Source organism: Cherax quadricarinatus, chromosome 28 (genome assembly GCF_038502225.1).
Source record: "Cherax quadricarinatus isolate ZL_2023a chromosome 28, ASM3850222v1, whole genome shotgun sequence".
NCBI classification, from domain to species: domain Eukaryota; kingdom Metazoa; phylum Arthropoda; class Malacostraca; order Decapoda; family Parastacidae; genus Cherax; species Cherax quadricarinatus.
In genome coordinates this window covers 37,014,320-37,158,498 of record NC_091319.1, presented here as the reverse complement: position 1 = coordinate 37,158,498, position 144,179 = coordinate 37,014,320, and positions in this window count along the sequence as shown.

Here is a 144,179-nt window from a genome sequence, read left to right as displayed (position 1 = left end):
TAAAACAAGAGAGACAAGGGTGGGTAGATTGCATTTTCTTGGACTGTAAGAAGGCGTGTGACACAGTTCCACATAACACTGTTAGACTGTAGACGAATGGTTCAAAGAACCGACATGTTAAATTAGACACATGTACAACTCTTGGGTATCTTTATTGAGGAAACGTTTCCTCACACAATGGCTTCATCAGTCCATACATAGGAGAAACTTGAAGAACAGGAGGAGAATGAGGTAATCAGTCCCTCAACCTTGAGTCGATGTGTTCAGTCCATCAATCTTGAATAGAATACGGCATATGAGCGGAGAAGCAGCTTATAAACCGTATGGCAGGTGAGGTGCAGAAGTCATAGGTGGTGTCACATTTGTCCAATGTGGAAGTAGGTCGTGCCCAAGGGTTAGGCTGCTGCACCTCTCCTGCCATACGGTTTATAAGCTGCTTCTCCGCTCATATGCCGTATTCTATTCAAGATTGATGGACTGACCACATCGACTCAAGGTTGAGGTACTGATTACCTCATTCTCCTCCTGTTCAAGTTTCTCCTATGTATGGACTGATGAAGCCACTGTGTGGCGAAACGTTTCCTCAATAAAGATACCCAAGAGTTGCACATGTGTCTATTTTAACAACAGTGTTAGACTGTCTTCACATAACACTGTGTTAGACTGTGTGACGGCTTGCTCAGCCCTGTAACAACTTCACACAGTATTACCCAGGCTGGCTCCTCCTCAGGAAAATTAATGAATAGAAAAAGAAATAATAACAGGCAATGATAAACACTTTATTATTTATTAATGCAAAGATAAAACATTGAAATACGAAGGTGTATCCTACTTGAAAGAAAAATGAAAAATGAAATGAAAAAATGACGTTTGAATTCAACGCTAATATATACAGTTATACTGGGGTGTCTGGTGGAGGTTGACACCGTCTTGTAGAAATTGTAGCCGTTGTTGATGATTTGGGGGGGGGTCACAGGTGTTGGTGACAACCCAACGGCCAGTTCTTCACAGAGTCTATAGCCTTGAATAGTCAGTCCAAATAATAGGAAAGCAGGTTCTTTACCACTACAAAGATGAGGGGTTGTTGTCTGCTGTCACCTACAGTTAATCAGGTAAGTAGATCCAACATGTGACGTCTCCAGACTTTTGCAAAAGTCCTTCTCCTTCAACACTTCTCATTGGTTGGCAGGTGACCCGATCTGTCATCCAAGCTGGAAAGAGAGACAGGTTACCCACTGCTTAAGAAATCACTCTCCATGATAAGTACAATACCTAAAAGACTTGGTGATTATCAAAACATCTAACATGGAGATCAAGGCTGAAAGGACTAAGTTTATTATTGGTCAAAAGTGAAGCTTTCAACCAATAAGTCCACTAGAATAGGAGCAGAGGCTTGTACTTACAGTTGTGCTGGGAGCTGTGAGTCGAGTGATTACTGTTTGGCCGGAGCCCCACACGTCACCTTTCGGTGTGGGGGAAAAAGGGGAGGGGGGAATAGCGGGAGCTAGACTTACCCTACCTTAACAAGCAGCCGGCAATCAAACTATCGTTACCATATACTCGCTCGCTACTCCTATCTGTTGAACTTTTCCCTCACAACTGTCATCACATAACACTGTGTTAGACTGTCATCACATAACACTGTTAGACTGACTTCACGTAACACTGTGTTAGACTGTCTTCACATAACACTGTGTTAGACTGTCATCACATAACACTGTTAGACTGTCATCACATAACACTATGTTAGACTGTCTTCACAAAACACTGTGTTAGACTGTCATCACATAACACTGTGTTAGACTGTCATCACATAACACTGTGTTAGACTGTCATCACATAACACTGTGTTAGACTGTCATCACATAACACTGTGTTAGACTGTCATCACATAACACTGTGTTAGACTGTCATCACATAACACTGTGTTAGACTGTCATCACATAACACTGTGTTAGACTGTCATCACATAACACTGTGTTAGACTGTCATCACATAACACTGTGTTAGACTGTCATCACATAACACTGTGTTAGACTGTCATCACATAACACTGTTAGACTGACTTCACATAACACTGTGTTAGACTGTCTTCACATAACACTGTGTTAGACTGTCTTCAAATAACACTGTTAGACTGTGTTGTGTACGAATGGTATACAATACCGACAAGATGAGATTAAGACACATGTGCAACATCTGGGTATCTTTATTGTAGACGTTTCGCCATCCAGTGGCTTTATCAATACAAATTCTAGGACATAACTTGAAGACAGTAGAACTATGTACAGAAGATGAGGTAATCAGTCCCTCAACCTAGGAGTAGGTGCGAAGAGCACCATAGTCGTGGAGATTCTGAAGCAGAAGAAAGGATCCTGGCGCTTATATAGTAACGTCAGGTGTAGCAGAGGAGGGCATATTCACTGGTAGGCGGGATTCCCCAGTGGAAGTAGGTCCTTCCCAAAGAGATGGGTTAGTTGTAGTAGTAGTTGTCGTAGTCGAGAAGGTTATGTACATGTCCTCAGAATTAAGATTCCATGATGTTGCAGTGTCTGACAAGTTGTGTACGAATGGTATACAATTGATAAAGCCACTGGATGGCGAAACGTCTACAATAAAGATACCCAGATGTTGCACATGTGTCTTAATCTCATCACTGTTAGACTGTCATCACATAACACTATGTTGGGCTGTCTTCACATAGCACTGAAGAAATATTCCGTCAACCAGTTATTTCTGTCTCGTCATCAACAATCATTTACCAGAAAATCAACAATCACAAGACAGTTAATCAAAACGCCCGAGGGAAATCAAGGGAAACTCCTTTAATTTGTTACGAGGTTAAGTGTCTCCCAGAGGAGCGGAAAAGCAGATTAGCGAGTACGGTTACTTGATTGTCTTTAATAACGGAAATGTAAAAAAAAAAAAAATCGTAACTTGCCCGTTAAAATTTGGAAAAAGTGAGAAGCCGTAGTAAAGTAAGACTAAAAGAACATTACTTACTGTGCTTCATTACTAAAGGTCACAAGTTACCATTTCTTTCTCAAGAATTACCATATTACTAACTTTTAAGTCAGATATATATATATATATATATATATATATATATATATATATATATATATATATATATATATATATATATATATATATATATATATATATATATATATATATATATATATATATATATATATATATATATATATATATATATATATATATATATATATATATATATATATATATATATATATATATATATATATATAACAATTCCGGGTCCCAGTACGAACCCTGGAAACAGTCCCAGATCCCAATAAGAACCCTGGAAACAGTCCCAGATCCCAATAAGAACCCCGGAAACAGTCCCAGATCCCAATAAGAACCCTGGAAACAGTCCCAGATCCCAATAAGAACCCTGGAAACAGTCCCAGATCCCAATAAGAACCCTGGAAACAGTCCCAGATCCCAGTAAGAGCCCTGGATGTAGTGGATGGAACTACTGTAGTGTATTGAACTACATTAGTGAGCCCAACTACTGTGGTGGATGTAACTTATGTAGATAGTTTAACCACTCTGTGTTAATATTGATATGTTACAACTGAAGTTTAACTATCGTGAGAATCGCGATAGTAAAGTTAGTGACCTGACAAAGTTCACGGTGTAGTGAAACATTGTTAATAAAGTTCACGGTGTTGGTGAAACAGAGTTAATAAAGTTCACGGTGAAGGTGAGCTTTATTAACAATGTGTCTTCTCTGGGTGTGTTGAAGATGTTTGATGACCGTCGTCTGCAGTCTCTGATAAAGTGACGAGGATAGTGGAGTTTGCAAAATGCACTATAATTGAACAAGTATTTTCCAAACTCCACTATCCTCGTCACTTCATCAGAGACTGCAGACGACGGGCATTAAATATCTTCAACATACCCAGAGAAGACACTGCCGAGAAGAGATACATAGTCCTTCCCATCAACTCCATTGCCAAACACTTTCCCAACATCTTTTCCAATACCTCATTCCAGGTATCTACCTCCACAACCACGACCATCAAGGTCACTACCAGTAATAGACAGGACAAGCTTCCATCCTCTGCAGGGGTATACATAATCCCATGTAATGACTGCAGCAAATTATACGTGGGCGAAACATCAAGAGACCTCCAAACACGTATTTCAGAACACAAATACGCATGCAGGTCTGACGATTCAAGGAATGCCTGTGTACAACACCGTAATTCACACAACCATTTAATAAACTACAGAAACTCAAGACTTATCGCCAGAGAAGACAACACTCAATACCGAAGAATCCTGGAATCTTTACTTATATCTATATCCAGCAACTTCATCCAGTACAATGGCTTCTATAACATAGCTGAACCACTTGCCAAGAAACTTCTTCACCGTTATCCCACATCAGAACATAAGAATGGAGGAACACTGCAGAAGGTCTACTCAAGTGTTTATCCAGTCTCTCTATAAAGCTACCCAAGGTATAAGACTCAATGACCCTACTCATTAGATTGTCACACGTAGCATTCTTCACCTAACCCAGCATTCTCAACCTGACTTCAACCTATAAATACTACGTACCTTTCACCAAGGTAGATCTGTTTGTGAAATGAAAAAGCCCACTGTGTGGGCGAAACGTTCTCAATAATCACATTACACTGTATATGTGTTTATATCTCCATGCTAGACTCTACCAGCCACTCCAGCATGCTAGACTCTACCAGCCACTCCACCATGCTAGACTCTACCAGCCACTCCAGCATGCTAGACTCTACAAGCCACTCCAGCATGCTAGACTCTATCAGCCACTCCAGCATGCTAGACTCTACCAGCCACTCCAGCATGCTAGATTCAGCCAGCCACCCCAGCATGCTAGACTCTACCAATCACTCCAGCATGCTAGACTCTACCAGCCACTCCAGCATGCTAGACTCTACCATCCACTAAAGCATGCTAGACTCTGCCAACAGCTGCAGCATGCTAGACTCTACCAACCTCCCCAGCATGCTAAACTCTACGAGCCACTCCAGCATGCTAAACTCTACCAACCACTCCTGCATGCTAGACTCTACCAACCACTCCAGCATGCTAGACTCTAGCAGCCACTCCAGCATGCTAGACTCTACGAGCCACTCCAGCATGCTAGACTCTACCAGCCATTCCAGCATGCTAGACTCTACCAAACGATCCAGCATGCTAAACTCTACCAGTCTCTACAGCATGCTAAACTCTACCAGCCAATCAAGCATGCTAGACTCTACCAGCCACACCAGCATGCTAGACTCTAACAACCACTAAAGCATGCTAGACTCTACCAGCCACTAAAACATGCAAGATTCTACCAGCCACTCCAGCATGCTAGACTCTAATAACTACTCCAGCATGCTAGACTCTACCAGTCAATCCAGCATGCTAAACTCTACCAGTCACTCCACCATGCTAGACTCTACCAGCCACTCAAGCATCCTAGACTCTACCAACTACTACAGCATGCTTGACTCTACCAACCACTCCTGCATGCTAGACTCTACCAGCCACTAAAGCATGCTAGACTCTATCAGCCACTCCAGCATGCTAGACTCTAACAACTACTCCAGCATGCTAGACTCTACCAGTCACTCCAGCATGCTAAACTCTACCAGTCACTCCACCATGCTAGACTCTACCAGCCACTCAAGCATCCTAGACTCTACCAACCACTACAGCATGCCTGACTCTACCACCCACTCCAGCATGCTAGACTCTACCAGCCACTAAAGCATGCTAGACTCTACCAACCACTCCAGCATGCTAGAATCTACCAATCACTCCGGCATGCTAGATTCTACTAGTCACTCAAGCATGCTAGACTCTACCAACCACTCCAGCATGCTTGACTCTACCAGGCACTCCAGCATGCTAGATTCTACCAGCGACTCCAGCATCCAAGACTCTACCAGCCACTCCAGCATGCCAGACTCTACCAACCAATCCAGCATGCTAGGCTCTACCAACCACTCCAGCATGCCAGACTCTATCAGTCACTCTAGCATTCTAGACTCTACCAGTCACTCCAACATTTTAGACTCTACCAGCCACTCCAGCATGCTAGACTCTACCAACTACTCCAGCATGCCAAACTCTATCAGTCGCTCTAGCATTCTAGACTCTACAAGTCACTCCACCATGCTAGACTCTACCAGCCACTCAAGCATCCTAGACTCTACCAACTACTACAGCATGCCTGACTCTACCACCCACTCCAGCATGCTAGACTCTATCAGTCACTCCAGCATGCTAGATTCTACCAGCCACTCCAGCATGCTAGACTCTACCAGCCACTCCAGCATGCTAGACTCTACCAACCACTTCAGCATGCCAGACTCTACCAGCCACTCCAGCATGCTAGACTTTACAAGTCACTCCAGTATGCTAGACTCCACCAGCCACTCCAGCAGGATAGACTCTTCCAGCCACTATAGCATGCTAAACTCTACCAACCACTCCAGCATGCTAGACTCTACCAGTCACTCCAGCATGCTAGACTCTACCAGCCACTCCACCATGCTAGACTACCAGCCACTCCAGCATGCTAGACTCTACCAGCCACTCCAGCATGCTAGACTCTACCAGTCACTCCAGCATGCTAGACTCTACCAGCCACTACAACATGCTAGACTCTACCAACCAATCCAGCATGCTAGACTCTACCAGCCACTCCAGCATGCTAGACTCTACCAGCCACTCCAGCATGCTAGACTCTACCAACCGCTCCAGCATGCTAGACTCCACCAACCAGTACAGCATGCTAGACTCTACCAACCATTCCAGCATGCTAGACTCTACCAACCACTCCAGCATGTTAGACTCTACCAACCATTCCAGCATGCTAGACTCTACCAACCACTCCAGCATGCTAGACACTACAAGCCACTCATGCATGCTAGATTCTGCCAGCCACTCCAGCATGCAAGACTCTACCAATCATTCCAGCATGCTAGACTCTACCAGCCACTCCAGCATGCTAGACTCTACCATCTACTCCAGCATGCTAGACTCTGCTAACAGCTGCAGCATGCTAGACTCTACCAACCTCTCCAGCATGCTAAACTCTTCGAGCCACTCCAGCATGCTAGACTCTACCAACCATTCCTGCATGCTAGACTCTACCAACCTCTCCAGCATGCTAGACTCTACCAACCACTCCTGCATGCTAGACTCTACCAACCACTCCAGCATGCTAGACTCTAGCAGCCACTCCAGCATGCCAGACTCTACCAACCATTCCAGCATGCTAGACTCTACCAGCCACTCCAGCATGGTAGACTCTACCAGCCATTCCAGCATGCTAGACTCTACCAACCACTCCAGCATGCTAGACTCTACCAGCCACTCCAGCATGGTAGACTCTACCAACCACTCCAGCATGCTAGACTTTAGCAGCCACTCCAGCATGCTAGACTCTACCAGGCACTCCAGCATGCTAGACTCTACCAGCCACTCCAGCATGCTAGACTCTACCAGCCATTCCAGCATACTAGACTCTACCATCCACTCCAGCATGCTAGACTCTACCAACCATTCCAGCATGCTAGACTCTACCAACCACTCCAGCATGCTAGCCTCTACAAGCCACTCTAACATGCTAGATTCTGCCAGCCACTCCAGCATGCTAGACTCTACCAATCACTCCAGTATGCTAGACTCCACCAGCCACTCCAGCAGGATAGACTCTTCCAGCCACTATAGCATGCTAAACTCTACCAACCACTCCAGCATGCTAGACTCTACCAGTCACTGTAGCATGCTAGACTCTACCAGCCACTCCACCATGCTAGACTACCAGCCACTCCAGCATGCTAGACTCTACCAGCCACTCCAGCATGCTAGACTCTACCAGTCACTCCAGCATGCTAGACTCTACCAGCCACTACAACATGCTAGACTCTACCAACCAATCCAGCATGCTAGACTCTACCAGCCACTCCAGCATGCTAGACTCTACCAGCAACTCCAGCATGCTAGACTCTACCAGCCACCCCAGCATGCTAGACTCTACCAGCCACTCCAGCATGCTAGACTCTACCAACCACTCCAGCATGCTAGACTCCACCAACCAGTACAGCATGCTAGACTCTACCAACCATTCAAGCATGCTAGACTCTACCAACCACTCCAGCATGTTAGACTCTACCAACCATTCCAGCATGCTAGACTCTACCAACCACTCCAGCATGCTAGACACTACAAGCCACTCATGCATGCTAGATTCTGCCAGCCACTCCAGCATGCAAGACTCTACCAATCATTCCAGCATGCTAGACTCTACCAGCCACTCCAGCATGCTAGACTCTACCATCTACTCCAGCATGCTAGACTCTGCTAACAGCTGCAGCATGCTAGACTCTACCAACCTCTCCAGCATGCTAAACTCTTCGAGCCACTCCAGCATGCTAGACTCTACCAACCATTCCTGCATGCTAGACTCTACCAACCTCTCCAGCATGCTAGACTCTACCAACCACTCCTGCATGCTAGACTCTACCAACCACTCCAGCATGCTAGACTTTAGCAGCCACTCCAGCATGCTAGACTCTACCAACCACTCCAGCATGCTAGACTCTACCAGCCACTCCAGCATGGTAGACTCTACCAGCCATTCCAGCATGCTAGACTCTACCAACCACTCCAGCATGCTAGACTCTACCAACCACTCCAGCATGCTAGACTTTAGCAGCCACTCCAGCATGCTAGACTCTACCAGGCACTCCAGCATGCTAGACTCTACCAGCCACTCCAGCATGCTAGACTCTACCAGCCATTCCAGCATACTAGACTCTACCAACCACTCCAGCAGGCTAGACTCTACCAACCATTCCAGCATGCTAGACTCTACCAACCACTCCAGCATGCTAGCCTCTACAAGCCACTCTAACATGCTAGATTCTGCCAGCCACTCCAGCATGCTAGACTCTACCAATCACTCCAGCATTCTAGACTCTACCAGTCACTCCAGCATTCTAGACTCTACCAGCCACTCCAGCATGCTAGATTCTACCAGCCACTCCAGCATGCTAGACTCTACCACCCACTTCAGCATTCCAGACTCTACCAGCAACTCCAGCATGCTCGATTCTACCAGCCACTCCAGTATGCTAGACTCTACCAGCCACTCCAGCATGCCAGACTCTTCCAGCCTCTCCAGCATGCTAGACTCTACCAGCCACTCTAGCATGCCAGACTCTACCAGTCACTCCAGCATGCTAGACTCTACCAGCCACTCAAGCATGCTAAACTCTACCAACCACTACAGCATGGTAGAGTCTACTAGCCACTCCAGCATGCTAGACTCTACCAGCCACTCGAGCATGCTAGACTCTACCAGTTATTCCAGCATGCTAGACTCTACCAGTCACTCCAGCATGCTAGACTCTACCAACCATTCCAGCATGCTAGACTCTACCAGTCACTCCAGCATGCTAGACTCTACCAGTCACTCCAGCATGCTAAACTGTGCCAGTCACTCCAGCATGCTAGACTCTACCATCCACTCCAGCATGCTAGGCTCTACAAGTCACTCCAGCATGGTAGACTCTACTAGCCACTCCAGCATGTTGGACTCTACCAGTCACTCCAGCATGCTAGACTCTACCAGTCACTCCAGCATGCTAGACTCTACCAGTCACTCCAGCATGCTAGACTCTACCAGTCACTCCAGCATGCTAGACTCTACTAGCCACTCCAGGATGTTGGATTGTACCAATCACTCCAGCATGCTAGACTCTACCAGTCACTCCAGCATGGTAGATTCTTCAAGCCACTTCAGCATTCCAGACTCTACAAGCAACTCCAGCATGCTAGGTTCTACCAGCCACTCCAGTATGCAAGACTCTACCAGCCACTCTAGCATGCCAGACTCTACCAGTCACTCCAGCATGCTAGACTCTACCAACCACTCCAGCATGCTAGACTCTACCAACCACTCCAGCATGGTAAAGTCTACTAGCCACTCGAGCATCATAGACTCTACCAGTCACTCCAGCATGCTAGATTCTACAAACCATTCCAGCATGCTAGACTCTACCAGTCACTCCAGCATGCTAGACTCTACCAGTCACTCCAGCATGCTAGACTCTACCAGTCACTCCAGCATGGTAGACTCTACCAGTCACTCCAGCATGCTAGACTCTACCATCCACTCCAGCATGCTAGACTCTACCAGTCACTCCAGCATGCTAGACTCTACCAGTCACTCCAGCATGCTAGACTCTACCAGCCACTCCAGCATGCTAGACTCTACCAGTCACTCCAGCATTCTAGACTCTACCAGTCACTCCTGCATGCTAGACTCTACCAGTCACTCCAGCATGCTAGACTCTACCAGCCACTCCAGCATGCAAGACTCTACCAGTCATTCCAACATTGCAGACTCTATCAGTCACTCCAGCATGGTAGACTCTACCAGCCACTCCTGCATGCTAGACTCTACCAGTCACTCCAGCATGCTAGACTCTACCAGCGACTCCAGCATGCTAGACTCTACCATCCACTCCAGCATGCTAGACTCTAACAGTCACTCCAGCATGGTAGACTCTACCAGCCACTGCAGCATGCTAGACTCTACCAGTCACTCCAGCATGCTAGACTCTACCAGTCACTCCAGCATGCTAGACTCTACCAGCCACTGCAGCATGCTAGACTCTACCAGCCACTGCAGCATGCTAGACTCTACCAGTCACTCCAGCATGCTAGACTCTACCAGTCACTCCAGCATGCTAGACTCTACCAGCCACTCCAGCATGCTAGACTCTACCAGCCACTGCAGCATGCTAGACTCTACCAGTCACTCCAGCATGCTAGACTCTACCAGTCACTCCAGCATGCTAGACTCTACCAGTCACTCCAGCATGCTAGACTCTACCAGCCACTCCAGCATGCTAGACTCTACCAGTCACTCCAGCATGCTAGACTCTACCAGTCACTCCAGCATGCTAGACTCTACCAGCCACTCCAGCATGCTAGACTCTACCAGTCACTCCAGCATGCTAGACTCTACCAGTCACTCCAGCATGCTAGACTCTACCAGTCACTCCAGCATGCTAGACTCTACCAGTCACTCCAGCATGCTAGACTCTACCAGCCACTCCAGCATGCTAGACTCTACCAGTCACTCCAGCATGCTAGACTCTACCAGTCACTCCAGCATGCTAGACTCTACCAGCCACTCCAGCATGCTAGACTCTACCAGTCACTCCAGCATGCTAGACTCTACCAGTCACTCCAGCATGCTAGACTCTACCAGCCACTCCAGCATGCTAGACTCTAGCAGCGTCATCACGGTTTTGTATTGCAAGTAGAAGTCGTCAGGAATTTAATTATAACTTTTGGATGAAAATTGAATATAGCGACGCATGTGTCCGGGTCTTGTTATGAACAGCTAATGTGTTGGCCGAATGTCATAATGTGTCCTGTGTATCATGAAATATATACTTTCCTGTGTCCAGAAGAATACTGTGTCCAAAAGAATAAATGTAAATTTTGTTTTCGGAATTCGGAGTAATGTATATTTTTATGTCAGCGAATATTTTTTTCGATTATTCAATAAAGAAATGTTATATCTCCTTGCATATAAAGGGATATTATGACAGTATCTGTAGGAGTAATATGTATCCAAGTGTCAAGAGTGACATTGTATGTCCTTTGTAATGCGGGAATATTTTACGAGAGGAATATTGTGCTTCGTCACCACGATCATTCTTATTTTCAGTTTTGTCACACATTTATTTATGAAAGACTTTGTAATATATAGATCAGTCATAAATGTCTTTATAATATAGATTATGTGAGTTCCACAAGACTGGTAGACAGCAACCACGCCCACTGCTGCCATGGTAGCTCGCTTGTGTGAGTTCCACAAGACTGGTAGACAACAACCACGCCCACTGCTGCCATGGTAGCTCGCTTGTGTGGGTTCCACAAGACTGGTAGACAACAACCACGCCCACTGCTGCCATGGTAGCTCACTTGTGTGGGTTCCACAAGACTGGTAGACAGCAACCACTCCCACTGCTGCCATGGTAGCTCACTTGTGTGGGTTCCACAAGACTGGTAGACAGCAACCACGCCCACTGCTGCCATGGTAGCTCGCTTGTGTGGGTTCCACAAGACAGGTAGACAACAACCACGCCCACTGCTGCCATGGTAGCTCGCTTGTGTGGGTTCCACAAGACTGGTAGACAGCAACCACGCCCACTGCTGCCATGGTAGCTCGCTTGTGTGAGTTCCACAAGACTGGTAGACAGCAACCACTCCCACTGCTGCCATGGTAGCTCGCTTGTGTGAGTTCCACAAGACTGGTAGACAGCAACCACGCCCACTGCTGCCATGGTAGCTCACTTGTGTGAGTTCCACAAGACTGGTAGACAGCAACCACGCCCACTGCTGCCATGGTAGCTCGGTTGTGTGGGTTCCACAAGACTGGTAGACAGCAACCACGCCCACTGCTCCCATGGTAGCTCGCTTGTGTGGGTTCCACAAGACTGGTAGACAGCAACCACGCCCACTGCTGCCATGGTAGCTCGCTTGTGTGAGTTCCACAAGACTGGTAGACAGCAACCACGCCCACTGCTGCCATGGTAGCTCGCTTGTGTGGGTTCCACAAGACTGGTAGACAGCAACCACGCCCACTGCTGCCATGGTAGCTCGCTTGTGTGGGTTCCACAAGACTGGTAGACAACAACCACGCCCACTGCTCCCATGGTAGCTCACTTGTGTGGGTTCCACAAGACTGGTAGACAGCAACCACGCCCACTGCTCCCATGGTAGCTCGCTTGTGTGGGTTCCACAAGACTGGTAGACAGCAACCACGCCCACTGCTCCCATGGTAGCTCACTTGTGTGGGTTCCACAAGACTGGTAGACAGCAACCACGCCCACTGCTCCCATGGTAGCTCACTTGTGTGAGTTCCACAAGACTGGTAGACAGCAACCACGCCCACTGCTGCCATGGTAGCTCGCTTGTGTGGGTTCCACAAGACTGGTAGACAGCAACCACGCCCACTGCTGCCATGGTAGCTCGCTTGTGTGGGTTCCACAAGACTGGTAGACAACAACCACGCCCACTGCTCCCATGGTAGCTCACTTGTGTGGGTTCCACAAGACTGGTAGACAGCAACCACGCCCACTGCTCCCATGGTAGCTCGCTTGTGTGGGTTCCACAAGACTGGTAGACAGCAACCACGCCCACTGCTCCCATGGTAGCTCACTTGTGTGGGTTCCACAAGACTGGTAGACAGCAACCACGCCCACTGCTCCCATGGTAGCTCACTTGTGTGAGTTCCACAAGACTGGTAGACAGCAACCACGCCCACTGCTGCCATGGTAGCTCGCTTGTGTGGGTTCCACAAGACTGGTAGAGAACAACCACGCCCACTGCTGCCATGGTAGCTCGCTTGTGTGGGTTCCACAAGACTGGTAGACAACAACCACGCCCACTGCTGCCATGGTAGCTCGCTTGTGTGGGTTCCACAAGACTGGTAGAGAACAACCACGCCCACTGCTGCCATGGTAGCTCGCTTGTGTGGGTTCCACAAGACTGGTAGACAACAACCACGCCCACTGCTGCCATGGTAGCTCGCTTGTGTGGGTTCCACAAGAATGGTAGACAACAACCACTCCCACTGCTCCCATAATAGCTCACTTGTGTGGGTTCCACAAGACTGGTAGACAGCAACCACGCCCACTGCTCCCATGGTAGCTCGCTTGTGTGGGTTCCACAAGAATGGTAGACAACAACCACTCCCACTGCTCCCATGGTAGCTCACTTGTGTGAGTTCCACAAGACTGGTAGACAGCAACCACGCCCACTGCTCCCATGGTAGCTCGCTTGTGTGGGTTCCACAAGAATGGTAGACAACAACCACTCCCACTGCTCCCATGGTAGCTCACTTGTGTGAGTTCCACAAGACTGGTAGACAGCAACCACGCCCACTGCTCCCATGGTAACTCACTTGTGCGAGTTCCACAAGCTGGTAGACAGCAACCACGCACACTGCTCCCATGGTCTCTCTCTTGTGGGAGTTCCACATGATTGATAGACAGCAACCACGCACACTGCTCCCATGGTCGATCACATGTGAGAGTTCCACAACTGGTAGACAGCATCCACGCACACTTCTCTCATGGTAGCTCACTTGTGTGAGTTCCACAAGACTGGCAGACAGCAACCACCCACACTGCTCCATCGGCATCTCATTTGTGTGAGTTCCACAAGACTGGCAGACAGCAACCACCCACACTGCTCCCATGGTCTCTCACTTGTGTGAGTTCCACAAGACTGGTAGATAGCAACCACGCACACTGCTTCCAAGGTATCTCATTTGTGTGAGTTCCACAAGACTGGTAGACAGCAACCACCCATACTGCTCCCATTGTCTCTCACTTGTGTGATTTCCACAGGACTGGTAGACAGCAACCACCCATACTGCTCCCATGGTCTCTCACTTGTGTTAGTTCCACAAAACTGGCAGCAACCACGCACACTGCTCCCAAGGTCTATCACATGTCTGAGTTCCACAAGACTGGCAGATAACAACCACCCACACAGCTCTCATGGTCTCTCACTTGTGTGAGTTCCACGAGACTGGTAGACAGCAACCACCTTCACTGCTCAATCGATCTCTCAAGTGTGTGGGTTCCAAAAGACGGGTAGACAGCCACCACCCACACTGCTACATCGGTCTATCACTTGTGTGAGTTCCACAAGACAGGTAGACAGCAACCACCCAAACAGGTCCATCGGTCTCTCAATTGTGTGAGTTCCACAAGACTGGTAGACAGCAACCATCCACAGAGCTCTCAAGGTCTCTAACTTGTGTGAGTTCCAAAAATCTGGTAGACAGCAACCACCCTCACTTCCCCCATGGTTCCTCAATTCTCTGATTTCCACAAGACTGGTAAACAGCAACCACCCACACTGCTCCCATGGTCTCTCATTTGTATAAGTTCCACAAGACTGTTAGACAGCATCCACCCACGCTGCTCCCATGATCTCTCACTTTTGGGAGTTTCACAAGACTGGTAGACAGGAATCACCCTCACTACTCCAATGGTCTCTCATTTGTATGAGTTCCACAAGACTGAAAGAGAGCAACCACATACACTTCTCCCATGGTCTCTCACTTGTGTGAATTCAACAAGACTGGAAGACAGCAACCAACCACAATGATCCCATGGTCTCTCAGTTGTGTGAGTTCCACGGAACTGGAAGACAGCAAGCCCCCACACTATTCTCATGGTCTCTCAGTTGTGTGTTCCACAAGGCTGGTAGACAGCAACCACCCACACTGCTCCCATGGTCTCTAACTTGTGCGCTGAAGCTTGAAGGCTACCAGAGTGTTCCTGAAGCTTGAATGCTACTAGAGTGCTGCTGAAGCTTGAAGGCTACTAGAGTCTTGGTGAAGCTTGAATGCTACTAGAGTGCTTCTGAAGCTTGAAGGCTACTAGAGTGTTGCTGAAGCTTGAAAGCTACTAGAGTGTTGCTGAAGCTTGAAGGCTACTAGAGTGATGGTGAAGCTTGAAGGCTACTAGAGTGCTTCTGAAGCTTGAAGGCTACTAGAGTGTTGCTGAAGCTTGAAGGCTACTAGAGTGTTGGTGAAGCTTGAAGGCTACTAGAGTGATGGTGAAGCTTGAAGGCTACTAGAGTGTTGCTGAAGCTTGAAGGCTACTAGAATGTTGGTGAAGCTTGAAGGCTACTAGAGTGTTTCTGATGCTTGAAGGCTACTAGAATGTTGGTGAAGCTTGAAGGCTACTAGAATGTTGGTGAAGCTTGAAGGCTACTAGAATGTTGGTGAAGCTTGAAGGCTACTAGAATGTTGGTGAAGCTTGAAGGCTACTAGAATGTTGGTGAAGCTTGAAGGCTACTAGAGTGATGGTGAAGCTTGAAGGCTACTAGAGTGTTGCTGAAGCTTGAAGGATACTTGAGTGTTGGTGAAGCTTGAAGGCTACTAGAGTGTTGGTGAAGCTTGAAAGCTACTAGAGTGTTGCTGAAGCTTGAAGGCTACTAGAGTGTTGCTGAAGCTTGAAGGCTACTAGAGTGTTGCTGAAGCTTGAAGGCTACTAGAGTGTTGCTGAAGCTTGAAGGCTACTAGAGTGTTGCTGAAGCTTGAAGGCTACTAGAGTGTTGCTGAAGCTTGAAGGTTACTAGAGTGTTGGTGAAGCTTGAAGGCTACTAGAGTGTTGCTGAAGCTTGAAGGCTAGAGTGTTGCTGAAGCTTGCACGCTAATAGAGTGTTGGTGAAGCTTGAAGGCTACTAGAGTGTTGGTGAAGCTTGAAGGCTACTAGAGTTTTGGTGAAGCTTGAAAGCTACTAGATTGTTGCTGAAGCTTGAAGGCTACTAGAGTGTTGCTGAAGCTTGAAGGCTACTAGAGTGTTGGTGAAGCTTGAAGGCTACTAGAGTGTTGCTGAAGCTTGAAGGCTACTAGAGTGTTGCTGAAGCTTGAAGGGTACTAGAGTGTTGCTGAAGCTTGAAGGCTACTAGAGTGTTGCTGAAGCTTGAAGGCTACTAGACTGTTGCTGAAGCTTGAAGGCTACTAGAGTGTTGTTGAAGCTTGAAGGGTACTAGAGTGTTGCTGAAGCTTGAAGGCTACTAGAGTGTTGCTGAAGCTTGAAGGCTACTAGAGTGTTGCTGAAGCTTGAAGGCTACTAGAGAGTTGCTGAAGCTTGAAGGCTACTAGAGTGTTGCTGAAGCTTGAAGGCTACTAGAGTGTTGGTGAAGCTTGAAGGCTACTAGAGTGTTGCTGAAGCTTGATGGCTACTAGAGAGTTGCTGAAGCTTGAAGGCTACTAGAGTGTTGCTGAAGCTTGAAGGCTACTAGAGAGTTGCTGAAGCTTGAAGGCTACTAGAGTGTTGCTGAAGCTTGAAGGCTACTAGAGTGTTGCTGAAGCTTGATGGCTACTAGAGTGTTGCTGAAGTTTGATGGCTACTAGAGTGTTGGTGAAGCTTGATGGCTACTAGAGTGTTGGTGAAGCTTGAAGGCTACTAGAGTGTTGCTGAAGCTTGATGGCTACTAGAGAGTTGCTGAAGCTTGAAGGCTACTAGAGTGTTGCTGAAGCTTGAAGGCTACTAGAGAGTTGCTGAAGCTTGAAGGCTACTAGAGTGTTGCTGAAGCTTGAAGGCTACTAGAGTGTTGCTGAAGCTTGATGGCTACTAGAGTGTTGCTGAAGTTTGATGGCTACTAGAGTGTTGGTGAAGCTTGATGGCTACTAGAGTGTTGGTGAAGCTTGAAGGCTACTAGAGTGTTGCTGAAGCTTGAAGGATACTTGAGTGTTGGTGAAGCTTGAAGGATACTAGAGTGTTGCTGAAGCTTGAAGGCTACTAGAGTGCTGCTGAAGCTTGAAGGCTACTAGAGAGTTGCTGAAGCTTGAAGGCTACTAGAGTGTTGCTGAAGCTTGAAGGCTACTAGAGTGTTGCTGAAGCTTGATGGCTACTAGAGTGTTGCTGAAGTTTGATGGCTACTAGAGTGTTGGTGAAGCTTGATGGCTACTAGAGTGTTGGTGAAGCTTGAAGGCTACTAGAGTGTTGCTGAAGCTTGAAGGATACTTGAGTGTTGGTGAAGCTTGAAGGATACTAGAGTGTTGCTGAAGCTTGAAGGCTACTAGAGTGTTGCTGAAGCTTGAAGGCTACTAGAGTGTTGCTGAAGCTTGAAGGCTACTAGAGTGTTGGTGAAGCTTGAAGGCTACTAGAGTGTTGGTGAAGCTTGAAGGCTACTAGAGTGTTGCTGAAGCTTGAAGGCTACTAGAGTGTTGCTGAAGCTTGAAGGCTACTAGAGTGTTGGTGAAGCTTGAAGGCTACTAGAGTGTTGCTGAAGCTTGAAGGCTACTAGAGTGTTAGTGAAGCTTGAAGGCTACTAGAGTGTTGCTGAAGCTTGAAGGCTACTAAAGTGTTGGTGAAGCTTGAAGGCTACTAGAGTGCTGCTGAAGCTTGAAGGCTGCTAGAGTGTTGCTGAAGCTTGAAGGCTACTAGAGTGTTTCTGAAGCTTGCACGCTACTAGAGTGTTGCTGAAGCTTGAAGGCTACTAGAGTGTTGCTGAAGCTTGAAGGCTACTGGAGTGTTGCTGAAGCTTGAAGGCTACTAGAGTGTTGCTGAAGCTTGAATGCTACTAGAGTGTTGGTGAAGCTTGAAGGATACTAGAGTGTTGCTGAAGCTTGAAGGCTACTAGAGTGTTGGTGAAGCTTGAAGGCTACTAGAGTGTTGGTGAAGCTTGAAGGCTACTAGAGTGTTGGTGAAGCTTGAATGCTACTAGAGTGTTGGTGAAGCTTGAATGCTACGAGAGTGTTGCTAAAGCTTGAAGGCTACTATAGTGTTGCTGAAGCTTGAAGGCTACTAGAGTGTTGCTGAAGCTTGAAGGCTACTAGAGTGTTGCTGAAGCTTGAAGGCTACTAGAGTGTTGGTGAAGCTTGAATGCTGCTAGAGTGTTGCTGAAGCTTGAAGGCTACTAGAGTGTTGGTGAAGCTTGAAGGCTGCTAGAGTGTTGCTGAAGCTTGAAGGCTGCTAGAGTGTTGCTGAAGCTTGAAGGCTGCTAGAGTGTTGCTGAAGCTTGAAGGCTACTAGAATGTTGCTGAAGCTTAAAGGCTACTGGAGTCTTGCTGAAGCTTGCACGCTACTAAAGTGTTGGTGAAGCTTGAATGCTTATAGAGTGTTGCTGAAGCTTGAAGCCTATTAAAGTGTTGGTGAAGCTTGAAGGCTATTAAAGTGTCGATGAAGCTTGAAGGCTACTAGAGTGTTGCTGAAGCTTGAAGGCTATTAAAGTGTTGGTGAAGCTTGAAGGCTATTAAAGTGTCGATGAAGCTTGAAGGCTACTAGAGTGTTGCTGAAGCTTGAAGGCTATTAAAGTGTTGGTGAAGCTTGAAGGCTATTAAAGTGTCGATGAAGCTTGAAGGCTACTAGAGTGTTGCTGAAGCTTGAAGGCTACTAGAGTGTTACTGAAGCTTGAAGGCTACTATAGTGTTGCTGAAGCTTGAAGGCTACTAGAGTATTGCTGAAGCTTGAAGGCTACTAGAGTGCTGCTGAAGCTTGAAGGCTACTAGAGTGTTGCTGAAGCTTGAAGGCTACTAGAGTGTTGCTGAAGCTTGAAGGCTACTAGAGTGGTGCTGAGCTTCAAGGCTACTAGAGTGTTGCTGAAGCTTGAAGGCTACTAGAGTGTTGCTGAAGCTTGAAGGCTACTAGTGTGTTGTTGAAGCTTGAAATCTACTAGAGTGTTTCTGAAGCTTGAAGGCTACTAGAATGTTGCTGAAGCTTGAAGGCTACTAGAGTGTTGGTGAAGCTTGCACGCTACTAGAGTGTTGCTGAAGCTTTAAGGCTACTAGAGTGTTGCTGAAGCTTGAAGGCTACTAGAGTGTTGCTGAAGCTTTAAGGCTACTAGAGTGTTGCTGAAGCTTGAAGGCTACTAGTTTGTTGCTGAAGCTTGAAGGCTACTAGAATGTTAGTGAAGCTTGAAGGCTACTAGAGTGTTGCTGAAGCTTGAAGGCTACTAGTGTGTTGGTGAAGCTTGCACGCTACTAGAGTGTTGCTGAAGCTTGAAGGCTACTAGAGTGTTGCTGAAACTTGAAGGCTACTAGAGTGTTGGTGAAGCTTGAAGGCTACTAGAGTGTTGCTGAAGCTTGAAGGCTACTAGAGTGTTGCTGAAGCTTGAAGGCTACTAGAGTGTTGCTGAAACTTGAAGGCTACTAGAGTGTTGCTGAAGCTTGAAGGCTACTAGAGTGCTGCTGAAGCTTGAAGGCTACTAGAGTGCTGCTTAAGCTTGAAGGCTACTAGATTGTTGCTGAAGCTTGAAGGCTACTAGAGTGTTGCTGAAGCTTGAAGGCTACTAGAGTGTTGCTGAAACTTGAAGGCTACTAGAGTGTTTCTGAAGCTTTAAGGCTACTAGAGTGCTGCTGAAGCTTGAAGGCTACTAGAGTGCTGCTTAAGCTTGAAGGCTACTAGATTGTTGCTGAAGCTAGAAGGCTACTAGAGTGTTGCTGAAGCTTGAAGGCTACTAGTGTGCTGCTGAAGCTTGAAGGCTACTAGAGTGTTGCTGAAGCTTGAAGGCTACTAGAGTGTTGCTGAAGCTTGAAGGCTACTAGAGTGTTGCTGAAGCTTGAAGGCTACTAGAGTGTTGCTGAAGCTTGCACGGTACTAGAGTGTTGGTGAAGCTTGCACGCTACTAGAGTGTTGCTGAAGCTTGAAGGCTGCTATAGTGTTGCTGAAGCTTGAAGGCTACTAGAGTGTTGGTGAAGCTTGAAGGCTACTAGAGTGTTGCTGAAGCTTGAAGGCTACTAGAGTGTTGCTGAAGCTTGAAGGCTACTAGAGTGTTGCTGAAGCTTGAAGGCTACTAATGTGTTGCTGAATCTTGAAGGCTACTAGAGTGTTGCTGAAGCTTGAAGGCTACTAGAGTGTTGCTGAATCTTGAAGGCTACTAGAGTGTTGCTGAAGCTTGAAGGCTACTAGAGTGTTGCTGAAGCTTGAAGGCTACTAGAGTGTTGCTGAAGCTTGAAGGCTACTGGAGTGTTGCTGATGCTTGAAGGCTACTAGAGTGTTGGTGAAGCTTGAAGGCTACTAGAGTGTTGCTGAAGCTTGAAGGCTACTAGAGTGTTGCTGAAGCTTGAAGGCTACTAGAGTGTTGCTGAAGCTTGAAGGCTACTAGAGTGTTGCTGAAGCTTGAAGGCTACTAGAGTGTTTCTGAAGCTTGAAGGCTACTAGAGTGTTGCTGAAGCTTGAAGGCTACTAGAGTGTTGCTGAAGCTTGAAGGCTACTGGAGTGTTGCTGAAGCTTGAAGGCTACTAGAGTGTTGGTGAAGCTTGAAGGCTACTGGAGTGTTGCTGATGCTTGAAGGCTACTAGAGTGTTGCTGAAGCTTGTAGGCTACTCGAGTGGCTGAAGCTTGAAGGCTACTAGAGTGTTGCTGAAGCTTGAAGGCTACTAGAGTGTTGCTGAAGCTTGAAGACTACTAGAGTGTTGCTGAAGCTTGAAGGCTACTAGAGTGTTGCTGAAGCTTGAAGGCTACTAGAGTGTTGCTGAAGCTTGAAGGCTACTAGAGTGTTGCTGAAGCTTGAAGGCTACTAGAGTGTTGCTGAAGCTTGAAGGCTACTAGAGTGTTGCTGAAGCTTGAAGGCTACTAGAGTGTTGCTGAAGTTTGAAGGCTACTAGAGTGTTGCTGAAGCTTGAAGGCTACTAGAGTGTTGGTGAAGCTTGAAGGCTACTAGAGTGTTGCTGAAGCTTGAAGGCTACTAGAGTGTTGGTGAAGCCTGAGAAATACTAGAGTGTTGGTGAAGCTTGAAGCTTGAAGGCTGCTATAGTGTTGCTGATGCTTGAAGGCTTCTAGAGTGCTGCTGAAGCTTGAAGGCTGCTATAGTGTTGGTGAAGCTTGAAGGCTACTAGAGTGTTGCTGAAGCTTGAAGGCTACTAGAGTGTGCTGAAGCTTGAAGGCTACTAGAGTGTTGCTGAAGCTTGAAGGCTACTAGAGTGTTGCTGAAGCTTGAAGGCTACTAGAGTGTTGCTGAAGCTTGAAGGCTACTAGAGTGTTGCTGAAGCTTGAAGGCTACTAGAGTGTTGCTGAAGCTTGAAGGCTACTAGAGTGTTTCTGAAGCTTGAAGGCTACTAGAGTGTTGCTGAAGCTTGAAGGCTACTAGAGTGTTGCTGAAGCTTGAAGGCTACTAGAGTGTTGCTGAAGCTTGAAGGCTACTAGAGTGTTGCTGAAGCTTGAAGGCTACTAGAGTGTTGCTGAAGCTTGAAGGCTACTAGAGTGTTGCTGAAGCTTGAAGGCTACTAGAGTGTTGCTGAAGCTTGAAGGCTACTAGAGTGTTGCTGAAGCTTGAAGGCTACTAGAGTGTTGCTGAAGCTTGAAGGCTACTAGAGTGTTGCTGAAGCTTGAAGGCTACTAGAGTGTTGGTGAAGCTTGAAGGCTACTAGAGTGTTGCTAAAGCTTGAAGGCTAGAGTGCTGCTGAAGCTTGCACTCTACTAGAGTGTTGGTGAAGCTTGAAGGCTACTAGAGTGTTGGTGAAGCTTGAAGGCTACTAGAGTGTTGGTGAAGCTTGAAGGCTACTAGAGTGTTGCTGAAGCTTGAAGGCTACTAGAGTGTTGGTGAAGCTTGAAGGCTACTAGAGTGTTGCTGAAGCTTGAAGGCTAGAGTGTTGGTGAAGCTTGAAGGCTACTAGAGTGTTGCTGAAGCTTGAAGGCTAGAGTGTTGCTGAAGCTTGCACGCTAATAGAGTGTTGGTGAAGCTTGAAGGCTACTAGAGTGTTGGTGAAGCTTGAAGGCTACTAGAGTGTTGGTGAAGCTTGAAGGCTACTAGAGTTTTGGTGAAGCTTGAAAGCTACTAGATTGTTGCTGAAGCTTGAAGCCTACTAGAGAGTTGCTGAAGCTTGAAGGCTACTAGAGTGTTGCTGAAGCTTGAAGGCTACTAGAGTGTTGGTGAAGCTTGAAGGCTACTAGAGTGTTGTTGAAGCTTGAAGGTTACTAGAGTGTTGCTGAAGCTTGAAGGCTACTAGAGTGATGCTGAAGCTTGAAGGGTACTAGAGTGTTGCTGAAGCTTGAAGGCTACTAGAGTGTTGGTGAAGCTTGAAGGCTACTAGAGTGTTGTTGAAGCTTGAAGGTTACTAGAGTGTTGCTGAAGCTTGAAGGCTACTAGAGTGATGCTGAAGCTTGAAGGGTACTAGAGTGTTGGTGAAGCTTGAAGGCTACTAGAGTGTTGCTGAAGCTTGAAGGCTACTAGACTGTTGCTGAAGCTTGAAGGCTACTAGAGTGTTGTTGAAGCTTGAAGGGTACTAGAGTGTTGCTGAAGCTTGAAGGCTACTAGAGTGTTGCTGAAGCTTGAAGGCTACTAGAGTGTTGCTGAAGCTTGAATGCTACTAGAGTGCTGCTGAAGCTTGAAGGCTACTAGAGAGTTGCTGAAGCTTGAAGGCTACTAGAGTGTTGCTGAAGCTTGAAGGCTACTAGAGTGTTGCTGAAGCTTGAAGGCTACTGAAGTGTTGCTGAATCTTGAAGGCTACTAGAGTGTTGCTGAAGCTTGATGGCTACTAGAGTGTTGCTGAAGCTTGATGGCTACTAGAGTGTTGGTGAAGCTTGAAGGCTACTAGAGTGTTGCTGAAGCTTGAAGGATACTTGAGTGTTGGTGAAGCTTGAAGGATACTAGAGTGTTGCTGAAGCTTGAAGGCTACTAGAGTGTTGCTGAAGCTTGAATGCTACTAGAGTGCTGCTGAAGCTTGAAGGCTACTAGAGAGTTGCTGAAGCTTGAAGGCTACTAGAGTGTTGCTGAAGCTTGAAGGCTACTAGAGTGTTGCTGAAGCTTGAAGGCTACTGAAGTGTTGCTGAATCTTGAAGGCTACTAGACTGTTGCTAAAGCTTGAAGGCTACTAGAGTGTTGCTGAAGCTTGATGGCTACTAGAGTGTTGGTGAAGCTTGAAGGCTACTAGAGTGTTGCTGAAGCTTGAAGGATACTTGAGTGTTGGTGAAGCTTGAAGGATACTAGAGTGTTGCTGAAGCTTGAAGGCTACTAGAGTGTTGCTGAAGCTTGAAGGCTACTAGAGTGTTGCTGAAGCTTGAAGGCTACTAGAGTGTTGGTGAAGCTTGAAGGCTACTAGAGTGTTGCTGAAGCTTGAAGGCTACTAGAGTGTTGCTGAAGCTTGAAGGCTACTAGAGTGTTGCTGAAGCTTGAAGGCTACTAGAGTGTTGCTGAAGCTTGAAGGCTACTAGAGTGTTAGTGAAGCTTGAAGGCTACTAGAGTGTTGCTGAAGCTTGAAGGCTACTAAAGTGTTGGTGAAGATTGAAGGCTACTAGAGTGCTGCTGAAGCTTGAAGGCTGCTAGAGTGTTGCTGAAGCTTGAAGGCTACTAGAGTGTTTCTGAAGCTTGCACGCTACTAGAGTGTTGCTGAAGCTTGAAGGCTACTAGAGTGTTGCTGAAGCTTGAAGGCTACTGGAGTGTTGCTGAAGCTTGCACGCTACTAGAGTGTTGCTGAAGCTTGAATGCTACTAGAGTGTTGGTGAAGCTTGAAGGATACTAGAGTGTTGCTGAAGCTTGAAGGCTACTAGAGTGTTTCTGAAGCTTGCACGCTACTAGAGTGTTGCTGAAGCTTGAAGGCTACTGGAGTGTTGCTGAAGCTTGAAGGCTACTAGAGTGTTGCTGAAGCTTGAATGCTACTAGAGTGTTGGTGAAGCTTGAAGGCTACTAGAGTGTTGCTGAAGCTTGAAGGCTACTAGAGTGTTGGTGAAGCTTGAAGGCTACTAGAGTGTTGGTGAAGCTTGAAGGCTACTAGAGTGTTGCTGAAGCTTGAAGGCTACTAGAGTGTTGCTGAAGCTTGAAGGCTACTAGAGTGTTGCTGAAGCTTGAAGGCTACTAGAGTGTTGCTGAAGCTTGAAGGCTACTAGAGTGCTGCTTAAGCTTGAAGGCTACTAGAGTGCTGCTTAAGCTTGAAGGCTACTAGAGTGCTGCTTAAGCTTGAAGGCTACTAGAGTGTTGGTGAAGCTTGAATGCTACTAGAGTGTTGGTGAAGCTTGAAGGCTACTAGAGTGTTGGTGAAGCTTGAAGGCTACTAGAGTGTTGCTGAAGCTTGAAGGCTACTAGAGTGTTGAAGGCTACTGAAGCTTGAAGGCTACTAGAGTGTTGCTGAAGCTTGAAGGCTACTAGAGTGTTGCTGAAGCTTGAAGGCTACTAGAGTGTTGCTGAAGCTTGAAGGCTACTAGAGTGCTGCTTAAGCTTGAAGGCTACTAGAGTGCTGCTTAAGCTTGAAGGCTACTAGAGTGCTGCTTAAGCTTGAAGGCTACTAGAGTGTTGGTGAAGCTTGAATGCTACTAGAGTGTTGGTGAAGCTTGAAGGCTACTAGAGTGTTGGTGAAGCTTGAAGGCTACTAGAGTGTTGGTGAAGCTTGAATGCTACGAGAGTGTTGCTAAAGCTTGAAGGCTACTATAGTGTTGCTGAAGCTTGAAGGCTACTAGAGTGTTGCTGAAGCTTGAAGGCTACTAGAGTGTTGCTGAAGCTTGAAGGCTACTAGAGTGTTGGTGAAGCTTGAATGCTGCTAGAGTGTTGCTGAAGCTTGAAGGCTACTAGAGTGTTGGTGAAGCTTGAAGGCTGCTAGAGTGTTGCTGAAGCTTGAAGGCTGCTAGAGTGTTGCTGAAGCTTGAAGGCTACTAGAATGTTGCTGAAGCTTAAAGGCTACTGGAGTCTTGCTGAAGCTTGCACGCTACTAAAGTGTTGGTGAAGCTTGAATGCTTATAGAGTGTTGCTGAAGCTTGAAGGCTATTAAAGTGTTGGTGAAGCTTGAAGGCTATTAAAGTGTCGATGAAGCTTGAAGGCTACTAGAGTGTTGCTGAAGCTTGAAGGCTATTAAAGTGTTGGTGAAGCTTGAAGGCTATTAAAGTGTCGATGAAGCTTGAAGGCTACTAGAGTGTTGCTGAAGCTTGAAGGCTACTAGAGTGTTGGTGAAGCTTGAAGGCTACTATAGTGTTGCTGAAGCTTGAAGGCTACTATAGTGTTGCTGAAGCTTGAAGGCTACTAGAGTGTTACTGAAGCTTGAAGGCTACTATAGTGTTGCTGAAGCTTGAAGGCTACTAGAGTGTTACTGAAGCTTGAAGGCTACTAGAGTGCTGCTGAAGCTTGAAGGCTACTAGAGTGTTGCTGAAGCTTGAAGGCTACTAGAGTATTGCTGAAGCTTGAAGGCTACTAGAGTGCTGCTGAAGCTTGAAGGCTACTATAGTGTTGCTGAAGCTTGAAGGCTACTAGAGTATTGCTGAAGCTTGAAGGCTACTAGGGTGTTACTGAAGCTTGAAGGCTACTAGAGTGTTGCGGATGCTTGAAGGCTACTAGAGTGTTACTGAAGCTTGAAGGCTACTATAGTGTTGCTGAAGCTTGAAGGCTACTAGAGTATTGCTGAAGCTTGAAGGCTACTAGAGTGCTGCTGAAGCTTGAAGGCTACTAGAGTGTTGCTGAAGCTTGAAGGCTACTAGAGTGTTGCTGAAGCTTGAAGGCTACTAGAGTGGTGCTGAGCTTCAAGGCTACTAGAGTGTTGCTGAAGCTTGAAGGCTACTAGAGTGTTGCTGAAGCTTGAAGGCTACTAGTGTGTTGTTGAAGCTTGAAATCTACTAGAGTGTTTCTGAAGCTTGAAGGCTACTAGAATGTTGCTGAAGCTTGAAGGCTACTAGAGTGTTGGTGAAGCTTGCACGCTACTAGAGTGTTGCTGAAGCTTTAAGGCTACTAGAGTGTTGCTGAAGCTTGAAGGCTACTAGAGTGTTGCTGAAGCTTTAAGGCTACTAGAGTGTTGCTGAAGCTTGAAGGCTACTAGTTTGTTGCTGAAGCTTGAAGGCTACTAGAATGTTAGTGAAGTTTGAAGGCTACTAGAGTGTTGCTGAAGCTTGAAGGCTACTAGAGTGTTGGTGAAGCTTGCACGCTACTAGAGTGTTGCTGAAGCTTGAAGGCTACTAGAGTGTTGGTGAAGCTTGAAGGCTACTAGAGTGTTGGTGAAGCTTGAAGGATACTAGAGTGCTGGTGAAGCTTGAAGGCTACTAGAGTGTTGCTGAAGCTTGAAGGCTACTAGAGTGTTGCTGACACTTGAAGGCTACTAGAGTGTTTCTGAAGCTTTAAGGCTACTAGAGTGCTGCTGAAGCTTGAAGGCTACTAGAGTGCTGCTTAAGCTTGAAGGCTACTAGATTGTTGCTGAAGCTTGAAGGCTACTAGAGTGTTGCTGAAGCTTGAAGGCTACTAGTGTGCTGCTGAAGCTTGAAGGCTACTAGAGTGTTGCTGAAGCTTGAAGGCTACTAGAGTGTTGCTGAAGCTTGAAGGCTACTAGAGTGTTGCTGAAGCTTGAAGGCTACTACAGTGTTGCTGAAGCTTGAAGGCTACTAGAGTGTTGCTGAAGCTTGCACGGTACTAGAGTGTTGGTGAAGCTTGCACGCTACTAGAGTGTTGCTGAAGCTTGAAGGCTGCTATAGTGTTGCTGAAGCTTGAAGGCTACTAGAGTGTTGGTGAAGCTTGAGGGCTACTAGAGTGTTGGTGAAGCTTGAAGGCTACTAGAGTGTTGCTGAAGCTTGAAGGCTACTAATGTGTTGCTGAATCTTGAAGGCTACTAGAGTGTTGGTTAAGCTTGAGGGCTACTAGAGTGTTGCTGAAGCTTGAAGGCTACTAGAGTGTTGCTGAAGCTTGAAGGCTACTAGAGTGTTGCTGAAGCTTGAAGGCTACTAGAGTGTTGCTGAAGCTTGAAGGCTACTAGAGTGTTTCTGAAGCTTGAAGGCTACTAGAGTGTTGCTGAAGCTTGAAGGCTACTAGAGTGTTGCTGAAGCTTGAAGGCTACTAGAGTGTTGCTGAAGCTTGAAGGCTACTAGAGTGTTGCTGAAGCTTGAAGACTACTAGAGTGTTGCTGAAGCTTGAAGGCTACTAGAGTGTTGCTGAAGCTTGAAGGCTACTAGAGTGTTGCTGAAGCTTGAAGGCTTCTAGAGTGTTGCTGAAGCTTGAAGGCTACTAGAGTGTTTCTGAAGCTTGAAGGCTACTAGAGTGTTGCTGAAGCTTGAAGGCTACTAGAGTGTTGCTGAAGTTTGAAGGCTACTAGAGTGTTGCTGAAGCTTGAAGGCTACTAGAGTGTTGGTGAAGCTTGAGGGCTACTAGAGTGTTGGTGAAGCTTCAAGGATACTAGAGTGCTGCTGAAGCTTGAAGGCTGCTATAGTGTTGCTGAAACTTGAAGGCTACTAGAGTGTTTCTGAAGCTTTAAGGCTACTAGAGTGCTGCTGAAGCTTGAAGGCTACTAGAGTGTTTCTGAAGCTTTAAGGCTACTAGAGTGCTGCTGAAGCTTGAAGGCTACTAGAGTGCTGCTTAAGCTTGAAGGTTACTAGATTGTTGCTGAAGCTTGAAGGCTACTAGAGTGTTGCTGAAGCTTGAAGGCTACTAGTGTGCTGCTGAAGCTTGAAGGGTACTAGAGTGTTGCTGAAGCTTGAAGGCTACTAGAGTGTTGCTGAAGCTTGAAGGCTACTAGAGTGTTGCTGAAGCTTGAAGGCTACTACAGTGTTGCTGAAGCTTGAAGGCTACTAGAGTGTTGCTGAAGCTTGCACGGTACTAGAGTGTTGGTGAAGCTTGCACGCTACTAGAGTGTTGCTGAAGCTTGAAGGCTGCTATAGTGTTGCTGAAGCTTGAAGGCTACTAGAGTGTTGGTGAAGCTTGAAGGCTACTAGAGTGTTGGTGAAGCTTGAAGGCTACTAAAGTGTTGCTGAATCTTGAAGGCTACTAGAGTGTTGGTTAAGCTTGAGGGCTACTAGAGTGTTGCTGAAGCTTGAAGGCTACTAGAGTGTTGCTGAAGCTTGAAGGCTACTAGAGTGTTGGTGAAGCTTGAGGGCTACTAGAGTGTTGGTGAAGCTTGAAGGATACTAGAGTGCTGCTGAAGCTTGAAGGCTACTAGAGTGTTGGTGAAGCTTGAAGGCTACTAGAGTGTTGGTGAAGCTTGAAGGCTACTAAAGTGTTGCTGAATCTTGAAGGCTACTAGAGTGTTGGTTAAGCTTGAGGGCTACTAGAGTGTTGCTGAAGCTTGAAGGCTACTAGAGTGTTGGTGAAGCTTGAAGGCTACTAGAGTGTTGGTTAAGCTTGAGGGCTACTAGAGTGTTGCTGAAGCTTGAAGGCTTCTAGAGTGTTGCTGAAGCTTGAAGGCTACTAGAGTGTTGCTGAAGCTTGAAGGCTACTAGAGTGTTGCTGAAGCTTGAAGGCTACTAGAGTGTTTCTGAAGCTTGAAGGCTACTAGAGTGTTGCTGAAGCTTGAAGGCTACTAGAGTGTTGCTGAAGCTTGAAGGCTACTGGAGTGTTGCTGATGCTTGAAGGCTACTAGAGTGTTGGTGAAGCTTGAAGGCTACTAGAGTGTTGCTGAAGCTTGAAGGCTACTAGAGTGTTGCTGAAGCTTGAAGGCTACTAGAGTGTTGCTGAAGCTTGAAGGCTACTAGAGTGTTGCTGAAGCTTGAAGGCTACTAGAGTGTTGCTGAAGCTTGAAGGCTACTAGAGTGTTGCTGAAGCTTGAAGGCTTGTAGAGTGTTGCTGAAGCTTGAAGGCTACTAGAGTGTTTCTGAAGCTTGAAGGCTACTAGAGTGTTGCTGAAGCTTGAAGGCTACTAGAGTGTTGCTGAAGCTTAAAGGCTATTAGAATGTTGCTGAAGCTTAAAGGCTACTGGAGTGTTGCTGAAGCTTGAAGGCTACTAGAGTGTTGCTGAAGCTTGAAGGCTATTAGAATGTTGCTGAAGCTTAAAGGCTACTGGAGTGTTGCTGAAGCTTGCACGCTACTAAAGTGTTGGTGAAGCTTGAATGCTTATAGAGTGTTGCTGAAGCTTGAAGGCTACTAGAGTGCTGCTGAAGCTTGAAGGCTACTAGAGTGTTGCGGATGCTTGAAGGCTACTAGAGTGTTACTGAAGCTTGAAGGCTACTAGAGTGTTGCTGAAGCTTGAAGGCTACTAGAGTGTTGCTGAAGCTTGAAGGCTACTAGAGTATTGCTGAAGCTTGAAGGCTACTAGAGTGCTGCTGAAGCTTGAAGGCTACTAGAGTGTTGCTGAAGCTTGAAGGCTACTAGAGTGTTGCTGAAGCTTGAAGGCTACTAGAGTGGTGCTGAGCTTCAAGGCTACTAGAGTGTTGCTGAAGCTTGAAGGCTACTAGAGTGTTGCTGAAGCTTGAAGGCTACTAGAATGTTGGTGAAGCTTGAAGGCTACTACAGTGTTGCTGAAGCTTGAAGGCTACTAGAGTGTTGGTGAAGCTTGCACGCTACTAGAGTGTTGCTGAAGCTTTAAGGCTACTAGAGTGTTGCTGAAGCTTTAAGGCTACTAGTTTGTTGCTGAAGCTTGAAGGCTACTAGTGTGTTGGTGAAGCTTGCACGCTACTAGAGTGTTGCTGAAGCTTGAAGGCTACTAGAGTGTTGGTGAAGCTTGAAGGATACTAGAGTGTTGGTGAAGCTTGAAGGCTACTAGAGTGTTGGTGGAGCTTGAAGGCTACTAGAATGTTGGTGAAGCTTGAAGGCTACTAGAGTGTTGCTGAAGCTTGAAGGCTACTAGAGTGTTGGTGAAGCTTGAAGGCTACTAGAGTGTTGCTGAAGCTTGAAGGCTACTAGAGTGTTGCTGAAACTTGAAGGCTACTAGAGTGTTGCTGAAGCTTGAAGGCTACTAGAGTGTTGCTGAAACTTGAAGGCTACTAGAGTGTTTCTGAAGCTTTAAGGCTACTAGAGTGCTGCTGAAGCTTGAAGGCTACTAGAGTGCTGCTTAAGCTTGAAGGCTACTAGATTGTTGCTGAAGCTTGAAGGCTACTAGAGTGTTGCTGAAGCTTGAAGGCTACTACAGTTTTCCTGAAGCTTGAAGGCTACTAGAGTGTTGCTGAAGCTTGCACGGTACTAGAGTGTTGGTGAAGCTTGCACGCTACTAGAGTGTTGCTGAAGCTTGAAGGCTGCTATAGTGTTGCTGAAGCTTGAAGGCTACTAGAGTGTTGGTGAAGCTTGAATTCTACTAGAGTGTTGCTGAAGCTTGAAGGCTACTAGAGTGTTGGTGAAGCTTGAATTCTACTAGAGTGTTGCTGAAGCTTGAAGGCTACTAGAGTGTTGGTTAAGCTTGAGGGCTACTAGAGTGTTGCTGAAGCTTGAAGGCTACTAGAGTGTTGCTGAAGCTTGAAGGCTTGAATTGAAGGCTACTAGAGTGTTGCTGAAGCTTGAAGGCTACTAGAGTGTTGCTGAAGCTTAAGCTGAAGCTTGAAGGCTACTACAGTTTTCCTTGAAGGCTACTAGAGTGTTGCTGGGCTACTAGAGTGTTGCTGAAGCTTGAAGGCTACTAGAGTGTTGCTGAAGCTAGAAGGCTACTAGAGTGTTGCTGAAGCTTGAAGGCTACTAGAGTGTTGCTGAAGCTAGAAGGCTACTAGAGTGTTGTTGAAGCTTGAAGGGTACTAGAGTGTTGCTGAAGCTTGAAGGCTACTGCTGAAGCTTGAAGGCTACTGAAGCTTGAAGGCTACTAGAGTGTTGCTGAAGCTTGAAGGCTACTAGAGTGTTTCTGAAGCTTGAAGGCTACTAGAGTGTTTCTGAAGCTTGAAGGCTACTAGAGTGTTGCTGAAGCTTGAAGGCTACTGGAGTGTTGCTGAAGCTTGAAGGCTACTGGAGTGCTTGAAGGCTGAGTGTTGCTGAAGCTTGAAGGCTACTAGAGTGTTTCTGAAGCTTGAAGGCTACTAGAGTGTTGCTGAAGCTTGAAGGCTACTAGAGTGTTGCTGAAGCTTGAAGGCTACTGGAGTGTTGCTGAAGCTTGAAGGCTACTAGAGTGTTGGTGAAGCTTGAAGGCTACTGGAGTGTTGCTGATGCTTGAAGGCTACTAGAGTGTTGCTGAAGCTTGAAGGCTACTGGAGTGTTGCTGAAGCTTGAAGGCTACTAGAGTGTTGCTGAAGCTTGAAGGCTACTAGAGTGTTGCTGAAGCTTGAAGGCTACTAGAGTGTTGCTGAAGCTTGAAGACTACTAGAGTGTTGCTGAAGCTTGAAGGCTACTAGAGTGTTGCTGAAGCTTGAAGGCTACTAGAGTGTTGCTGAAGCTTGAAGGCTACTAGAGTGTTGCTGAAGCTTGAAGACTACTAGAGTGTTGCTGAAGCTTGAAGGCTACTAGAGTGTTGCTGAAGCTTGAAGGCTACTAGAGTGTTGCTGAAGCTTGAAGAAGACTACTAGAGTGAAGCTTGAAGGCTACTAGAGTGTTGGTGAAGCTTGAAGAGTGTTGCTACTTGAAGCTACTAGAGTGTTGCTGAAGCTTGAAGGCTACTACTAGAGTGTTGCTGAAGCTTGAAGGCTACTAGAGTGTTGCTTGAAGCTTGAAGCTTGAAGGCTACTAGAGTGTTTCTGAAGCTTGAAGGCTACTAGAGTGTTGCTGAAGCTTGAAGGCTACTAGAGTGTTGCTGAAGTTTGAAGGCTACTAGAGTGTTGCTGAAGCTTGAAGGCTACTAGAGTGTTGGTGAAGCTTGAGGGCTACTAGAGTGTTGGTGAAGCTTGAAGGATACTAGAGTGCTGCTGAAGCTTGAAGGCTGCTATAGTGTTGCTGAAGCTTGAAGGCTACTAGAGTGTTGGTGAAGCTTGAAGGCTACTAGAGTGTTGGTGAAGCTTGAAGGCTACTAAAGTGTTGCTGAATCTTGAAGGCTACTAGAGTGTTGCTGAAGCTTGAAGGCTACTAGAGTGTTGCTGAAGCTTGAAGGCTACTAGAGTGTTGCTGAAGCTTGAAGGCTACTAGAGTGTTTCTGAAGCTTGAAGGCTACTAGAGTGTTGCTGAAGCTTGAAGGCTACTAGAGTGTTGCTGAAGCTTGAAGGCTTGTAGAGTGTTGCTGAAGCTTGAAGGCTACTAGAGTGTTGCTGAAGCTTGAAGGCTTGTAGAGTGTTGCTGAAGCTTGAAGGCTACTAGAGTGTTTCTGAAGCTTGAAGGCTACTAGAGTGTTGCTGAAGCTTGAAGGCTACTAGAGTGTTGCTGAAGCTTGAAGGCTTGTAGAGTGTTGCTGAAGCTTGAAGGCTACTAGAGTGTTGCTGAAGCTTGAAGGCTACTAGAGTGTTGCTGAAGCTTGAAGGCTACTAGAGTGTTGCTGAAGCTTGAAGGCTTGTAGAGTGTTGCTGAAGCTTGAAGGCTACTAGAGTGTTTCTGAAGCTTGAAGGCTACTAGAGTTTTGCTGAAGTTTGAAGGCTACTAGAGTGTTGGTGAAGCTTGAGGGCTACTAGAGTGTTGGTGAAGCTTGAAGGATACTAGAGTGCTGCTGAAGCTTGAAGGCTACTAGAGTGTTGCTGAAGCTTGAAGGCTACTAGAGTGTTGCTGAAGCTTGAGGGCTACTAGAGTGTTGGTGAAGCTTGAAGGATACTAGAGTGCTGCTGAAGCTTGAAGGCTACTAGAGTGTTGCTGAAGCTTGAAGGCTACTAGAGTGTTGGTGAAGCTTGAAGGCTACTAGAGTGCTGCTGAAGCTTGAAGGCTACTAGAGTGTTGCTGAAGCTTGAAGGCTACTAGAGTGTTGCTGAAGCTTGAAGGCTACTAGAGTGTTGCTGAAGCTTGAAGGCTACTAGAGTGTTGCTGAAGCTTGAAGGCTACTAGAGTGTTGCTGAAGCTTGAAGGCTACTAGAGTGTTGCTGAAGCTTGAAGGCTACTAGAGTGTTGCTGAAGCTTGAAGGCTACTAGAGTGCTGCTTAAGCTTGAAGGCTACTAGAGTGTTGCTGAAGCTTGAAGGCTACTAGAGTGCTGCTGAAGCTTGAAGGCTACTAGAGTGTTGCTGAAGCTTGAAGGCTACTAGAGTGTTGCTGAAGCTTGAAGGCTACTAGAGTGTTCCTGAAGTGCTGTCAGCACACAAGTGAAGGATCCGCATCCTGTCCTGTCCGGAGAAAACAGTAAAGTCTAATTACTCAATATAGTTATTAGTTATCCCGTGGAGTTATTGCTAGCTTATTTACGCTGGTCATAACTGCAATTTGCTCTAGTAGGATTGTTAATGGGTTTTCCTGAGTCAACTTATCTTCGATGAACAGAAGGGTGGATGAGGGGGCTCGAACCGTAGCCAGGAAACTGACTGTACGACGCTCTGCCGTCCTGACTAAACTATCCCGAGCCTCTATAGGAAGGAATCGGAACTAAAACGGCACCAACTGTAACCCAGCTGAACTCCTTCCCTGAGCCCAGGAGCTGTAACACAGATCTTTTACACCAGCCTTAGTTTACTGACAGATTCGTTGCTTTTCTATAGAGGTCGGGTTAATATAGACGGTAGAGCGTCGGTCTGTCAATTTACGGACCGCGGTTCGAGCCCTTCGTCTATCCTCCTCTTTACTCAATAACAGTTGTTTATTACAGCTTAATTTGTGTACATTCCTTCGATATTAACAAGCTGAAGAATGTTTTGCCTTAGTAATGTTGACGTCAGTAACCAGCTGGTGCTCCGGCAACACCGACAAACACAAACAAAATATGAAATTAAAATTTTGGCAAAAGCAGCCATGATAGTGGTCGAAGGAACGTGCTAGCTAGCTGAAGACCAACACTACACTAACTAGTTCAACGACAGTTTAATACTGTACCAACTAGCTCAGTGAGAGTTCAACACTGTAGCAACTAGTTCAGTGAGAGTTCAACACTGTACCAGCTAGTTCAGTGAGAGTTCAACACTGTACCAGCTAGTTCAGTGAGAGTTCAACACTGTACCAACTAGTTCAGCGAGAGTTCAACACTGTACCAGCTAGTTCAGTGAGAGTTCAACACTGTACCAACTAGTTCAGTGAGAGTTCAACACTGTACCAGCTAGTTCAGTGAGAGTTCAACACTGTACCAACTAGCTCAGTGAGAGTTCAACACTGTACCAGCTAGTTCAGTGAGAGTTCAACACTGTACCAGCTAGTTCAGTGAGAGTTCAACACTGTACCGGCTAGTTCAGTGAGAGTTCAACACTGTACCGGCTAGTTCAGTGAGAGTTCAATACTGTACCGGCTAGTTCAGTGAGAGTTCAACACTGTACCATCTAGTTCAGCGAGAGTTCAACACTGTACCGGCTAGTTCAGCGAGAGTTCAACACTGTACCAGCTAGTTCAGCGAGAGTTCAACACTGTACCGGCTAGTTCAGTGAGAGTTCAACACTGTACCAGCTAGTTCAGTGAGAGTTCAACACTGTACCATCTAGTTCAGTGAGAGTTCAACACTGTACCATCTAGTTCAGCGAGAGTTCAACACTGTACCATCTAGTTCAGCGAGAGTTCAACACTGTACCATCTAGTTCAGCGAGAGTTCAACACTGTACCAGCTAGTTCAGCGAGAGTTCAACACTGTACCGGCTAGTTCAGTGAGAGTTCAACACTGTACCAGCTAGTTCAGCGAGAGTTCAACACTGTACCAGCTAGTTCAGTGAGAGTTCAACACTGTACCAGCTAGTTCAGTGAGAGTTCAACACTGTACCGGCTAGTTCAGTGAGAGTTCAACACTGTACCAGCTAGTTCAGCGAGAGTTCAACACTGTACCAGCTAGTTCAGCGAGAGTTCAACACTGTACCAGCTAGTTCAGTGAGAGTTCAACACTGTACCAGCTAGTTCAGTGAGAGTTCAACACTGTACCGGCTAGTTCAGCGAGAGTTCAACACTGTACCAGCTAGTTCAGTGAGAGTTCAACACTGTACCAGCTAGTTCAGTGAGAGTTCAACACTGTACCGGCTAGTTCAGTGAGAGTTCAACACTGTACCGGCTAGTTCAGTGAGAGTTCAACACTGTACCGGCTAGTTCAGTGAGAGTTCAACACTGTACCAATTGGTGTTGTACATCACAGCTGGTGTTGTACATCATAGCTGGTGTTGTACATCACAGCTGGTGTTGTGCATCACAGCTGGTGTTTTATAGGATTTATTAATGATTCTTGGTAGCAGGGAGTAATGATAAAGGCTTTGGAGGCTTCTTACTTTATTTGCAGTGTCATGGGGTACACAGGCAGTGTGTTAAGTGCCCATGGCCCGGGAGGGCCATGCCCAGCGAGGGAGAGAAGGAGTGAGGTCTGTTGACTGAGTTATGTGAACAACCAGAGTGAGGAAGAAGCAGGTGTGGGCATACTGAAGTGTTAGGCCTATAGGTAGCAGCACCAGCATGATGCAAAACATGAACTCAGCTGGCAGACAGCATGAACTGTCTGTGCAGACAGTACAGGCTGTCTACATTCGCTCGGCCACCTACCACATGGTCGTCCCTGACAGTGACTGGCTATAAAAAACTCGGTCTCTCATATATATATATATATATATATATATATATATATATATATATATATATATATATATATATATATATATATATATATATATATATGTATATATATATATATATATATATATATATATATATATATATATATATATATATATATATATATATATATATATATATATATATATAGACATGGAAAAAAAACTTCCTACAAGGGAGGGAAGAAAAAACAGGTGGGGTGCGCTAAACATCATGGTCATAGGCAGTGAGCATCGATGGGCATCACTGCACGCCTTCCTGCGTCTAGACAGATACTGCAGCATAGGAGACATCGCTGCAGGGTTTCACTCAACCTGTGGCACAACCTGCTGGTGCCCTCGAGTGAGGCGTCGTCAGTACTCGGCAACTGGGCAGGACTTCTTCTGGCAAGCGACTCAGGAGGACATTTCTCGACTGATACTGTCGCTGGGGCTGTCACTGCCGGCAAGCGTGGAGTGAGTCGTGGCAGAGACGACTTGGCGAAACATCTGGTAGTTGTAACAGCATACACCATACTGCAGTGAGCGAGCTAGCAGTCAAAGTGACATCATCTCTGTGCAGGCTGCTCACTGAAGCTATGACAGGAGGCTGACACAGCTCCTGCCGACAGGGCTTAAACTGCGGCAAGCGAGTGTCATTCTCTCGGCAGTTGGAGTTATAGCAGAAGTTAGTCTAAGCATCCCCAGACTTGTTTCTCTACATATAACTGCACTCTGACGGTCTGGAGGTGAAGTGAAACAAATCTCGATGGGAATCGTAGCACGTACGATTCTGCAGGGCATCACTAGCGACGAGCAATTAAGAGCTTTCTGTACAAGGGGCTCAGACGCTCAGGGCTGACTAATATCAGCTGTCAAACGCGCTGGCCACACCGGGTGACAAATAACACGAGGTGTTACACAGTGGTCTGGGCTCAAGACCACACAGAACACACGGAAAACTGCGCACACCCGCACTGCACATGTAGTACTACATGGGTTACACTAGCAAATTACGCTTTTCTGTGCAAAAATCGACACTAACCTATACACGAACATGTGAGAACACTGACTGAGAGGAATTAATTAACACATGACATATATCTTCTCTCAATCTTCTCAACAATACTGAAATAATTACTAGAACACTTGATGTGACATCATGTGATGTCAGGCATGATGTCGCGAGGTGACGTCAGCAGACGTCTTGAGGTGACATCAGGCAGACATTGTGACGTCATGAAGTCGGGCAGCATCATGGGTGACGTCGTGAGGTAACGTCAGTGTAGTGATGCGGGCAGCAGACCACAGCATGTGGCTAGGGATGTCTGGCTTGGTAACCCATGTGGCTTGTAAATCCACATGACATCATTGACACCCCATGTGGCTTGCTCCACGTGGCCTCATGATCTACGTGGCATGCTGATCCACATGGCATGGTGATCCATGTAGCTTTGAGTGGTCTCAGGCACTCGGATACACAGCTCTGGCAATGAATTCACACGGAAAAACAGCAGAAGGAGTGAACAGTGGTGGAGTGTGGTGGTAGGCGAGTGAAGTGTGAGCAGGGCGAGTGTGGGCGAGGCAAGGAAAGACCACTTCCTCCTCTCCCACCCACAAATACAGGGAGACACTCACACTGGATGCAGAAATCACCAAAAGCTCACCTCTGACTTGCTGAAATAGCTGTGCTGAACTGAACAACAACTGCAGAACCATACGCTGAACACGTGACTTGAGAAACAGCATGGGACGCTGTGTGATGGAGTCACTGGGACGCGCCACTTACAATTCTCGAAGAAATTTGGGAAATTTCGGCTAAATCCTGCTTGTACCTGTGTGTAGATGGTGAAACGTGCAGACACGACATCATGATAACTGGTTGAGAGACGGATGCTTCTTGTGTGGGGTGAGGAAGTGAAGACATCATTCATCTTCCTTCCTCCTCCAGGCAACACAACTGCTGTGACCACCGCTGTTCACCAGTGTTTTATAGGATTTATTAATGATTCTTGGTAGCAGGGAGTAATGATAAAGGCTTTGGAGGCTTCTTACTTTATTTGCAATGTTGTGGGGTACACAGGCAGTGTGTTAAGTGCCCATGGCCCGGGAGGGCCATGCCCAGTGAGGGAGAGAAGGAGTGAGGCCTGTTGACTGAGTTATGTGAGCGGCCAGAGTGAGGAAGAGGCAGGTTTGGGCATACTGAAGTGGTAGGCCTATAGGTGGCAGCACCAGCATGGAGCAAAATATGAACCGAGCTGGCAAACGGCATAGGTTGTCTGTGCAGACAGTACAGGCTGTCTACACAGGTGTTGTACATCATAGCTGATGTTGTACACCACGGCTTGTGCTGTGCATCAAAGCTGGTGTTGTACATCACAGCTGGTGTTGCATATCACAACTGGTGTTGTACATCACAGCTGGTGCTGTACATCACAGCTGGTGCTGTACATCATAGATGGTGTTGTACATCACAGCTGGTGCTGTACATCATAGCTGGTGTTGTACATCACAGCTGATGTTGTACATCACAGCTGGTGTTGTACATCACAGCTGGTGCTGTACACCACAGCTGGTGCCGTACATCATAGTTGGTGTTGTACATCACAGCTGGTGATGTACATCACAGCTGGTGTTGTACATCACAGCTGGTGTTGTACATCGCAGCTGATGTTCATCAAAGCTGGTGTTGTGACAGCTGTCCTTCCTGGTAGTACTCAGGTGTGTACAACAAGTTTTGTTTCTCATGCTCTCTCTCTCTCTCTCTCTCTCTCTCTCTCTCTCTCTCTCTCTCTCTCTCTCTCTCTCTCTCTCTCTCTCTCTCTCTCTCTCACACACACACAGGGTTTGACAAGGTCAGGTTAAGGATCTCTAACTTTATTGACAAGTTATTTACAGGTTAAGGATTCCTAACATTATTGGCAAGCTAAGAGCTGTTACCTACATCAACTCATTTGAAAGCATTTGTATTGTTATGAGACATACAAGTAGGGAACAGGATGAAGTTGGTGCCATCTGTGGGCCAGGATTTTCATCTGGTCAACTGACTTTATCTCGTTGACATCATTATGCTGTACGAATGTGTTCCAGACTCGAGTCATCCTGGGGACAAATGATCTCAGATGAAGTGGTGTTCTGGAGAAGGGTACAGCCTGAGTGAAGTTGCTGCTTTCTGCCCGTCTTGTGGTATAGAAGCTGGCTTCACGATGTCCTCGAAGTGGATCCATGTTGCGAATAAGAATTTTTTTTTAAAGAACGTCGGAATGTGGCCTGTTACCATTTATTTCTTATGCAACAAGATTTTTTGGATCCGAGTTCTTTAAAGGTCTTTTAGAGTCTAGGGGAAATAATTTCAACTGGGAAACTCCATAGAATAATATTCAAATTTATTAAAGTATTTAAATACAATACTTTATCTTCTCTTTGTAGTTAATTTAACTTAATACTTTGTACAATAAATTTACCATATATATTTAGTTCAAAATCATGGAAATGTCACATTAATAAGGAAGTTTAATTATTCTTCCTGTATCTAAGTCCTCATTAATATTTATGTCTCTTTCTTAACAAGACTGTAGACTCAAAATACAAAAGGTACAAGATTTAACAAGACCTTTGAATCTGGCCGTATAGTATCTCTATGGATTACTGAACTGACCAAGAATATAAATATCAAAAGAGTCTTTCAAAGCAATGAGGAACAAATTGAGTCAGCTCTATAGTCCAATTCTCAAAACCATTCAACTGTACACCGTAAGAGCCAATATACGATCAGTTGTCAGGGCTAGAGCTGGGAGCAGACTGACTACTTGCCAGTCTGTTGACGTGTCGTCAGGTTGGATCAGCTGAGCCACGTCAGCCAGCCGGACACAAACAACTGAACAATTCACCGGATGGTTCCGAGACTTAAACTCTATATACACAAGAAATCCTACCTAACCATAATAGTAAAATAATAGTGATAATTACAAAATAGTGATAATAACGATAATAGTGATAATAACGATAATAGCGATAATAACAATATAGTGATAATACCATGGTATTTTTCATATATTAACAGATAATAATATAACGCCGAAAGTCTCTATTTTAGCTATAAACGGAGACTTTCGCGCTATAATATTAAGTGATGAACACATGCTCTTACAATATTTAAATAACACAGGATGACCAATTTCAAAGATATAACACCCCCCCTGTACGACAATAGGTCGCAGTAGGGAGTTTGCAAGCGTCCTTGGTAATAACTCCTTTATAGTAAGCGTCCTCTTGGTAAATAAGGCAAGTAGTACGACGGAAGAATGGAGAAGCAAGAACTCGAACAGTATGGTTATTTGCCAGAGGATGAGCTTTTGGAACAATGGCCAGAAGAACTATCTGGAGTGGCTTCCATCACAATTCGAGAATAGGAGTCTCGGACATGACTGTCAGGGTCATCCATGTGGACTTAATACTTCGTCCCATCAACGAAACGGCTTTCATAGTCATACTGTCAATATAAAAGAAAATTATTAACAAAAATATATAATATATATATAAATTAGGCTCTAAGAGTACTCATTTCTTAACTTTACATTTTAAGGTATAAATTTTTTTTTCAGGGGCGAGAAAGAGCATCAGCAATTATGTTAAGGGATCCACTTAAGTGTTGAATACTAATTAGATAAGGTTGGATCCTCAGAGCCCACCTGAGGATTCGGGTGTTCTTTGATTTCATAGAATTAATATAAATTAAAGGGTTGTGATCAGAAAATACCATAATTTTATGGGGGAGGTTCCCAGATAAATGTCAAAATGTTCCAAAGATATTACTAGGGCAAGAGCTTCTTTCTCTACAGTGGCGTAATTCTTTTGGTGACGTTTTAACTTTGAGGAAAAATAAGATATAGGATGCAAAATATCAGTAGAGCGGGATTTCTGAAGTAACACCGCCCCCACAGCATGACCGCTGGCATCGATGTGTAAATAGAAGGGTTGATTAAAGTCAGGACTTGTCAATACGGGTGACGAAGAAAGCAACCGCTTCAACCGATTAAAAGCTATATAACAAAATCATCTAGATATGCATCCACTCCTTCTAAATCATTGGTCAGCAGGTTCATCAGGCGCTGAAAGGTAGAGGCCGCATTACACAACCCGTAGGGCATAACACGATAATTGAATAATCCTCCTTGTATAGTAAATGCGGATATTTCTTGGGCTTGCTGGGTAAGCGGCACTTGGTAATAGCCCCTTAATAAATCCAGGCGGGTGACATAGGCGGCTCCTGATACTCTGTCTATTAGATCATCAATAAGGGGTAGTGGGAAACCATCTGGTACCGTGAGAGCATTAACCTTACGATAATCAGTGCACATTCTAGAAGTTCCATCAGGCTTGGGAACTAATATACAGGGCGAGGCCCACGGACTTTTACTCCGTTCTATGAGTCCATGGGACAACAAAAATTCTACTTCTTTGTTTAATGTTTCTTGTTTGAGTGGACTTGCCCTATAAGGTGACTGTTTGCAAGGCTTTGCTCCTTGTACATCTATGTCGTGAATTCCCAATGTACAACACCTAGGGACGTCATCGAATAAAACCTCATAACGTAATATCGAGTCTTTGATATCTTTGGCTTTCTTCAAATCAAGGTCCATAAGAAAGGTATCAAGAGATTGCAATGTCTCTGAATTTTTGAAACGTACTTCTATCGCTTTAGAGATGCTGGGCAGACTTACATTTTCAGTTTCAGCTAAAGGAAGAACTGTCGAAACTGGTACGATACTAGGGTGGTAAGCCTTGAGTTGGTTTACGTGATAAGTACGTTTTGCTTTTCTCTTTCCTGGAGTTTGAAGTACATAATTTACCTCATTGAGCCGTTCAATCACTTCCAAAGGACCTTCGTATCTAGGTTGCAGAGCGTGTCCAGGTAAGAATTTCTGTGCCATCACACTGTCACCTGGTTTGAAGAAACGAGAGCGTGTGTGTTTGTCATAACAATGCTTCATCTTGGATTGGGCCTTAGCTAAGTTTTTTGAGGCTAATTCCCTCAGTTGTGACAAATGCTTTTGCATTAGAGTTGGAGTTGTTTTAAGCGAGGGTTCGGATTTTCCGGTCCATGAATCTTTTAGTACGGCGAGGGGGCCGCGTACTTGGTGTCCATAAATTAATTCAAATGGACTAAACCCAGTGCTTTCTTGTTCGCTTTCCCTTAAGGCGAACAAGAGGAATGGTATTCCTTCGTCCCAATCTCTGGAAAACTGCTCGCAGTACGCTCTCATCATTGATTTTAATGTTTGATGAAATCGTTCGAGGGCTCCTTGCGACTGAGGGTGATAAGCAACAGAAAATACGGACTTAATTCCGAGGCGAGATAAGGCATCACGAAACATCTTAGAGGTAAAATTTGAACCTTGATCGGATTGAATTATTTGGGGAATCCCCACCTGTGAGAAAAATTTTTGCAAAGCTCGAACAATGATGCGAGAATTAATTTTTCTCAAAGGGATAGCCTCTGGATATCGAGTAACGACATCCATAATTGTAAACAGATATTGATTCCCTTGTTTAGTCCTGGGTAACGGACCAACACAATCTATTATCAGGCGTGAAAAGGGCTCACCACTGACGGGAATCGGAATGAGGGGAACTGGTGGAGGTGTGTGTGAAGGTTTGCCGGTCACTTGGCAGACTTGACAACCTTTTAGATAGCTTTCCACAGTCTCCTTCATTCTGGGCCAATGAAAATGCTTGGCTATTTTGCCCAGCATTTTCTTTACTCCCAAATGTCCTCCCATGGGACCATGGTGGGCGAAACTAATAGCCAATTCTCTAAAGGTGCTAGGTAGCACTACTAGATGTTTGCTGGTAGCCAGATGATCGTCGGAAGACAAAAGAGACTTTTCCTTTCTCATTAATATACCATTAGCAAGATAGTAACAATTGTCCAGGTCTTGGGCGTCGTCTTCTGTAATAGCTATCTCTCGTAATTTCTCTAGGGATGGATCAAGGAACTGATTCCTTATTAAATCTTCTTTCGATAGCATTTTAATATCAAAATCTTGAAAAGGGCCAATCATAGAATATTTCAGATTTGAAGATCCGGGTTGTAAGGATCGGCTGAACAATAAATCGAGACCTAAAAACTTCGCCTTCACTTAGGACTTCAGTTGATAAAGGATTTTGAGGCGCTCTAGACATTGCTCTAGTTATAACATTGAGAGGAAATAAGGTAGGAGCCTCTTTTCGAGCTTCTATGGCACAGTTAATGTCAGTAGAATTATCAATAACTATAGGCTCTCGGCTTATACCCGGATAGTCTAGATCATTGCCTATGAGTAAGTCAACGCCCTGAATAGGGAAATTTTCACTGGATATACCAACCGACACAAAGCCAGTATAGGTTGGTGTTTGGATGTATATCCTGTGAAGAGGCACTCTTATAATGGCGCCTCCATAGGCTTCTAATAAGACATCTAGCTTTGTGCGAGTCATATCACTTACGGGAAGTATGTCCTGCTTCAACAATGTTAAATAACTTCCAGTATCACGGAAGGAATTAATTTCAACTAATTGAGTCTCGATAAATTAGACACATGTGCAACTCTTGGGAATCTTTATTGAGGAAACGTTTCGCCACACAGTGGCTTCATCAGTCCATACGTAGGAGAAACTTGAAGAACAGGAGGAGAATGAGGTAATCAGTCCCTCAACCTTGAGTCGATGTGTTCAGTCCATCAATCTTGAATAGAATACGGCATATGAGCGGAGAAGCAGCTTATAAACCGTACGGTTTATAAGCTGCTTCTCCGCTGATATGCCGTATTCTATTCAAGATTGATGGACTGAACACATCGACTCAAGGTTGAGGGACTGATTACCTCATTCTCCTCCTGTTCTTCAAGTTTCTCCTACGTATGGACTGATGAAGCCACTGTGTGGCGAAACGTTTCCTCAATAAAGATTCCCAAGAGTTGCACATGTGTTTAATTGAGTCTCGTCTATTCCAACTTTCACTTTAGCAAAGTAGGGACTCATAGCTGAGCGAATATCTTTTTCTGAAACAGCTCTAGTATTTAGTCATCTAGAATGACTACTGATTCGTTCTTGTGAACCTTGTTCGGTACTAGGGTTCACTTTCTTTTGAGTTGTCGATGAAGATATTACCTGTGTTGGGAAACGAAGTCGCTCGTTCCTGGTATCCCTCTCTAGCCAATAACAGTGTTTCCTTAAATGCCCTTTCTTATTACAATAAGTGCAGTTCAACTCACTGTTATGCCTTAGTGGTTTTGAACTTTTCCTAGAGTTAGATCTAAATTTATTATTAATGGGCGTGGAGGCATCATAGGAGGTCGGGTAAGGATTCTGTATGCGACGCATCTCTGTAAGATTGGATCGTCCTTTCTTAGGGGCATATTTAGTCACTGTTTCCTTACTTTTTGTTTCGCCAATCAATTGTTGAGATATTTCATAATTATCGGCGAGCGAGGCTGTTTCTAGTATATTTACTATGGGGCAACTAATCAAATACCTATGCAAGTCTTCTGGTAAATTATTATAGAAATCCTCATGCAGGATCAATTGGGAAAGACTTTCCATAGATTTACAGTTAGAAGCTCTACACCATCTCTCAAGAGCGATTTTCTTTTCACGAGCAAAATCCACATATGACTGAGTTGGCTGGCGTTTTAATGCTCTAAAGGTTTTTTGATAACTTACTGGGAGGAGATCATAAGCCTCTAGGATAGCCTTCTTAACGGAATCATAATCCACATATTTCTCAAAAGGTAACGTAGCCGTACAACTTTGAGCTTTACCAGACAACGAAGTATGTAATAAGGTTGCCCAGTGTTGTCGGGACCAGCGCATAGCACGTGCTTGATTCTCAAAGACTTCAAAATAAGTATCTAAATCTCCATCATTAAATCTTGGAACCATAGATGCAGCTATTTGTATATTGAAAGAATCATTTGAGGATTCAGTACATCTTTCACTCACATTTCCTTGTTGTTGTTGTCTTATATAGAGGAGCGTTTCCCTTTGAAAGTCTTCTTCATTTAATTTACGCTGAGCCTCAATTTGAGCAGTCTGTAAAATAAATAGTCTCTCTAATTTCTCAAACTGACTTTGAGAAATATGCCCCGATGGTATCGAAAATGAGGGAATTGAACTGGCGGTATGTGGATATTCGTTGGACGTGCACCTTGGTGAGGGCCAGGATGGCCATTAATAGGAATTCCTTCAGTAACGGGCGAATGCCGAACAGCGGCTGCACCCTGCAGTACTTCATCTTTTTTATTAGAGGCCAAAGCGGGACCTAATCTATCTGATTCAATTTCAAGATCAACTCTTTGAAATTGTTCTTCTAATACTTCGATTCTCGACTGGTAGCTTACTTGAGAAACTAAACTTTCAGAGTCAGAATCTCCTGCTACATGATGGTTAGAGGCCCCTGGAAACAATTTGTTTCTAATTATTGCCCTTACGGTATTGGCTGTGTAATATCTATCGTATGGTACTCAGAATGTGGCCTGTTACCATTTATTTCTTATGCAACAAGATTTTTTGGATCCGAGTTCTTTAAAGGTCTTTTAGAGTCTAGGGGAAATAATTTCAACTGGGAAACTCCATAGAGTAATATTCAAATTTATTAAAGTATTTAAATACAATACTTTATCTTCTCTTTGTAGTTAATTTAACTTAATACTTTGTACAATAAATTTACCATATACATTTAGTTCAAAGTCATGGAAATGTCACATTAATAAGGAAGTTTAATTATTCTTCCTGTATCTAAGTCCTCATTAATATTTACGTCTCTTTCTTAACAAGACTGTAGACTCAAAATACAAAAGGTACAAGATTTAACAAGACCTTTGAATCTGGCCGTATAGTATCTCTATGGATTACTGAACTGACCAAGAATATAAATATCAAAAGAGTCTTTCAAAGCAATGAGGAACAAATTGAGTCAGCTCTATAGTCCAATTCTCAAAACCATTCAACTGTACACCGTAAGAGCCAATATACGATCAGTTGTCAGGGCTAGAGCTGGGAGCAGACTGACTACTTGCCAGTCTGTTGACGTGTCGTCAGGTTGGATCAGCTGAGCCACGTCAGCCAGCCGGACATAAACAACTGAACAATTCACCGGATGGTTCCGAGACTTAAACTCTATATACACAAGAAATCCTACCTAACCATAATAGTAAAATAATAGTGATAATTACAAAATAGTGATAATAACGATAATAGTGATAATAACGATAATAGCGATAATAACAATATAGTGATAATACCATGGTATTTTTCATATATTAACAGATAATAATATAACGCCGAAAGTCTCTATTTTAGCTATAAACGGAGACTTTCGCGCTGTAATATTAAGTGATGAACACATGCTCTTACAATATTTAAATAACACAGGATGACCAATTTCAAAGATATAACAATCCAAGTGTGGTGTATTGACAATATTGGCCTTGTACATAACAGTAAGGCCACCCTCATCCCTCCTGTGTTGAAGGCTCTACTGAAATGACAGATCTACCCAGGATTGGTCCAAGCGAGATTTGAGACATCTTGCTCTGTTCTCTACTCTGTCAAGCAGTCGCAGACGATTAGTGGGGCAGGCAAACCAAGAAAGTGGAGCATACTCAAGGTGTGAGCGTACTTGTGCCTCGTACAGAATCTTGCAACCCCTAATGTCAAGCAGATGCGAGTTACAGAGAAGTGCTGTAAGCTTCCTGGCTGCCTTATTTGCAAGATTTACAACGTGGTTATTCATGGTCAGTTTGGAATCAAATTTCACCCCAAGGATATCAACTTCTTCCACAGGTGCCAACGCCCTCCCATACATCCTTACTACTGCACCGGCATTACCATCTCTCTCTCTCTCTATCTCTCTATCTCTCTCTCTCTCTCTCTCTCTCTCTCTCTCTCTCTCTCTCTCTCTCTCTCTCTCTCTCTCTCTCTCTCTCTCTCTCTCTCTCATATAAAGACAGAAAACGAGCTTCAATCATAATTGAAATAAAATTACGTCAAAATATCAATCAATAATGGTAATTAATGAAGGTGTTGTGTCAACCTCTCTCTACTTTCTTTACCATATTCACCTATTTTTTAAACCTAATTTTTGTATTCTTTTTCTTTTCTCTTATTTGTATTATTATTATTATTATTATTATTATTATTATTATTATTATTATTATTATTATTATTATTATTATTATTATTATTATTATTATTATTATTATTATTATTATTTGTATTATTATTATTATTATTATTATTATTATTATTATTTGTATTATTATTATTATTATTATTATTATTATTATTATTATTATTATTATTATTATTATTATTATGGTTATTAGTATTTATATTGTTATTATGATTTACACACTCCTTTAGACAGGAGGTCACGGCATTTTTTCGGATGCTCAAAGCATCCGATATTCCATGCTTACAGATGCCCCAAGCATGGAATTTCCGCCATTTTGCATTTGGTTGGATGCAATTCGTGGTGGACGTATTGCCAGTTTATGCAGATCTTACAGCTGAACTACAGTCTTCGATAGCCAAGCCGGAGACAACGCCATCAGGAGACCAACATTTTTCCCCAGAAGACTCTTCCTCCTCTACTACATCTGTAACAGGGGCTATGACTGTGGTAGTCTTTAGCCGAGTTCGGAATAGCACTAAGGCTGGAGGCTGAGCCTGAGTCAGCCTTAGGGCTGAAGGCTGAGTCTGGGTCAGCCCTAGGGCTGAAGGCTGAGTCTGGATCAGCCCTAGGGCTGAAGGCTGAGTCTGGATCAGCCCTAGGGCTGAAGGCTGAGTCTGGGTCAGCCCTAGGGCTGGGGGCTGAGTCTGGGTCAGCCCTAGGGCTGGGGGCTGAATCTGGGTTAGCACCAAGACTGGGGACTGAGTCTGGGTCAGCCCGAGGGCTGGGGAATGAGTCTGGGTCAGCCCTAGGGCTGGGGGCTGAGTCTAGACTAGCACTATAGCTGGGGGCTGAGTCTAGACTAGCACTATAGCTGGGGGCTGAGTCTGGGTCAGCCATAGTTCTGGGGGCTGAGTCTGGGTCAGCCATAGGGCTGGGGGCTGAGTCTGGGTCAGCCCTAGGGCTGGGGGCTGAGTCTGGGTTAGCACCAAGACTGGGGGCTGAGTCTGGGTCAGCCCGAGGGCTGGGGGATGAGTCTGGGTCAGCCCTAGGGCTGGGGGCTGAGTCTAGACTAGCACTATAGCTGGGGGCTGAGTCTGGGTCAGCCATAGTTCTGGGGGCTGAGTCTGGGTCAGCCATAGGGCTGGGGGCTGAGTCTGGGTCAGCCCTAGGGCTGGGGGCTGAGTCTGAGTGAGCACTAGTGCTAGGGGCTGAGCCTGGGTGAGCACTAAGGCTGAGGGCTGAGTCTGGGTGAGCACTAAGGCTGGGGCTGAGTCTGGGTCAACCCTTGGGCAGGGGGCTGAATCTGGGTCAGTCCTAGGGCTGGGGCTGAGTCTGGGTCAGCCCTAGGGCTGGAGCTGAATCTAGGTCAGTGCTAGGGCTGGGGGCTGAGTCTGGGTCAGTCCTAGGGCTGGGGGATGAGTCTGGGTCAGCCCTAGGGCTGGGGGCTGAATCTAGGTCAGTGCTAGGGCTGGGGACTGAGTCTGGGTCAGCCCTAGAGCTGGGGGATGAGTCTGTTCAGTCCAAGGACTGTGGGTTGAATCTGGGTCAGCCCTAGGGCTGAGGGCTGAGTCTGGGTCAGCCCTAGGGAAGGGGGCTGAGTTTGGGTGAGCACTAAGGCTGGGGGCTGTTGAGGATAATGCTACAAGCTAAGTCAAAGATTAAATAGTGGGTTGTAGGGGGACTTAGTTTCTAAGACAGCTTTCGCCTACACAGCCGTCCCTGCAGGAGATGTCTTGAGAAGCTGTCATATGCACTTTCTCAAAGACTGGAATATATTGTTATGGGTGAGTATGATTACCTTCAGGGGGTGTTATGTCAGTATTTTTCATTACTGAAAAATGACTGAATCCATTGGATTCTGTACTCATGTGTGTGGGTTCGATGGCCCTCCCATAACCGAGTATTTGGCACATCCAGGGAAAATGAAGTATATATCTGCTGTGCAGGCAACCTAGCTAGTCCCATTAATTACTAGACCTACCTGGGTGTCTGTCAGACCCATATTGACTCGAATATAGGTGTAAAAGATTAAATAGTAGACTGTAGGGGGACTTATCTTGATAGACAGCTTTTGCCTACACAGCCATCCCTGCAGGCAATGTCTTAAGAAGCTGTAGTATGCATCCCTCAACGGGCTGGAAAATAAATTATGGGTGAGTATAATTACCCCTAGGAGGTGTTATGTCAGCATATCTCAAAAAACTGTTTGCTGACTGGAACCAATACTCGTGTGTGTGGGCTAAAAAGCCCACACCTCACTGCCGACTATTGGATGATTTCCAGCCCCTTGTGACACAAGAACTGCACAGTCCCCTGTATTACAAGATAGTAGAAACCTACCATGCTCTTGTAGCATGAGCTATGGTGTTCTTTGAACCTTCAACAGATATAGGTGACTTGACAGAAGCTGAAGTGTCCTTGGATGTCCACCTGCTATCATGCAGGTAAAAAAACAGTGCTGTTAAAATTCCAAACTAGCTTACAAAGAAACAACCTACTAAAAACATCTATTTCTATGAAAACTGATGTTTACGTCAATGAGTGCCTTACCAAAACGAGACAAAACCTTCTTTATCGGCTAAGAAAACTGCGCTATGCCCAAAAAATCCACCAGTGCTTTGTGAGGGATGGAAAAATAGCAGTTAGGAAACAGCCCACTGGGAAGAGATACTTCATCTCCACAGAACATGACCTTAAAACATTCCTAAGTGAGGCTGGACTAACAGAATCAGAGTAAAGTGCAGATAATACCCATAGTCCACCGTTAGTGTTATATTGTCATAAATTTGTGCCCCCCTAAAATTCTAATACTCCAACTACTTTTAATTGTCATTGTTGTATTCAACGACCATTCTACCTCATAGTCTTAATTGTATTAAATATCTACAGAATCTGTCTCCTTTTTTACAACTTACCACATCACTGTTCCATCTTATTTTTTTTATAAACTAACCATAACTTGTCTTCAATAATTCTACCTCACTTTAAAAAAATACTCAATTGCCCACTTTTATTCTAAATCCCTATTATTGCCCAATTTTACTTTAAACTATATTGATCAAACTTATTGTAAACTTCTTTTATTGACCATTTTTATTCCATACTTTTTTAACCTAGTATTTTCAACTACAACTTTTATATCATCCTGTCTACCATCTTACTAGCATATTATAACCAAGTCATTGCCATTTTTATTTTTATCAATTCTTTTTTTTATTATTATTTTGCTACCTTAATTTGTGTATTTTATCCTGTCAATTTAAATCTAATTATACTCTAATTCTTGTAAACAACTTATATAAGACCTTAGTGCAATTACAATTGAGAATCTTGTTCCTTTATTATATTATTAGATTAATCACAGTTTTACTCTAGCTCATTCTAGCTCAATACATAGTCAATACCAAATTCACTATACTAGACCATAGTGCAATTACTAGTGAGAGACTGGTGCTATTTGTAATTTGTATTTTTATATTATTAGACTAAAGTTGTACTATAGCTCATTCTACCTCAAGACATAGTCAATACCAAATTCACTATATTAGACCATAGTGCAATTACTAGTGAGAGACTAGTGCTATTTTTAATTTGTTCTTTTATATTATTAGATTAAACCTATTGTACTTTAGCTCACTCTAGCTCAAAACATAGACTCCACAAAAGTCATTATTAGACCTTAGTGCAATTACAAGTGAGAGTCTTGTTCTATTTTTAATTTGTATTTTTATATTACTAGTTTATACCTAGTTGTACTTTAGTTCATTCCAGCACAACACACAGACAACATCAACTTCATTATGTGTAGTAGTGACTATACCCTACATGACCAAAATACTCTAGCTATATACTTGTCCAAACTTCCAACCACTACAGATATCAGTAGTAGAACTCAACACACAACTCAGGATATAAATAACCATAATTTTAAACCTAGAAGATGATTGATCACATTGACCCTGATCTAAACCTCCATAATCTGACACCCAATCAAAACCTATTGGAAAGTAACTGCCTTCATTACACAGCATCACAAGCCACCACTATCCTAAACAATGCTAAAAGTCTATCAGTACTTAACTACAACATCAGGTCCTTAAGCAAACACTATGATGACCTCCTGGCACTCCTTGAATCACTAAAGACACCCTTCTCCTGCATTATTCTTACTGAGACCTGGCTTAAGCAGGACACAATAGATATCTACCCTCTACCAGGATACACAGCAATTCACAACTGCAGAACAAACCAAGTTGGGGGTGGTGTTGCAATCTATTACTCTAACCAATTATCTTAGCACCACTTGCTTTAGTGATGAATATGGGGAATACATTTTTGCTAATTTTACTGTAAAAAACCTTAAGACGCCTATAACAATCGGTGCCATTTACCGGATACCTCACACAAACATCCCAAATTTCAGTGAGAAATTAAAGTCACTAATAACAAACAGACAAATGAATAAGCACCACCTTCTCTTAGCTGGAGACTTCAACATCAACCTTGGCTTACTAGATGATCAGCCTGTAACTAATTTCATCAACAATATGAACGACACACTTCTCATACCAACAATAACTAAACCAACCAGGCTCACTGAGACAAGTGCAACCATAATAGACCACATATGGACCAATATACTAGCCCCCCTTAAATCAGGGATAATCACAGATAGCACTACAGACCACTACCCTACCTTCCTCCTGACAAACATTAGTAAACCACCACTTGGATACAACAAAGTCTCATTTAGACTCCATGACGAGGCCTCAGTAAGGAAGTTCACAGCTGACCTAGAGACTGTTGATTGGCCTACAGAATTCTCCAAGGCCAATGGTATTGATGACTGGACAGACATCTTTCTTAACAAATTACTTAGACTATACAACAAACATTGTCCTATAAAAACAAAACAGATCACAAACAAACGGCTTGGTTGCCCATGGCTAACCAGCACCATTCTGAAATCCATTGACAAGAAACACCAATATGAAAAGCAATATAGACAGGGCTTAATACACAAAGATACTCTTAAACACTATTCATCAGCTCTCACCAAAGTAATAAAAAAAGCCAAACAACTATACTACTCCAGTAGATTCACAGACACTAGAGGAGATATAAAAAAGACCTGGAAAACACTCTCTCAGATTCTAGGGACCCACAAACTGAGAAAAACCAAGAATATTGTCCTAACTAAACCTAATGAAACACCACTACATCCCACTGACACAGCTAACAAGATAAACGACTTCTTCTCAAACATAGGATCTAATCTCGCCAGTAAAATCCCACATACCAATGCCCATGCCGGGGACTACCTAGATGGAAATTTCCCTAATTCCTTCTATCTTGCACCAACTGAGCCCACGGAAGTCATTGAGATCATAAAGTCACTTAAAAATAACTCAGGGAATCTGTCTCATGTCCCACCATTACTGTACAAGCGAGCGGCCCATGTCCTTTCGCATGCTATTTCATTACTTTTTAACAAGTCAATAGAGACTAGCACCTTCCCGAAACTACTCAAGATGGCAAGGGTTACACCAATACATAAAGGTGGTGACCCTACAGACTTAAACAACTATAGGCCAATATCTAACTTACCATTGCTATCCAAAATCTTTGAGAAACTCGTGCACAGGAGACTGTATTCATTTATAACGGCTCAAAACATACTCAACCCCTGCCAGTTTGGATTCAGGAAAAATAAAAGCACTAATGATGCAATCATAAAAATGCTAGATCTGCTTTACACAGCATTGGAAAATAAGGAATATCCACTAGGAATTTTTATTGACCTAAGAAAAGCTTTTGACACAGTAAACCACGAAATCCTACTCCACAAACTTGACCACTACAGTATAAGAGGCCATGCGCTTGCTTATTTCAAATCTTACATTACTAATAGGTATCAGTACGTCACCATTAAAGACACAGCATCAGCAACACGGCCACTTGATACTGGAGTTCCGCAGGGAAGTGTCCTTGGTCCCCTGCTCTTCCTCATATACATCAATGACCTTCCAAACGTATCCCAACACCTGAAACCCATTCTCTTTGCTGATGACACGACTTATGTCATCTCTCACCCTAATCTTGCCACCCTCAACACCATTGTGAATGAGGAGCTGATTAAAATATCGACTTGGATGACAGCCAATAAACTTACGCTTAACATTGACAAAACTTACTATATTATGTTTGGTAGCAGAGCAGGAGATGCACAAATTAACATTAAGATTGACAACACTCCAATTACCAGAAATAATGGGGGAAAATTCCTAGGCTTATACCTTGACAACAACCTGAATTTCAGCACCCATATCCAGCATATAGCCAAAAAAGTATCCAAAACTGTTGGGATCCTCTCCAAGATACGATACTACGTGCCGCAAAATGCCCTTCTCACACTATACCACTCACTTATTTATCCATACCTCACCTATGCTATTTGTGCTTGGGGATCAACTGCAGCAACACACCTAAAGCCAATAATAACCCAACAAAAAGCTGCAGTAAGAATAATCACTAAATCCCATCCCTGGCAGCACACCCCCCCACTCTTCAAAGATCTAAACTTACTCCCAGTTCAGTACATCCACACTTACTACTGTGCAATCTATATCTACAGGGCCTTAAACTCTAATATCAACCTTGACCTAAAACGCTTTCTTGATAGTTGTGACAGAACCCACAGGCATAACACCAGAAACAAACATCTTACGACATTCCCCGTGTCCGACTAAACCTTTACAAAAATTCAATGTATGTCAAAGGCCCTAAAATCTGGAATACCCAACCTGAGAACTCTAGAACTGCAGACACATTCATCACCTTCAAAACTACCATTAGAAAACATCTTATCTCCCTGATACACCCCGTCAACTAACTACACGAATACCACCTGGTGGTTCACACTTACACTCGCTCACTCATTTGACCATAAACAGAAATATTAATCTCAGTCTTAAAATAATGAATCCTGTGATACTCCAATACTGAAACTATATACTGTGCCAAAACAAAAGCATTCACATTGCTAAACTCACAAACTGGTATTTAGTCACTTAGCCATAATACCAACTTACCTCATAATTTGTAATATTTTACAATTAAGAATAAAACTAAGTATGCCCGAAATGCCTAGCCATGCTAAGCATTCTAGTGGTACACTCTGTAATCACAATTTTACTACATGTAAACCAAACAATAACCAAATTTCTGTAAACTCAGCATTGTAATCCTTATAGAGAATAAACTTTGAATTAGAAATTTGAATTTGAATTAGGAATACGTTCGCAGGTACACTATGTTCCACAAGGTTTGTCTTCATTATTCGCAATCTTATCACTAAAGAAGCTGATCACACTTCTTTGTAAGTGCTTAGATGTGTTCTTCGAGATACTTTAATGCACAAAAACGCGTGGATCAGTGTTCTTTGTTCGTTATCCCGGCATCAATGTTTCCCCCAGCAAGGTCAAAAGGAATCTGAAAACGCCACAGCCCCACTCTGCCGCCAATGTCCATAGCACATAAAGGAAAAGCTGACCTAGCACATTTCCCTTCCTTGCCAAACTTCCACCAGGAAGCAAAGGAGAATGTTTGATTCTTGCTGTCTAAGCATAGACAATAATGAACACTATCTTTTCCATGGTAATAAAGTGGGAGCAGAATTTCTTTAATTGTCCTGCTGAGGTATATTATTTAAACTACACACTTGCAACAGTGGTCTCTTGCAAAAACCGCATGACCATGTAACTGATACACACTGGTTAAACATCTGCTGGTAATTACTTGATGTAGCAATAAACAAGATGCTTGCCCCTTCTGAGAGGTTGAGCCCCTCAGGGCTGAAAAGGGCTGAAAGGGACTGAAGGGGGCTGATAACCCCCTCCTGGAGAAAATTTCTCCACATCTGCAGTGTCAGCTTGGAACACTGTTGAGTCACCATAAATAACGTTATACACTTCATTAACTAAACATCTATATAAATGTCAGTGCATAACTGTAAATCACATGTGCATATTTTGAACACATGTATAAATGTCACTGTTAATATATGAAAGCTTACACATTATATAACTTCCTTTAATATAACAGTTAAATCTATAAGAGACAACATAAGCACACTCTCCTTTCTTAATTTCTGTTTATAAACATTATAACGCTATGTGTATATACACTCAGACAAACTGAACATCATCTGGCTTGATGGTGTCGTCAGCGATTCTTGAGCTTCAGAGTCACCAGTAGATGACGGGTACCATCCCCCATTTTCTGTTAGGTGTTGGTGAGTTACCCAGCTCCCATTTTCTTTTGGGTGATAGGTGAAAGCTGGGTTAGCGCCTCCCATTTTCTATAGCTATTCTGATTTATATTGTAAAAATACTATTTGTACAGCTTTTTTCGAAGGACCTCGGCTCGTAATATATTTGTACACTGTAGTACAACATATCTGGACCAGAATATGGCCTTTATCCAGTTCGAGCATGACCAGCTGTTGAGGTTAATGCTACAAGCTAAGTCAAAGATTAAATAGTGGACTGAGGGGGACTTAGCTTAAAAGACAGCTTTCGCCTACACAGCCGTCCCTGCAGGCGATGTCTTGAGAAGCTGTCGTATGCACTTCCTCAAGGGCTGGAATATAAATTATTATGGGTGAGTATAATTACCCCTAGGGGTGTTATGTCAGTATTTTTCATTACTAAATACTGACTGGGCCCATTAAATTCTGTACTCACATATGGGGGTTCAATGGCCCTCCCATAACCGAGTATATGGTACATCTAGTAAAAATGAAGTATCTATCTGCTGCACAGCCGACCTAGCTAGAGGCATTAATTACTAGACCTACCTGGGTGTCTGTATCGGACCCATATTGACTCGGATATAGGTGTCTTGACTGAATCAGATGTGTTCTGAAGTATGTCGCACACACTCCGTCTGGATCGCAACATTCGTTATTACACTGCTCATCAAGTATTTTTTATTTATTTACAATCTTATCATTAAAGAAGCTGATCTCACTTCTCTGTAGGTATTTTGATGTGTTCTTTGAGATACTTTTATGCACAAAAAATGCACGGATCAGTGTTCTTTGTTCATTATCCCAGCGTCAATGTGTCCCCCAGCAGGGTCAAAAGCAATCTAAGACGACTCTCCCCGCCCTTCTCTCGCCTCTAGCATATACAGGAAAAGTTGATCTAGCACATTTCCCCTCCTTGCCAAACTTCCTCCATGAAGCAAAGCAGAATGCTTGATTCTTGCTGTCTAAGCATAGACAACAATGTACACTATCTTTACCATGGTAAAGATAGTGTACCTGCTAAGGTACGAGATTCATTGTCTCTTATTTAAACTACACTACTTGCAATACTGGTCTTTTGCAAAGAAGTTGCATGACCATGTCACATGCTCGTACTGCATCTGGCATCAATTAAAGTGTTGATGCAGAGATGCAGAAGCAAGATGCCATCAGCCCCTCTGGAGGGCTGAGTCCCTCAGAGGGCTGAAAGGGCTGAAAGGGATTGAAGGGGGCTGATACCCACCTCCTGGAGAAAATTTCTCCACAGGGGCTAAGTTTGGGTTAGCACTAGGGCTGGGGGCTGAGCTAGCTAATATTTTGGTTTCCTGTGTTTTATCCAGTGGATGTCTATTTATTTTCGGGTCAACTGTTGTAGACTGGGCATTCTGAATGTTAAACTTTACTCCTTTCCTATCCTCCAATGCTCTATATATTTTCGGTAGACTATCTAACAAACAATTATCTGAATAGTTTGTTACTGATGCCATTCTGAGCATTGATATTGACATAAATTGAACAAAAGTTCTTTGTCTAGAAATTCCACTGTTTAAAAAAGGTTTCTCTAACTTATTCTGATGCGCCAAACTTTGGAAAATGGATCAGAGTTAATAATACAGGCGTCGGGCTGTCTGCCTGGAACTATATTTGGGTTGCCATAAAGCCGGGTGACAGCTGCTATAACCATAACGTAGGTTATCGCTGTATAAGGCATGACCACTAAGTCTGATGGTGAAAGTAAAGGTGGAAGATGTGTTGGAGAAGCTGTAGGTGAGAGAGTGAGTCCACACCTGAGTTTAAACAAACCTTGAAGCCTACTGTGTAGGGGAAACTTTACATTCAATAATTAAGATACCCAACAGTCGCATATGTGTCTTAATCTTCAACCTGACTCATTATATAATGTTTTCAACATAAACGAACCTTATCTTGAATAATTAGACACGTGTGCAACATCTTTATTATGCAGACGTTTCGCCAACCAGTGATCTCGTCAGTAAAATACAGCGGCAATAGCAGAATCTGAAGAGGTTGAAGATGAGGTTAATCAGTCCGTCAACCTAGCAACCGGTGTTCCGTACAGTAGTCCTGATGAATCTGAAAAAGAAGCAGGGATAAGAGGTCTTATATACTGGAATCCTTCCACGTCCTTCCACTTGTTATCTCTCAGAATGGAGAATAAGCCACTGTAGCGCTCACCTTATGTTACAACAAACTACATAAGGAAGAAACAATCCCTGCCAGACCAGCAGAAGTTACACCATGTTTCCATGTATCAGGTCACTGGATATAAACTACAGTGCCATCTGGTTTAGTGATTTCCAACTGTGAAGAGAGAGAAGTATTTTTTACGATAAGATGGAGAGAAGAGAGAGAGAAAGAGAGAGAGAGAGAGAGAGAGAGAGAGAGAGAGAGAGAGAGAGAGAGAGAGAGAGAGAAGAATGTTTTACGATAAGATGGAGAGCGAAAAAAGAAAAAGTTTTCAATGGGAAGAATTCATGATGAGTTGTGAGAATTTATGAGCAAACTTGGCAGCGATGATAGAATATATTGCAGTGGGTCATAACGGAAAGAAAACATGAAAAAGAAAGTTTTAGCATATTGGAAAGTGCAGTATGAAGTGCAAAGAAGAAGTAAATATGACAGACAACACTAACAAATAGATATGAGAAACAACACTAAGAAGAAAATATGAGAAACTACACTAAAAAAATATGAGAAACAACACTAAGACTCCAGTACATACGCTCACTTCTTCCTCCTGGACTCCAGAAGCTCCAGCTGCAGGTCGTCATGTGACTAAGACCAGCACAGCGTCAGGAAACACTTGTCCTGTTTCCTGACAAGTCTTACCTAACCTGAAACTTCTTGTGCTTCAGAGTCATCAGGATCACAGTCCTGAACACCTACTGCTAAACTGACGGACTAATTACCTCATCTTCAACCTCTTCACTCATCTGTATTTCTTCTTGTTCTGTACTAATAAAGCGACTGGTGGGCGTAACGTCTGCATAATAATGATACCTAAGTGTTGCAATTGCTTCTAACATTTCAGTATATTAGAGCTTAGTCTTGTCCACTCAGCTTGGATCAGTTTGACTTTAAGAGATACCTAGTATAAGTAGTAATTGTTGCATGTTGTTGCTGCTGGTTGTCGTGGTATATTGCAACAAGGGATTTACACAGCATCTGGAGGTTTGTGTATATGTGAATGTGTGTCAATAAGTTTGAGTTTCAAGATGTCTCCATAAAATTAATTTCTGCTGACTATAGGCTAGACCATTGAAAAGTGGAATTTTCAAGCATGTAATAGCTGAATATTTGATGATAAAATCTCCCTACTGAAGTCTTCCTGCTTAGGATGACAGATTTCGTAATGTGACGTAATAAAAATTATGCTTGAATATCACCGGGACACACAGATGATCTTTGTTCTGTCTATATGAATATCGTAGTGCGCAGCAGCACAATGCCAGCACATGACACTTCATGGAGATCCGCGATCCTCACACCTTAGTGATCCTTGAGGTTACACATGACACACCATGGAGATCCGCGATCCTCACACCTTAGTGATCCTTGAGGTTACTCACCCATAACACTCCATGGAGATCAGTGATCCTCACACCTTAGTGATCCTTGAGGTTACACATGACACACCATGGAGATCCGCGATCCTCACACCTTAGTGACCCTTAATTGAGGTTACTCACCCATAACACTCCATGGAGATCCGCGATCCTCACACCTTAGTGATCTTTGAGGTTACACATGACACACCATGGAGATCCGCGATCCTCACACCTTAGTGATCCTTGAGGTTACACATGACACACCATGGAGATCCGCGATCCTCACACCTTAGTGATCCTTGAGGTTACACATGACACACCATGGAGATCCGCGATCCTCACACCTTAGTGATCCTTGAGGTTACACATGACACACCATGGAGATCCGCGATCCTCACACCTTAGTGATCCTTGAGGTTACACATGACACACCATGGAGATCCGCGATCCTCACACCTTAGTGATCCTTGAGGTAACACATGACACACCATGGAGATCCGCGATCCTCACACCTTAGTGATCCTTGAGGTTACACATGACACACCATAGAGATCCGCGATCCTCACACCTTAGTGATCCTTGAGGTTACACATGACACACCATGGAGATCCGCGATCCTCACACCTTAGTGATCCTTGAGGTTACTCACCCATAACACACCATGGAGATCAGCGATCCTCACACCTTAGTGATCCTTGAGGTTACTCACCCATAACACACCATGGAGATCAGTGATCCTCACACCTTAGTGATCCTTGAGGTTACACATGACACACCATGGAGATCCGCGATCCTCACACCTTAGTGATCCTTGAGGTTACTCACACATGATACACCATGGAGATAGATGATGCTGACAAGATTATTGAACTCAGCTCTGGTGTAATAATCTAGAAAACTAAGTTCAGTAATGAAACACTTTACTGAGCAAACATTTCCTCAGTAAAGATTGCCAGGTGTTGCACAAGTGTCTCACTATTGAACTTACTTATACTCACTCATATATCACCTTATACGTGGACGTTTACGTTAGCAATTATGCTTCATAATTTGTTCAGGTGTAAGTATCTGCACCTTATAAAGCCTAAGGAAGCCATCGAGCGAGAAAAGTTCGCCTCGTACTCTGTTTCCTGGTCCATAAAGACTGCTCAAGACCTTCTTTATCTTACTTCTTTGTCTTACTTCTTTATCTTACTTCTTTATCTTACTTCTTTATCTTACTTCTTTATCTTACTTCTTTATCTTACTTCTTTATCTTACTTCTTTATCTTACTTCTTTAAGTCAGCTGATAATCTTCATTTTGTACTTCTCCATCTCACTTCATATTTCCTCTCTTTTATACAACAGATAAGATGAGATAGAAATTAAAGGAATTAAAGGAAGACAATAATGGGGTGTTTAAGAAAGAGGAAAATGTTAGTTTTAACCTTTAAAAGAAGGGAAAGTGCTAATGAGAGAGAAAAATGGGTATTTAAGAGATAGTAAAAGAGAGTGTAAAAGAGAGACAAAGAAAGGGGTGGTAAAGAGACTGTAAGTAAGGTGTTCAAGAAACAGCAAAAGAAAGTGTTGAAGAGACTGGAAGAAAGTGTTGAAGAGACTGGAAGAAAGTGTTGAAGAGACTGGAAGAAAGTGTTGAAGAGACTGGAAGAAAGGGTTGAAGAGACTGGAAGAAAGTGTTGAAGAGACTGGAAGAAAGGGTTGAAGAGACTGGAAGAAAGTGTTGAAGAGACTGGAAGAAAGGGTTGAAGAGACTGGAAGAAAGTGTTGAAGAGACTGGAAGAAAGTGTTGAAGAGACTGGAAGAAAGTGTTGAAGAGACTGGAAGAAAGTGTTGAAGAGACTGGAAGAAAGTGTTGAAGAGACTGGAAGAAAGTGTTGAAGAGACTGGAAGAAAGTGTTGAAGAGACTGGAAGAAAGTGTTGAAGAGACTGGAAGAAAGTGTTGAAGAGACTGGAAGAAAGTGTTGAAGAGACTGGAAGAAAGTGTTGAAGAGACTGGAAGAAAGTGTTGAAGAGACTGGAAGAAAGTGTTGAAGAGACTGGAAGAAAGTGTTGAAGAGACTGGAAGAAAGTGTTGAAGAGACTGGAAGAAAGTGTTGAAGAGACTGGAAGAAAGTGTTGAAGAGACTGGAAGAAAGTGTTGAAGAGACTGGAAGAAAGTGTTGAAGAGACTGGAAGAAAGGGTTGAAGAGACTGGAAGAAAGGGTTGAAGAGACTGGAAGAAAGGGTTGAAGAGACTGGAAGAAAGGGTTGAAAAGACTGGAAGAAAGGGTTGAAGAGACTGGAAGAAAGGGTTGAAGAGACTGGAAGAAAGTGTTGAAGAGACTGGAAGAAAGGGTTGAAGAGACTGGAAGAAAGTGTTGAAGAGACTGGAAGAAAGGGTGTTAGACTTAAAGATAGGAGTTAAAGAGACAAAACACAAAGAGTGCAAAGAGACAGAAAGTAACAGAGTGGGCAGAGAGAGAGAGAGAGAGAGAGAGAGAGAGAGAGAGAGAGAGAGAGAGAGAGAGAGAGAGAGAGAGAGAGAGAGAGAGAGAGAGAGAGAGAGAGAGAGAGAGAGAGAGAGAGAGAGAGAGAGAGAGAGAGAAAGAGTTAAAAGAAACAAAGAGAGAGAGAGGTAGTAGTCGCGTGAACAAAATTTACTGGCGTGAGGACTTAAGACACTCACCAGGGGACCGGACTTAAGACACTTACCAGGGGACCGGACTTAAGACACTTACCAGGGGACCGGACTTAAGACACTCACCGGGGGACCGGACTTAAGACACTCACCGGGGGACCGGACTTAAGACACTCACCCGGGGACCGGACTTAAGACACTCACCCGGGGACCGGACTTAAGACACTTACCAGGGGACCGGACTTAAGACACTCACCGGGGGACCGGACTTAAGACACTCACCCGGGGACCGGACTTAAGACACTCACCAGGGGACCGGACTTAAGACACTCACCGGGGGACCGGACTTAAGACACTCACCGGGGGACCGGACTTAAGACACTCACCAGGGGACCGGACTTAAGACACTCACCCGGGGACCGGACTTAAGACACTCACCGGGGGACCGGACTTAAGACACTCACCGGGGGACCGGACTTAAGACACTCACCGGGGGACCGGACTTAAGACACTCACCCGGGGACCGGACTTAAGACACTCACCGGGGGACCGGACTTAAGACACTCACCGGGGGACCGGACTTAAGACACTCACCCGGGGACCGGACTTAAGACACTCACCAGGGGACCGGACTTAAGACACTCACCCGGGGACCGGACTTAAGACACTCACCGGGGGACCGGACTTAAGACACTCACCGGGGGACCGGACTTAAGACACTCACCCGGGGACCGGACTTAAGACACTCACCGGGGGACCGGACTTAAGACACTCACCCGGGGACCGGACTTAAGACACTCACCAGGGGACCGGACTTAAGACACTCACCCGGGGACCGGACTTAAGACACTCACCGGGGGACCGGACTTAAGACACTCACCGGGGGACCGGACTTAAGACACTCACCCGGGGACCGGACTTAAGACACTCACCGGGGGACCGGACTTAAGACACTCACCCGGGGACCGGACTTAAGACACTCACCGGGGGACCGGACTTAAGACACTCACCGGGGGACCGGACTTAGGACACTCACCCGGGGACCGGACTTAAGACACTCACCAGGGGACCGGACTTAAGACACTCACCGGGGGACCGGACTTAAGACACTCACCCGGGGACCGGACTTAAGACACTCACCGGGGGACGGAGACGACAAGTTCTGCCAGAAATGTTAAAGAGACTTCTAGCTTAAATTTGTCAGTGTTGACAGTGTGCAATGATCCATGTGTTGCTTGTTAGTCTTTATTGTTTTGTTATTGCATTTATAATAATAATAATAATAATAATAATAATAATAATAATAATAATAATAATAATAATAATAATAATAATAATAATAAGTACTGTAAGGACATTACATTGGCATTCACTGATGACCGGGACGATTTTTGTGGCATATATATATATATATATATAAGTAGTCGATTTTTCCACTGGGGGCCCCTTCAAAGGATGCCGCCTTTTCACACCTATGTGCTAATGACCTTGACCCTATGATAATGACCATTCTGGGCACGTGTCCCCTTTTCACACCTAGGTGTTACTCCCGGTTTGACCTTGACCTTGACCTCGCCCTCGAGACTACCTCACCCTTGACCCCCCCAACCAATACCCCCGCCCACGACCCCCCCTTCGCGACCCCCGCCGCGCGCCCGCCCGCGCGCGCCCGCCCGCGCCCTTCGCGACCCCCCGCGCGCGCCCGCCCGCGCGCCCGCCCGCGCGCCCGCCCTTCGCGACCCCCGCCCGCGCCTTCTGCTGCGCCTTCTGCAGCGTCATCCGGATAGCCCCCGCGCCTCGAATTTTTTTCCGATTTTTTTCGAATTTTTTTTGAATTTCATTTTCTTGTGCTCTCCATCTCCTCAGATCAAATTTTTGAGGTTCCCCCTCTCACTTTCACCCCCATCCCAAAATTTCTCGATATTACCAAGTTTTTGGATTCCCCCCCTATGGGGGTTTCGAAAGTCTCCATCTCCTCGGATCAAGGGTTTTGGAGGTTCCCCCTCTCACTTTCACCCCCATCCCAAAATTTCTCGATATTACCAAGTTTTTGGATTCCCCCCTATGGGGGTTTCGAAAGTCTCCATCTCCTCGGATCAAGTTTTTTGGATTTCCCCCCCTATGGGGTTTTCGAAATTCTCCAATTCCTCGGATCAAGTTTTTTTTGGATTCCCCCCTATGGGGTTTTCGAAATTCTCCAATTCCTCGGATCAAGTTTTTGGAATCCCCCCTCTGGGTATAAGCATTCAAAATAGACTCCTCCTATGGGGGCATGCTTACTACAGGTCTAAACATCTTCCCCTTATTATTTTAAAATGAACTAAAAGTTTCCTCTCATTAAGTTAAATGAACTAAAAAAGCGTGTTTACTCGACGGTCAGTGACGTCACGCGATGACCCCCACACACACAGGCTGAATCATGACGACCCTTTTAGTTCATTAAAGTTAATAAGGGGATATAGTACCTACATCATAGGGAAAACATTTTCACTCTTAACCCAGGTTAATCCAAATAATTTCACATTTTTGTTTCGTTAATACCCACAACAATCCAACAATTTCTTTACAACACAAGTATAGACATTTTTTTAACTATTTCATCTCAGGTCACTCCCCCACGAAGTAACCTCCTCCCCACCCTCCCAAACCCTCACACTCCAACCAACACCTCACAATTTTCACTCATAACCCCCAATTTTTCTCGTTTTAACCCTTTTAGTTCATTAAAGTTAATAAGGGGACACAGTACATCAGAAAGTCACCACAACACTTATAACCACTTTTCGATAAATTCACTAGTCACAATTTTACATATTACGAAGTTAATACGCACTTTTACTTTGAACACCTTCAAAACACTCTCTTAAATCATTTGAATACTCACAAAAATACCTTTATACATTTCCAAACAACACTGAAATACTCCAAAACATCATTCGAACACCCCCAAAATCACCTCTGAATACTCCCAGAACACCTTCATAAGTACTCTTGCACATCATTTGAACACCTTCATAAGTACTCTCATAATCATTTGTACACCTTCAAAAAACACCTTTGAATACTCACATAAACACCCTTGAACACCTTCAAAACACCTTTGAACACCTTTGAACACCTTCAAAAAACAACATTTGAACACACTCAAAACACCTTTGAACACTTCCAAAAAAACACAATTTGAGTACTCCCAATTACACCACTGAATTCAATCAAAACACCCTTCAACACCTTCAAATACCCTTGAACACCTTCAAAACACTCTTGAACACCTTCAAAAAACATCATTTGAACACCTTCATAAGTACTCTCATAATCATTTGTACACCTTCAAAAAACACCTTTGAATACTCACATAAACACCCTTGAACACCTTCAAAACACCTTTGAATAACCTCAAAACACCTTTGAACACCTTCAAAACACCCTTGAACACCCTTGATCACCTTCAAAAAAACAACATTTGAACACACTCAAAACACCTTTGAACACCTTTGAACACCTTTGAACATTTCCAAACAACACTGAAACACTTCCAAAAACACCATTTGAGTACTCCCAATTACACCACTGAATACTACTAAAACACCGCTGAATTCAATCAAAACACCCTTCAACACCTTCAAAACACCTTTGAACACCTTTGAACACCTTCAAAAAACAACATTTGAACACACTCAAAACACCTTTGAACACTTCCAAAAAAACACAATTTGAGTACTCCCAATTACACCACTGAATTCAATCAAAACACCCTTCAACACCTTCAAACACCCTTGAACACCTTCAAAACACTCTTGAACACCTTCAAAAACACCTTTGAACATTTCCAAAACACTATTTGAGTACTCCCAATTACACCACTGATTACTACTAAAACACCGCTGAATTCAATCAAAACACCCTTCAACACCTTCAAACACCCTTGAACACACTCAAAACACCCTTCAACACCTTCAAAAACACCTTTGAACACCTTCAAAACACATTTGAACACCTTCAAAAAAACATTTGAACACACTCAAAACACCTTTGAACACTTCCAAAAAAACACAATTTGAGTACTCCCATCACCCTTAAAAACTTCCTTCCTTATTCATTCCGTATATCTCCTAGAGCTGTTTTAACCCCGACGGATCCACCACGACGTAGGAGCCAGAGGAACCATCACCACTCCAACACCACCTACTACACTCTGGCTCCTACGTCGTGGTGGATCCGTCGGGGTTAAAACGTCTCTAGGAGATATACGGAATGAATAAGGAAGGAAGTTTTAAGGGTGATGTGTATGTCTTAGTTGGAGGTGAATGTCTTAGATTTGGTGTGTATGTCTCATGTCTTAAATTTGCAATTGAAATGTATAATATGTGGGTGTCTGTGTATTATTTTTTTTTTGTGATAGTGATATGTTATAGTGCTCATGTTATGTTATAGATGTTGGTGGAAGTGTTGTGGTATTTTTGTGTATGTCTTATTTTTGTGCGAATGTTTAAAAAATAAGTGTTTTCAGTGATCATAGTAGTTTTGAGATGCATGATCTTAGATTTTTTGGTGATCTTGGTGATTAGTGTTGATAGATGACGGTAAACATGATATGGAATTGGTGATCGTGATTTTTGTGTGAATAATTATAAAAATGTGTGTTTTCTGTGATCTTGGTGTTGGGGATCATAAAATCTGGTAATCGTCTTGGATATAGTGTTCTTAGATAATGTAGGGTACAACAGGTTGAAACAAGGGGGGGGGGTTAGGTGTGATGTTACCAACCACCAAGTAACACAATGGGAGTGTGACGTCACTGGAGGTGAGCTCGTCGGTCCTGTGAGGTGAGACATCGTGTGTTGGTGGTAGTGAGGTGAGTGCGCTTAGATATTGTCAAATATGATTTTTGTGTGTGTGTGTGTGTGTGTGTGTGTGTGTGTGTGTGTGTGTGTGTGAAATGTTTATAAAAATGATTGTTTTCTGTGATATTAGTGATTTTGAGGTAAGTGAACATGGGTGATTGTAGTTGGTGATTGTCTTATATTATGTGTGTGTACAAGATATGTTTTCAGTTGATGGTGATCATGTACTAAGTGTTTGCGTATTAGGTTTGTGTTCATGCTTTTTTTTTTTCATGCGCCAAATGGGGAGGGAGTTCTTGGTTATAGTGATTTGAGGGGATTTCTATAAAAAGGATGTTAGATGGTGATGTTAAACTTAGTTTCTGGTGATTTTGACGGTGATTGGTAGTATTCAGTGGTGATTTGGTAGTAATCAGTAGTGTTTTTTGGGAGTATTCGGAGGTGTTTGATGGTGTTTTTTTTTGAAGGTGTTCAAATGATGTGCAGAGCATTTTTTGAAGAAGATCAGTGGTGTTCAGAGTTGGTTCAAAGTTAGTCAGTGTGTTAGATATGGTAATGTCTCATATCATAAGTGTATGAGTTAGTTTTTTTTGTGCTAATGTTGTAAAGTCTGGAGAATGAGTGAGGAGTTTGGGGGGATGAGATGTAATTTAATGAAATGTGTAAGTGTAGATAAATTAGAGCTGTCAAATCTTATTTGGGAGTAATCAAAATGATATTTTGGAAGTGCTTCAGTGTTGTTTGGAAATGTTCAAAAGTGTTTATGTGAGTACTCAAATGCTTTATGAGAGTGTTCGAAGTAATCTTGGGGTTGTTCTGTAGTGAGATGATAAAGGTTGTGGATGAGAGATATTGAGAAAAGGGGGTCTCAAATGATGTATGAGAGTGTTTTGAAGGTGTTCAAAGTAAAGTGAGTAGGTTAGGATAAGTTAGGTTAGGTTATTTTAGGTTAGGTTAGGTTAGGTTAGGTTAGGATAAGTTAGGTTAGGTTAGATTAGATTAGGATAAGTTAGGTTAGGTTCGTTATTTTAGGTTAGGTTAGGTTAGGATAGGTTAGGTTAGGATAAGTTAGGTTAGGTTAGCTTAGGAAAAGTTAGGTTAGGTTAGGTTAGGTTAGGTTAGGATAGGTTAGGTTAGGTTAGGTTAGGTTAGGACAGGTTAGGATAGGTTAGGTTAGGTTAGGTTAGGTTCGGTAGGTTAGGTAAGGTTAGGTTAGGTTAAGTTAGGTAGTATTCGAGGTGTTTGATGGAGTTAGGTTAGGTTAGGATAGGCTAGGTTAGGTTAGGATAGAGGTGTTTGATGGAGTTAGGTTGGGTTAGGTTAGGTTAGGTTAGGTTAGGATAGAGGTGATTGATGGAGTTAGGTTAGGTGAGGTTAGGTTAGGAATTAGGTTAGGTTAGGTTAGGTTAGGTTAGGATAGACAGTTGGTCTGGAAAGAGATGATTTTCTACCTTGGATGTTACCCGCATTTCATGGCGTCTGTCTGTCCTGAGTTGACGCAGGTGTTATGTTCTACCTTGGGTGTGAACCGCATTACCCAGTGGTGTTGGGGGGGAAGGGGTGACCCACAATGAGTCTCTCAGAGCGAGGAAAGTGTTTCTATTCGGAAATCGAGTAAATATTTCTACCATTGAGTGTGTTTACCAACAAGAAAATAATGTTCGATTTTACGATAAAGTTTTCAAAACTAATTTGGAAATATCCAAAAAAAAAATGGAGTCGTTCAAAGTAATTCTGGAGTACTCTAATGTATTTTGGAAGTGTTTCAATATATTTTAGGTTAGGTTAGGATAGGTTCGGCTAGGTTAGGTTAGGTAAGGTTAAGATAGGTTAGGTTAGGTTAGGTTAGGGTAGGTTAGGTTAGGTTAGGTTAGGTTAAGTTAGGTTAGGCTAGGTTAGGTTAGGTTAGGTTGGGTTAGGTTAAGTTAGGTTAGGTTAGGTTAGGCTAGGTTAGGTTATGTTAGGTAAGGTTAGGTTAGGGTAGGTTCGGTTAGGTTAGGTTAGGTTAGGTTAAGTTACGTTAGGTTAGGCTAGGTTAGGTTAGGTTAGGATAAGTTAGGTAAGGTTAGGTTAGGTAAGGTTAGGCTAGGTTAGGATAAGTTAGGTTAGGTTAGGTTAGGTTAGGTTAGGTTAGGTTAGGTTAGGATAAGTTAGGTTGGATTAGGCTAGGTTAGGGATGTGTGTGTGTATGTGTGTGTGTGTGTCTGTGTGTGTGTGTGTGGGATGTGGGATGTGGGTGTTGTGGGATGTGGGTGTTGTTGTCGAACTAGAGATACCGAAAAGACGTTATAAGTGGGTTGTTTTTGTGACTTTTTCTGATGTAGTGTGTCCCCTTATTAACTTTAATGAACTAAAAGGGTTAAAACGAGAAAAAAAAAATGGGAGGTGTGGGTGTTGTGACTTTCTGATGAAATTAGATAAAACGAGAAAAAATTGTGGGTGTTGTGGGTTGTGGGTGTTGTGGGATGTGGGTGTTGATCTTAGTTTATGGTGATTTTGGTGGTGTTTTGAGTGTATTCAGTGGTGTTTTAGTATTCAGTGGTGTATTTGGGAGTACTCAAATGGTGTTTATGGAAGTGTTTCAGTGTTGTTTGGAAATGTTCAAAGGTGTTCAAAGGTGTTTTGAGTGTGTTCAAATGATTATGAGAGTGCTTTGAAGGTGTTTTGAAGGTGATCAAGGGTGTTCAAGGGTGTTTTGAAGGTGTTCAAAGGTGTTTTGAGGTTATTCAAAGGTGTTTTGAGTGTGTTCAAATGTTGTTTTTTTGAAGGTGTTCAAATGTGTTTTGAAGGTGTTCAAAGGTGTTTTTGAAGGTGTTGAAGGGTGTTTTGAGTGTGTTCAAGGGTGTTTGAAGGTGTTGAAGGGTGTTTTGATTGAATTCAGCGGTGTTTTAGTAGTAATCAGTGGTGTAATTGGGAGTACTCAAATAGTGTTTTGGAAATGTTCAAAGGTGTTTTTGAAGGTGTTCAAGAGTGTTTTGAAGGTTTTCAAGGGTGTTTGAAGGTGTTGAAGGGTGTTTTGATTGAATTCAGTGGTGTAATTGGGAGTACTCAAATTGTGTTTTTTTGGAAGTGTTCAAAGGTGTTTTGAGTGTGTTCAAATGTTGTTTTTTGAAGGTGTTCAAAGGTGTTCAAAGGTGTTTTGAAGGTGTTGAAGGGTGTTTTGATTGAATTCAGCGGTGTTTTAGTAGTATTCAGTGGTGTAATTGGGAGTACTCAAATTGTGTTGATTGGAAATGTTCAAAGGTGTTTTGAAGGTGTTCAAAGGTGTTTTGAGGTTATTCAAAGGTGTTTTGAGTGTGTTCAAATGTTGTTTTTTTGAAGGTGTTCAAAGGTGTTCAAAGGTGTTTTGAAGGTGTTGAAGGGTGTTTTGATTGAATTCAGCGGTGTTTTAGTAGTATTCAGTGGTGTAATTGGGAGTACTCAAATTGTGTTTTTTTGGAAGTGTTTCAGTGTTGATTGGAAATGTTCAAAGGTGTTTTTGAAGGTGTTCAAGAGTGTTTTGAACGTGTTCAAGGGTGTTTGAAGGTGTTGAAGGGTGTTTTGATTGAATTCAGCGGTGTTTTAGTAGTATTCAGTGGTGTAATTGGGAGTACTCAAATAGTGTTTTGGAAATGTTCAAAGGTGTTTTTTGAAGGTGTTCAAGAGTGTTTTGAAGGTGTTCAAGGGTGTTTGAAGGTGTTGAAGGGTGTTTTGATTGAATTCAGCGGTGTTTTAGTAGTAATCAGTGGTGTAATTGGGAGTACTCAAATAGTGTTTTTGGAAATGTTCAAAGGTGTTCAAAGGTGTTTTGAAGGTGTTCAAGGGTGTTTGAAGGTGTTGAAGGGTGTTTTGATTGAATTCGGCGGTGTTTTAGTAGTAATCAGTGGTGTAATTGGGAGTACTCAAATAATGTTTTTGGAAATGTTCAAAGGTGTTCAAAGGTGTTTTGAAGGTGTTGAAGGGTGTTTTGATTGAATTCAGCGGTGTTTTAGTAGTATTCAGTGGTGTAATTGGGAGTACTCAAATGGTGTTTTTGGAAGTGTTTCAGTGTTGTTTGGAAATGTTCAAAGGTGTTCAAAGGTGTTTTGAGTGTGTTCAAATGTTGTTTTTTTGAAGGTGATCAAGGGTGTTCAAGGGTGTTTTGAAGGTGTTCAAAGGTGTTTTGAGGTTATTCAAAGGTGTTTTGAAGGTGTTCAAGGGTGTTTATGTGAGTATTCAAAGGTGTTTTTTGAAGGTGTACAAATGATTATGAGAGTACTTATGAAGGTGTTCAAATGATGTTTTTTGAAGGTGTTCAAGGGTGTTTTGAAGGTGTTCAAGGGTGTTTTGAAGGTGTTCAAAGGTGTTTTGAGGTTATTCAAAGGTGTTTTGAAGGTGTTCAAGGGTGTTTATGTGAGTATTCAAAGGTGTTTTGAGGTTATTCAAAGGTGTTTTGAAGGTGTTCAAGGGTGTTTATGTGAGTATTCAAAGGTGTTTTTTGAAGGTGTACAAATGATTATGAGAGTACTTATGACCCCTTATTAACTTTAATGAACTAAAAAGGGTTAAAACGAGAAAAATTGGGGGTTATGAGTGAAAATTGTGAGGTGTTGGTTGTAGTGTGAGGGTTTGGGGGAGTGGGGAGGAGGTTACTTCGTGGGGAGTGACCTGAGATGAAAAATGTCTAGACATGTGTTGTAAAGAAATTGTGGGTATTAACGAAAAAAAAAATGTGAAATTATTTGGATTAACCTGGGTTAAGAGTGAAAATGTTTTCCCTATGATGTAGGTACTATATCCCCTTATTAACTTTAATGAACTAAAAGGGTCGTCATGATTCAGCCTGTGTGCGCGTGGTCCTTTTTAGTTCATTTAACTTAATGAGAGGAATACTGACGTCACTGACCGTCGAGTAAACACCCTTCATTAGACCTGTAGTAAGCATGCCCCCATAGGAGGAGTATTTTGAATGCTTATACCCAGAGGGGGGATTCCAAAAACTTGATCCGAGGAATTGGAGAATTTCGAAAACCCCATAGGGGGGAATCCAAAAAAACTTGATCCAAGGAGAATTTCGAAAACCCCATAGGGGGGATGCAAAAAACTTGATCCGAGGAGATGGAGTCATGGTATTGTCGAGAAAATTTGATCCGAGGAGATGGAGAATTTCGAAAACCCCATAGGGGGGATCCAAAAACTTGATCCGAGGAGATGGAGTCATGGTATTGTCGAGAAAATTTGGGGTGAAAGGAGGGGTACCCAAAAATTTGATCCAAGGAATTGGAGAAATTCAAAACCCTTGATCCAAGGAGATGGAGACTTTCGAAACCCCCCATAGGGGGATCCAAAAAATTTGATCTGAGGAGATGGAGTCTTGGTATTATCGAGAAAATTTGATCCGAGGAGATGGAGAATTTCGAAAACCCCATAGGGGAGAATCCAAAAACCTTGATCCAAGGAGATGGAGAATTTTGAAAACCCCATAGGGGGGATCCAAAAAACTTGATCCGAGGAGATGGAGAATTTCGAAAACCCCATAGGGGGGGAATCCAAAAACTTGTATTATCGAGAAATTTTTTGGGTTGGGGGGTGAAAGTGGGAGGGGGATCCGAGGAAGTGGAGACTTTGATATTGAGAAATTTTTGGGGGATGGGGGGGGTGAAAGGAGGGGTACCCAAAAAACTTGATCCGAGGAATTGGAGAATTTCGAAAACCCCCATAGGGGGGAATCCAAAAACCTTGATCCAAGGAGATCATAAGAAAAAAAAATTCGAGGCGCGGGGGCGATCCGGACGACGCTGCAGAAGGCGCAGCAGAAGGCGCGGGCGGGGGTCGCGAAGGGCGCGGGCGGGCGCGCGGGCGGGGCGGGGCGGGGCGCGCGGGCGGGCGCGCGGGCGGGGGCGCGCGGGCGGGGGTCATGGTTGGGGGGGTCACGGGTGAGGTAGTCTCGAGGGCGAGGTCAAGGTCAAACCGGAAGTAACACCTAGGTGTGAAAAGGTGACCCTCCAGCTGCTGGTCCTAGACCGGATACACCGCCCAGTGGAAGGCCTAAACCGGAAGGGATGCTCCAGCCGCACCCCGTTTTCCGGAAGGGATGCTCCAGCCGCTTTTTTGACTACTTATATATATATATATATATATATATATATATATATATATATATATATATATATTTATATATATATATATATATATATATATATATATATATATATATATATATATATATATATATATATATATATATATATATATATATATATATATATATATATATATATATATATATATATATATATGCCACAAAAATCGTCCCGGTCATCAGTGAATGCCAATGTAATGTCCTTACAGTACTTATTATTATTATTATTATTATTATTATTATTATTATAAATGCAATAACAAAACAATAAACACTAACAAGCAACACGTGGATCATTGCACACTGTCAACACTGACAAATTTAAGCTAGAAGTCTCTTTAACATTTCTGGCAGAACTTGTCGTCTCGGTCCCCCGGTGAGTGTCCTAAGTCCGGTCCCCGGGTGAGTGTCCTAAGTCCGGTCCCCCGGTGAGTGTCTTAAGTCCGGTCCCCTGGTGAGTGTCTTAAGTCCGGTCCCCCGGTGAGTGTCTTAAGTCCGGTCCCCTGGTGAGTGTCTTAAGTCCGGTCCCCTGGTAAGTGTCTTAAGTCCGGTCCCCCGGTGAGTGTCTTAAGTCCGGTCCCCTGGTGAGTGTCTTAAGTCCTCACGCCAGTAAATTTTGTTCACGCGACTACTACCTCTCTCTCTCTTTGTTTCTTTTAACTCTTTTTCTCTCTCTCTCTCTCTCTCTATCTCTCTCTCTCTCTCTCTCTCTCTCTCTCTCTCTCTCTGCCCACTCTGTTACTTTCTGTCTCTTTAGACAAGGATGTGTGATGTCACCGTGGTTGTTTAATATATTTATAGATGGGGTTGTAAGAGAAGTAAATGCGATGGTCTTGGCAAGAGGCGTGGAGTTAAAAGATAAAGAATCACACACAAAGTGGGAGTTGTCACAGTTGCTCTTTGCTGATGACACTGTGCTCTTGGGAAATTCTGAAGAGAAGTTGCAGAGATTGGTTGATGAATTTGGTAGGGTGTGCAAAAGAAGAAAATTAAAGGTGAATACAGGAAAGAGTAAGGTTATGAGGATAACAAAAAGATTAGGTGATGAAAGATTGGATATCAGATTGGAGGGAGAGAGTATGGAGGAGGTGAACGTATTCAGATATTTGGGGGTGGACGTGTCAGCGGATGGGTCTATGAAAGATGAGGTGAATCATAGAATTGATGAGGGAAAAAGAGTGAGTGGTGCACTTAGGAGTCTGTGGAGACAAAGAACTTTGTCCTTGGAGGCAAAGAGGGGAATGTATGAGAGTATAGTTTTACCAACGCTCTTATATGGGTGTGAAGCGTGGGTGATGAATGTTGCAGCGAGGAGAAGGCTGGAGGCAGTGGAGATGTCATGTCTGAGGGCAATGTGTGGTGTGAATATAATGCAGAGAATTCGTAGTTTGGAAGTTAGGAGGAGGTGCGGGATTACCAAAACTGTTGTCCAGAGGGCTGAGGAAGGGTTGTTGAGGTGGTTCGGACATGTAGAGAGAATGGAGCGAAACAGAATGACTTCAAGAGTGTATCAGTCTGTAGTGGAAGGAAGGCGGGGTAGGGGTCGGCCTAGGAAAGGTTGGAGGGAGGGGGTAAAGGAGGTTTTGTGTGCGAGGGGCTTGGACTTCCAGCAGGCATGTGTGAGCGTGTTTGATAGGAGTGAATGGAGACAAATGGTTTTTAATACTTGACGTGCTGTTGGAGTGTGAGCAAAGTAACATTTATGAAGGGGTTCAGGGAAACCGGCAGGCCGGACTTGAGTCCTGGAGATGGGAAGTACAGTGCCTGCACTCTGAAGGAGGGGTGTTAATGTTGCAGTTTAAAAACTGTAGTGTAAAGCACCCTTCTGGCAAGACAGTGATGGAGTGAATGATGGTGAAAGTTTTTCTTTTTCGGGCCACCCTGCCTTGGTGGGAATCGGCCAGTGTGATAATAAAAAAAAAAAAAAAATATATACATAGGCAGTGAAGGCACCACACTCAGGAGATTTCCTATTAGCTGTTCCCAATTCCTCCCTGGGCACTCGTCTCGACCCACAGACCATTCGGATTGGTGTTGCTCTTCGCCTAGCCGCCCCCATCCTCACCGAACATAGGTGTATTTGCGGCAGGGCGACAGCTGATCAATTTGGACTTTATGGTCTCGTGTGTCACACAGCAGAAGGGAAGTATGCCAGACATGAGGAGGTCAATGACATCATAAAGAGAAGCCTCGCCACAGCCCGTTGCCCAGCTCAACGGGAACCCCAAGAACAGAGGTCTGATGGAAGTCAAAAGCGTCCTGATGGAGCCACTATGCTACCCTGAAAGGATGGAAAGCAGATTGCCTGGGACTACACCTGTGCCGCCACATTGGCAGACACCTACTTGCCATACTCCGTAGTGGAAGGGGGTGGAGCTGCCAGCCACAGGGAGACTCAGAAGATCCGCAAATATGAAGACCTTCCCCCTTGCTATAACTTCATTCCAATAGGGTCGGAGACCCTTGGAGCATGGGGCAAGTGTGCTCTAAAGTTCCTCAAAGAGCTGGGTGAAAAACTCATCATAGAAACCAAGGACCACAGGGCGACCAGCTTCCTCTTTCAGAGACTCAGTGTTGCGATCCAGAGAGGAAATGCCTGCAGCATTCTGGGCACGCGGCCCACCGCCGGGGAGCTGGACGAAGTATTCGAGATGTAGCTCTGAGTTACCTATGTCGTTTTACTTTGTATCATATTTTTGTGAATGTTTTGTCAATGTATTTTGTCTTTCAATAAAACATACTTGAAATATAGGGGGTTACCTGGAGGTTACCTGGAGGTTATTCCGGGGATCAACGCCCCCGCGGCCCGGTCCATGACCAGGTGGTAGGAGAAAATTCTCAAACAGCTTCAGGGAGAACCTTGAGTTTTCCCTGAAGCAAGTTTATTCTTTTCTCTGAGGATGAGGGTCCCCAGGACAGTTCTAGAAGTGGTACCTCCCTATATATATATATATATATATATATATATATATATATATATATATATATATATATATATATATATATATATATATATATATATATATATATATATATATATATATATATATATACATATATATATATATATATATATATATATATATATATATATATAATGTATGACAAAGACAATATGCATATATTTAGGTTAGAGACTGAATATCAGTGATACTGTGTAAACAAGATGATGAATTAGACACACGTACAACATCTGTGTATGTTTAATTGTAGACGTTCTGGCATTCGGTGGCTTACCTGGAGTTTACCTGGAGTTTACCTGGAGAGGGTTTCGGGGGTCAACGCCCCCGTGTTTCCGTCTGAGACCAAGCCTCGCGGTGGATCATGTTCTGATCAACCAGGCTGTTGCTGTTGGCAGCACGCAAACTGACGTACTAACAACAGCCAGGCAGGTCATGTACTGATTTTTGGTGCCTGTCTATTGCCTTCTTGAAGACAGCCAGGAGTCTATTGGTAATCCCTCTTATGTATGCTGGGAGGAAGTTGAACAGTCTTGTCCTTGACACTTATTGTGTTATATGTCATTGTACTCGTGGCGCCCCTGCTTTTCATTGAGGGAATGTTGCATCTCCTGTCGAGTCTTTTGCTTTCATTGGGAGTGATTTTCATGTGCAAGTTTGGTATTAATCCCTCTTAGGATTTTCCAAGTGTACATTATAACGTATCTCTCTCGCCTGCCTTCCAGGGAATACAGATCAAGCGCCTTCAACCGTTCCCAGTAATTTAGGTGCCTTATTGTACTTACGCCTGCCTTGAAAGAGGCAGTTAGTGTACAGCAGTATTCCAGCCTAGAGAGCACAAGCTATTTGAAGAGAATCATCATGGGCATGGCATCCCTAGTTTTGAAGGTTCTCATTATCCATTCTATCATTTTCCTAGCAGATAAGGTAGAGCAATGGGCTAGTAACCCCTTCTCCTCTAGACATTTACTAAAAAAGAGAAGAAGAAAAACTTTATAAAACTGGGGTGCTTAAATGTGCGTGGATGTAGTGCGGATGACAAGAAACAGATGATTGCTGATGTTATGAATGAAAAGAAGTTGGAAGTCCTGGCCCTAAGCGAAACAAAGCTGAAGAGGGTAGGGGAGTTTCAGTGGGGGGAAATAAATGGGATTAAATCTGGAGTATCTGAGAGAGTTAGAGCAAAGGAAGGGGTAGCAGTAATGTTGAATGATCAGTTATGGAAGGAGAAAAGAGAATATGAATGTGTAAATTCAAGAATTATGTGGATTAAAGTAAAGGTTGGATGCGAAAAGTGGGTCATAATAAGCGTGTATGCACCTGGAGAAGAGAGGAATGCAGAGGAGAGAGAGAGATTTTGGGAGATGTTAAGTGAATGTATAGGAGCCTTTGAACCAAGTGAGAGAGTAATTGTGGTAGGGGACCTGAATGCTAAAGTAGGAGAAACTTTTAGAGAGGGTGTGGTAGGTAAGTTTGGGGTGCCAGGTGTAAATGATAATGGGAGCCCTTTGATTGAACTTTGTATAGAAAGGGGTTTGGTTATAGGTAATACATATTTTAAGAAAAAGAGGATAAATAAGTATACAAGATATGATGTAGGGCAAAATGACAGTAGTTTGTTGGATTATGTATAGGTAGATAAAAGACTGTTGAGTAGACTTCAGGATGTACATGTTTATAGAGGGGCCACAGATATATCAGATCACTTTCTAGTTGTAGCTACACTGAGAGTGAAAGGTAGATGGGATACAAGGAGAATAGAAGCATCAGGGAAGAGAGAGGTGAAGGTTTATAAACTAAAAGAGGAGGCAGTTAGGGTAAGATATAAACAGCTATTGGAGGATAGATGGGCTAATGAGAGCATAGGCAATGGGGTCGAAGAGGTATGGGGTAGGTTTAAAAATGTAGTGTTAGAGTGTTCAGCAGAAGTTTGTGGTTACAGGAAAGTGGGTGCGGGAGGGAAGAGGAGCGATTGGTGGAATGATGATGTGAAGAGAGTAGTAAGAGAGAAAAAGTTAGCATATGAGAAGATTTTACAAAGTAGAAGTGATGCAAGGAGGGAAGAGTATATGGAGAAAAAGAGAGAGGTTAAGAGAGTGGTGAAGCAATGTAAAAAGAGAGCAAATGAGAGAGTGGGTGAGATGTTATCAACAAATTTTGTTGAAAATAAGAAAAAGTTTTGGAGTGAAATTAACAAGTTAAGAAAGCCTAGAGAACAAATGGATTTGTCAGTTAAAAATACGAGAGGAGAGTTATTAAATGGAGAGTTAGAGGTATTGGGAAGATGGAGGATATATTTTGAGGAATTGTTAAATGTTGATGAAGATAGGGAAGCTGAGATTTCGTGTATAGGGCAAGGAGGAACAACATCTTGTAGGAGTGAGGAAGAGCCAGTTGTGAGTGTGGGGGAAGTTCGTGAGGCAGTAGGTAAAATGAAAGGGGGTAAGGCAGCCGGGATTGATGGGATAAAGATAGAAATGTTAAAAGCAGGTGGGGATATAGTTTTGGAGTGGTTGGTGCAATTATTTAATAAATGTATGGAAGAGGGTAAGGTACCTAGGGATTGGCAGAGAGCATGCATAGTTCCTTTGTACAAAGGCAAAGGGGATAAAAGAGAGTGCAAAAATTATAGGGGGATAAGTCTGTTGAGTATACCTGGCAAAGTGTATGGTAGAGTTATTATTGAAAGAATTAAGAGTAAGACGGAGAATAGGATAGCAGATGAACAAGGAGGCTTTAGGAAAGGTAGGGGGTGTGTGGACCAGGTGTTTACAGTGAAACATATAAGTGAACAGTATTTAGATAAGGCTAAAGAGGTCTTTGTGGCATTTATGGATTTGGAAAAGGCGTATGACAGGGTGGATAGGGGGGCAATGTGGCAGGTGTTGCAGGTGTATGGTGTAGGAGGTAGGTTACTGAAAGCAGTGAAGAGTTTTTACGAGGACAGTGAGGCTCAAGTTAGAGCATGTAGGAAAGAGGGAAATTATTTCCCAGTAAAAGTAGGCCTTAGACAAGGATGTGTGATGTCACCGTGGTTGTTTAATATATTTATAGATGGGGTTGTAAGAGAAGTAAATGCGAGGGTCTTGGCAAGAGGCGTGGAGTTAAAAGATAAAGAATCACACATAAAGTGGGAGTTGTCACAGTTGCTCTTTGCTGATGACACTGTGCTCTTGGGAGATTCTGAAGAGAAGTTGCAGAGACTGGTGGATGAATTTGGTAGGGTGTGCAAAAGAAGAAAATTGAAAGTGAATACAGGAAAGAGTAAGGTTATGAGGATAACAAAAAGATTAGGTGATGAAAGATTGGATATCAGATTGGAGGGAGAGAGTATGGAGGAGGTGAATGTATTCAGATATTTGGGAGTGGAAGTGTCAGCGGATGGGTCTATGAAAGATGAGGTGAATCATAGAATTGATGAGGGGAAAAGGGTGAGTGGTGCACTTAGGAGTCTGTGGAGACAAAGAACTTTGTCCTTGGAGGCAAAGAGGGGAATGTATGAGAGTATAGTTTTACCAACGCTCTTATATGGGTGTGAAGCATGGGTGATGAATGTTGCAGCGAGGAGAAGGCTGGAGGCAGTGGAGATGTCATGTCTGAGGGCAATGTGTGTTGTGAATATAATGCAGAGAATTCGTAGTTTGGAAGTTAGGAGGAGGTGCGGGATTACCAAAACTGTTGTCCAGAGGGCTGAGGAAGGGTTGTTGAGGTGGTTCGGACATGTGGAGAGAATGGAGCGAAACAGAATAACTTCAAGAGTGTATCAGTCTGTAGTGGAAGGAAGGCGGGGTAGGGGTCGGCCTAGGAAAGGTTGGAGAGAGGGGGTAAAGGAGGTTTTGTGTGCGAGGGGCTTGGACTTCCAGCAGGCATGCGTGAGCGTGTTTGATAGGAGTGAATGGAGACAAATGGTTTTTAATACTTGACGTGCTGTTGGAGTGTGAGCAAAGTAACATTTATGAAGGGGTTCAGGGAAACCGGCAGGCCGGACTTGAGTCCTGGAGATGGGAAGTACAGTGCCTGCACTCTGAAGGAGGGGTGTTAATGTTGCAGTTTAAAAACTGTAGTGTAAAGCACCCTTCTGGCAAGACAGTGATGGAGTGAATGATGGTGAAAGTTTTTCTTTTTCGGGCCACCCTGCCTTGGTGGGAATCGGCCAGTGTGATAATAAAGAAAATTAATAATAAGGTTGATACATTATTGTGGTTTTTGGAGGCGAGATCCTCTGATATTATCACTCACAGGTCCTTCACATTAGTTTTTCCTTTATTGTATAGTTAGAATTTGTCGTATACCCTGATACAGTTTTAATTTTCTCAAGTTTTCCATATCTGAGTAGTTGAAATTTCTCTTCATTGAACTTCAGATTGTCTTGAGTGGCCCATTCGAAGATTTGGTTGATGTCAGCTTGGAGTCTGGCGGTGTCATCAGCAAAGGAAGACACGGAGCTGTGGTTTACATCTCTGTCTATGTCAGAAATGAGAATGAGGAATAGATTGGAAGCTAGTACTGTGCCTTGTGGAATGCAGCTTTTCACCGCAGCTGCCTCAGACTTTACTCTGTTTACTATTACTCTTTGTGTTCTGTGTTTCAGGAAGTTATAGATCCATCTACCAACTTTTCCTGCTATTCCTTTGTCACGCATTTTGTGCGCTGTTACAACATGGTCACACTTGTCGAAAGCTTTTGCAAAGTCTGTGAATACCACATCTGTGTTTTTCCTCTACAGCATCCAGGACCTTGTCATAGTGGTCCAGTAGCTGGGACCAGCAGGAACGACCTGCTCTAAACCCGTGTTGCCCTGGGTTGTGTAACTGATGGGTATCTAGGTGGTTGGCGATCTTGCTTCCTAGAACCCTTTCAAAGATAATAATTATTTTGCCACTGATATTGAAATCACTTCCAATTATCTTAGGAGTTTCCGCCCTCGAGAAAATGAGTCCAGTGAAAGGGAAAAATTTAATGGAAGATATCTGTAACTTATACAGAAGGAGAGAGAGACACTCGATATGATATAAAGGACTTTACATATCAAATGTATAGATACATCTGGTAATTGTCTTTGAAATTTCTGCACCTCTAGAGAGGGGCCCATTAAATAGGGACTCATTTAAAGGAGAGGCATCTGTAATTTCATGAAAGACGGTTATAGTTATTCTTCCCACAGGATTCTGAGGCAATCTGTGGTTCAACCATCGGAAAATACAGGAAAAAAATTTGCTCTAATTCCTATGTGTAGCTCTACATTTTTGACAGTCCAAAGAATGTGTATAAGAACCCGATTTTTGACTATGTACAGCTGCCTGAACTAAAAGTGCCTCTAATTTGAACAACCCGCCACAGTTAATGTATAATGAATACTTATCGGGCTTAATAATAGCCGATTCTATAATATTTTTTTCAAGACAAGAGGAACATGGAATGATGACTCTTGCTTCTGACCAGAGGAACATGGAATGATGACTCTTGCTTCTGACCAGTTTGCCAGGTTATTGCAAACTATAAAGGTGTTTTGATAACCTGACATGTAAAGGTCTGTCAGTCTGTCCTACATAGGATAAGTTGCAACCGTTGCAACCAGTTCTATAGGTACCACCAACACACCGTTGGGGTGAATTCTATATCAGGATACCCCTATAAGTCAGTGAATTCTTAAAAACTACTTGTATGTTAAATCCTAGATGAAGAAATTAAGAAAATATTTGATATTGCCATGAAAATGCGCTAACCTAAGGAGTTCGTGGAATCAACGTTGTAGAGAGCTAGAAAAATATATAAACAAAGACTCAGAGGCACCCACTCCACCGTATGTCCTCAGATCAAGGTAAAACACCTTGCTGTGCTGGGTGCTTGATTCTTGTAGGATTGTGTGGTCCTGTGGGTTAGAACGTCATGTGGGATTTTCGCTCACCATGAGGGGGGCCAAAAAGCTAGTAGCAGTGTTGTTACTCACTCAATACCTCTTGTTCGTAACCACGAACAAGTAGTATTGAGTCAATAACATATATAACATATATATATATATCGCGAGAGCAGGCGAAATATACACAAACACTGATCTCTGGCTGAAGGAGACTCGAACCTACGAACCTTAGGACAAGGTACCCAGTGCTTTACCAATCTACCCACACTGGACAATACCCTGGCGTGTAGCATGCAGGGGATGAGATGAAAAGCTGTAAGCCTTCTCCCTGAAAGCTGGCTGCTTTGCCTTGCCTTGCAAGCTACACACCAAGGTATTTTCCAGTGTGGGTAGATTGGTAAAGCACTACGTACCTTGTCCTAAGATTCGTAGGTTCGAGTCTCCTTCAGCCAGAGATCAGTGTTTATATATATATATATATATATATATATATATATATATATATATATATATATATATATATATATATATATATATATATATATATATATGTCGTGCCGAATAGGCAGAACTTGCGATCTTGGCTTAAATAGCAACGCTCATCTTGCCATATAGGACAAGTGAAAATTTGTGTATGCAATAATCTCGCCAAAATCATTCTGAACCTAACGAAAAAAATATATTTCACTCTATTTGTTTAGTATTAAATTATTGTAAACAAATCTAAAATATATTTAGTTGGGTTAGGCCAAAATAAATTGTTCTTGTTATAATAAGGTTAGGTAAGTTTTCTAAGTTCCTTTTGGTGCAAAATTATAAATTTTTACATCAACATTAATGAAAAAAATATATCTTTAAAGGTATAAGAGAAAATTTTAGAAAGGACTTAATTTTAAATGAGTTCTTGCTAATTGACCAGTTTTACATATTCGGCACGACATATATATATATATATATATATGTCGTGCCGAATATGCAAAACTGGTCAACTAGCAAGAACTCATTTAAAATTAAGTCCTTTCTAAAATTTTTTCTTATACGTTTAAAGATATATTTTTTTCAATAATGTTAATGTAAAAATTTATAATTTTGCACCAAAAGAATCTTAGAAAACTTACCTAACCTTATTATAACAAGAGCAATTTATTTTAGCCTAATCCTACTAAATATATTTTAGATTTGTTTACAATAATTTAATACTAAACAAACACAATGAAATATATTTTTTTCGTTAGGTTCAGAATGATTTAGGCGAAATTATTGCATACACAAATTTTCGCTTGTCTTATTTGGCAAGATGAGCGTTGCTATTTAAGCCAAGATCGCAAATTCTGCCTATTCGGCACGACATATATATATATATATATATATATATATATATATATATATATATATATATATATATATATATATATATATATATATATATATATATATATATATATATATATATATATATATATATATATATATATATATATATATATATATATATATATATATATATATATATATATATATATATATATATATATATATATATATATATATGCAAAACAACCACTCTGAAAGAATAGAGAAATTCCAAGCGCTTTCGTGACTACTCACATTATCAAGGAACTTGATAATGTGAGTAGTCACGAAAGCGCTTGGAATTTCTCTATTCTTTCAGAGTGGTTGTTTTGCATATTTTGAAATCACCTGTTTACTGTGATCTTATTGCATATATATATATATATATATATATATATATATATATATATATATATATATATATATATATATATATATATATATATATATATATATATATATATATATATATATATATATATATATATATATATATATATATATATTCATTTATTTTTTTATTAGCACATCGGCCGATTCCCACCAAGGCAGGGTGGCCCGATAAAGAAAAACTTTCACCATCATTCACTCCATCACTGTCTTGCCAGAAGGGTGCTTTACACTACAGTTTTTAAACTGCCACATTAACACCCCTCCTTCAGAGTGCAGGCACTGTACTTCCCACCTCCAGGACTCAAGTCCGGCCTGCCGGTTTCCCTGAATCCCTTCATAAATGTTACTTTGCTCACACTCCAACAGCACGTCAAGTATTAAAAATTATTGGTCTCCATTCGCTCCTATCAAATATGCTCACGCATGCTTGCTGGAAGTCTAAGCCCCTCGCACACAAAACCTCCTATACCCCCTCCCTCCAACCATTCCTAGGCCGACCCCACCCTGTCTTTCCTCAACTACAGATTTATGTACTTTCTAAGTCATTCTGTTCCGTTCCATTCTCTCTACATGTCCAAACCACCTCAACATCCCTTCCCCAGCCCTCTGGATAATAGTTTTGGTTATCCTGCACCTTCTCCTAATTTCCAAACTACGAATTCTCTGTATTATATTCACACCACGCATTTCCCTCAGACATGACATCTCCACTGCCTCCAGCCTTCTCCTTGTTACAACATTCATCATCCATACTTCACACCCATATAAGAGTGTTGGCATAACTATACTCTCATACATTTCCCTCTTTGCTTCCACAGACAAAGTTCCTTGTCTCCACAGACTCTTAAAGTACCACTCACCCTTTTTCCCTCATCGGTTCTATGATTCACCTCATCTTTGATAGACTCATCAGCTGACACGTCCACTCCTACATGTCTGAATACATTCACCTCCTTCATAGCCTCTCCCTCCAATCTGATATCCAATCTTTCGTCACCTAATCTTTCTGTTATCTTCATCACCTTGCTCTTTTCTATATTCACTTTTAATTTTCTTCTTTTACATACCCTACCAAATTCATCCACCAACCTCTGCAACTTCTCTTCAGAATCTCCAAAGAGCACAGTGTCATCAGCAAAGAGCAGCTGTGACAACTCCCACTTTATGTGTGATTCTTTATCTTTTAACTCCACACCTCTTGCCAAGACCCTCGCATTTACTTCTCTTACAACCCCATCTATAAATATATTAAACAACCACGGTGACATCACACATCCTTGTCTAAGGCCTACTTTTACTGGGAAATAATCTCCCTCTTCCTACATACTCTAACTTGAGTCTCACTATCCTCGTAAAAACTCTTCACTGCTTTCAGTAACCTACCTCCTACACCATACACTTGCAACATCTGCCACATTGCCCACCTATCCACCCTGTCATACGCCTTTTCCAAATCCATAAATGCCATGTGAACCTCTTTAGCCTTATCTAAATACTGTTCACCTATATGTATCACTGTAAATACTTGTCCACACACCCCTATCTTTCTTAAAGCCTTCTTGTTCATCTGCTATTCTGCTCTCCGTCGTTCTCTTAATTCTTTCAATAATAACTCTACCATACACTTTACCAGGTATACTCAGCAGACTTATTCCCCTAAAATTTTTGCACTCTCTTTTGTCCCCAACTCTCTTTTGTCACCAACTATATCCCCACCTGCTTTTAACATTTCTATCTTTATCTATCAATCCCAGCTGCCTTACCCCCTTTCATTCTACCCACTGCCTCACGAACTTCCCCCACACTCACAACTAGCTCTTCCTCACTTATACAAGATGTTATTCCTCCTTGTCCTATACACGAAATCACAGCTTCCCTATCTTCATCAACATTTAACAATTCCTCAAAATATTCCCTCCATCTTCCCAATACCTCTAACTCTCCATTTAATAACTCTCCTCTCCCATTTTTAACTGTCAAATCCATTTGTTCCCTAGGCTTCCTTAACTTGTTAATCTCACTCCAAAACTTTTTCTTATTTTCAACCAAATTTGTTGGTAACATTTCACCCATTCTCTCATTTTCTCTCTTTTCACATTACTTCACCACTCTCTTAACCTCTCTTTTTCTCTCCATATACTCTTCCCTCCTTGTATCACTTCTACTTGAAGTAGAGAAGACATTCAGTAGTGTGGACACATGCACTACCACACACCATCACTACTCAGGGAGTACTAATTAACAGCCACGAAATATTATATATCTTATCAACAACGTAACTACAAGTGCTGTTTTTCTTGACTGTGTGTGTGTGTGTGTGTGTGTGTGTGTGCTAAAAAACAACAAAAATGAAAAATCAGGAAAACAACACTTCTAGTTACGTTGTTGATAAGATATATAATAATTCGTGGCTGTTAATTAGTACTCCCTGAGCAGTGATGGTGTGTGGTAGTGCATGTGTCCACACTACTGAATGTCTTCTCTACTTGAAGTTAGTCTCTCTCATCTCCTGACTCCAGTGAGTAACCTACTACCTTCCCCTGACATCTGACTGACATGGAAAGCAATTTGGCCCTGGGAAGCCGTGAGTCGAATTTAAAATTTGCTAGTTGCCCTGTGTGTGAGTGTGTGTGTGTGTGTGTGTGTGTGTGTGTGTGTGTGTGTGTTAGTTACCATTTTGTCCTAGGTACATGTCGATTAGACACTAGGCCTGTTGTGTGTGTGTAGGTGTGTAGGTGTGTGTGTGTGTGTGTGTGTGTGTGTGTGTGTGTACTCACCTATTTGTGGTTGCAGGGGTCGAGTCCTAGCTCCTGGCCCCGCCTCTTCACTGGTTGCTACTAGGCCCTCTCTCTCCCTGCTCCATGAGCTTTATCAAACCTCGTCTTAAAACTGTGTATGGTTCCTGCCTCCACTACATCATTTTCTAGGCTATTCCACTGCCTTACAACTCTATGACTGAAGAAATACTTCCTACTATCTCTCTGACTCATTTGTGTCTTCAACTTCCAATTGTGGCCTCTTGTTTCTGTGTCCCCTCCCTGGAACATCCTGTCCTTGTCCACCTTGTCTATTCCACGCAGTATTTTATATGTCGTTATCATGTCTCCCCTGACCCTCCTGTCCTCCAGTGTCGTCAGGCCGATTTCCCTTAATCTTTCTTCATAGGACATTCCCCTTAGCTCTGGAACTAACCTTGTTGCAAACCTTTGTACTTTCTCTAGTTTCTTGACGTGCTTTATCAAGTGCGGGTTCCAAACAGGTGCTGCATACTCCAGTATGGGCCTGACATACACGGTGTACAGTGTCTTGAATGATTCCTTACTAAGGTATCGGAATGCTGTTCTCAGGTTTGCCAGGCGCCCATATGCTGCAGCAGTTATCTGATTGATGTGTGCTTCCGGAGACATGCTCGGTGTTATACTCACCCCAAGATCTTTCTCCTTGAGTGAGGTTTGCAGTCTTTGGCCACCTAGCCTATACTCTGTCTGTGGTCTTCTGTGCCCTTCCCCTATCTTCATGACTTTGCATTTGGCAGGATTAAATTCGAGAAGCCATTTGCTGGACCAGGTGTCCAGTCTGTCCAGGTCTCTTTGAAGTCCTGCCTGGTCCTCATCAGATTTAATTCTCCTCATTAACTTCACATCATCTGCAAACAGGGACACTTCTGAGTCTAACCCTTCCGTCATGTCGTTCACATATACCAAAAATAGCACTGGTCCTAGGACCGACCCCTGTGGGACCCCGCTCGTCACAGGTGCCCACTGTGATACATCATTACGTACCATGACTCGTTGTTGCCTCCCTGTCAGGTATTCTCTGATCCATTGCAGTGCCCTTCCTGTTATATGCGCCTGATGCTCTAGCTTCTGCACTAATCTCTTGTGAGGAACTGTGTCAAAGGCCTTCTTGCAGTCCAAGAAGATGCAATCAACCCACCCCTCTCTCTCTTGTCTTACTTCTGTTATTTTATCATAAAACTCCAGAAGGTTTGTGACACAGGATTTGCCTTCCGTGAATCCGTGCTGGTTGGCATTTATACTCCTGTTCCGTTCCAGGTGCTCCACCACTCTCCTCCTGATAATCTTCTCCATAATTTTGCATACTATACACGTCAATGACACAGGTCTATAGTTTAGTGCCTCTTTTCTGTCTCCTTTTTTGAAAATGGGAACTACATTTGCCGTCTTCCATACCTCAGGTAGTTGCCCAGTTTCCAGGGATGTGTTGAAGATTGTGGTAAGTGGTACGCACAACATATCTGCTCCCTCTCTAAGGACCCACGGAGAGATGTTGTCCGGTCCCATTGCCTTTGAGGTATCGATGTCCCTTAGCAGTTTCTTCACCTCCTCCTCATCTGTATGTATGTCGTCCAACACTTGTTGGTGTATTCCTTGTTGGTGTCCCCATCTGGTCTGTCCCCCCAGAGTCCTTCCTGTCTCTACTGTAAATACTTCCTTAAATCTCGTGTTGAGCTCCTCACATACCTCTTGATCGTTTCTTGTGAGTTCTCCACCTTCTTTCCTCAGCCTTATCACCTGGTCCTTGACTGTTGTCTTCCTCCTAATGTGGCTATACAGCAGTTTCGGGTCAGATTTGACTTTCGATGCTATGTCGTTTTCATACTGTCGTGTGTGTGTGTGTGTGTGTGTGTGTGTGTGTGTGTGTGTGTGTGTGTGTGTGTGTGTGTGTGTGTGTGTGTGTGTGTGTGTGTGTGTGTGTGTGTGTGTGTGTGTGTGTGTGTGTGTGTGAGTGTATGTACTCACCTAGTTGAGGTTGCGGGGGTCGAGTCCGAGCTCCTGGCCCCGTCTCTTCACTGATCGCTACTAGGTCACTCTCCCTGAGCCGTGAGCTTTATCATACCTCTGCTTAAAGCTATGTATGGATCCTGCCTCCACTACATCGCTTCCCAAACTATTCCACTTACTGACTACTCTGTGGCTGAAGAAATACTTCCTAACATCCCTGTAATTCATCTGTGTCTTCAGCTTCCAACTGTGTCCCCTTGTTACTGTGTCCAATCTCTGGAACATCCTGTCTTTGTCCACCTTGTCAATTCCTCTCAGTATTTTGTATGTCGTTATCATGTCCCCCCTATCTCTCCTGTCCTCCAGTGTCGTCAGGTTGATTTCCCTTAACCTCTCCTCGTAGGACATACCTCTTAGCTCTGGGACTAGTCTTGTTGCAAACCTTTGCACTTTCTCTAGTTTCTTCACGTGCTTGGCTAGGTGTGGGTTCCAAATTGGTGCCGCATACTCCAATATGGGCCTAACATACACGGTGTACAGGGTCCTGAATGATTCCTTATTAAGATGTCGGAATGCTGTTCTGAGGTTTGCTAGGCGCCCGTATGCTGCAGCAGTTATTTGGTTGATGTGCGCTTCAGGAGATGTGCCTGGTGTTATACTCACCTCAAGATCTTTTTCCTTGAGTGAGGTTTGTAGTCTCTGACCCCCTAGACTGTACTCCGTCTGCGGCCTTCTTTGCCCTTCCCCAATCTTCATGACTTTGCACTTGGTGGGATTGAACTCCAGGAGCCAATTGCTGGACCAGGTCTGCAGCCTGTCCAGATCCCTTTGTAGTTCTGCCTGGTCTTCGATCGAGTGAATTCTTCTCATCAACTTCACGTCATCTGCAAACAGGGACACCTCAGAGTCTATTCCTTCCGTCATGTCGTTCACAAATACCAGAAACAGCACTGGTCCTAGGACTGACCCCTGCGGGACCCCGCTGGTCACAGGTGCCCACTCTGTGTACTCACCTATTTGTACTCACCTATTTGTGGTTGCAGGGGTCGAGTCTTAGCTCCTGGCCCCGCCTCTTCACCGGTTGCTACTGGGCCCTCTCTCTCCCCGCTCCATGAGCTTTATCAAACCTCGTCTTAAAACTGTGTATGGTTCCTGTCTCCACTACGTCATTTTCTAGGCTATTCCACTGCCTTACAACTCTATGACCGAAGAAATACTTCCTACTATCTCTCTGACTCATTTGTGTCTTCAACTTCCAATTGTGGCCTCTTGTTTCTGTGTCCCCTCCCTGGAACATCCTGTCTTTGTCCACCTTGTCTATTCCACGCAGTATTTTATATGTCGTTATCATGTCTCCCCTGACCCTCCTGTCCTCCAGTGTCGTCAGGCCGATTTCCCTTAATCTTTCTTCATAGGACATTCCCCTTAGCTCTGGAACTAACCTTGTCGCAAACCTTTGTACTTTCTCTAGTTTCTTGACGTGCTTTATCAAGTGCGGGTTCCAAACAGGTGCTGCATACTCCAGTATGGGCCTGACATACACGGTGTACAGTGTCTTGAATGATTCCTTACTAAGGTATCGGAATGCTGTTCTCAGGTTTGCCAGGCGCCCATATGCTGCAGCAGTTATCTGATTGATGTGTGCTTCCGGAGACATGCTCGGTGTTATACTCACCCCAAGATCTTTCTCCTTGAGTGAGGTTTGCAGTCTTTGGCCACCTAGCCTATACTCTGTCTGTGGTCTTCTGTGCCCTTCCCCTATCTTCATGACTTTGCATTTGGCAGGATTAAATTCGAGAAGCCATTTGCTGGACCAGGTGTCCAGTCTGTCCAGGTCTCTTTGAAGTCCTGCCTGGTCCTCATCAGATTTAATTCTCCTCATTAACTTCACATCATCTGCAAACAGGGACACTTCTGAGTCTAACCCTTCCATCATGTCGTTCACATATACCAAAAATAGCACTGGTCCTAGGACCGACCCCTGTGGGACCCCGCTCGTCACAGGTGCCCACTGTGATACATCATTACGTACCATGACTCGTTGTTGCCTCCCTGTCAGGTATTCTCTGATCCATTGCAGTGCCCTTCCTGTTATATGCGCCTGATGCTCTAGCTTCTGCACTAATCTCTTGTGAGGAACTGTGTCAAAGGCCTTCTTGCAGTCCAAAAAGATGCAATCAACCCACCCCTCTCTCTCGTGTCTTACTTCTGTTATTTTATCATAAAACTCCAGAAGGTTTGTGACACAAGATTTGCCTTCCGTGAATCCGTGCTGGTTGGCATTTATACTCTTGTTCCGTTCCAGGTGCTCCACCACTCTCCTCCTGATAATCTTCTCCATAATTTTGCATACTATACACGTCAATGACACAGGTCTATAGTTTAGTGCCTCTTTTCTGTCTCCTTTTTTAAAAATGGGAACTACATTTGCCGTCTTCCATACCTCAGGTAGTTGCCCAGTTTCCAGGGACGTGTTGAAGATTGTGGTAAGTGGCACGCACATCATATCTGCTCCCTCTCTAAGGACCCATGGGGAGATGTTGTCCGGTCCCATTGCCTTTGAGGTATCGATGTCCCTTTGCAGTTTCTTCACCTCCTCCTCATCTGTATGTATGTCGTCCAACACTTGTTGGTGTATTCCTTGCTGGTGTCCCCATCTGGTCTGTCCCCCCAGAGTCCTTCCTGTCTCTACTGTAAATACTTCCTTAAATCTCGTGTTGAGCTCCTCACATACCTCTTGATCGTTTCTTGTGAGTTCTCCACCTTCTTTCCTCAGCCTTATCACCTGGTCCTTGACTGTTGTCTTCTTCCTAATGTGGCTATACAGCAGTTTCGGGTCAGATTTGACTTTCGATGCTATGTCGTTTTCATACTGTCGCTGGGCCTCCCTCCTTATCTGTGCATACTCGTTTCTGGCTCTTCTACTAATCTCCTTGTTTTCCTGGGTCCTATGTGTGTGTGTGTGTGTGTGTGTGTGTGTGTGTGTGTGTGTGTACTCACCTAATTGTACTCACCTAATTGTGGTTGCAGGGGTCGAGACTCAGCTCCTGGCCCCGCCTCTTGACGGACCGCTACTAGGTCCTCTCTCTCACTGCTCCATGAGCTTTATCATACCTCGTTTTAAAACTATGTATAGTTCCTGCCTCCACTACATTGCTTGCCAGACTATTCCACTTCCTAACTACTCTATGACTGAAGAAATACTTCCTAACATCCCTTTGACTCATCTGAGTCTTCAGCTTCCAATTGTGACCCCTTGTTTCTGTGTCCCATCTCTGGAACATCCTGTCTCTGTCCACCTTGTCTATTCCACGCAGTATTTTGTATGTCGTTATCATGTCTCCCCTGACCCTCCTGTCCTCCAGTGTTGTCAGACCGATTTCCCTTAACCATTCTTCATAGGACATTCCCCTTAGTTCTGGAACTAACCTTGTTGCAAACCTTTGCACTTTCTCTAATTTCTTGACGTGTTTGACCAGATGTAGGTTCCAAACTGTTGCTGCGTACTCCAGTATGGGCCTGACGTACACAGTGTATAAAGTCTTGAACGATTCCTTACTGAGGTACGGGAACGCTATTCTCAGGTTTGCCAAGCGCCCATATGCCGCAGCAGTTATCTGGTTAATGTGTGCTTCTGGCGATGTACTCGGTATTATACTCACTCCTAGGTCTTTCTCCTTGAGTGAGGTTTGCAGCCTTTGGCCTCCTAGCCTATACTCTGTCTGTGGTCTTCTTTGCCCTCCTCCGATCTTCATGACTTTGCATTTGGCGGGGTTAAATTCTAGGAGCCAGTTTCGGGACCACACATCCAGCCTGTCCAGGTCTCTTTGCAGACCTGTCTGGTCCGTGTCTCATTTAATTCTCCTCATTAACTTCACGTCATCTACAAACAGGGACACTTCTGAGTCTATCCCTTCCGTCATGTCGTTCACACATACCAAGAATAGCACTGGTCCCAGGACTGACCCCTGTGGGACCCCGCTCGTCACTGGTGCCCACTGTGATACCTCATCACGGACCACGACTCGCTGTTGCCTCCCTGTTAGGTATTCTCTGATCCATTGCAGTGCCCTTCTTGTTATACGTGCCTGTTCCTCTAGCTTCTGTACTAATCTCTTGTGAGGAACTGTGTCGAAGGCCTTCTTGCAGTCCAAGAAAATGCAATCAACCCACCCCTCCCTCTCATTTCTTACTTCAGTTACCTTGTCATAAAACTCTAGTAGGTTTGTGACACAGGATTTGTGTGTGTGTGTGTGTGTGTGTGTGTGTGTGTGTGTGTGTGTGTGTGTGTGTGTGTGTGTGTGTGTGTGTGTGTACTCACCTAATTGTACTCACCTAATTGTGGTTGCAAGGATCGAGACTTGCTCCTGGCCCCGCCTCTTCACCGACCGCTACCAGGTCCTCTCTGCCCATGCTCCATGAGCTTTATCATACCTCGTCTTAAAACTATGTATAGTTCCTGCCACCACTACATCGCTTGCCAGACTATTCCACTTCCTAACTACTCTATGACTGAAGAAATACTTCCTAACATCCCTTTGACTCATCTGAGTCTTAGCTTCCAATTGTGACCCCTTGTCACTGTGTCCCATCCCTGGAACATCCTGTCTCTGTCCACCTTATCTATTCCACGCAGTATTTTGTATGTCGTTATCATGTGTGTGTGTACTCACCTAGTTGTACTCACCTAGTTGAGGTTGCGGGGGTCGAGTCCGAGCTCCTGGCCCCGCCTCTTCACTGATCGCTACTAGGTCACTCTCCCTGAGCCGTGAGCTTTATCGTACCTCTGCTTAAAGCTATGTATGGATCCTGCCTCCACTACATCGCTTCCCAAACTATTCCACTTACTGACTACTCTGTGGCTGAAGAAATACTTCCTAACATCCCTGTGATTCATCTGTGTCTTTAGCTTCCAACTGTGTCCCCTTGTTACTGTGTCCAATCTCTGGAACATCCTGTTTTTGTCCACCTTGTCAATTCCTCTCAGTATTTTGTATGTCGTTATCATGTCCCCCCTATCTCTCCTGTCCTCCAGTGTCGTCAGGTTGATTTCCCTTAACCTCTCCTCGTAGGACATACCTCTTAGCTCTGGGACTAGTCTTGTTGCAAACCTTTGCACTTTCTCTAGTTTCTTTACGTGCTTGGCTAGGTGTGGGTTCCAAACTGGTGCCGCATACTCCAATATGGGCCTAACGTATACGGTGTACAGGGTCCTGAACGATTCCTTATTGAGATGTCGGAATGCTGTTCTGAGGTTTGCTAGGCGCCCATATGCTGCAGCAGTTATTTGGTTGATGTGCGCTTCAGGAGATGTGCCTGGTGTTATACTCACCCCAAGATCTTTTTCCTTGAGTGAGGTTTGTAGTCTCTGACCCCCTAGACTGTACTCCGTCTGCGGCCTTCTTTGCCCTTCCCCAATCTTCATGACTTTGCACTTGGTGGGATTGAACTCCAGGAGCCAATTGCTGGACCAGTTCTGCAGCCTGTCCAGATCCCTTTGTAGTTCTGCCTGGTCTTCGATCGAGTGTATTCTTCTCATCAACTTCACGTCATCTGCAAACAGGGACACCTCAGAGTCTATTCCTTCCGTCATGTCGTTCACAAATACCAGAAACAGCACTGGTCCTAGGACTGACCCCTGCGGGACCCCGCTGGTCACAGGTGCCCACTCTGACACCTCGCCACGTACCATGACTCGCTGCTGTCTTCCTGACAAGTATTCCCTGATCCATTGTAGTGCCTTCCCTGTTATCCCTGCTTGGTCCTCCAGTTTTTGCACTAATCTCTTGTGTGGAACTGTGTCAAACGCCTTCTTGCAGTCCAAGAAAATGCAATCCACCCACCCCTCTCTCTCTTGTCTTACTGCTGTCACCATGTCATAGAACTCCAGTAGGTTTGTGACACAGGATTTCCCGTCCCTGAAACCATGCTGGCTGCTGTTGATGAGATCATTCCTTTCTAGGTGTTCCACCACTCTTCTCCTGATAATCTTCTCCATGATTTTGCATACTATACATGTCAGTGACACTGGTCTGTAGTTTAATGCTTCATGTCTGTCTCCTTTTTTAAAGATTGGGACTACATTTGCTGTCTTCCATGCCTCAGGCAATCTCCCTGTTTCGATAGATGTATTGAATATTGTTGTTAGGGGTACACATAGCGCCTCTGCTCCCTCTCTCAATACCCATGGGGAGATGTTATCTGGCCCCATTGCCTTTGAGGTATCTAGCTCACTCAGAAGCCTCTTCACTTCTTCCTCGGTTGTGTGCACTGTGTCCAGCACTTGGTGGTGTGCCCCACCTCTCCGTCTTTCTGGAGTCCCTTCTGTCTCCTCTGTGAACACTTCTTTGAATCTCTTGTTGAGTTCTTCACATACTTCCCGGTCATTTCCTGTTGTCTCTCCTCCTTCCTTCCTTAGCCTGATTACCTGGTCCTTGACTGTTGTTTTCCTCCTGATGTGGCTGTACAACAGTTTCGGGTCAGATTTGGCTTTCGCTGCTATGTCATTTTCATATTGTCTTTGGGCCTCCCTTCTTATCTGTGCATATTCATTTCTGGCTCTACGACTGTTCTCCTTATTCTCCTGGGTCCTTTGCCTTCTATATTTCTTCCATTCCCTAGCACACTTGGTTTTTGCCTCCCTGCACCTTTGGGTAAACCATGGGCTCATCCTGGCTTTTTCATTACTCCTGTTACCCTTGGGTACAAACCTCTCCTCAGCCTCCTTGCATTTTATTGCTACATATTCCATCATCTCATTAACTGGTTTCCCTGCCAGTTCTCTGTCCCACTGAACCCCGTTCAGGTAGTTCCTCATTCCTGTGTAGTCCCCTTTCTTGTAGTTTGGCTTCATTCGTCCTGGCCTTCCTGCTTCTCCCTCCACTTGTAGCTCTACTGTGTATTCGAAGCTTACAACCACATGGTCACTGGCCCCAAGGGGTCTTTCATATGTGATGTCCTCGATATCTGCACTACTGAAGGTGAATACTAAGTCCAGCCTTGCTGGTTCATCCTCTCCTCTCTCTCTTGTAGTGTCCCTTACGTGTTGGTACATGAAGTTCTCCAGTACCACCTCCATCATCTTAGCCCTCCAAGTATCTTGGCCCCCATGTGGGTCCAAGTTCTCCCAATCTATCTCCTTGTGGTTAAAGTCACCCATGATCAGAAGCTTTGCCCTGCATGCATGAGCTCTTCTGGCCACTCTAGCCAGTGTGTCAACCATCGCTCTATTGCTCTCGTCGTACTCTTGCCTTGGCCTCCTGCTGTTCTGTGGTGGGTTATACATCACTGCTATTACCACCTTGGGACCTCCAGAGTGAAGTGTTCCCACTATGTAATCACTTTCTTCTCCGCTATCTTCTCTCTCCAGCTCATCAAAATTCCAGCGATTTTTGATCAGCAACGCCACTCCTCCACCCCCCCTGTTCCCTCTGTCTTTCCTCAGGATTTGGTATCCCGTTGGAAAGATGGCATCTGTTATCATACCTGTAAGCTTGGTTTCTGTGAGAGCTATGATGTCCGGTGATGCTTCTTTGACTCTTTCTTGCCACTCCTCCCACTTATTTGTTATTCCATCAGCGTTTGTGTACCATACCTTCAGTTTCCTTTCCAACACTGTGGTTTGGGGGGCCTGTGAGGGTGGGAGACCTGGTGGCATACTGTGGGGTTCTATAGCTTGGTGTTGGGTGGAGGCTGTGGGTATGGATTGTAGGGTGTGTTGGGATGGTGTGATAGGTTGTATGGTTCTGAGAGTAGTTGTGTGTGTGCTTGCCCTTGCTGTTCTGTCCTGCTCTGACTGACCTCTGCTGGTTCCCTCCTTGTCTCTTTTCCTAGCTCCTTTCGCTTTTTTGTCCTCTCCCTCAGCTGCTGTCGTTCTGATTTTGTTCTGTCTCTGTCTAGGAACACCCTCTTGTACTCTTCCGAGTATTTCAATCGTGGTTTCTCTTGGAGGATCCTGTTCCGCACTGTTTCCGTCCTGAGAATCAGCTTGATTGGTCGGTTTCTCACCTTCGAGTACCCCCCTATTCTCTGAAAATTTACAATCTCGTCCCTCTCTTCACCTATTTCTGTTATGATTTTCTCAATCTCCTTCCTTTCTTCCTGCTTCCTTTCAGTGTGTGTCCTTTCCTCTCTCTCCTGAAGCCCATGGATAAACACTGATTTTGTGTGTGTGTGTGTATGTGTGTGTGTGTGTGTGTGTGTGTGTGTGTGTGTGTGTGTGTGTGTGTACTCACCTATTTGTACTCACCTATTTGTACTCACCTATTTGTGGTTGCAGGGGTCGAGTCACAGCTCCTGGCCCCGCCTCTTCGCTGATTGCTACTAGGTCCTCTCTCTCCCTGCCCCATGAGCTCTATCATACCTCGCCTTAAAACTATGTATGGTTCCTGCCTCCACCACACCACTTTCTAGGCTATTCCATGGCCTGACTACTCTATGACTGAAGAAATACTTCCTAACATCCCTTTGATTCATCTGAGTCTTCAACTTCCAATTGTGACCTCTTGTGTCTGTGTCCCATCTCTGGAACATCCCGTCTTTGTCCACCTCGTCTATTCCGCGCAGTATTTCATATGTCGTTATCATGTCTCCCCTGACCCTCCTGGCCTCCAGTGTCGTCAGGCCGATTTCCCTCAACCTTTCTTCATAGGACAATCCCCGTAGCTCTGGGACTAGTCTTGTCGCAAACCTTTGCACTTTCTCTAATTTCTTGACGTGCTTGACTAGGTGTGGATTCCAAACTGGTGCTGCATACTCCAGTATGGGCCTGACGTAGATGGTGTACAGAGTCTTAAACGAATCCTTACTGAGGTATCGGAACGCTATCCGTAGGTTTACCAGGCGCCCGTATGCTGCAGCAGTTATCTGATTGATGTGCGCCTCAGGAGATATGCTCGGTGTTATACTCACCCCCAGATCTTTTTCCTTGAGTGAGGTTTGCAGTCTTTGGCCATCTAAACTATATTGTGTCTGCGGTCTTCTTTGCCCTTCCCCAATCTTCATGACTTTGCATTTGGCAGGGTTAAATTCAAGGAGCCAGTTGCTGGACCAGGCTTGTAGCCTATCCAGATCTCTTTGTAGACCTGCCTGATCCTCGTCCGATTTGATTCTTCTCATTAACTTCACATCGTCTGCAAACAAGGACACTTCTGAGTCTATCCCTTCCGTTATGTCGTTCACGTATACCAAGAACAGCACAGGTCCTAGGACTGACCCCTGTGGAACCCCGCTTGTCACAGGCGCCCACTCTGACACCTCGTCGCGTACCATGACTCGTTGTTGCCTCCCTGTCAGATATTCTCTGATCCAGTGCAGTGCCTTTCCTGTTATGTGTGCCTGGTCCTCTAGCTTTTGCAGTAACCTCTTGTGAGGAACTGTGTCGAAAGCCTTCTTGCAGTCCAAAAATACGCAGTCGATCCACCCCTCTCTCTCTTGTCTTACTTCTGTCACCTTGTCATAAAACTCTAGTAGGTTTGTGACACAGGATTTTCCTTCCCTGAAACCGTGCTGGTTGTCAATTATACACTTGTTTCTTTCCAGGTGCCCCACCACTCTCCTCCTGATGATCTTCTCCATGACCTTGCATACTATACACGTTAGTGATACAGGTCTGTAGTTTAGTGCCTCATGTCTGTCTCCCTTTTTAAAAATTGGGACTACATTTGCCATTTTCCATACCTCAGGGAGTTGCCCAGTTTCAAATGATGTGTTGAAGATCTTTGTTAATGGCTCACACAATATCTCTGCTCCCTCTTTAAGGACCCATGGAGAGATGTTGTCTGGTCCCACCGCCTTTGAGGTGTCAAGTTCGCATAGCAGCTTCTTCACCTCCTCCTTGGTTATATGTACCTCATCCAGCACTTGCTGGTGTGCCCCCCTGTTCTGATTTCTTGGAGTCCTACTGGTTTCCACTGTAAATACCTCTTTAAATCTTGTGTTGAGCTCCTGACATACCTCTCGGTCGTTTCTTGTGAATTCCCCATCACCCTTCCTCAGTCTGATTACCTGGTCCTTGACTGTTGTTTTCCTCCTGATGTGGCAGTACAACAGCTTCGGGTCAGTCTTTACTTTTGATGCTATGTCATTTTCATATTGTCTCTGAGCCTCCCTTCTTATCTGTGCATATTCGTTTCTGGCTCTTCGGCTGATTTCTTTATTTTCCTGAGTTCTCTGTCTTCTGTACCTTTTCCATTCTCTAGTACACCTAGTTTTTGCCTCCCTACACCTTTGGGTGAACCAAGGACTCGTTCTGTTCTTCCCATTATTTCTGTTTCCCTTGGGAACAAACCTCTCCTCTGCCTCCTTGCATTTTGTTGCTACATAGTCCATCATTTCTTGTACTGGTTTTCCTGTCAGTTCCCTCTCCCACTGAATGTCTTGAAGGAAGTTCCTCATGCCTGAGTAGTTCCCCCTTTTGTAGTTTGGTTTTTCCCAGCCTATTCCTGCTACTCTCTCCACTTGGAGCTCAACTATGTAGTCGAAGCACAGAACCACATGATCACTAGCTCCCAGGGGCCTTTCATACATGATACCCTCGATGTCCGAACTACTCATGGTGAATACAAGGTCCAACCTTGCTGGTTCATCCTCTCCTCTCTCTCTGGTAGTGTCTCTAACATGTTGATGCATGAGGTTCTCCAGTACCACATCCATCATCTTGGCTCTCCATGTTTCGGGACCCCCATGGGGCTCCAGGTTTTCCCAGTCAATCTCCTTGTGATTGAAATCACCCATAACTAGTAACTTTGCTCCCCCCATGTGTGCTCTCCTGGCCACCTCGGCTAGTGTGTTGATCATTGCTCTGTTGCTCTCATCGTATTCTTCTCTTGGCCTCCTGCAGTTCTGTGGTGGGTTGTACATTACTGCAATTATCACCTTATGTCCCTCAGACTGGATTGTTCCTACTAAGTAGTCCCTTTCGCCCATGCCATCCATTCCTTCCATTTTCTCAAAACCCCACTGGTTTTTAATGAGCAGTGCAACTCCTCCTCCCCCTCTCCTCCCTCTGTCTTTCCTGAAGATTTGATATCCGGATGGAAAGATTGAATCTGTTATTATTCTGGTGAGTTTTGTTTCTGTGAGTGCTATTATGTCTGGGGATGTCTCTTTGATTCTTTCGTGCCACTCCTCATACTTGTTTGTTATTCCATCTGCATTTGTATACCACACCTTCAACTTCTTTTCTAAGACTGTGGTCTGGGAAGTATATTGGGGTTGGGGAAGTGGGAGACCTGGTAAGGAACTATGGGTTGTTGCTGTGGGGGTGAAGTTTGTAATGTAGTGGGTGGGGGCATTGGATGTGGCATGGGTGTTTTGATTTAGAGTGTTTGGTTGCACTGGGGTTGACCTGCTTGGGAGGCTTCTATAGAAAGTTGTGAGGGAGGCTGTATTAGATCGTCCTGTGTGTGTGTGTGTGTGTGTGTGTGTGTGTGTGTGTGTGTGTGTGTGTGTGTGTGTGTGTGTGTGTGTGTGTGTGTGTGTGTGTGTGTGTGTGTGTGTGTGTGTGTGTGTGTGTGTGTGTGAGTGTGTGTGTGAGTATCACTTGTACCTCCTGCACCAACTGTACCACTTGTACCACCAGAACCACTTGTACCATTTATATCACTTGTCGAGGAAAGTTAAGACCATGCAATAAAAATTATGATCGGGGGAACGCTAAATCCGTCGCGGTCATACAGCGTAAAGGAGGAAACAACACCACTCTCTGCTGATCCAACACCACTTTCTGCTGATCCAACACCACTTTCTGCTGATCCAACACTACTCTCTGCTGATCCAACACCACTTTCTGCTGATCCAACACCACTTTCTGCTGATCCAACACTACTCTCTGCTGATCCAACACCACTTTCTGCTGATCCAACACTACTCTCTGCTGATCCAACACCACTTTCTGCTGATCCAACACTACTCTCTACTGATCCGACACCACTTTCTGCTGATCCAACACTACTCTCTGCTGATCCAACACCACTTTCTGCTGATCCAACACTAATCTCTGCTGATCAAACACTACTCTCTGCTGATCCAACACCACTTTCTGCTGATCCAACACTACTTTCTGCTGATCCAACACTACTCTCTGCTGATCCAACACTACTCTCTGCTGATACAACACTACTCTCTGCTGATCCAACACCACTCTCTGCTGATCCAACACTACTCTCTGCTGATCCAACACTACTCTCTGCTGATCCAACACTTCTCTCTGCTGATCCAACACTACTCTCTGCTGATCCAACACTACTCTCTGCTGATCCAACACCACTCTCTGCTGATCCAACACTACTCTCTGCTGATCCAACACTACTCTCTGCTGATCCAACACCACTCTCTGCTGATCCAACACCACTCTCTGCTGATCAAGCACCACTCTCTGCTGATCCATCACCACTCTCTGCTGATCCATCACTACTCTCTGCTGATTCATCACCACTCTCTGCTGATCCATCACCACTCTCTGCTGATCCATCACCACTCTCTGCTGATCCATCACCACTCTCTGCTGATCCATCACTACTCTCTGCTGATCCATCACTATTCTCTGCTGATCCAACACCACTCTCTGCTGATCCAACACCACTCTCTGCTGATCCATCACCACTCTCTGCTGATCCATCACTACTCTCTGCTGATCCATCACTACTCTCTGCTGATCCAACACCACTCTCTGCTGATCCATCACCACTCTCTGCTGATCCATCACCACTCTCTGCTGATCCATCACTACTCTCTGCTGATCCAATACTACTCTCTGCTGATCCAACACCACTCTCTGCTGATCCATCACTGCTCTCTGCTGATCCATCACCACTCTCTGCTGATCCATCACTACTCTCTGCTGATCCATCACTACTCTCTGCTGATCCATCACCACTCTCTGCTGATCCATCACTACTCTCTGCTGATCCATCACTACTCTCTGCTGATCCATCACCACTCTCTGCTGATCCATCACTACTCTCTGCTGATCCATTACTACTCTCTGCTGATCCATCACCACTCTCTGCTGATCCATCACTACTCTCTGATGATCCATCACCACTCTCTGCTGATCCATCACTACACTCTGCTGATCCATCACCACTCTCTGCTGATCCATCACTACTCTCTTCTGATCCATCACCACACTCTGCTGATCTATCACTACTCTCTGCTGATCCATCACTACTCTCTGCTGATCCATCACTACTCTCTGCTGATCCAACACCACTCTCTGCTGATCCATCACTACTCTCTGCTGATCCATCACCACTCTCTGCTGATCCATCACTACTCTCTGCTGATCCAACACCACTCTCTGCTGATCCATCACTACTCTCTGCTGATCCAACACCACTCTCTGCTGATCCATTACTACTCTCTGCTGATCCAACACCACTCTCTGCTGATCCAACACCACTCTGTGTTGATCCATCACTATTCTCTGCTGATCCAACACCACTCTCTGCTGATCCATCACCACTCTCTGCTGGTCCATCACTACTCTCTGCTGATCCAACACCACTCTCTGCTGATCCATCACTACACTCTGCTGATCCAACACCACTCTCTGCTGATCCATCACTACACTCTGCTGATCCAACACCACTCTCTGCTGATCCATCACCACTCTTTGCTGATCCAACACCACTCTCTGCTGATCCTTCGGAACTCTCTGTTGATCCAGCACTACACTCTGCTGATCCAACACCACTCTCTGCTGATCCATCACCACTCTTTGCTGATCCAACACCACTCTCTGCTGATCCATCGCCACTCTCTGCTGATCCAACACCACTCTCTGCTGATCCATCACCACTCTCTGCTGTTCCATCGCCACTCTCTGCTGATCCATCGCCACTCTCTGCTGATCCAACACCACTCTCTGCTGATCCATCGGAACTCTCTCTTGATCCATCACTACTCTATGCTGATCCAACACCACTCTCTGCTGATCCATCACCACTCTCTGCTGATCCATCAATACACTCTGCTGACCCAACACCACTCTCTGCTGATCCATCACTACTCTCAGCTATTCCAACACCACTCTCTGTTGATCCATCACTATTATCTGCTCATCCATCACCACTCTTTGCTGATCCAACACCACTCTCTGCTGATCCATCGGAACTCTCTGTTGATCCAGCACTACTCTCTGCTGATCAAACACCACTCTCTGCTGATCCATCACCACTCTTTGCTGATCCAACACCACTCTCTGCTGATCCTTCGGAACTCTCTTTTGATCCAGCACTACTCTCTGCTGATCCAACACCACTCTCTGCTGATCCATCACCACTCTTTGCTGATCCAACACCACTCTCTGCTGATCCAACACCACTCTCTGCTGATCCAGTACCACTCTCTGCTGTTCCAACACCACTGTCTGCTGATCCAACACCACTCTCTGCTGATCCAGTACCACTCTCTGCTGATCCAACACCACTCTATGCTGATCCAACACCACTCTCTGCTGATCCAACACCACTCTCTGCTGATCCAGTAAAATTCTCTGCTGTTTAAACACATCTCTGTGCTGATCCAACACCACTCTCTGCTGATCCAGTGCCACTCTCTGCTGTTCCAACACCACTCTCTGCTGATCCAACACCACTCTCTGCTGATCCAGTACCACTCTCTGCTGATCCAGTACCACTCTCTGCTGTTCCAACACCACTCTCTGCTGATCCAACACCACTCTCTGCTGATCCAACACCACTCTCTGCTGATCCAGTACCACTCTCTGCTGATCCAAAACCACTCTCTGCTGATCCAACACCACTCTCTGCTGATCCAACACCACTCTCTGCTGATCCAGTACCACTCTCTGCTGTTCCAACACCACTCTCTGCTGATCCAACACCACTCTCTGCTGATCCAGTACCATTCTCTGCTGTTCCAACACCACTCTGCTGATCCAACACCACTCTCTGCTGATCCAACACCACTCTCTGCTGATCCGTCACTACTCTCTGCTGATCCATCACTACACTCTGCTGATCCAACACCACTCTCTGCTGATCCATCACCACTCTTTGCTGATCCAACACCACTCTCTGCTGATCCTTCGGAACTCTCTGTTGATCCAGCACTACACTCTGCTGATCCAACACCACTCTCTGCTGATCCATCACCACTCTTTGCTGATCCAACACCACTCTCTGCTGATCCATCGCCACTCTCTGCTGATCCAACACCACTCTCTGCTGATCCATCACCACTGTCTGCTGTTCCATCGCCACTCTCTGCTGATCCATCGCCACTCTCTGCTGATCCAACACCACTCTCTGCTGATCCATCGGAACTCTCTCTTGATCCATCACTACTCTATGCTGATCCAACACCACTCTCTGCTGATCCATCACCACTCTCTGCTGATCCATCACTACACTCTGCTGACCCAACACCACTCTCTGCTGATCCATCACTACTCTCAGCTATTCCAACACCACTCTCTGTTGATCCATCACTATTATCTGCTCATCCATCACCACTCTTTGCTGATCCAACACCACTGTCTGCTGATCCATCGGAACTCTCTGTTGATCCAGCACTACTCTCTGCTGATCAAACACCACTCTCTGCTGATCCATCACCACTCTTTGCTGATCCAACACCACTCTCTGCTGATCCTTCGGAACTCTCTTTTGATCCAGCACTACTCTCTGCTGATCCAACACCACTCTCTGCTGATCCATCACCACTCTTTGCTGATCCAACACCACTCTCTGCTGATCCAACACCACTCTCTGCTGATCCAGTACCACTCTCTGCTGTTCCAACACCACTGTCTGCTGATCCAACACCACTCTCTGCTGATCCAGTACCACTCTCTGCTGATCCAACACCACTCTATGCTGATCCAACACCACTCTCTGCTGATCCAACACCACTCTCTGCTGATCCAGTACCATTCTCTGCTGTTTAAACACATCTCTGTGCTGATCCAACACCACTCTCTGCTGATCCAGTGCCACTCTCTGCTGTTCCAACACCACTCTCTGCTGATCCAACACCACTCTCTGCTGATCCAGTACCACTCTCTGCTGATCCAGTACCACTCTCTGCTGTTCCAACACCACTCTCTGTTGATCCAACACCACTCTCTGCTGATCCAACACCACTCTCTGCTGATCCAGTACCACTCTCTGCTGATCCAACACCACTCTCTGCTGATCCAACACCACTCTCTGCTGATCCAACACCACTCTCTGCTGATCCAGTACCACTCTCTGCTGTTCCAACACCACTCTCTGTTGATCCAACACCACTCTCTGCTGATCCAGTACCATTCTCTGCTGTTCCAACACCACTCTGCTGATCCAACACCACTCTCTGCTGATCCAACACCACTCTCTGCTGATCCGTCACTACTCTCTGCTGATCCATCACTACACTCTGCTGATCCAACACCACTCTCTGCTGATCCATCACCACTCTTTGCTGATCCAACACCACTCTCTGCTGATCCTTCGGAACTCTCTGTTGATCCAGCACTACACTCTGCTGATCCAACACCACTCTCTGCTGATCCATCACCACTCTTTGCTGATCCAACACCACTCTCTGCTGATCCATCGCCACTCTCTGCTGATCCAACACCACTCTCTGCTGATCCATCACCACTGTCTGCTGTTCCATCGCCACTCTCTGCTGATCCATCGCCACTCTCTGCTGATCCAACACCACTCTCTGCTGATCCATCGGAACTCTCTCTTGATCCATCACTACTCTATGCTGATCCAACACCACTCTCTGCTGATCCATCACCACTCTCTGCTGATCCATCACTACACTCTGCTGACCCAACACCACTCTCTGCTGATCCATCACTACTCTCAGCTATTCCAACACCACTCTCTGTTGATCCATCACTATTATCTGCTCATCCATCACCACTCTTTGCTGATCCAACACCACTCTCTGCTGATCCATCGGAACTCTCTGTTGATCCAGCACTACTCTCTGCTGATCAAACACCACTCTCTGCTGATCCATCACCACTCTTTGCTGATCCAACACCACTCTCTGCTGATCCTTCGGAACTCTCTTTTGATCCAGCACTACTCTCTGCTGATCCAACACCACTCTCTGCTGATCCATCACCACTCTTTGCTGATCCAACACCACTCTCTGCTGATCCAACACCACTCTCTGCTGATCCAGTACCACTCTCTGCTGTTCCAACACCACTGTCTGCTGATCCAACACCACTCTCTGCTGATCCAGTACCACTCTCTGCTGATCCAACACCACTCTATGCTGATCCAACACCACTCTCTGCTGATCCAACACCACTCTCTGCTGATCCAGTACCACTCTCTGCTGTTTAAACACATCTCTGTGCTGATCCAACACCACTCTCTGCTGATCCAGTGCCACTCTCTGCTGTTCCAACACCACTCTCTGCTGATCCAACACCACTCTCTGCTGATCCAGTACCACTCTCTGCTGATCCAGTACCACTCTCTGCTGTTCCAACACCACTCTCTGCTGATCCAACACCACTCTCTGCTGATCCAACACCACTCTCTGCTGATCCATTACCACTCTCTGCTGATCCAACACCACTCTCTGCTGATCCAACACCACTCTCTGCTGATCCAACACCACTCTCTGCTGATCCAGTACCACTCTCTGCTGTTCCAACACCACTCTCTGCTGATCCAACACCACTCTCTGCTGATCCAGTACCACTCTCTGCTGTTCCAACACCACTCTGCTGATCCAACACCACTCTCTGCTGATCCAACACCACTCTCTGCTGATCCGTCACTACTCTCTGCTGATCCATCACTACACTCTGCTGATCCAACACCACTCTCTGCTGATCCATCACCACTCTTTGCTGATCCAACACCACTCTCTGCTGATCCTTCGGAACTCTCTGTTGATCCAGCACTACACTCTGCTGATCCAACACCACTCTCTGCTGATCCATCACCACTCTTTGCTGATCCAACACCACTCTCTGCTGATCCATCGCCACTCTCTGCTGATCCAACACCACTCTCTGCTGATCCATCACCACTCTCTGCTGTTCCATCGCCACTCTCTGCTGATCCATCGCCACTCTCTGCTGATCCAACACCACTCTCTGCTGATCCATCGGAACTCTCTCTTGATCCATCACTACTCTATGCTGATCCAACACCACTCTCTGCTGATCCATCACCACTCTCTGCTGATCCATCACTACACTCTGCTGACCCAACACCACTCTCTGCTGATCCATCACTACTCTCAGCTATTCCAACACCACTCTCTGTTGATCCATCACTATTATCTGCTCATCCATCACCACTCTTTGCTGATCCAACACCACTCTCTGCTGATCCATCGGAACTCTCTGTTGATCCAGCACTACTCTCTGCTGATCAAACACCACTCTCTGCTGATCCATCACCACTCTTTGCTGATCCAACACCACTCTCTGCTGATCCTTCGGAACTCTCTTTTGATCCAGCACTACTCTCTGCTGATCCAACACCACTCTCTGCTGATCCATCACCACTCTTTGCTGATCCAACACCACTCTCTGCTGATCCAACACCACTCTCTGCTGATCCAGTACCACTCTCTACTGTTCCAACACCACTGTTTGCTGATCCAACACCACTCTCTGCTGATCCAGTACCACTCTCTGCTGATCCAACACCACTCTATGCTGATCCAACACCACTCTCTGCTGATCCAACACCACTCTCTGCTGATCCAGTACCACTCTCTGCTGTTTAAACACATCTCTGTGCTGATCCAACACCACTCTCTGCTGATCCAGTGCCACTCTCTGCTGTTCCAACACCACTCTCTGCTGATCCAACACCACTCTCTGCTGATCCAGTACTACTCTCTGCTGATCCAGTACCACTCTCTGCTGTTCCAACACCACTCTCTGCTGATCCAACACCACTCTCTACTGATCCAACACCACTCTCTGCTGATCCAGTACCACTCTCTGCTGATCCAACACCACTCTCTGCTGATCCAACACCACTCTCTGCTGATCCAACACCACTCTCTGCTGATCCAGTACCACTCTCTGCTGTTCCAACACCACTCTCTGCTGATCCAACACCACTCTCTGCTGATCCAGTACCACTCTCTGCTGTTCCAACACCACTCTGCTGATCCAACACCACTCTCTTCTGATCCAACACCACTCTCTGCTGATCCAACACCACTCTCTGCTGTTCCAACACCACTCTCTGCTGATCCAACACCACTCTCTGCTGATCCAGTACCACTCTCTACTGATCCAACACCACTCTCTGCTGATCCAACACCACTCTCTGCTGATCCAGTACCACTCTCTGCTGATCCAGTACTTCTCTCTGCTGATCCAGTACCACTCTCTGCTGTTCCAACACCACTCTCTGCTGATCCAGTACCACTCTCTGCTGATCCAGTACCACTCTCTGCTGATCCAACACCACTCTCTGCTGATCCAACACCACTCTCTGCTGATCCAACACCACTCTCTACTGATCCAACACCACTCTCTGCTGATCCAACACCACTCTCTGCTGATCCAACACCACTCTCTGCTGATCGAACACCACTCTCTGCTGATGCAACACCACTCTCTGCTGAGCACTATCACATCCGTGAGGAAAATGTTAGGATGGATAATGAGAACATTCAAGACAAGAGATGCTAAGCCAACTATAACGATTTTTTAAATTATTTGTTGTGTCTATGCTGGAATACTGCTGTACATTAACATCTGCAGTCAAGGCAGGTGAAATTACATATTTAGAGAATGTACAGATAATCTTTACTGCAACTATAAGTTCCATCAAACACCTTAACTACTGGGAGCGCCTGGAAGCACTTGACTTGTAGTTACTGGAGCACAGGCGAGAGAGATACATCATAATCCTGGAAGATCCTAGAGGCGCTGGTCCCTAATCTGCACACAGAAATTACTCTCTACGAAAGCAAAAGACTCGGCAGGCAGTGCAACATACCCCCAGTGAAAAGTAGGGGCGCCACTGTTACACTAAGTGATTACACAATAAGTGTCTGGGGACCAAGACTATTCAACAGCCTCCCACCAGCCATAAGGGGCATTACCAATAGACTCCTGGTTGTCTTCAGGAGGGATCTGCACAGATACCTAAAGTCAGTGTCGGATCAGCAGCCGGGCTATGGTTCGTAAGTTGGACTACGTGCGGGCAGCAGTAACAGCCACGTTGATCAAGCCTTGGTCCACCAGAAGACCTGGTCATGGACCGGGCCGCGGGGGCGTTGATTCCTGGAATACCCTCCAGGTAGACTCCAGGTTTATATATGTCACCGGTCAATTGATGGTCGTTCCAAAACGTTTATATTTCCTTCTTATCTTTTCTGTATTCTTCCCTTACCTCCTCATTTTTATTTTCCTCTCACAAACCTTGTCTTCTTACCCAGATTAACTTCTAGTTTATTTTCAGTTTCTCACAGAAAAACTGTAATTAAGTCTTTCTCTCTGTCTCAAGAGTTTCTAATCCCGATAAACGCTCAAATTACTCACTTTCCATCACACTTTGCTCTAGGAATTTACCATCTCTTCCAATATTCATCCATCATCATTCTCATCTTCCAAAATCATCATACTTATTCTTTCTCGTGTCCTGACAAGACCTTCACTCATCCTTCACTCAACTTCTTCTTTCTTCTCTGACCTCCATCACTTCTCCATGAGGCTAGTCTTCAGGCCTCCCGGTCGACCTCTCATCCGTTCCCTTTAAAAATCCTTGACCCCCATGACCTCCACGACCCCCCAAGACCCCCATGACCCCCATGACCCTCATTACCCCCATGACTCCAATGACCCCCATGACCCCCTTGACCCCCGTGACCTCAATTACCCCCATGATCCCCATGACCCCCATGACTTCCATGACCCCCATGACCCCAATAACCCCCATGACCCCAAAGATCCCCATGACCCCCATGACCTCCATGACCCCCATGACCCCCATGACCCCCATGACACTACCAGAGAGAGAGGGGAGGATGAGCCAGCAAGACTGGATCTTGTGTTCACTCTGAGCAGTTCAGACATTGAGGACATCACTCACGAGAGGCCCCTTGGAGCTAGCGATCACAAGGTTCTGAGTTTTGATTATATAGTTGAGTTACAAGTGGAGAAGGTAGCAGGAATTGAATGGGAAAAGCCAAACTATAAAAGGGGGGACTACACAGGTAAGAGGAACTTCCTGCAGGAGGTTCAGTAAGACAGAGAACTGGTAGGAAAATCAGTAAACGAGATGATGGAATATGTAGCAACAAAGTGCAAGGAGGCAGAGGAAAGGTTTGTTCCCAAGTAAAATAAAAATAATAGGAAGACCAAAGCGAGTCCTTGGTTTACCCGACGGTGTAGGGAGGCAAAAACTAAGTGCACCAGAGAATGGAAAAGGTACAGGAGACAAAGGACCCAGGAAAATGAAGAGATTAGTAGAAGAGCCAGAAACGAGTATGCACAGATAAGGAGGGAGGCCCAGCGACAGTACGAAAACGACATAGCATCGAAAGTCAAGTCTGACCCGAAACTGCTGTATAGCCACATTAGGAGGAAGACAACAGTCAAAGACCTGGTGATAAGGCTGAGGAAAGAAGGTGGAGAACTCACAAGAAACGATCAAGAAGTATGTGAGGAGCTCAACATGAGATTCAAGGAAGTATTTACAGTGGAGACAGAAAGGCCTCTGGGGGGACAGACCAGATGGGGACACCAGCAAGGAATATACCAACAAGTGTTGGATGACATACATACAAATGAGGGGGAGGTGAAGAAGCTGCTAAGGGACATCGATACCTCAAAGGCAATGGGACCGGACAACATCTCCCCATGGGTCCTTAGAAAGGGAGCAGATATGATGTGCGTGCCACTTACCACAATCTTCAACACGTCCCTGGAAACTGGGCAACTACCTGAGGTATGGAAGACGGCAAATGTAATCCCCATTTTTTAAAAAGGAGACAGAACAGAGGCACTAAACTATAGACCTGTGTCACTGACGTGTATAGTATGCAAAGTTATGGAGAAGATTATTAGGAGGAGAGTGGTGGAGCACCTGGAACGGAACAAGAGTATAAATGCCAACCAGCACAGATTCATGGAAGGCAAATCCTGTGTCACAAACCTTCTGGAGTTTTATGATAAAATAACAGAAGTAAGACACGAGAGAGAGGGGCGGGTTGATTGCATCTTCTTGGACTGCAAGAAGGCCTTTGACACAGTTCCTCTCAAGAGATTAGTGCAGAGCTAGAGGATCAGGCACATATAACAGGAAGGGCACTGCAATGGATCAGACAATACCTGACAGGGAGGCAACAACGAGTCATGGTACGTAATTAGGTATCACAGTGGGCACGTGTGACGAGCGAGGTCCCATAGGGGTCGGTCCTAGGACCAGTGCTATTTTTGGTATATATGAATGACATGATGGAAGGGATAGACTCAGAAGTGTCCCTGTTTGCAGACGATGTGAAGTTAATGAGGAGAATTAAATCATATGAGGATCAGGCAGGACTTCATAGAGACCTGGACAGACTGGACACCTGGTCCAGCAACTGGCTCCTCGAATTTAATCCCGCCAAACGCAAAGTCATGAAGATAGGGGAAGGGCACAGAAGACCACAGACAGAGTATAGGCTAGATGACAAAAGACTGCAAACCTCACTCAAGGAGAAAGATCTTGGGGTGAGTATAACACCAAGCTTGTCTCCGGAAGAACACATCAACCAGATAACTTGTGCAGCATATGGGCGCCTGGCAAACCTGAGAACAGCGTTCCGATACCTTAGCAAGGAATAGTTCAAGACACTGTACACCGTGTACATCAGGCCCATACTGGCGTATACAGCACCTGTTTGGAACCCGCACTTGATCAAGCACGTCAAGAAATTAGAGAAAGTGCAAAGGTTTGCGACAAGGTTAGTTCCAGAGCTAAGGGGAATGTCCTGTGAAGAAAGGTTAAGGGAAATCGGCATGACGACACTGGAGGACAGGAGGGTCAGGGAAGACATGATAACGACATATAAAATACTGTGCGGAATAGACAAGATGGACAAAGACATGATGTTCCACGGAGGGGACACAGAAACAAGGGGTCACAATTGGAAGTTGAAGACTCATGTAAGTCAAAGGGATGTTAGGAAGTACTTCTTCGGTCATAGAGTTGTGAGGCAGTGGAATAGTCTAGAAATTGACGTACTGGAGGTGGGAACCATACACAGTTTTAAGATGAGGTTTGATAAAGCTCATGGAGCAGGGAGAGAGAGGACCCAGTAGCAACCGGTGAAGAGGGGGGGCCAGGAGCTAAGACTCGACCCCTGCAACCACAAATAGATGAGTACAAACAGGCGAGTACACACACACACACACACACACACACACACACACACACACACACACACACACACACACACACACACACACACACACACACACACACACACGCACACACACACACACACACACACACTCACACACACACACATACACACACACACACACACACACACACACACACACACACACACACACACACACACACACACACACACACACACACACACACACACGCACACACACACACATACATGGAGGTGGTACTGGAAAACTTCGTGTACCATCACGTTAGGGACACTACAAGAGAGACAGGAGAGGATGAACCAGCAAGACTGGACCTAGTATTCACCTTGAGTAGTGCAGATATTGAGGACATCACATACGAAAGACCCCTTGGGGCCAGCGGTTATGTGGTTTTAAGCTTCGAATACACAGTAGATCTACAAGTGGAGGGGGAAGCAGGAAGGCCAGGGCAAATGAAGGCAAACTACATGAAAGGGGACTACACGGGAATGAGGAACTTCCTGAACGGGGTTCAGTGGGACAGAGAACTGGCAGAGAAGCCAGTTAATGAGATAATGGAATATGTAACAACCATGTGCAAGGAGGCTGAGGAGAGGTTTGTACCCAAGGGTAACAGGAATAATGAAAAAGCCAGGATGGGCCCATGGTTTACCCAAAGGTGCAGGGAGGCAAAAACCAAGTGTGCTAGGGAATGGAAGAAATATAGACGGCAAAGGACCCAGGAGAATAAGAAAAGCAGTCGTAGGGCCAGAAATGAATATGCACAAATAAGAAGGGAGGCCCAGTGACAATATGAAAACGACATAGCAGCAAAAGCGAAATTTGACCAGAAGCCGTTATACAGCCACATCAGGAGGAAAACAACAGTCAAGGACCAGGTAATCAGGCTAAGGAAGGAAGGAGGAGAGACAACAAGAAATGACTGTGAAGTATGTGAGGAACTCAACAAGAGATTCAAAGAAGTGTTCACAGAGGAGACCGAAGGAGCTCCAGAAAGACGGAGAGGTAGGGTACACCACCAAGTGCTGGACACAATACACACAACTGAGGAAGAAGTGAAAATGCTTCTGAGTGAGCTAGATACCTCAAAGGCAATGGGGCCAGATAATATCTCTCCATGGGTCCTGAGAGAGGGAGCAGAGGCACTATGTGTGCCCCTAACAACAATATTCAATACATCTATCGAAAAAGGGGGACTGCCTGAGGCATGGAAGACAGCAAATGTAGTCCCAATCTTTAAAAATGGAGACAGACATGATGCACTAAACTACAGACCAGTGTCACTGACATGTAGAGTATGCAAAGTCATGGAGAAGATTATCAGGAGAAGAATGCTGGAGCACCTAGAAAGGAATGATCTCATCAACAGCAGCCAACATGGTTTCAAGGATGGGAAATCCTGTGTCACAAACCTACTGGAGTTCTGACATGGTGACAGCAGTAAGACAAGAGAGAGAGAGGGGTGGGTGGATTGCATTTTCTTGGACTGCAAGAAGGCGTTTGACACAGTTCCACACAATACATTAGTGCAAAAACTGAAGGACCAAGCAGGGATAACAGGGAAGGCACTACAATGGATCAGGGAATACTTGTCAGGAAGACAGCAACGAGTCATGGTACGTGGCGAGGTGTCAGGGTGGGCACCTGTGACCTGCGGGGTCCCACAGGGGTCAGTCCTAGGACCAGTGCTGTTTCTGGTATTTGTGAACAACAAGACGGAAGGAATAGACTCCGAAGTGTACATGTTTGCAGATGACGTGAAGTTGATGAGAAGAATTCATTCGATCGAAGACCAGGCAGAACTACAAAGGGATCTGGACAGGCTGCAGACTTGGTCCAGCAGTTGGCTCCTGGAGTTCAACCCCACCAAGTGCAAAGTCATGAAGATTGGGGAAGGGTAAAGGCCACAGACGGAATACAGTCTAGGGGGCCAGAGACTACAAACCTCACTCAAGGTAAAAGATCTTGGGGTGAGTATAACACCAGGCACATCTCCTGAGGCGCACATCAACCAAATAACTGCTGCAGCATATGGGCGCCTAGCAAACTTCAGAACAGCATTCCGACATCTTAATAAGGAATCGTTCAGGACCCTGTACACCGTGTACGTTAGGCCCACAGTGGTGTATGCGGCATCAGTCTGGAACCCACACCTAGCCAAGCACGTAAAGAAACTAGAGAAAGTGCAAAGGTTTGCAACAAGATTAATCCCAGAGCTAAGAGGTATGTCCTACGAGGAGAGGTTAAAGGAAATCAACCTGACGACACTGGAGGGCAGGAGAGATAGGGAGGACATGATAACGACATACAAAATACTGAAAGAAATTGACAAGGTGGACAAAGACAGGATGTTCCAGAGATGGGACACAGCAACAAGGGGACACAGTTGGAAGCTGAAGACACAGATGAATCACAGGGATGTTATGAAGTATTTATTCAGTCACAGAGTAGTCAGGAAATGGAATAGTTTGGGAAGCGATGTAGTGGAGGCAGGATCCATACATAGCTTTAAGCAGAGGTATGATAAAGCTCACGTTTCATGGAGAGTGACCTAGTAGCGACCAGTGAAGAGGCGGGGCCAGGAGCTAGGACTCGACCCCTACAACCTCAACTAGGTGAGTACAACTAGGTGATTACACACACACACACACATACATACACACACGCACACACACACACACACACACACACACACACACACACACACACAAACACACATACACATACACACACACACACACACACACACACACACACATACACACACACACACACTCACACACACATACACACACACACACACACACACACACACACACACACATACACACACACACACACACATGCACACACACACACACCCACACACACACACACACACACACACACACTCACACACACATACACAGTAGGGACACCGCGTGCACGAGTCACGCCTTCCGTGCTCCGCAAATATAAGTGCTTTTGAGGGCTACCCAAGTGTACTGCAAGGGTTGGTAACTGTGTTAGGGTAGTGAACAATTCCTTGAAGCAGTTTACAATCTGCCTGAGCCACATAAGTGTGAGGAGAGCCACAATTTTGTAAGTGATCTAGAAAGTGAGACGTGGAGGCGCATTCAGAGTGGGAGGGTTAGTGTGTGGGCTCAGGCAACGTTGCCATGTGTCACCCAAGAAAGATAATAAAGTGAAACAAAAGTGTGACCAGTGAAAGAAATACAGTGAATATGGTACATTATATAACGAGAAGAAATTGAGGTGGATCTGCGCCAGGACGTCACTTCGAGCTGGACAATCTACAGGCTGTTACAGCTGCATTGCAAGTACTGTAATCACCTATGCGTGGTTGTTTGGGAGTGGGTTTCGGGTTCCAGTTAACTGCCAAGCTGATTGTGAATGGTCCAACTCTCCTAGCATGATAAAGAATAGACACTCAAGTAATCAATAAGGAATAGAAATTGGTAATCTATGGAACAAGGCGAGTAAGTTACTGTAAGCCTAGGTGGTAGGACAAGCATAGATGGCAGCATTGTAAGTAGGTGTGGGTCAAGGCACAGGAGGGTGGGGGTCAGGTCACAAGAGGTTGTGGTCAGGTAAGGGACCACTGACACTCCACATAACACTCCAACGCACCATTCCACCTACTTTTCAGACACTTAATAAACCCACACATAATTCCACACACACACACACACACACAGGGACGTGAGGAAGTATTTCTTCAGTCATAGAGTCGTCAGGAAGTGGAATAGCCTAGCAAGTGAAGTAGTGGAGGTAGGAACCATACATAGTTTTAAGAAGAGGTATGACAAAGCTCAGGAAGCAGAGAGGGAGAGGACCTAGTAGCGATCAGTGAAGAGGCAGGGCCAGGAGCTGAGTCTCGACCCCTGCAACCACAATTAGGTGAGTACAATTAGGTGAGTACACACGCACACACAACCACCCACATATACAGACTCACACATGCACTGCCCCCCCTCCCCACAAACCTCTCACTCCTTCCCATTATCCCCCCTCTCTCATTCTTCTCCTCCTCCCCACCTCTCCCTCTTTCCCCCCTCTCCCTCTCCTATTCTCCCCCTTGCTTCTCCCTCCCTCTCACTCCCCACATTCCCCCCTAAATCCCCCTCCCCACCCCTCTCCCATATAGCCACTGTCCACAGTTCCTCCTCTACCTCCCCCCCCACACTCGGACAAACACACTACTAACCTAACACACAGAATTACTTAAGTTTTCCATTCTGAGGCAATCAAAATAAAAAAACATGGGTTGCCAGAGAGCAGGGAGGTAAAGCAAGGGACATGAGGATGAATCTGCAAAGGAAGATTGGGCAGCAGAGCTCACAAAAAGGGAACATGAATGGGAAAAGAAACTAGAATAACTTAGCATGAGATATGGAAAGCAAGAAGTGGGAGATGCACGTCATAGCAGCAGAGGCTAAGATACAGAGCTTAGAAGAGGAACTGAAAAATCTGAAACAGCCTAAAGAACTAAAGAACATTTTGGGAATGACATCAGAGACTGCTACCTCAGTCACAAATAACTGGACTGTAGGAAAAGAAGGAGCAAAACTGCATGTAGAAGCTCTATCAGAGGGGAGTGTAGTAAATGAAAGAGCTAAGCTATATGTGGAGGCCCTAACAGACTACAGCATAGCCCAGGGAAAGCCGAGAAGGGAAAATGACAGGCCACTGAGCCCAAGTACATCAGCTAGTGAAACTGAAGGAAGGAAAGCCACAATGGAGGAAATTAAATTGAATGAGTGCATACACAAGGATAAGCAGTGGGAGAATGAAAGTGAGAGGTCAGTCTTTGTGTATGGACTCCAGGAAGTTGAAGGGGAAACATATGAAGCAAGAAAACAAGGGAAAAAAAAGCAATTGAAAGCATCATAAAAGCAATAGGAGAAGATGGCATGACCCAGCTGGAAAATTTTCGGAGAATAGGGGGCTTTGCAAGAAGAACCCGGCCAGTGAAAGTGACTTTCAAGGCAGAATCGACTTGGAACAGGATCCTGCAGGAGAAAGCAAGACTAAGGGACATGCCGGCATAGCGGAAGGTGTATCTCGACCGCGACAGAACACAAGAAGAAAGGCAGAAACCGAGAGAGATGGTACAAAGGCAAAAGGAGGAAAGAGAGGGGATGGAGGAGACAGACAGGAGATCCCAGACCCAGGAAGAAGATCAAATACAGCCTCCCTCACAACTTCCTATAGAAGCCTCCCAACCAGGTCAACCCCAGTGCAACCAAACATTCTAAAAAAAAATGCACATGCCATATCCAATGCCCCCACCCACTGCATTACAAACTCCACCCCCACAGCAACCACCCATAGTTCCTTATCAGGTCTCCCATTTCCACAACCCCAATGTAACCCCCAGACCACAGTCTTAGAAAAGAAGTTGAAGGTGTGGTATACAAATGCAGATGGAATAACAAATAAGTGTGAGGAATAGCGTGAAAGAATCAAGGAGACATCCCCAGACATAATAGCACTCACAGAAACAAAACTCACCAGAATAATAACAGATGCAATCTTTCCACCCGGATATCAAATCCTCAGGAAAGACAGAGGGAGGAGAGGGGGAGGAGGAGTTGCACTGCTCATTAAAAACCAGTGGGGTTTTGAGAAAATGGAAGGAATGGATGGCCCGGGCGAAAGGGACTAATTAGTAGGAACAATCCAGTCTGAGGGACATAAGGTGATAATTGCAGTAATGTACAACCCACCGCAGAATTGCAGGAGGCCAAGAGAAGAATATGATGAGAGCAACAGAGCAATGGTCGACACACTAGCCAAGGTGGCCAGAAGAGCACACATGGGGGGAGCAAAGTTACTAGTTATGGGTGATTTCAATCACAAGGAGATTGACTGGGAAAACCTGGAGCCCCATGGGGGTCCCGAAACATGGAGAGCCAAGATGATGGATGTGGTAGTGGAAAACCTCATGCATCAACATGTTAGAGACACTACTAGAGAGAGAGATGAGGATGATCCAGCAAGACTGGACCTTGTATTCACCATGAGTAGTTCGGACATCGAGTATATCATGTATGAAAGGCCCATGGGAGCTAGTGATCATGTGGTTCTGTGCGTTGACGACATAGTTGAGCTTCAAGTGGAGAGAGTAGCAGGAATAGGATGGGATAACCAAACTACCAAAGGGGGAACTACTCAGGCATGAGGAACTTCCTGCAAGACATTCAGTGGGAGAGGAAACTGACAGGAAAACCAGTACAAAAAAATGATGGACTATGTGACAACAAAATGCAAGGAGGCAGAAGAGAGGTTTGTTCCCAAGGGAAACAGAAATAATGGGAGGAACAGAACGAGTCCTTGGTTCACCCAAAGGTGTAGGGAGGCAAAAACTAGGTGTACTAGAGAATGGAAAAGGTACAGAAGAGAGAACTCATGAAAATAAAGAGATTAGCCGAAGAGCCAGAAACGAATATGCACAGATAAGAAGGGAGGCTCAGCGGCAATACGACAATGACATAGCATCGAAAGTCAAGACTAACCCGAAGCTGTTGTACAGCCACATCAGGAGGAAAACAACAGTCAAGGACCAGGTAATCAGACTGAGGAAGGGTGATGGGGAATTCACAAGAAACGACCGGGAGGTATGTCAGGAGCTCAACACAAGATTTAAAGAAGTATTTACAGTGGAAACCAGTAGGACTCCAGGAAATCAGAGCAGGGGGGTGCACCAGCAAGTGCTGGATGAGATACATATAACCAAGGAGGAGGTGAAAAAGCTGCTATGCGAACTTGACACCTCAAAGGCGGTGGGACCAGACAACATCTCTCCGTGGGTCCTTAAAGAGGGAGCAGAGACATTGTGTGTACCATTAACAAAGATCTTCAACACATCATTTGAAACTGGGCAACTCCCCTAGGTATGGAAGATGGCAAATGTAGTCCCATTTTTTAAAAAGGGAGACAGACATGAGGCACTAAACTACAGACCTGTATCACTAACGTGTTAAGTATGCAAGGTCATGGAGAAGATCATCAGGAGGAGAGTGGTGGAGCACCTGGAAAGAAACAAGTTTATAATTGACAACCAGCATGGTTTCAGGGAGGGAAAATCCTGTGTTACAAACCTATAAGAGTTTTATGACAAGGTGACAGAAGTAAGACAAGAGAGAGAGGGGTGGATCGACTGCATTTTTTTGGACTGCAAGAAGGCCTTGACACAGTTCCTCACAAGAGGGTACTGCAAAAGCTAGAGGATCAGGCACACATAACAGGAAAGGCACTGCAATGGATAAGAGAATACCTTATAGGGAGGCAACAACGAGTCATGGTACGTGACGAGGTGTCAAAGTGGGCGCCTATGACAAGCGGGGTTCCACAGGGGTCAGTCCTAGGACCTGTGCTGTTCATGGTATATGTGAATGACATAACGGAAGGGATAGACTCAGAAGTGTCCTTGTTTGCAGACGATGTGAAGTTAATGAGAAGAATCAAATCGGATGAGGATCAGGCAGGACTACAAAGAGACCTGGACAGGCTACAAGCCTGGTCCAGCAACTGGCTCCTTGAGTTTAACCCCGCCAAATGCAAAGTCATGAAGATTGGGGAAGGGCAAAGAAGACCGCAGACACAATATAGTTTAGATGGCCAAAGTCTGCAAACCTCACTCAAGGAAAAAGATCTGGGGGTGAGTATAACACCGAGCATATCTCCTGAGGTGCACATCAATTAGATAACTGCTGCAGCAAACCTACGGATAGCGTTCCGATACCTCAGTAAGGAGTCGTCAAGACTCTGTATACCATTTACGTCAGGCCCATACTGGAGTATGCAGCACCAGTTTGGAATCCACACCTAGTCAAGCACGTCAAGAAATTAGAGAAAGTGCAAAGGTTTGCAACAAGACTAGTGCCAGAGCTACGGGGATTGTCCTACGAAGAAAGGTTGCGGGAAATCGGCCTGACGACACTGGAGGCCAGGAGGGTCAGGGGAGACATGATAACGACATATAAAATACTGCACGGATTAGACGAGGTGGACAAAGACGGGATGTTCCAGAGATGGGACACAGACACAAGAGGTCAAAATTGGAAGTTGAAGACTCAGATGAATCAAAGGGATGTTAGGAAGTATTTCTTCAGTCATAGAGTAGTCAAGCCGTGGAATAGCCTAGAAAGTGAAGTAGTTGAGGCGGGAACCATACATAGTTTTAAGGCGAGGTATGATAAAGCTCATGGAGCAGGGAGAGAGAGGACCTAGTAGCAATCATTGAAGAGGCGGGGCCAGGAGCGATGAATCAACCCCTGCAACCACAAATAGGTGAGTACAAATAGGTGAGTACACACACACACACACACTCGTGGTGGAGTCACGCGGTTTGAGCTCGTGTTTTGGTGGTAATTTCTGACTGTACCATAAGGAATAGAGTGTGGGATATAGGCGTGTGCACGCATAAGAGTGAATATAATCACTTAGACCCCGAAAAAAGGAAATATAAGCAATCACAGAAAAGCAAACATAGTAAATAGTGACAGTTACTATATGGGGGCTGTTGGAAGGAAGGTGAACGGTTGTGTCAGCCCTAAATAGTGTTGCCATAATAACGCAGTGAGGTATTTGAAGAATAAGTGCGACTCAAGATCAGGGAGATAAGAGATATATATAGATGTGTCAGCAAATACAGTGAGTGAGTGAAAAAAAAAATATATGAGCTAGAGACTACAGTGCCTACAGGAAGTTAGTGGAAAAATTACCGAGAAGCATCAAGCATTTTCAACTACTGGGACCCAGGACGGACGACAACATTACTCCACTGCCAGCCGCACGTAATATTCACCTAGTTTGAGTTGCATGGGGTCAACAGCACCAGTCTCTAGCTGGAAATTGGGGGTCACTCTCATTGAGCTATCAGAATTAGAATAAGCAGCATTTACTGGCATTTAATAGAATTTATTGAGGTGTAGGAGAGTTAAGCAGTTAATGATAGATAGCCTAGAATGAGAGGTAGCCTAGCGAAGCCTAGCATACAGAATTGAACATAATTTTAGGCACACAAGACAGTACAGTGGGAACCAAGAGATTGTGTACATATGCAAAACATATGTAGTGCATATGAGGGAAATAAGGACTGCTTACATAAACACACACATACACACACACACACACACACACACACACACACACACACACACACACACACACACACACAAAAACACACACACACACACACACACACACACACACACACACACACACACACACGCACACACACACACACACGCACACATACACATACACACACACACACACACACACACACACACACACACACACACACACACACACTCACACACACACACACATGCACACATTCACATACACACACACACACACACACACACACACACACACACACACACGCTCACATACACACACACACACACACACACACACACACACACACACACACACACACACACACACACACACACACAAACAAAAACACATACACAAAAAAAAAAAAAAAAAAAAAAAAAAAAAAAAAAAAAAAATGGTTGGGACTAGCAGGAATCAGGGATCAGATGACAATGGTACTGGTAGGGAGGAATGGATGGAGGAGCAGTGGAAAAGGATAGAGCAAGAATGGGAGAGAAAATTAGGAGAGCTTTCTGAAAAAATGGAGAAAGAGCTCTCTGTGAAATGGGAAAAGAGGTTGGAGAAGGAGACGAAGAATTGGGAGGCACAAGTCGAAACTGCAGTAGCCAGGGTAAAGGTCCTAGAATTTGAGGTAAACAGGCTGAAGCAAGTCTCAGGGGTAGTGACCAGAGAAGACAAACCATACGAAGCCGAGAGGCTGAACAGGAAGGAAGGAGATATGAAATATGCTAAGGTCCTATCAGCCTGCAAAGAAGGGCCAGGGAGTGGAAGGGAAGAGCAGATGGGTGCAGATGGAGAGGGAGATAAGTCGAATGCTGAGGCACAACCATGCTACCAAGAGCCACTGGAAAATTCAAGGAAGAAAATGGCCACATACAGACAGGAACCAGAGTCACAGAGGGAGAGGAAATGGGAGGAGGAAAGGGCAAAATCAGTGTTTATCCATGGGCTTCAGGAGAGAGAGGAAAGGACACACACTGAAAGACGGCAGGAAGAAAGAAAGGAGATTGAGAAAATCATCACGGAAATACGGGGAGAAGACATGGACGAGATTGTAAATTTTCAGAGAATAGGGGGGTACTTGAAGGGGAGAAACCGACCGATCAAGCTGATTCTCAGGACAGAAACAGTGCGGAACAGGATCCTCCAAGAAAAACCACGGTTGAGAAGCTCGGAAGAGTACAAGAAGGTGTTCCTAGACAGAGACAGAACACAAAAAGAGAGACAGCAGCTGAGGGAGAGGACAAAAAAGCGAAAGGAGCTAGGAAAGGAGACAAGGATGGAATCAGCAGAGGTCAGTCAGAGCAGAACAGAGCAGCAAGAGCAAGCACACACACACAACTATCCTCAGAACCCCACAACCTATCACACCATCCCAACACACAATACGTTCCATACCCACAGCTTCCACCCAACCCCCAACCATAGAATCCCACAGTATGCTACCAGGTCTCCCACCCCCACAGGCTCCCCAAACCACAGTGTTGGAAAGGAAACTGAAGGTATGGTACACAAACGCTGATGGAATAACAAACAAGTGGGAGGAGTGGCACGAAAGAGTCAAAGAGGCATCACCAGACATCATAGCAATCACAGAAACCAAACTTACAGGTATGATAACAGATGCCATCTTCCCAACGGGATACCAGATCCTGAGGAAAGACAGAAGGAACAGGGGGGGGGAGGAGTGGCATTGCTGATCAAACACCGATGGAATTTTGATGAGCTGGAGAGAGGAGACAGCAGAGAAGAAAGTGATTGCATAGCGGGAACGCTTCACTCTGGAGGTCCCAAGGTGATAATTGCAGTGATGTATAACCCACCACAGAACAGCAGGAGGCCAAGGCAAGAGTATGACGAGAGCAATAGAGCGATGGTTGACACACTGGCTGCAGTGGCCAGAAGAGCTCATACATGTAGGGCAAAGCTCCTGATCATGGGCGACTTTAACCACAAGGAGATCGAATGGGAGAACTTGGAGCCACATGGGGGCCAAGATACATGGAGGTGGTACTGGAAAACTTCATGTACCAACACGTAAGGGACACTACAAGAGAGAGAGGAGAGGATGAACCAGCAAGACTGGACTTAGTATTCACCTTGAGTAGTGCAGATATTGAGGACATCACATATGAAAGACCCCTTGGGGCCAGCGATCATGTGGTTTTGAGCTTCGAATACACAGTAGAGTTACAAGTGGAGGGGGAAGCAGGAAGGCCAGGACGAATGAAACCAAACTACAGGAAAGGGGACTACACAGGAATGAGGAACTTCCTGAATGAGGTTCAGTGGGACAGAGAACTGGCAGGGAAACCAGTTAATGAGATGATGGAATATGTAGTCACAATGTGCAAGGAGGCTGAGGAGAGGTTTGTACCCAAGAGTAACAGGAATAATGAAAAAGCCAGGATGAGCCCATGGTTCACTCAAAGATGCAAGGAGGCAAAAACCAAGTGTGCTAGGGAATGGAAGAAATATAGAAGGCAAAGGACCCAGGAGAATAAAGAGAGCAGTCGTAGAGCCAGAAACGAATATGCACAGATAAGAAGGGAGGCCCAACGTCAATATGAAAACGACATAGCAGCAAAAGCCAAATCTGACCCGAAGCTGTTATACAACCACATCAGGAAGAAAACAACCATCAAAGACCAGGTAATCAGGCTAAGGAAGGAAGGAGGAGAGACAACAAGAAATGACAGTGAAGTATGTGAGGAACTCAACAAGAGATTCAAAGAAGTGTTCACAGAGGAGACAGAAGGGGCTCCAGAAAGACGGAGAGGTGGGGTACACCACCATGTGCTGGACACAGTACACACAACCGAGGAAGAAGTGAAGAGGCTTCTGAGTGAGCTAGATACCTCAAAGGCAATGGGGCCAGATAACATCTCTCCATGGGTCCTGAGAGAGGGAGCAGAGGCACTATGTGTACCTCTAACAACAATATTCAATACATCTATTGAAACAGGGAGATTGCCTGAGGCATGGAAGACAGCAAATGTAGTACCAATCTTTAAAAAAGGAGACAGACATGAAGCACTAAACTACAGACCAGTGTCACTGACATGTATAGCATGCAAAATCATGGAAAAGATTGTCAGGAGAAGAATGGTGGAACATCTAGAAAGGAATGATCTCATCACCAGCAGACAACATGGTTTCAGAGACGGGAAATCCTGTGTCACAAACCTACTGGAGTTCTATGACATGGTGACAGCAGTAAGAGAAGAGAGAGAGGGGTGGGTGGATTGCATTTTCTTAGACTGCAAGAAGGCGTTTGACACAGTACCACACAAGAGATTAGTGCAAAAACTGGAGGACCAAGCAGGAATAACAGGGAAGGCACTGCAATGGATCAGGGAATACTTGTCAGGAAGACAGCAGAGAGTAATGGTACGAGGCGAGGTGTCAGAGTGGGCACCTGTGACCAGTGGGGTCCCACAGGGGTCAGTCCTAGGACCAGTGCTGTTTCTGGTATTTGTGAACGACATGACGGAAGGAATAAACTCCGAGGTGTCACTGTTTGCAGATGACGTGAAGTTGATGAGAAGAGTTCATTCGATCGAAGACCAGGCAGAAATACAAAGGGATCTGGACAGGCTGCAGACCTGGTCCAGCAACTGGCTCCTGGAGTTCAATCCCACCAAGTGCAAAGTCATGAGGATTGGGGAAGGGAAAAGAAGGCCGCAGATGGAGTAGTCTAGGGGGTCAGAGACTACAAACATCACTCAAGGAAAAAGATCTTGGGGTGAGTATAACACCAGGCACATCTCCTGAAGCGCACATCAACCAAATAACTGCTGCAGCATATGGGCGCCTGGCAAACCTCAGAACAGCATTCCGACATCTTAATAAGGAATCGTTCAGGACCCTATACACCGTGTACGTTAGGCCCATATTGGAGTATGCGGCACCAGTTTGGAACCCACACCTAGCCAAGCATGTAAAGAAACTAGAGAAAGTGCAAAGGTTTGCAACAAGACTAGTCCCAGAGCTAAGAGGTATGTCCTATGAGGAGAGGTTAAGGGAAATCAACCTGACGACACTGGAGGACAGGAGAGATAGGGGGGACATGATAACGACTTACAAAATACTGAGAGGAATTGACAAGGTGGACAAAGACAGGATGTTCCAGAGACTGGACACAGCAACAAGGGGACACAGTTGGAAGTTGAAGACACAGATGAATCAAAGGGATGTTAGGAAGTATTTCTTCAGCCACAGAGTAGTCAGGAAGTGGAATAGTTTGGGAAGCGATGTAGTGGAGTCAGGATCCATACATAGCTTTAAGCAGAGGTACGATAAAGCTCATGGTTCAGGGAGAGTGACCTAGTAGCGACCAGTGAAGAGGCGGGGCCAGGAGCTTGGACTCGACCCCTGCAACCTCAACTAGGTCAACTAGGTGAGTACACACACACACACACACACACACACACACACACACACACACACACACACACACACACACACACACATGCACACACATACACACATACACACATACACACACACACACACACACACACACATACAGGATTTCACACCTCTATGTGAATTTACGTAATTTTAGGTACACAAGACAGTAGAATGGGAACCAAGAGATAGGGTACATATGCAAAACATATGAAGTACATACAAGGGAAATAAGGACTGCTTACATAAACGCACACATACACACACAAATAAGGTGAGAACAGGATCTGCTGTTAGGCACTTGAATAGCTGTAGCACGCACACACACACACAGACACACACACACACACACACACACACACACACACACACACACACACACACACACACACACACATACACACATACACATACACACACATATACAGGATTTCACACCTTTATTTGAACTGACCCTTTAACCCTTCCTTCTCTCTCCTTCTCTTTGTCTCTTTTCCTCTCTTCCTCTCTCTCTCTCTCTCTCTCTCTCTCTCTCTCTCTCTCTCTCTCTCTCTATTCTTCTCTCTCTTTCTCTCACTCTCTCTTTCTCTCTCTTACTCTTTCTGTCTCTTCCTCTCTCTCTCTCTTCCTCTTTCTCTCCCTTCCTCTCTCTCTATTCCTCTCTCTCTCTCTTCTTCTCTCTCTCTCTTCCTCTATCTCCCTTTTCTCTGTCTTCCTCTCCCTTTTCCTCTCTCTCTTCCTCTCTCTCTCTCTCTATTCCTCTCTCTTTTCCTCTCTCTCTTCCTCTCTCTCTTCCTCTTTTTCTCTCTTCCTCTCTCTCTCTCTCTTTTTTTTTTTTTTTTTTTTTTACACAGGGTTTGTCAAGGTTAAGTATCCCTAGCTTTATTGACAAGCTATTTACAGGTTAAGGATTCCTAACTTTATTGGCAAGCTAAGAGCTGTTACCTACATCAGCTCATTTGAAAGCATTTTTATTGTTATGAGACATACAAGTAGGGAACAGGATGAAGTTGGAGCCATCTGTGGGCCAGCATTTTCATTTGATCAACTGACTTTATCTCGTTGACATCATTATGCTGTACGAATGTGTTCCATACTCGAGTCATCCTGGGTATGTATGATCTCAGATGGAGTGATGTTCTGGAGAAGGGTACAGCCAGAGTGAAGTTGCTGCTTTCTGCCCGTCTTGTGGCATAAAAGCTTGTTTCACGCTGTCCTCGAAGTGGATCCAAGTGTGGTATTTTGACAATATTGGCCTTGTACATAACAGTAAGGCCACCCACATCCCTCCTATGTTGAAGGCTCTGCTGAAATGACAGATCTATCCAGGATGGGTCCAGGCGAGAGATGAGACGTCTTGCTCTGTTCTCTACTCTGTCAAGCAGTCGCAGATGAGAGGGGGGGCAGGCAAACCAAGAAAGTGGAGCATACTCAAGGTGTGAGCGTACTTGTGCCTCGTACAGGATCTTGCAACCCCTACTGTCAAGCAGATGCGAGATACGGCGAAGTGCTGTAAGCTTCCTGGCTGCCTTGTTTGCAAGATTTACAACATGGTTCTTCATGGTTAGTTTGGAGTCAAATTTCACCCCAAGGATATCAACTTCTTCTCCAGGTGCCAACATCCTCCCATTCATCCTTACTACTGCACCAGCATTACCATCATGGTGCCTAGAGACGATCATCATTTGCGTTTTCTCAGGTGCAAATGTTACTTGCCATCTATTTCCCCAAGCTGATATAGCTCTCAGCTGGTGATTGATGTAGCTTAGAGCAGCTGGCATTTCTTCTCTTGGATAAGTGAATGTCAGTGTACAGTCGTCTGCATATGCATGTGATTCTGGGATGAGATGAAGAAGGTCGTTGAAGTAGACATTCCATAACAGTGGACCCAGCACGCTTCCTTGTGGAACGCTTGCCCCAATAGGATGCCTTGCTGATTCCGTTCCATTGAGGACTACACTTAGAGATCTACCATGAAGGTAATCACTGAGGAGACATAGCGTAGAGCCTGCAATTCCCAGTGCTTGAAGTTTTGCTAAGAGGCCCTGGTGCCACACCCGGTCGAAAGCGCCAGCAATGTCCAGTGCTACCACACAGCTGACTTTGGATTCATCCAGTGACTGGTGCCACTTAGTGGAGAGGTTTAACAACAGATCAGCAGCAGAGTAACCTTTCCTGAAGCCATATTGACGATCACAAAGTAGTGAGTGGTAGTCAAAAAAATCTGTCATTTGTCTTGAGATTATTGTCTCAAGGATCTTACCAGTGATTGACAGGAGTGACACTGGTCTGTAGTTGCTGATTTCTGCTCTGCTCTTCTTTTTGTGAACAGGGACTACATTTGCCTCTTTCCATGGAGAGGGCCATTTACACTGTACTAGGCAGTGCTGAAAGATGCGAGTTAGAGGTGCTGCTAGCTGGTCTGCACATCTTCTCAACAATCTTGGGCTCAACTTGTCTGGGCCCACAGCCTTTTCTTGGTCAAGTGATTTAAGAAGGAAATGCACCTCCTCCTGCCTTATTGTCACCACTGACAGTTTTGACACAGTTCTTGCAGCTAGCCAAGGAGGGTCCCTTGCTGGATCAGGAACTTGCATTTTGGTAGCAAAGTGTTCAGCAAAGAGGTCCGCCTTCTCTTGACTACTAGTAGAGGTGGTCCCATCCTGTCGATTTAGAGGTGGAATAAGTTCATCAGGCAGATAACCTTGTCTGTCCTTGACCAGGGACCACCAGGTTTTGGAGCCTACCCTACCTGATGCTAACTTTCTTTTAGTGTCCACCTCCCATTTAGCAATGGCCCACTTTTGAACATCACCCATATGCCTACAGGCTTGCATGTGCAAGTTCCTGTTATAGGTGGTAGGATGTCTCTTATACCTTCGCCATGCTTTGTACTTAGCAGTAGCAGCCTCTCTACAACGAAAGCCAAACCAAGGCTGATCTGTAGGCTTTGTCACATATTGCCGGTGAGGAATGTGTTCTTGTTGCAGATTAAGGATGTGTCCAGTGAAGGCTTTCACTTGGTTGTCAACATCCCCCTGGAGAAGAGCATTCCAGTCGGTGGTGGCGAGCTCAGAGCAAAGGGCTGGCCAATTACCTCTTTCCCATAGCCAGGTTGTGCGTGTGGACTCCTCACCTCGTTCTGTTGGGATCTTAAGTGTGGTAAAAACAGCCTTGTGGTCAGACGATCCAACGTAGCCGAGGGGTTGACAAGTGACTATGCCTTCTGCCAGATCACTCACTACTGGGTCAAGGGAGGAGCCAGAGATATGAGTAGGGAAATCAACAAAGTTTCTCATGTCAAACACTGCAAGAAGGTCATCAAAGTCCCTCTGTATAAGGTGCTGGTTGAGGTCACCAACAATTATAATATGTTGACAGTTGTGTTGTAGCAGAAGGGAGTCAATATTTTCCATTAGGAAGTTGATAGGGTCTGCATGTTGCCACTGAGGTCTGTACATTGCACATGCTAGTACAGAGGTACTAGTGTTTATACAGAGCTTGAAGAACATCATTTCAAGATGTGTAGGGGTGGCAACATCTATGTGCTGGGCATGAACACTTTTAGAGAAGCACACAGCAACACCACCTCCTTGTCCTTGCCTGTCTCTTCTCATCCATGAGGTGTAGCCAGCAATTCTTGCAAAATTTTCTGGAGTCCTGTCATCCAAAAATGTTTCAACAACAGCTATCATGTCGGGACGTCGAGTGTTCACAAAGCTGTGTGTGAGCTCTCCAACATTAGTAATGAAACCTCTAATGTTGGCCGACAGGATGCTGATAGACTGGCTCTCTCTCTCTCTCTCTCTCTCTCTCTCTCTCTCTCTCTCTCTCTCTCTCTCTCTCTCTCTCTCTCTCTCTCTCTCTCTCTCTCTCTCTGCCTCCTGATCTTTGTCATACCCCGTCTTAATGCTATGAATGGTTCCTGCCTCCACTACATCACTTGCTAGGCTATTCCACTTCCTGACAACTCTATGACTGAAAAAATACTTCCTAACATCCCTGTGACTCGTCTGAGTCTTCAGCTTCCAATTGTGACCCCATGTTTCTGTGTCCCCTCTCTGGAACATCCTGTCTCTGTCCATCTTGTCTATTCCACGCAGTATTTTGTATGTTGCTATCATTTCTCCCCTGACCCTCCTGTCCTCCAGTGTAGTCAGTCCGATTTACCTCAACTTTTCATCGTAGGACATTTCTCTGAGCTCCGGAGCTAACCTTGTTGCAAAACTTTGCACTTTCTCTAATTTCTTGACGTGCTTGACCAGGTGTGGGTTCGAAACTGGTGCTGCATACTCCAGTATGGGCCTGACGTACACAGTGTACAGTGTCTTGAACGATTCCTTACTAAGGTATCGGAACACTATTCTCAGGTTTGCCAGGCGCCCATATGCTGCAGCAGTTGTCTGGTTGATGTGTGACTCCGGAGACGTGCTCGGTTTTATGGTCACCCTAAGATCTTTCTCCTTGGCCACCTAGCCTATACTCCGTCTGCAGTCTTTTTTGCTCTTCCAAAATCTTCATGACTTTGCATTTGGCAGAGTTAAATTCGTGAAGCCAGTTGCTGGACCAGGTGTCCAGCCTGTCCAGGTATCTTTGTAGTCCTGCCTGATCCTCATCCAATTTAATCCTTCTCATTAACTTCACATCATCTGCAAACAGGGACACTTCAGAGACTATCCCTTCCATCATGTCATTCACATACATCAAAAATAGCACTGCTCCTAGGACTGACCCCTGTGGGACCCCGCTTGTCACAGGCGCCGACTGTGATACCTCATCCCGTACCATGACTCGTTGTTGCCTCCCTGTCAGGTATTCTCTGATCCACTGCAGTGCCCTTCCTGTTATACGTGCCTGATCCTCCAGCTTCTGCGCTAATCTCTTGTGAGGAACTGTGTCGAAGGCCTTCCTGCAGTCCAGGAAAATGCAATCAACCCACCTCTCTCTCTCGTGTCTTACTTCTGTTACCTTGCCATAAAAGTCCAGGTTTGTGACACAGGATTTGCCTTCTATGTATCCGTGCTGGTTGCCGTTTATCATCTTGTTCTACTGCAGGTGCTCCACCACTCTTCTCCATGACTTGGCATATTATACACATCAGAGACACTGGGCTGTAATTTCGTTTCTGCCTCCTTTCTTAAAAATGGGGACTACATTTGCCGTTTTCCATACCTCAGGTAGTTACCCAGTTTCAAGGAATGTATTGAAGATTGTGGTTAATGCCACGTAAAGCGTCTCTACTCCTTCTCTAAGGACCCACGGGGAGATGTCCGGACCCATCGCCTTTGAGGTATCGAGGCTACTTAGCAGCTTCTGCACCTCTTCCTCCGTTGTTTGTATGTCATCCAGCACCTGTTGGTATATTCCCTGTTGGTGTTCCTCTCTTTGCTGTTCTCGGAGCCCTTCGTGTCTCTACTGTAAATACTTCCTTAAATCTCATGTTGAGCTCCTCACATACCTCGTGATCGTTTCTTGTGAGTTCTCCACCTTCTTTCCTCAGCCTTATCACCTGGTCTTTGACTGTTGTCTTCCTCCTAATGTGGCTATACAACAGTTTCGGGTCAGTCTTGACTTTCGATGCTATGTTATTTTCACACTGTCGCTGGGCCTCCTTCCTTACCTGTGCATACTCGTTCCTAACTCTTCGACTAATCTCCTTATTTTCCTGTGTTCTCCGCATTCTGTACTTTTTCCATTCATTAGTGCACTTAGTGTTTGCCTCCTTACACCGTCCAAGGGCTCGTTCTGATTTTCCCATTATTTCTGTTGGCCCTGGAAACAAACCTTTCCTCTGCCTCCTTGCATTTTGTTGTTACATATTCCATCATTTCGTTTACTGACTTTCCTAAGAGAAAAAAACGATTTCGTGAGTCATGTTTCCTACCAGTTCTCTGTCTCACTGCACCTCCTGCAGGAAGTTCCTCATACTTATGTAGTCCCCCCGTTTATAGTCTGGCTTTTCCCATGCAACAAGTTACCCTCTTCACTTGTAACTCAACTATGTGTGTGTGTGTGTGTGTGTGTGTGTGTGTGTGTGTGTGTGTGTGTGTGTGTGTGTGTGTGTGTGTGTGTGTGTGTGTGTGTGTGTGTGTGTGTGTGTGTGTGTGTGTGTATGTGTGTGTGTGTGTGTGTGTGTGTGTGTGTGGGGAGGGGGGGTGCGTGCGTGTGTGTGTATATGCGCGCATGTGGTTGAACTGTGTTGTGGTGAGACTGTGGCTCCTGGCCAGCTTGAATGTGGTGTACAATGTGCAGCTCCTGCCCCACATACTAGGATGTCTCCCACCTCACGGACTCTAACCCAGAGTGTGTTAATGTTTACTGTGTGATACACTCGACCCCAGAGTGTGTTAATGTTTACTGTGTGTTACACTCGACCCCAGAGTGTGTTACTACTGAGTGTGTGACATCTGTCTTGTAATCCACAACCTCTACCCCAGAGAGTGTTTGTGTTGAGTGTGTGACTCCTTGTTCACGCACTCTAGCCTAGAAAATGTTGAGTGCGTAATATCGGCTTAAACTCCCCTTCTCCATCAGGGAGACAGTCCAAGGCTTACGCAAGTCAATATGTTGACTCTGGTAACACCTGAGCTGGAAGACACAATATAGCAGCTTATGGTAATAATGCTTTAGTATTGGTGATGGGGACAAGAGCTTGTGTTTGGGATGAAGTCTGGTGGTGATAGAGAGAGAAGTAGGTGGTGATAGAGAGGAAGGTAGGTGGTGATAGAGAGGGAGGAAGGTGGAGATAGAGAGGGAGGTAGGTGGTGATAGAGAGGGAGGTAGGTGGTGATAGAGAGGGAGGTAGGTGGTGATAGAGAGGGAGGTAGGTGGTGATAGAGAGGAAAGTAGGAGGTGATAGAGAGGGAAGTAGGTGGTGATAGAGAGGGAGGTAGGTGGTGATAGAGAGGGAGGTAGGTGGTGATAGAGAGGGAGGTAGGTGGTGATAGAGAGGGAGGTAGGTGGTGATAGAGAGGAAAGTAGGAGGTGATAGAGAGGGAAGTAGGTGGTGATTGAGAGGGAGGTAGGTGGTGATAGAGAGGGAGGTAGGTGGTGATAGAGAGGGAGGTAGGTGGTGATAGAGAGGAAAGTAGGAGGTCATAGAGAGGGAAGTAGGTGGTGATAGAGAGGGAGGTAGGTGGTGATAGAGAGGAAAGTAGGAGGTGATAGAGAGGGAAGTAGGTGGTGATAGAGAGGGAGGTAGGTGGTGATAGAGAGGAAAGTAGGAGGTGATAGAGAGGGAAGTAGGTGGTGATAGAGAGGGAGGTAGGTGGTGATAGAGAGGAAAGTAGGAGGTGATAGAGAGGGAAGTAGGTGGTGATAGAGAGGGAGGTAGGTGGTGATAGAGAGGAAGGTAGGTGGTGATAGAGAGGGAGGTAGGTGGTAATAGAGAGGGAGGTAGGTGGTGACAGAGAGGGAGGTAGGTGGTGATAGAGAGGGAGGTAGGTGGTGATAGAGAGGGAAGTAGGAGGTGATAGAGAGGGAAGTAGATGGTGATAGAGAGGGAGGTAGGTGGTGATAGAGAGGGAGGTAGGTGGTGATAGAGAGGGAGGTAGGTGGTGATAGAGAGGGAGGTAGGTGGTGATAGAGAGGGAAGTAGGAGGTGATAGAGAGGGAAGTAGATGGTGATAGAGAGGGAGGTAGGTGGTGATAGAGAGGGAGGTAGGTGGTGACAGAGAGGGAGGTAGGTGGTGATAGAGAGGGAAGTAGGAGGTGATAGAGAGGGAAGTAGGTAGTGATAGAGAGGGAGGTAGGTGGTGACATAGTGGGAGGTAGGTGGTGATAGAGAGGGAAGTAGGTGGTGATAGAGAGGGAAGTAGGTGGTGATAGAGAAAGAGGTAGGTGGTGATAGAGATGGAGGTAGGTTGTGACAGAGTGGGAGGTAGGTGGTGATAGAGAGGGAGGTAGGAGGTGATAGAGAAAGAGGAAAGTGGTGACAGAGAGGGAAGTAGGAGGTGATAGAGAGGGAAGTAGGTGGAGATAGAGAGGGAGGTAGGTGGTGATAGAGAGGGAGGTAGGTGGTGATAGAGAGGGAAGTAGGAGTTGATAGAGAGGGAGGTAGGAGGAGACAGAAAGGGAGGTAAGTGGTGATAGAGAGGGAGGTAGGTGGTTAAAGAGAGGGAGGTAGGTGGTGATAGAGAGGGAGGTAGGAGGAGACAGAAAGGGAGGTAAGTGGTGATAGAGAGGGAGGTAGGTGGTGATAGAGAGGGAGGTAGGTGGTGATAGAGAGGGAGGTAGGTGGTGATAGAGAGGGAAGTAGGAGTTGATAGAGAGGGAAGTAGGTGGTGATAGAGAGGGAGGTAGGTGGTGATAGAGAGGGAGGTAGGTGGTGATAGAGAGGGACGTAGGTGGTGATAAAGAGGGAAGTAGATGGTGATAGAGGAGAAGGTAGGTGGTGATAGATAGGAAGGTAGGTGGTGATAGAGACGGAGGTAGGTGGTAAAATAGAGGGAGGTAGGTGGTGATAGAGAGGGAAGTAGGTGGTGATAGAGAGGGAGGTAGGTGGTGATAGAGAGGGAGGTAGGAGGAGACAGAGAGGGAGGTAAGTGGTGATAGAGAGGGAGGTAGGTGGTGATAGAGAGGGAGGTAGGTGGTGATAGAGAGGGAGGCAGGTGGTGATAGAGAGGGAAGTAGGTGGTGATAGAGAGGGAGGTAGGTGGTGATAGAGAGGGAGGTAGGAGGAGACAGAGAGGGAGGTAAGTGGTGATAGAGAGGGAGGTAGGTGGTGATAGAGAGGGAGGTAGGAGGAGACAGAGAGGGAGGTAAGTGGTGATAGAGAGGGAGGTAGGTGGTGATAGAGAGGGAGGTAGGTGGTGATAGAGAGGGATGTAGGTGGTGATAGAGAGGGAGGTAGGTGGTGATAGAGAGGGAGGTAGGTGGTGATAGAGAGGGAGGTAGGTGGTGATAGAGAGGGAGGTAGGTGGTGATAGAGAGGGAGGTAGGTGATGATAGAGAGGAAGGTAGGTGGTGATAGAGAGGGTGGGAGGTGATGATAGAGAGGAAGGTAAGTGGTGATAGAGAGGGAGGTAGGTGGTGATAGAGAGGGAGGTAGGTGGTGATAGAGAGGAAGGTAAGTGGTGATAGAGAGGGAGGTAGGTGGTGATAGAGAGGCAGGAAGGCTGTGATAGAGAGGGAAGTAGGTGGTGATAGAGAGGGAGGTAGGTGGTGACAGAGACTGAGGTAGGTGGTGATAGAGTGGGACGTAGGTGGTGATAGAGAGGGACGTAGGTGGTGACAGAGACTGAGGTAGGTGGTGATAGAGAGGGAGGTAGGTGGTGATAGAGAGGGACGTAGGTGGTGACAGAGACTGAGGTAGGTGGTGATAGAGTGGGAAGTATGTGGGGATAGAGAGGAAGGTAGGTGGTGATAGAGAGGGAGGTAGGTGGTGATAGAGAGGGAGGTAGGTGGTGATAGAGTGGGAGGAAGGTGGTGATAGAGAGGGAGATAGGTGGTGATAGAGAGGGAGGTAGGTGGTGATAGAGAGGGAGGTAGGTGGTGATAGAGAGGAAGGTAGGTGGTGATAGAGAGGGAGGTAGGTGGTGATAGAGAGGAAGGTAGGTGGTGATAGAGAGGGAGGTAGGTGGTGATAGAGTGGGAGGAAGGTGGTGATAGAGAGGGAGATAGGTGGTGATAGAGAGGGAGGTAGGTGGTGATAGAGAGGAAAGTAGGAGGTGATAGAGAGGGAAGTAGGTGGTGATAGAGAGGGAGGTACGTGGTGATAGAGAGGGAGGTAGGTGGTGATAGAGAGGGAGGAAGGTGGTGATAGAGAGGGAGGTAGGTGGTGATAGAGTGGGAGGTAGGTGGTGATAGAGAGGAAAGTAGGAGGTGATAGAGAGGGAAATAGATGGTGATAGAGAAAGAGGTAGGTGGTCATAGAGAGGGAGGTAAGTGGTGACAGAGTGGGAGGTAGGTGGTGATAGAGAAGGAAGTAGGAGGTGATAGAGAGGGAAGTAGGTGGTGATAGAGAGGGAGGTAGGTGGTGATAGAAAGGGAGGTAGGTGGTGACAGAGTGGGAGGTAGGTGGTGATAGAGAGGGAGGTACGTGGTGATAGAGAGGGAAGTAGGAGGTGATAGAGAGGGAAGTAGGTGGTGATAGAGAGGGTGGTAGGTGGTGATAGAGAGGGAGGTAGGTGGTGAGAGAGGGAGAGGTAGGTGGTGATAGAGAGGTAAGTAGGTGGTGATAGAGAGGGAAGTAGGTGGTGATAGAGAGGAAAGTAGGTGGTGATAGAGAGGGAGGTAGGTGGTGATAGAGAGGGAGGTAGGTTGTGACAGAGTGGGAGGTAGGTGGTGATAGAGAGGGAAGTAGGAGGTGATAGAGAGGGAGGTAAGTGGTGAAAGAGAGGGAAGTAGGAGGTGATAGAGAGGGAAGTAGGTGGTGATAGAGAGGGAGGTAGGTGGTTATAGAGAGGGAGGTAGGTGGTGACAGAGAGGGAGGTAGGTGGTGATAGAGAGGGAGGTAGGTGGTAAAAGAGAGGGAGGCAGGTGGTGATAGAGAGGGAGGTAGGTAGTGATAGAGAGGGAAGTAGGTGGTGATAGAGAGGGAAGTAGGAGGTGATAGAGAGGGAAGTAGGAGGTGATAGAGAGGGAAGTAGGAGGTGATAGATAGGGAGGTAGGTGGTTATAGAGAGGGAGGTAGGTGGTGACAGAGAGGGAGGTAGGTGGTGATAGAGAGGGAGGTAGGTGGTTATAGAGAGGGAGGTAGGTGGTGATAGAGAGGGAGGTAGGTGGTGATAGAGAGGGAAGTAGGTGGTGATAGATAGGGAGGTAGGTGGTTATAGAGAGGGAGGTAGGTGGTGACAGAGAGGGAGGTAGGTGGTGATAGAGAGGGAGGTAGGTGGTGATAGAGAGGGAGGTAGGTGGTGACAGAGTGGGAGGTAGGTGGTAAAAGAGAGGGAGGTAGGTGGTGATAGAGAGGGAGGTAAGTGGTGACAGAGTGGGAGGTAGGTGGTAAAAGAGAGGGAGACAGGTAGTGATAGAGAGGGAAGTAGGTGATGGTAGAGAGGGAAGTGGTGATAGAGAGGGAGGTAGGTGGTGATAGAGAGGGAAGTAGGTGGTGATAGAGAGGGAAGTAGGAGGTGATAGAGAGGGAGGTAGGTGGTGATAGGGAGGGAAGTAGGTGGTGATAGATAGGGAGGTAGGTGGTTATAGAGAGGGAGGTAGGTGGTGACAGAGAGGGAGGTAGGTGGTGATAGAGAGGGAGGTAGGTGGTGACAGAGAGGGAGGTAGGTGGCGATACAGAGGGAGGTAAGTGGTGATAGAGAGGGAGGTAGGTGGTAAAATAGAGGGAGGTAGGAGGTGATAGAGAGGGAAGTAGGTGGTGAAAGAGACGGAGGTAGGTGGTGATAGAGAGGGGGCCACGTGGTGATAGAGACTGAGGTAGGTGGTGATATAGAGGGAAGTAGGTGGTGATAGACACGGAGATAGATGGTAAAAGAGAGGGAGGTAGGTGGTGATTGAGACTGAGGTAGGTGGTGATAGAGAGGGAGGTAGGTGGTGATAAAGAGGGAAGTAGATGGTGATAGAGAAGAAGGTAGGTGGTGATAGATAGGAAGGTAGGTGGTGATAGAGAGGGAGGTAGGTGCTAAAATAGAGGGAGGTAGGTGGTGATAGAGAGGGAGGTAGGTGGTGATAGAGAGGGAGGTAGGTGGAGATAGAGAGGGAGGTAGGTGGTGATAGAGAGGGAGGTAGGTGGTGATAGAGAGGGAAGTAGGAGGTGATAGAGAGGGATGTAGTTGGTGATAGAGAGGGAAGTAGGTGGTGTTAGAGAGAGAGGTAGGTGGTTGTTACAAAAAACGCGATTCTAAAAGCTTAGAGATCTCCAGTGAATACTAGAAAGGACTGCCCTTCTAGCATCCAGCCTGTTACTGGGTTTTCGTAACAAGTAGTCAGTATCCTTGTCCAATTATCCATTAAAATTCAGTATGGTTCAATAGTGCTTTAGGATTACAACTGGTAGGCTACTAACTAGAGAAATTAAAATTTAATAAATTTATTAAGTCTAGAGGTATATTATCAAATTAAATTAAATTACAGCAATCAAAATAAAATCAATCTCTCGAGTTCAATATTATTGTGCTGAAAGCACATATCACATTTATAATTCTTAAGTACCGTCAGGTACATTAACATTTAATAAGATATTACAAATATGTACAAGTAAGTGTGTATGTGTGTAAGTGCTCTAAGTAGTTCGCTATGTCTCACGACTCGACTAGACTTAAACAAGTGACTGACAAATTCCTCAAATAAACTAACTTCTTGACCGACTGGCAACCCGAACAGTCTGCTTGAACAATGAAAAGAATGCTAAGCCCAATAGCCATATAACAAGCGACTGCAACACAATCAGGATCAAGGAGATAATATAACGACACTGAGCAGGGACCATCAGCAGATCCTCCACAAAAGTTACAAAACTCCCATACTACTGAATCTAAGTTCAGCATAGGAAAAACCCGACTGTGACAATACACTGAAACCAGTACAAAATTAGGTCAGAAGCTATAGCTAAGGACCTGAGATGCTCAGAGTGTCTATGTGACACACAACCTCAGTACAACGTCGAAAATCACTAAGTCTATACAATGTTCTGTGAACAGAGTTCTACAGAACTAACAAGAATAATGAGACAGACAATCTGTCCAACCACCAAGAGAGTCTAGAGCAGACTGAATACTTCACGAGAGGTGAGGACACGCCCCCCCCCCTCGATCACGTGATAGCCCCGTGGACAGCACAGCTCAGAAGCCGGCAGTATAACGAGTGACAAGCGATAATTACAGTAGTTTGACAATCAAGACTTGAACTGAGCACATATTATGTACATCCTAACAACATAAGCTACGTCAAATAACAATATAAGGCAATACATTTGCGATTTAGCTATTATCGCAAATATAAGCAATATAAAATTATATGAAAAGGTAATATACATTATATATATACATAATAATCATTGTAACCCATTCAGGGGTTGAAACAGTGGTGATAGAGAGGGAGGTAGGTGGTGATAGAGAGGGAGGTAGGTGGTGATAGAGTGGGAGGTAGGTGGTGATAGAAAGGGAAGTAGGAGGTGATAGAGAGGGAAGTAGGTGGTGATAGAGAGGGAGGTAGGTGGTGATGGAGAGGGAGGTAGGTGGTGACAGAGTGGGAGGTAGGTGGTGATAGAGAGGGAGGTAGGTGGTGATAGAGAGGGAAGTAGGAGGTAATAGAGAGGGAGGTAGGTGGTGATAGAGAGGGAGGTAGGTGGTGATAGAGAGGGAGGTAGGTGGTAACAGAGTGGGAGGTAGGTGGTGATAGAGAGGGAAGTAGGTGGTGATAGAGAGGGAACTAGGTGGTGATAGAGAGGGAAGTAGGTGGTGATAGAGAGGGAAGTAGGTGGTGATAGAGAGGGAGGAAGGTGGTGATAGAGAGGGAGGTAGGTTGTGACAGAGTGGGAGGTAGGTGGTGATAGAGAGGGAAGTAGGAGGTGATAGAGAGGGAGGTAAGTGGTGAAAGAGAGGGAAGTAGGAGGTGATAGAGAGGGAAGTAGGTGGTGATAGAGAGGGAGGTAGGTGGTTATAGAGAGGGAGGTACGTGGTGACGGAGAGGGAGGTAGGTGGTGATAGAGAGGGAGGTAGGTGGTAAAAGAGAGGGAGGCAGGTGGTGATGGAGAGGGAGGTAGGTGGTGATAGAGAGGGAAGTAGGTTGTGATAGAGAGGGAAGTAGGAGGTGATAGAGAGGGAAGTAGGAGGTGATAGAAAGGGAGGTAGGTGGTGATAGAGAGGGAGGTAGGTGGTGATAGAGAGGGAAGTAGGTGGTGATAGATAGGGAGGTAGGTGGTTATAGAGAGGGAGGTAGGTGGTGACAGAGAGGGAGGTAGGTGGTGATAGAGAGGGAGGTAGGTGGTGACAGAGAGGGAGGTAGGTGGTGACAGAGTGGGAGGTAGGTGGTAAAAGAGAGGGATGTAGGTGTTGATAGAGAGGAAGGTAGGTGGTGACAGAGTGGGAGGTAGGTGGCAAAAGAGAGGGAGGTAGGTGGTGATAGAGAGGGAGGTACGTGGTGAAAGAGAGGGAGGTAGGTGGCGATAGAGAGGGAGGTAGTTTGTGATAGAGGGAGGTAGGTCGTGATAAAGAGGGAGGTAGGTGGTCATAGAGATGGAGGTAGGTGGTGATAGAGAGGGAGGTAGGTGGTAATAGAGAGGGAGGTAGGTGGTGAAAGAGAGGGAGGTAGGGGGTGATAGAGAGGGAGGTAGGTGGTGATGTAGAGGAAGGTAGGTGGTTATAGAGAGGGAGGTAGGTGGTGAAAGTGAGGGAGGTGATGGTGGTAGTAGCGGTGATGTTGGTGGTGGTGGTGGTGATGGAGGTGGTAGTGGTTATGGTAGTGGTGGTGGTGGTGGTGGCTTTAGCAAGCCACCCTGGTAGCCTGTCAAAATTCGAGACGCCCTAATCCATTGAACCATCAATATCATATACAACAGGTGCCTAGTAGCACTATAGACATGTCACTCCTGTTGCGGACACATACGTGGCTGTGGCAGTCTAAGGGCTAATTTCATTCTCCTTTCGTTTGGAATGCTTGTAACACAAGCAGTTTGCATATTAATGCATCCACGAACAAGTGGTATTAAGCAAATAACAACTGCACTGGCCGAGTCTCGAACCCTCGAACTTTAGCATGCCACCCTGGTAACCTGTCAAAATTCAAGACGCCCTAATACACTGGATTACGGCGTCCCTAACAACTTCCTAACATCTGAGATTTCAGTTTGCAGTTGTGGCCCATTGTTGCTGTGTCCCGTCTCTGAAACATTCAATCACTATCCACCATGTCAATTCCTCTCAGTATTTTATACGTTGATATCATGTCCAACCCCCTCATCCCTCCTGTCCTCCAGTGCCATCAGGTTGATTTCCCTTAACCTCTCATCGTAAGATATATGTCTTAGCTATGAGACTAAGTCTTGTTGCAACGTACTTGACCAGGTGTGTGTTCCTTACTTGTCCTGCATACTCCAAAATAGGCTGTGTGAGGGAAAAGTTCAATAGATAGGAGTAGAGAGGGAGTATATAGTAACAATAGTTTCATTGCCGGCTACTTGTTGAGGTAGGGTAAGTCAAGCTCCCGCTATTCCCGCCTTTTTTCCCCCACCCCAAAAGTGATAGTTTGACTGCCGGCTGCTTGTTCAGGTAGGGTCAGTCTAGCTCCCTCTATCCCTTCCCCTCCTTCTTCCCCCCCCCTGAAAGGTGACGTGTGGGGCTCCGGTCCAAACAGTAATCACTAGACTCACAGCTCCCAGCACTACTGTAAGTACATGCCTGCCTTGTATTCTAGTGGATTTATTGGTTGAAAGCTTCACTTTTGACCAATAATAAACTTAGTCCTTTCAGTCTTGCTCTAGGTTGACTGTTGTAATAATCACCACATCTTTTAGATATTGTACTTATCATGGAGAGTGATTTCTTAAGCAGTGGGTAACCTGTCTATCTTTCCAGCTTGGATGACAGAGAGGGTCACCTGCCAATCAACGAGCAGAACTGATGGAGATGGACTAACGTCCTGAGACTTCCCCTTTTTGGATTTAATTACCTGTGCACCTGTATGAAATTGCAGGACATAACCCCTCATCATTGCAGCAGTAAAGAACCTGCTTTCCTGTCATTGGGATAGAATACTCGAGGCTATACTGTGAAGAAGGAACCGGTGGGTTGTAACCAACACCTGAGACCCCTTCCCCATCATCAGCAACTGCTACGATTTCATCAACACTCAGTGTCACCAACACCAGACACCCCTATATATATTAGCGTTGAATTCAGTTATCATTTATATTTTTCATTTTTCATTTTCTTTAATGTAGGATTAATATTTCATATTTAAGTGTTTCATATTTTCTATATAATAAAGTGTTTATGTTTGTCTGTTATTATTTCTTTTTCTATTCACTAATTTTCCTGAGGAGGAGCCAGCCTTGGTAATACTGTCTGAAGTTGTTACAGAGCTGAGTAAGCCTTCACAAGTGGCGACCTTGCCAGGATCAATTCTACTTAATCAAGATTCAACTCCATCTCGAATCTACCATTGGAACTTCAACGCCGCATACCACAGACGGTTACCACCAGCCATGAGTAATCATTCTCTATGGTAGGACTACAGTACAGGTATTTAAAAGATTTGGTGATTGTTAGTCTCAATTTATTGTAAGTCAAGTCAAGGCCGGAATACTAGTTAATTCTGCCATCTATATTTTGAGCTTGAAACACTTTGGAGGATTATACTCTAGGGACCCGAGATTTTCCAGTGACAATTTGTTTCACTGAGCTCTTTATTATATCAAGGGAACTGTCATAGGACACTCTTGATTTGTTGGTGAGAAGATTGGATGGTCAAGTGACCCCATTCTACTTACTGTTTGCTCGGAGCCAGCATAGAACCCTTCGTTTTAATTAATACATATTGTTTAAGTGAAGCAGGGATCGAGCCCTCTGGTTTATTTACAGTTTGAGCGGAGCAGGAATTGAACCCTCCGTTTTCTTTAATACCCGTTTCATTTCCCCTGATAGTTTAAGTTATTCTTGCAAGTATGGATGAATACCAGTTTTGGATGAAGGCTGGAAGTAAGTTAGGAATAAAAGGGAAAAATTTAGAATCTTTCATTAGTGCTAAGATCCAGGAAAGACTTGAAAGAGAGAGAATTGAGAGAGAAGAAAGACAGTTAGAAAGGGAAAGAGAAGAAGAAAAGGAGAGAGGGAGAATAGAAAGAGAAGAAGAAAAGGAGAGAGAGAGAATCGAAAGAGAAGAGAAAAAGGAGAGAGAGAGAATTGAGAGAGAAATCCAAGAAAGACAGTTAGAAAGAGAGAGAGAAGACAAAAAGGAGTGTGATAGACTTGATCGTGAGGAGAGAGCTAGAGTACGTGAAGAACAAGTTAAATTAAGAGAACTTGAGGAAAGAGCAAAGGATAGGGAACGTGAGGAACAAGCTAAAATAAGTGAGGAACAAGCTAAGATACGTGAAGAACAGGTTAAATTAAGAGAACTTGAGGAAAGAGCAAAGGATAGAGAAGTTGAGGAAAAAGCTAGAGAACGTAAGGAAAAAGCTAGAGAACTTGAGTTAATAGAGAGAGAAAAGGATCACGAGCTCGAAAAATCTCGCCTTGAATTAGAGAATAGAAAGTTAACTCTTACGCAACAATAATTAGAGGAAGGAGTAATGGAACATCATGCAGCTAGTGCACATATTCCAACACCTAATTTACCTCCCTTCACAGAGGGTGAAGACATAACTTCTTACATTATCAGGTTTGAAAATACTGCTACCCTCTGTGAATGGCCTGCTGACACCTGGGCTACCAGGTTAGGAATGTTATTTTCCGGTACAGCTTTGAATATCTATGCAACTTTGTCGCACGATATCATATGTAATTATAACCTACTGAAGAAGGCAATCCTTAAAGCATACCAAAAAACCACTAATTCTTACAGGAAAGATTTTAGGTATGCCACCTTACAGCCTGGCCAGAACTTTCAGCAGTTACAGGTAACACTCTTTCGTTTGTTCGACTTTTGGATAGAGAGTTCAGGAATTGATCACAGTTATGAGTCTCTTAGAGACTTCATGGTTGCTGACCAGTTCCTGACAGCTCTTCCTCACCAGATACGAACATTCATTAGAGAACGTAACCTGATTAAAGCTGAGGAAGTTGCTGAGGCTGCTGACCTGTATGCTGAGGCTCACAATTCCTATAAAGACCTAAAGGGATCGAACCCTAAGGGCAAGGGTTCATCAGACCTTAAGAAATCAAAGCCTCTAGTGGAAAGTAAAATGACTTTTTTTATTCCTGTTTGTCATTTGTGTGGTGTTAAGGGACATAAACGTCCAGATTGTCCTTCTAAGAAGGTCCAAAAAGTTGGAAGATGTTTTAAAGACTGTAATGACCAAGCACCCTTCTGTTCAGGAACAGTTAATGGACTTAATGTATCTACCATTTTACGAGACACTGGATGCACATGTATAGTCATTTCTGATAAGCTGTTCCCTAACCTTAAAGAAACTCATTCCTCTGCTATACTTTCAGACTACTTGGGCCGTACAGACACTTTTCCTACCATCCGTTGTTACATTAGGTCTAAATGGTTCACAGGTTGGTCTGAAGCCGTACTAGCTCCCATCACTTCTTGCTCCGTACTAATAGGTAATGTAAAAGGTGCCATTCTTCCTTCTGAGGTTGACCTTTCATCACCAAAGGTGGACATAAGTGTTTCAGATCCTCTTCCTGTAGAGTCAGAGAAGCCCCTCGAAAGTTCAGATGAGACAATGTCTTGTGAGATTCATGTGGGATTAAAAACCAGTGATGCTACTCTCGAAAGCGAGGTAGTAGGATCACCGGTTCACTTGTTAGATGAAAGTGAAGATATCACCTCCGATACCATAAATGTCTTGACTAGGGCTCAGACCAAAGCCCAGGTTTCTCCTACTGTCCATCCTTTGATTTTCCCTGACTTTAAGCCTTTAGATATATCGAAGGACTCCTTTGTCAATTTCCAACGTAATTGCCCTTCTCTTCAGAATTGCCATAATGCCGCTAAACAAAATCAAGTTATCCGAAGAAAAAACTTTTCATATAAATTTGAATATATAAAAGATATCTTGTACAAGTCAGTATTCAAATTAAATTCAGATGAGACAGACTATTTCATCTTAGTTGTTTCAAGTCAATGCAGAGAGACTGTTCTTAAAATGGCTCATGACCTGCCAGTGGCCGGACATTTCTCGCATCGTAAAACCTTAAATAAAATTAGGGAAACCTATTTTTGGCCAAAAATGTCCTCAGATATCACTACCTATTGTAGATCGTGTAAAGTTTGCCAACTGTCATCCTCCCGAGGTACCAGGCGAGTACCTATGGTCAAAATGCCAGTCTTTACGGTACCATTTGAAAGAGTAGCTATTGACATCGTTGGTCCTTTATCTCCACTGTCATCTGGGGGACATAGATATATAATAACATTAGTTGATTATGCTTCGAGTTTCCCTGAAGCCATACCCTTAAAGACCATAACCACTACAGAGGTGGCTGAAGCCCTTTCGTCAATCTTCTCCAGAGTGGACATCCCTAGAGAAATTTTGTCTGACCGTGGGACACAATTCACATCTGACTTAAAGCAACATCTATACCAACTTCTGGGAGTGAAGCCTCTCTTCACCACACCCTATCATCCCAGCTGTAATGGGAGGATTGAGCGCCAGCATTCGATTCTCAAGTCCATTTTAAGGAAATTTTGCTCCCTTAAACCTAAGGAGTGGCATCGTTACCTACCCTGTGCTTTGTTTGCCATGAGGGAAGTTCCCAGTGACTCTTTGGGGTTTTCACCTTTTGAACTTCTCTATGGTAGACAGGCCAGAGGCCCATTGTCCATCCTTCATAACTTATGGACTAATGAGGAGGTGAGTGCTGAGGTTCAGTCTTCTTACCAGTTTCTCCTTGACCTTAGATCCAAACTTGAGGAGACCTCTGACATAGTTTCGAAAAACCTAAGCTTGTCAATGGACCAGTACAAAACCTATTTTGATTCCAAAAGTCAGAGGAGAAGTTTTAAAGTAGGGGATGAAGTTCTGGTACTTTTGCCTATCAAGTCAAATAAATTATTAGTAGCATGGAAAGGTCCATATAAAGTATTAAAAATTTGTGGGAAAGTTGACTACCT